The sequence below is a fragment of the Trachinotus anak genome, unplaced genomic scaffold (genome assembly GCF_046630095.1).
Source record: "Trachinotus anak isolate AG129_WGS33_773 ecotype Australia unplaced genomic scaffold, CSIRO_AGI_Tana_v1 ptg000019l, whole genome shotgun sequence".
NCBI classification, from domain to species: Eukaryota; Metazoa; Chordata; class Actinopteri; order Carangiformes; family Carangidae; genus Trachinotus; species Trachinotus anak.
This window is the reverse complement of record NW_027273870.1, coordinates 22,826,431-22,965,831: the sequence shown is the minus strand read 5'-3', so window position 1 is coordinate 22,965,831 and position 139,401 is coordinate 22,826,431. Positions and strand designations below refer to the sequence as shown.

Sequence of the window (139,401 nt, the reverse complement as noted above, 5' to 3'; positions counted from 1 at the left end):
ATTATCTAATAATATTAGTTTAAAGGTAAAACTTTATTTATGATATATATGATAACTTCAAAATTAAAATTTGAATAGTCCTATATCACAAACAATTCTGAATCATTATCCAATTGTTATATATTGTACATGTACAATTTTTATATTCACACATTTTTTGTATTTTGCTGGCAGAAATGGGCTTTCATACAAACATACAATTTCACATAAAGGTGTAAGGTGCAGTGCCTTAACCTGCAGGTAACTATAGCAACTATACTTGTTGACAGTGACTGTACATTTAACTTTAAAAAAGGCATAATGTTTTGACCACAGCTTCTTTGTTGTGAGTAGCCATGGTTTAAGCACCACTCAAATAAAAACTTTACAGCTATAGTCCAGTGGCTGCTATTGACATCCTGTTAAGAAACTTAGCTGCACTTGTAGGTAAGACCACTAGTGGGAGTGGAACCACAATAAACAACACATGCAAACATACAATCTGTGAACTCACATTTAAATTAGCATTCAGTCAATACAGTGAGGCAGTGAATTTGGTAAAGACATTGGTAGTTCTGGTTGAGAGAGAGTTTGTAATGAAAGATGTGACTATGTATGCCCAAGAAGAAAGAAATTCCTAATATTTCTTCTTTCTGATTTTCTTTCTTAACAATCAATGTGTATAAGAGCATTTCAGACAAATCTATGGTCCAGGTTTGGTTAGGTTTGGGCACAAAAATGACTTGGAAAAGATAAGATGGAAAGATCATGTTTTGGATTAATAATTCTCTGCTAAGATTAGAGAAACATTGTGGTTTGGGTCCAAATTTAAGGTTGGGGACCTTCATCTTCATGGTTGCAATAATAAAGACATGCCTAAGGTAGGGAGTGATTGTGATCATGAAAACCCGAAACAACCCGAAACAACGCTGATTCACTTTTGGAGGTGGAAGGACTAAGTAGTGGTCGGGCAAGTGATGCACCATGTGTGGACAATCCAATCCAAAGCCACCAGTTCTGTTAGTCTCATGATCACAGTATTTTCCATGCTGTTGAAGATTTTACTCCTAAATAGACAAATTGCACATACTGATAAATAGCTTTATCGATTGGTGAGTTCTAACACATCAAAGTGTATGTAAATTTTAATGTTCTTTCACCTCATCGTCTCAGTCACGTTTAGCTCCTCACATGGCTCTCGTTTCGTACTTTCCTGCTTATTTTGAGTCACAGTTTATGGAAATACACCTCCTCTCCTGTAACAGATGAGTTTGAGGCCTGTTTCCAAAACAGAAATGTCTGCCTGCCGTTGATTTTGAAGTAAAGGGCAATGTCTTTCTGCTTGACTCTGGATTGTTGCAGTTAATTCCATGCTGTTCAAGGCTAACACACACTGGTCTCATCACTTCAATATTTTGTGGGATGCACAGTTTAACATGGATGTAGCTGTTGATAATAGTGATCCAGTGGATATTCTTCAGGTTGCATGTGGCAAACAGACCTCTTTTTATTACATCAAAACAAACAGTGAAGATACACGTGACAACATAAAGCTAAATAATGCTTCATGTGTCGGCCCCATGTTGACATTAGATGATAAATCTTACCTTAACTACCTCTGTGTGGCCTGGTTTTCTAATGTGGGAAAAAAACAGGCTCAGGGTGGATATAAAGCCTTGCTGACCTGAGAATGAACTGCCAGGGACATGAACCTAAACAGTGCTGAACTTTTGCTGAACTGGCCTCTTTGTGTAGAAAACCAGATGGAAAGTGTCTCTCTCTTCCTCTAAGTGCCATGAAAGACATGGACGCTGTTTTTGAACACTGTGTCCTGGATGTTAAGATGTGCTTTGGGTTGTTGTTCTCGTTGATGTATTCAGACACTGATGCCAGGCTGACATTTGTACACAGTCTATACCTCATCAGAATACAAAACAACATATTAGCAGTACAATAGTTTTCTTCATAAAAAGGTGGCAGCTGCAATTCCCCAGTATTTACCCCGTAAATCTAGCCGTAGAATACAGTGCTGAATCATTGTTTTTCCTGAAAACATTCACGTCTTTAGGAAATGGGTCCGTCAGTAATCAACTTAAGTTTCAAGACTGAGAAACAAAGTCAGCACAGTTCACAGGTCGTCGGTCCAGGAATTAAAATTAAAGAGCCTTGTTAAGGTGCCCCCATTGGCCACAACTATTAAGTCTGGAGCCATTTGACCATGGTGTAAATCTCCCCTGGACAGAGGGCAAAGGTTTGTTGCAGTGCCACCTGAGGGTTCAGCCTGCGGTCACTGACGGTAAGTCGACTCAGCTGAACATGGTGTGATCTGAGGTAGAACATGCAAGGAGTTTGACACTTTGTTGTCCAATTTTGTGTAATAATACATCATCTTACAGGAAATTTTTTCATATGATGCTGTGGTCTTAGGTTTTTTCAGTGACTGTGTTACTAAGAAACTGAGTTGACCTGGACATGTCACTTATTAGCACTGCTGTAATGATTTATTGCTTTTATTGTGTTTAATTTGCCAGCACCCAGTGTGATGGAGGTTCATTTGGTCCTGCAGCTGTTCCATAATAAAAGCTATGGGACACATGTTGCATGTTATTTACACTACTACTATATTACTGTTGCTCTTACATTGCTTCTGTCATGCATCTGTTGGCTCACTGCTTGTTGAGCCATTTATTACTCTGATTGATTTACATAGTATGTACTTGCTTTGTGTTCTCTCAGAGAAATTACAAGCTGTTCCAAATCAACCTGTTAACTTTAATTATGATAAAATAAAAACCAAAAAATATCAGGCAAAGCTGCACGTTGAATGTTCACAGCTAATGGCATTGATTGCTGTTTGTGGTGATTACCGACAGCACGTTGATTAGAGTTCGGAATTTTCATTAGTTTTATTATTTTTAATAGTTTTCTAACTTCAGATACTGAATATCAGATGTCTGCATGAGTAATGTGAAAAAAATATTATTTTATAATTCACAGAATGAATGCTGGTGGAAAACAACTGACAACTTTGTTCTTCTGCTCAACTACATTTCAGAATGAAATACTGCAAATTTCACTCAGCTACATTCTTCTGACAGCTGTTGTTACTAAGATTACTTTACAATTCAATATTTTCATCCAAACCATATGACCATCTTATAAATCATGATGCACTGTTATAGAGTAAATTACCCAGCCGTATATAAAGTAGTAAATATTAGCGCCACCTCAACTAACTACAGGATGCTGCTTACACATTAATGCATCAGTAATAATAGTTTTACATTTCATATCATATCTGACATCATGTGACACACAAAAAGGAGCTATTCTGCTTAGGGAGCGCCTGTAATTTGACACTTTAGAACATTTTGCTTATTTTTCCATTGCAGTATTGCTAATTTTACTTGAGTAAAAAATCAGAATACTTATTCCGCCATTAATTGTCGCACAGAGGATTGCAACATAAATTCAGTGTATCTGTAAATGCTTAAAAATGAAACAGGCTGTCAATGTTATGAAAAGAATTTGCTTCAAACCCAAAATATTTGAAGTTAAACTCTGACTGATAAGAAATTTGTGTTTAGTTTCAGTTTACTACCACTTTGACTGGTTGAAAAAAAATATAACAGCATAAACTACATGTTTTCAGTGCATAAACTTAATAGTTGTTGACATATACACTTCACAAACAGTTTGTTCCCTGCTTTTGCTTATCATTCATAAATATTAGATTATCATTTTCAATTTTCCAAGATTCAAAATTTGAGCAGTACTGACCTGCATACTCATTAATCACACCTAGACCTAGACCTACTTCCTCAGTAGCAGGGTACGCATACTTTGTGGGTTGAACTGGCTGTCCCACAGTCTGAAAAAGCTGAGGGCCTACATTAAATACCAGCAATCATTTACCCCTTTTGCAAGGAATTTACAGTATCTAGGTCAGCAAGTGTACTGTCAGAAATTATTCAAAGACACAAGATCAAAAAAGTGTTTCTCAAGGTATTTTCTGGGTTGAAAGATGAGCGTGTAATTGAAGCCTAAAGGATTAAGATAATCTGATCAAAGGAATCTCATCGTATGGTTCCTCTGAGAAAGTGCAAGCCATCCAGCACAGCCTGCTGTTTTTTTCAGGGCTGATCCTGGATTGATGATGGAACAGAACAGACTAGCCTCTGTGAATCTGCAACGTCTACCGCCTACTAGCTCCTTAGCAAGTCATTGTGAGGAGGTTAATCAGCTTAATAGTCTAATTGGAAGTTGAACAAAAAAAAATCACAACAAAACAATGGCAATCATTATTCTAGCAAACTGGACAATGGCAAATGTTTTTTAGTTTTATCTTCATGTAAATTTTGTTTTTCTTTTTGCTGCACCTATCAACATTTCAGTTTGTTATGGACCTCTCATCATACCGAGCACTCTACCTGAACCCAAATTTTGAGGCCGTGCTTTGAGTTTGTAAAGAAAGCAACAAAATACATTTACTTAAGTAGTGAACTTGACCCCAATTTTGAGGTACTTGTATGCTTTTGCTTCTACCAACTACATTTATGAGAGAAACATTACAATACAACACTGTATTGTAATGGAGTATGTTATAGAGCGGCATCAATACTAATAGGAGCTGTATGTAAGTTTTGCTATTGCTACATAGCCAACGTTAGCATTAACATCTGTTTACTTACCAGTCTAGAACAACTGTATTCCTTTACTCACCAAGAGCTGTCTCCAGCGGTGGAAAGCTCTTGTCTCTATCATGCCTTTTCTTCTACTGAAGTTAGCACATCATCAACCAGCCCCAGCCTATGTTGTCACTTTCCGATAGGTGCTCACTGTAGCCTCCGATCTGCCCTGAAGACAATGGTGGCTGAAGATCTTGTCCAGTGACATTAACCACGACCCACTTCCAGTGAGAAACGACGTTTGGTGGCAGGGTAAACTTACAAATAGCCCCTTTAAGTTAATGATCTGAATACTTCTTCCACCTTAGAGATCAAACAAAACTGTCCAGCACTCAGCCTGCTATCAAATCATAAAAAAAAACACACACACAAATAAAAAACTTGTTTCCTTGATGGTAATGCCAGTGACTTATATTCATGTTATTTATCATCAGACATCCCTCTTTTCTCCTGAAATACTCTACTTACTTGAGTCTAGGGATGTTGGTGGAGCATGTTCTGTTTTAAATGAAAGGAGGACTGAACAGCTGAGCTCATTACCTCTATTATCAAACCTTTTCATGGCTTCCACTGAGTTAAAGGAATAGATTTTAGAGAGTTGTAGTGTAAATTCCACCAAAACATGACTTGAAAATACAAATCTTCTGGAGGAAACTGCTGCTGGTGATTGTCAGAACCGCATGCACATAAACAGCATTTAGCAGCTGCTGCATACAGCTGGAAATCAACTTCCCAATGACGATACAGCTCTTACCTGCGTGTGTGTCATTCATTGACTGTTCCCACATCAGTTTTATTTTCCTTAACAACAAACTTCAATTTTCTTCACTTTTTGGCTATCACTTGGTAATCTCTTTTGGGTTGCCAGGTTGTAAAAAAAAAAAAAACAGCAAAAGGATTTTATTTTATTTTTACCCTTGGAGACTATGAATGACTTATAACTGAACTTCGAAGCATTAGCAAAGGATTTATCACTAGTTACAACTTATAAATCCCTCATGAAGGCTAAATTATTAAAAAGGCCACCACAAGTTATTTAAAATCATGATGTATCTATTTTTTAAAAACCCAGCTGTGTGTATGTATGTGTATGTGTGTGTGTGTGTATGTGTGTGTATGTGTGTGTATGTGTGTGTATGTGTGTGTACTTGTACTTGCTACATAGTAAGGACCAAAAAAAAGTATTTCACTAACAGAGTGAGGACATTTTGGGAAAGTGAGGACATTTTGGCCGGTCCTCACTTTTTGAGACACCTTCAAATCACATTTTAAAGGGTTAAGACTTGGTTTTAGAGTTATGGTTAGAATTAGGTTTAAGTTAAGGTTAGGGTTAAGGTTAGGGTCAGGCACTCAGTTGTGATGGTTAAGGTTAGGGTAAGGGGCTAGGGAATGCTTTATGTCAATGAGTAAAGTACAAGTATGTGTGTGTGTGTGTGTGTGTGTGTTTGTGTGTGTGTGTGTGTGTGTGTGTTTGTGTGTATGTGTGTTTGTGTGTTAAGAACTTTGGATTTCACTGTGGATTATATTCTCCTTGTCTTCATTTTTCAGACTTTCTGCACTAGATTAGAGCAGAATCAGAGGATTAGTGGAGAGCATTTGCACATGTGCAGACTAACAGAACAATGAAGCAAAAAAAAAAACAAACAAAACAACAACAAAAAAAAAAAAACACGACCTGCTGCAGAGGTGCATGCCCACGTGCACAAGGTCACTCGTGCCCTTGGCTCGCTCCCTCTTCCTCGTGCCACTAAAGGATAAAAGGCTCGCTCCACGGAAGCACCGACACGCACACTCCCCTCCACAGCTCCCACGATGCTGCAGCTGCTCACATTCCTGGTGGAGAAGCTCTCTCTCCTCTCCCACCTGAAACTGTTTGAGTCCAGCTGGTTGGACGGCGAAGAGCAGGAGCCCCCGGCGCAGCGCGGTCCGCCGCCGCCCCCCCGCAGAGGAGACCTGCTGGAGGTCCCGAGAACCATGTTCACTCACTACGGTATTTACCTGGGCGACAATAAAGTAGCTCACCTGATTCCTGACATCTTCCTTGTGCTCACAAACGACCAGAAGCTCATCGGCTCTGTGATCTCCAACAAGAGACTCATCCTCGGCTGCATCTACAAGTGCGCCACGGTGCGTGTGGACTCGCTGGAGGACTTCGCCTATGGCGCAAACATCCTGGTGAACCGCATGGACAAGGTGATGAGGGCGCAGGCGTTTCCCAACGAAGATGTTGCCAAGAGAGCTGAAAGCCGGATCGGAGCGACCCCCTACAGCCTGCTGTGGAATAACTGTGAACACTTTGTCACATACTGCAGATACGGAAATGCAGCGAGCCGCCAAACTGAGACGGTATGTTGCCCAAGACCTTTTATTAGAAGGAGTGCAGAATTAAATCACATTATTGGTCATTGCATATTTACAGTTAGGTGGTTAATGTACAGCTTTAGCTTAGTGCGTTATATAACTAGACATAGACATACTAAACATAGTAAAAGGGATATTCCATAGTATGTGTTTGATCACAGAAAAAAGTGTTGTAGTTTGGTCCCCATCACCTCCCATCAGTGCTTTGCTCATGCATCCGGACAGATTCAAGTTCCTATTGAATACAGGGAACACAAAGATGCAAAAAATTAAAACAAAACAAAATAGCTCAATCAAATAATAGGCTACTACTGTACTGGAGTACCTAGTTCCAGGTGTTCTGTATCAATTGGCTAGAAAATACGGTTTTAAAACTAGACTTTGACAGAGGAACCCTCTACATTCTACACTTAAAAAATGTTTAGCAAAGACACATCTTGCCATCAGTTTACCCAGTAGATAAGGGTATAAACAAACACCTGCCTAATTAAATGTGCGACATGGTGCCACTGGTGTTTTCTGATGTTTGCAGAGGTGGTCTTCCTTTCCACCTCTGCAGCGGGACAGACCTTGATAAAACAGGGACCACCCGGAGCATTCCAAAACAAATCAGCAAATCTGGTCACAAAAACTGCCAAGCACCGAGTGAACTGGGTTTAACCTTGCACGCTGATTTACAACAGCAGTTTAACTGCTGGCACCATGATAATGATTTGAACACTTTCCAGCTGACGGCAGAGCTGAAACTTTGTGCATCCAGAAAATGTGAACTAACTTCATGTCTTTCCTTCCTAGTTCTGTGAGTGTCTGAAATCACTCATCAGAGACCAGCGCAGCGTCATTATTACAGGACTGCTTGGAATTATCTCCATTGTCTATTTTGGTATGGCGCCATCAACCACATTACCCACAATTTTTATCCCCTTCACTCTGTGGATGGCTGGTTAAATGGGGCTCTGCACATTTAACTGAACTGAACTCTTCCTTTGCAATGAAGACCGACGAGGAACCTCTTCACAACGGTGCGCTCTTGTCATGCCTTATGATGCCTCGTGATGCCATATAAATCTGCTTTACAACAACACTTTAATTTTATTGTGTAGGCAATGCTTGTAGCATAATGTATTCATAAGTGGATATTTTATAGCAGTGTACTTAATATAGGGATGTAAATATGACAAATGTTTAATAAACAATTTATTTTTATTTGTCTGTCTTGTGTGAATGTGACACTCCCAGCATGCCCATAGAAGTAGAGCCTTAAATCAGCCCTAATAATGGCTGATACCCCATGCCAGGGTGTATTTGGTAATTGGGTTAGTTCTGAAACTGATTGGGTATAAAATCACCTAAATTTGAAATACAGAATGTGTGTAAATGCGCAGTTTAGATAAACTGCAGAGATTGCTGTGGAATAATGGCAAATTTCAAATGATCATATTGAAGCAGTGCCATCAGACTAGTGTTTTCTTGTTGGCTGTAAATCTGTACCTGTGACTATATGTTGTGATAAATTTAGATAATTTGACATTACATGTCACATATTTATATTTCAATAACTCTGTGATATCAATATTTTTTTGTTAATGTTCAAAAAAGTGATGAATAATGATGAGACAAATTCAAACAGTCGCAGACTAATCTAGTCCATGAGTAACAAAGGCTGTTGATCAATATCTGAGAGCCTTTAAATGAGGATTTAACTTGTTGCCAGTTCGGCCTTCTTAATGAGGACCCTTGACCTTAATACACCACAAACAAGGCCTGAGTTTCAAAATGTGACTCGCACAACAAAGTGATTAGAGAAAGCTGCTTTATTTCTGTCAAAATCAAACTGAAATGTTGACCAATATCTAATCCTGATGGCCCCTCCCTCCTAGTTCCAGCATAAATAAAATGCTCAGGTGTGGGGCACTTTGCTGCACACTGCCATCATGTTTCTCTACCAACTACTCAGCTTTTTCTTTGCGGCTTCCAAAAAGGAAGAGGATTCTAAATATGACCTGTCCCTTTACAAGCGTGGTGATCTATTAGAAGTCCCCAGGACGTTATTCACCCATTTTGGTATCTACTTGGGCGACAACCGTGTGGCTCATCTCATTCCCGACATCCTGCCTGTGATTTCCAAGAATAAATCTGCAATCGCCAAGATGGTAACGAATAACCGCTTGCTGATGGGGGTTATCATGAAGGTTGCCAGCGTCAGAGTGGACTCTGTGGTGGATTTTGCTTATGGCTCAGAGATTCTGATCAACCACATGGACAAAGTGTGCAGCCAGCCTCCATTGGACGGGGATGAGGTGGCTCGAAGGGCTGAGAAACTCCTGGGCTCCGTCACCTACAGTTTACTGTGGTACAACTGTGAACACTATGTCATGTACTGCAGATATGGGATGGCTATCAGCTACCAGACATACCAGGTAGAGTCTCTGGCCTCCAGTTAGTAGAGATTAAATGTCTGTCTTAAAACAACACTGACATTGCCTGTTACACAGAAATGGTTTTTGGTGGCTGCAGTTGATCGAGTCCGTACTGGATCCTTCCCTTGCTGAGCTATAGAAGGACAGTAACACAAAGAGGGAAGCAATACTGTACTAAAAACTCAGTAACTTTGAAGGACATCTACTTCATCTAAGACTGTTGTAGCCTCATATTAGTTTCAGCTGAACTTTGACATATAGTTTTGCATGGATGCACAGATTTTATTCCACACCACTGAAACTGGAATCGAATTAGAAAGACGTCTTGACAGCCAGTGTAGAAAGCAGGAGAAATTACAGCCACCCATTATCACTTTAATGTACATGTAGGCATGAGAATTTCTTTCCGGTTTCAAAAACAAAAACAAAAACAAAGAACAAAAAAACATAAGAAATTATTTAAAAAATATTCTGTATCAAAACTTTTAAATCATGGTTAAACAGCTTGTCAATATCTACTTTCAGTGATTATTTCTGAGCAATGAGCACCCGTTTTTATTCACAGTAATCCTTAATTCTGAAGAACTTTGCTTTTCTAAGCTCACATGCAAAGCCACAGGTTATTGCACGTGCGCCCTCAGTTATTTCCAAGAGGTTTAGTGATAAACAGATTATTGGACAATTTGCACGTCACACTTAATGTAAAGCAATGTTAATCTAAATGTACTTATGAAGGTGTGTGACTGAAGAGAGGCTTATTTCATGATACCTTAATGCTGAAATTCGGACTTACTCGTACGGGGTCACACAAGCACATTTTCACTGCAGTGGACTGAAGCAAACAGCCCTCTGCAGTGAAAATTAATGTCACTTATTCATGAGGCAAGTGGCTCCATCTAGTGTTGCTTTATGTCCAGTTTCCTGTCATCCTAGAGGTAATGAAGGCTTCCTTTGACAATAGCTCATCGCTGCTCCACTAGTTTATCATTTGCCCTAAATGACCGTCTAACTCTCACTCTTTCCTCCAGTTCTGCACAACAGTACGGAAGATCGTCTGCAGCAGGATGAGCGCTTATTTGACTGCACTATGTGGTGTAGGAACCATGCTGTATCTGGGGTGTGTGACGCCGCTGACGGTTTTACCAACCCTGCTCATCTCATTTACCATCTGGATGGCGGCCTAAAGGCCTCATGAGTAAAGACTCAAATAACAAACTGGTGGACGGTGAAATGAAGTCTTGTGGTTTAGCTGTGCGACTAAAAGCACTGGTAAACAAATGCGTTCACAGTAATGCAATGACATTATTGTATGTTTTATAGTTTTTGTCCAGTTGTTGATTTTTTTAAAATATATTTACAGGTGTTTTATCTTTCTTTGCCAACTTTTTCTTCTAATGATGGTGCTGTTATGAAACCCTTTTTTTCCTGTTAGATGTCTAATTTTGCCTGCCATTCATCATTAATGTTCACCAGACTGATATTCAACATCAATCTCATTCAACAGCAGCAGCTCATGCTTTATAAATGAACTTTGACTCAGCACAGTAGCAAACTCTTCAGGACTGAGATGAAGCTCAACGAAGACATTAAAAGAAGAAACTGACCTATAGTGATGATATATGCATACTCTATGTAGCCAGAGCTTATAGGAATGTCACAACTTATATATACTTTAGGATAATTTAAAAAATCATCAGTGTGATGCTACACTCACATCACACTGTAGCTTAAACGTTGGCTTGGACAAAGTGCAATAAGCGTCTAAAGTAATATTACATTCATAGAACATATTAGCAGTTGTTGTGTATGTTGTTGTCAGTTCATTAAAATGTATTTCTACCTGCTTCCAGTTGTGCACTTATTTTTACATCTTTTCTGCTGCTAAGTTATTTATGTCCTGCGCCTCGATTTTACCCAGTGGAAAAACATTTATTTAAAATACATTAAAGGTCCATGGGAACATAGTGTTGAATACAGGCTTGGGAAAAAATAGCCACAAAAAAATTCAATTTGAGTTGAGTTTTGCTCATTACTGCAGAGAATGTGGTCGACTGTCTGTCACTGTAACTACAACAAGAATAGTATTATGCACTGGGCAATGTTCATAAATCTTCTTTTAGCATTTCCCCTGAGAATTCATAGCAAGAAAACAAAATGATCGCTCAAACAGACTGACTGAACACAGGAGATACTTTACAGTGACCAAGAAGTGTCATTTAAAGCAACTCTTCACAGTGATGAGTTATTTCAAGAATCTGAGGGTCACAGTGGTAAATGTGTCCAAAGGGAAAACACTCAAAATGGCTTCATGACCCAGAGGAGACACAGGAATGAAAGGAATAGTATTTATAAAGCAAATCAATAAATCTTTGTTATAGTTTGATGGTGGTGGATCTGTCTGTGCCTACAAAGCTATCACATTTATGTAACTCCATAAACTGGATGAAATGGAAAGGCAAGCAAAAAATCCAAAAACAGAAGGGCATTGGATCATAAAAGAACAAGCAGGAGCATGAAAACTACAGGGAGAGCTTGAACAGCACAATCTCAGGCAATGGCTAAAGTCCTGGCACATGTACTGTATACTGTGGAGCTGATGAGGGAATGGGGACCAGATTGTTAGGCGTGTGTTGAAGTCAGTTGATGTAGAAATTTGGGGACAAGTAGTAGACAGGGAGGGAATTGCAGGAGATTATAAACTGGCAACAGAGCAGAAATTCTACCAAATATTATTAACTGGCTGTCACCATGAAATCCTGTACCTGTCTCTGAAGAGGATCTGGTATTATCCAATAACGTTTGTTGCCAAAAATCTGTGTTTGATACATAGATACTGAATGTGAGCATTAGCATTAGCATGAGCACGGGCAAAACCCTCTGATAGGCTGGTAAAGGGTAAAGCCTGTGTGAAGTAGGACTCCTGCCTTTTGTTGTATGTAAGCACAGAATTTACCTTAGCTTCATGATATTTTACTTCTCGGCAGGTGGTGGCAACGAAAAGGTCAAAAGGTCAAACTATAAAAATGTATCTCCGCCTGAGTGATACATGTAAAGACCAGTATTAATGAAGGACAATGGCCTTGCCATTTCACTAATGCACTAATCCTGCAGAGAAACCTTGTGTGCAAGAGAGGCAGAAGTAATGGGCTGAAGCCCACGAGTTCTATTAAGCGGAGTGCAGGTGCACAGTCCCTGCTGAGATTGGAGAGTAACTGGGTTTTGTCACCTCTAAAATTGGCATCTTTCAGATTTTCATCTCGACTCACTGAGGGAAATCTAATTTTCATTTCTATATTCCCACATGGTGTGAAGGGTCTCCCTTATTTAGCTAACAATAAATATATCAAACTTGTACCACATGGGTGCTTTTAAAGGAACAAGAGAATGGGATGAATCAATAGGAGCACAGACAAACATCCTATCTCTCAGACAAAGGAATTGCTCTAATCATAAACATGCCTACAACATCCACCATTCATAAGAATCATTACAAGGGAAGGAATTTCTTTGTATTGGCCATCGAGCATAGAAGTGACTTTATATTCCCTTATTTTCAACAGATTTTCAACTCAGCCACAGCCTCGAGGGATATTAGAGTCCAAGCATTCCAACTGTGAAATGGTTCCCACACCATTGAAAGACTAATAGTTAAATGATTATCTCTGCAGCGATGGCCTAATTGAAACATTTCAATTTAGGTCCAAGCTTTTGCAGAATTCAGAGAAGAGTCTCCCAGAGGCAGTAAACAGGCACCTTGAAGTACAGTAACAGCTGAACAGGGAGTTGACATGAAAAAATACTCATTAAATTGCGATGATGCACATCATGACACTGCCAGCATACAGGCTAGATAGAAAACAATAGGTGCAAACACAGGGCTGTACCTGGAATTTGAATTTGAATTTGAATTTGAATTTGAATTTTGTGAGGTCCAGGGGGATAGGGTGGGGCTACCAACCAACCAACTCAGCTGATCACACCAGCTCATGATTTGGTCGCACCCTTTTGTTTTCTCAGTCTCTCCCTGCAGCCTGCACTCTCACCATGACAATCAGGTATAGACTGCTACATCTTTAGAACAGGTCAGGATCTTGGTTGCAGTCTGGAGCCTTGAAAAACATTGCTTTACTAATCTCAACAACATGATTACTTCTTCATGGCAGGGGAGCTCTGTCCTCTTGTGGCAACAGGCATCCCACCATGTAAATTCCTATTGCTGGCAGTGGAAGTGCTGATGATGCAAGGGGCAGTTTTCTTAAATTGTGGACTGTGTAAACTGAACTACTTTGCCCAAAATTGAAACTTGAACGATTGAACAGGGCTCCACCCTCATGGGGCAGTTGGATAGAGATAGTAATGTACACCAATCAAGAATTTAAGTTGTTTCTGTCTGATAAACCAGTGCTCAACTTACCATGAGATTTAGTGTAGGTTTTTTTTTTCTATTTTCTGTTCCATTCCAATGTTTATGGACTTAATTACATCATAGTACATGTTCAGGTTACAGTATAATAATCTGAAATGATGCCATCAGAGGAAAGGCAATCCTGCGAGCAGCATTGTGGAACATTTGAAACTAAACCTACACTTTCAAGATTGAGTTCAGCTTCAGATAATGGATAACTTTTTCATCATTACAGCTTACAGCAGCTCCTTGCACCAAAGACAAGACAGAAAATAGTTCTCTTCTCTTTTGTATTGATAAAAAGAACAAACAAACATATGAACACATTATGTCTGAAGTCACAGTGAACTTTTTCTGTCTTGAACAAGACCATGATCTTTCCCTAACCTTAACCAAATGCTGTGAGTGTCTCAACCTTGAAATAAACAATATTGTTCTGTAAAGTTAAGATATTTTGGAGGAAAATAAATATTTTGTCTGTGAACATTTTAAACATCAACATTTTTGGGACTTGCCAAATCGCTCAATTAGCAACATAATAATTTAAAATATAATCTGGTCACAATTATGTTTCCTACAAAATGTCTTTACTGTTGCAGTTTCGTTGTTGCCTTTTTAAATGAAATTTTTTTTAAAGAGAAATGGTTGCTGACTGATTCCTAACTGAGAAATCTAAAGCAGAGACAGTGCAGTTCTTGTTTTCCACTGCTTTATTAAATGCTTAGGGTAGATACAGTATGGCACAGCACCAATCGTAGTAATTATGATGAATAGTGAGGTAGAGGAGTAGTCAGGCAGCAGGCAGAAAGATTATCAGCCTCGGCTGTGAGAGAACAGTGTGGCAATACAGGTCTAAATTGACTATATACATACACTGAAAGCCTTGTGTGTCTGAGGAGGAGGGGCAACGCCTCATTGTTATTTTACTAGAAATTTGCAGCAGGAATGACTGAAGATGGATCATAATCACCTCATTTAGATTCTGTTTAGTCTCTGGTGTTTCTGGAGACACAGATAAAGGTAGAATGTAAACACACACACAAAGAGCAGGCATTTAAATGGAACCATATGAATAGAAAATACCTTTAATCTTTCATTGCATCTAAAGAAAAAAAGCTTTAAATAATGCTTTGATTAAAATATTACAAACTACTATGACCACTTTAGGTCCATTTCATTTGCCCTTCACCTCTGCATATTGTCCAGGTGTCCATGTGGGTCCAGCTGAGGAGCTTTTTACATGTCTGACTTCTCTCTCCTGTCATTTCCTGTCATCTCTCTCCTGTCACTGTCAAAATAAAAGGCAAAAATATCTGTAAATATTAGTTATGTGTAGAAAGTAATCATGTCATTTTGTAGCACAGGGTTTGAATTTGGACACTTTTACCCTCATAGCAACAAAACAAGCAGCAACACCTAAATGTAGAGTAAACTTTTTGCTAAGACAGACAACATCAACCTTATCTAAAAAAAAAAAAAAAAAAAAAAAAGAAAAATTGATGGGGATACTTATTTTTCATTGCAAATTTAACTCCATCATGGGATGAAACGTATAACAGCATAGCTAGCACACCAGCAAATGAAGTGAGAGGTTTCGCTTGTTTAAGCAGTTCACCTTCAATCTGGCATCTGGTTTTTATATTGTGATGTTATGCAGGAGTTTGCAGCATTGTAAAGAACAGGTGACATGTGGTCAATAATCTTATTTAATAGGCAATGATTAAATAGCTCTGACATAAGAGCCCTGTGTAGCTTTGCATCTTAATGTCTCTGCTGTTCAGGATGATAAATGTGCCGCCGTCCTCCTTAGACACAGTGTGTAAGCCATGAAAACTCCTGCAGGTATTTAGGTATGCTTCAGTCACTTTAGATATCTCTGGAGCATGATTCTATTTAGATGGAGGACATGAATAATCAGTCAGTTCTCTGTGCCGTCGTTCAGTTACCGGCTCAGTGAATATTGTCATTTAGTGCAGATAGTTCTAATTTAAAGGATGTCAATTGTGACAATATAATTCTACTTTAAATAGAATCAATAAAGCATAAAAAACAAGGAAATATATTTAGTGCTGAATGAGAGATGACGTAAAAAGGACATGATGAATTAATGAAGTAATTAGAAGAATGTGTTAACTCATAAGGTAGATAATAATGCTATTCACTTTGTTAATGAGGTGAAATTATCATGAAGCACTTGAAGAAATGTTGTGGGAACGTAATTTGCCAGAGGTGAACTGTTAACAATGAAGAAATTGTGTGTGTAGTGTAATCCTACCTCTTTGTCAAAAGAGAGGTCAGTTTTAACCTATATGGTGTGATTCTGATAAAAGTGAGATCGTCTTATGCTGAAAGCTGCTTCATTTTCATCTGTAGCTTTAATCATTTTACAACAATCTAATCAATATATTTACATCAAGTATGGATCCAATAACTATAATGACTATATGAATGTGAAAGGTGTCGTTTGTAGCAGTGATCCAACAGAGGTTTATCACCTGACTCTTAAAGAAAGCTTTTTAGCTTCTTTCAGATTGTTGGTTTTCTGCAACTTTACTGTTTTGTTTCACCCTCAAAGCTCTGATAAAACCACTGCACGCTACCTGCCAAATGCCGAGGTACCAGTGGAAAGGCGTGTTTTATCGTATTTATTAGACATAACATAAACCTTACCTCACAGCTAACCAATTTGCAAGCCATGCTGCTGTACTTCAGAAATTTTAAATATACTTTAAACTATACTTTTATACTAAAAAACCATTTCAGGCATTTATTGGTTTCAATTGATTTCTTTTTGGTATTAAAATATATTATCAGACTCTTGATTCTTTCTTGAGTTGGGTAATCCATCCGCAGTGAACATCAAGTCTACATTAAAGTCACTTTACTGCAGTAAAGGCATGAATGAAATCAATAGCTGCCCGGAATGGCAAAAGCAAAAGTAAAATTGTACAGTGTTTGTAAATAGAAATAGTGAGTAAAATTGTCAAGTTACAGTAGTTACAGAGATAAACCCTTAAAACACACTATTATATGATTTAAATGACAACAGGAGAATCTTTTCTGGTGCTGACATTCACATTAAAACAAGGTCACCATTTGCAGTCTGCTCCATTTCCCAAAGTCATGGGGGAACCTCCAACATGCCCATCTATTCAGAGTTTCCTGGTTTTTCTCATTACTTCACCATCTGTGTTGTTGCACTCTGGGCGAAGTGGGCTTTTGCCAAGGAGGCTGCTTGACAGTAACTTAATTTCAAACAGCTACATGGTGTCTTGGTTTATAACAGTGGTAATGAAATTATGAGCCCAATTACCATTCAGAGGCTCAGCAGTTTGAAATGGGTCAGCTACATTGTACTACACGTCACTGACCATAACATGAAACGTTAGTGATACTGCACAAAGTGACTTTTCTAATGATGCTATATTTTGTGGGTTGTGAGGTCAATAAAACTTCAGGATTTTAAGATCTCAGTAAAGTGACAGTCTGCGCTTCAATTACTGAATATTATCAGGGTGAAAGCTTCTGTGTTCACTGGAAGATTTATGTAAAAATGATTTCAGTCATCTTCTAATCACGTCAACGTTATGTAAACAATTGATTAAATATAAATAGACTCCCGTTGAGAGTCACTGTGCCTCTTCTGAAGAGGCTCACTTTTGATTAGCTTTTATATCATGGTTTGAAAAATATGTTACCTGATGAGGTCTCTAAAGGTGCTATATGTAAGTTTTTGCTATTGCTACATAGCTAAAGTTAGCATTAGCAGCAGTTTATTCACCAGTCTAGAAGAAATGTTGCAAGTTCAGCTCAGACTTCATTCCTTTACTAACCAAGAGCTGTCTCCAGAGGTGAAAAGCAACGCCAATCTATCACATCTTTTCTTCCTCTGAAGTTAGCGCACCATCAGTCAGCCCATCTCAGTTACCTCTATTTCTATTACTTCTTTGCTTTTACAGAGATTAGCATGCTAACCAGCTAGCCCTAGCCCGCCCCTTTCCTGAATCAATGACCTGTAATGGCAGAAGCTGTTGGTAAATGACCATCACCACCATCCGCTCCTGGAAGGAAGCCATGTTCAGAGGCAGACAAAACTTCCATATAGCACCTTTAATTCAACAGATCAAAAAAGCAATATGCTGGTCAACTGGATACTTTAAACTGACCGTATATGTAAATATGAATATAAATAGTCTGGCAAATGGATGGATGGATGTTTGTTTCAGTGCCTCACTTTTGACTCAGTGCTCACACATTTAAAAAGAAGCAAAATCTACGCACATTTATATACAATGGGTGTAGCCAAATCCACTTATGATTGTATTGACTGCTTAAAAAGTACTACACTTGCACTGAGAACATTTAGTGAATGACAATGTCTTTGAATCATGTGTTAGTTTCCACGTAGAGGATTTTATTTTGCATTTTTACCATGAAGGAGCCTGCATTTTTATTTTTGTCCAAGACTTATGATCTATCCCTTGTTCCCAAAAACACACTCCCTAAAAAAACAGATTTATAAAATGTGTGAGTGAACTATGTGTGCTCCTTACTGAAGGACTGGTCTGCAGAGGCACACCCAGAGCAGAGCCACTGATACTGATGAAAAACAGATCAATTTAAGTAGATTATGATGAACTGTATCAATGCTCTGGTTGTACTTGAAACGGTTCTCAATCTGACATCAAAGAGAGTTATTCTCACACTTCCTGGAGTTCATTCATCAAGATTTGAATACAAACACTCTACGTCTACTACACAATGCACAATGTAACATCTCATTTTCCATTCCTGCACCAGCAGACGCATACTCGCCCAGAATGAGGTGCATAAAAACGACCCACTGGGAGGCAAACAGGCAGCAGACAGTCTCTCCGTCTCAGGATGTTGGTCCGTGAAGGACGCGTTTCCTCCTTGTTGCCTAACCCGCCTCATATGTCAGTCTCTCCCTGCCTCACAGGGCAGGTAATGCGCCCTCGGTGCCCAACCGGCTGCAGTGCGCACTAGCAAATGTTGCGCGCCTTGTTGTTGCGCTCACTTGTGTGATGGGTTTCTGTTGTTTTATTCATCTGGATAACGCAGGGAGGAGGAGAAACACGTAAAAACTTTACTGGAGACGGAAACAAAGAGGAATATAAAAAAATCTCAATCTGCAGATTTAGGTGAGTGGATCTTTATCTGAGCAAAAAGCTTGTTGATCTTGCGTTTGAGCTTTTGATCCGGACAGTTATATAGTGTGGAAAAATGAGCTGCAGCCTGCCTTTTCACTGTAGGCTTGCATATTATAGATACTGACCCATTCCACGTACGTTTCTTATTGTATTTTTATATAACTAGTCACAGCTGCATTTTAACTTCTAAAACCATTTTTCGGGCAAAAGTGGATACACGTAAAAGCAGAGAAATAACAAAGCTGGGACAGTCTCATGCAGTACTGTAAATGCTGAGTGGATAATTAGTTCAGACATACAAACTAAAGATATTCCAACAGCTTGGCAGGTTGTTCTTCACTGTTCAGAATCACAGATTCAGGTTTTTGCCGAGATAGATAAGATCAATATATATGTGGCTTTGGTTCATGCCCTCATGAGACATTCAGGGGGAAATCCACCCTGTGGATTGTGCATTTTGCCTTTTGCTTGTACACATCTGCAAACACTGCAGGTATCCTGTGAGCTGGAAAAAAGAACAAAAAGACTTCATGAAGCTACTGACAGTATTAGGTCAGAGAGGTGCTGCCTTAGTTTTACTTGTAAATAGCTAATATGTGATCAGAAAATGTGCCCATATTACAGCAAAGTCACGGCTGCTGCCTGTAGTCTCTTCTGTATCTGTCTCCTGAAGGCGTTGCCTGCAGTCCGTCTCTGTGATGATCAGCTCGCTGTGCTGTACAATATTCAAGATCTGATGTCAGTTCTGGCTTAAGGTGGCTCTTTCAATGCTAAAAGCACTTTAAATATCTTCAATATACCCAACTAATCTTGCATGGCTTGTACACATGGTTTCACCATGCATGTCATACTGTAAATCATACTTCAGCTTCCTCTGTAATGCAAGTTAGATATTTAGTCGGCCTCAGTACGATCATAATTGAAAATTATTGCTGCAGGTTAAAGGCACAATACAATTTCATTAAATTTTCTCCAGGAGAAAACTGACTTTTAAAATATATTTTCATTTTGATTGTTGCCTGGTAACTCAAACAAACAAAAATAGATAAATAATAATTGACTTTGTCTAGGGCACAGCATGTATGTCTGTTGTTCAAACTGAAGTTCATCTTTTCACAGACTAACTTATGGGGACTGTCAGTCATGGATACAGCCGACCACCTCAACATGACTCAAGTGGAAGATTCACAACTTGAAGTTAAATCTTCCAACTGCTGCTCAACAGCAGACACAATAAGTGATGAGAACTTTTTAAAGCTGGACGACAGCACGAAGCTGGTTGGAGTTCAAGTTATCCTCATCCTTGCTTACAGCACAATCATATTGTTTGGAGTCATTGGCAACTCCTTGGTGATATATGTCGTCTACAAGTTTAAAAATCTACGCACTGTGACCAATTTCTTCATCGTGAACTTAGCTGTGGCTGACTTGCTGGTGAACACGCTGTGCTTGCCTTTCACCCTCGTCTACACTCTCTACGGTGAGTGGAAGTTCGGTCAGGTGTTGTGCTTCATGCTGCCCTGCGCTCAAGGCATGGCCGTGCACGTGTCCACCATCACCTTGAACATCATCGCCCTGGACCGCCACAGGAGCATTGTCTACCACACAGAGACCAAGATGTCCAAAGACATGTGCACAGTGGTCATTGTCATCACGTGGGCCGTCAGCGCCCTGCTGGCCAGCCCCCTCGCCATCTTCAGGGAGTACGGGACAGTTGATCTTTCACCGGATGAATCCATTCAGGTGTGTACAGAGAAGTGGCCAGAAAGCAGCATGAACGGAAGCATCTACAGTATATCAATGCTTCTGGTTCAATATGGCTTACCTCTGGCCATTAACTCTGTTGCCTACATCCGCATCTGGAATAAACTGAAGAATCACATGGCTCTCGGAGGTCGGAATGACCGCCATCAGCGCAGGAAGAAGACTACTAAGATGCTACTGACTATGGTGGTGGTCTTTGCAGTCAGCTGGTTGCCTTTGCATGCGTTCCAGCTGGCTGTTGACATTGACAGCACTGTGCTTTATATGAAGGACTTCAAGCTGCTTTTCACTGTATTTCATATTGTGGCAATGTGCTCAACATTTGTGAATCCCATCCTGTACGGGTGGATGAACAACAACTATAGATCGGCCTTTTTGTCCGTGTGTAAGTGTTACAGGCCCTTCGGTCTGAGGGCAAGACGCTCCAAAAGCAGTGGCACACTACAAAGGGAAGACAGGGTTTGCACAGACGTCAAATCAACAAATGTGTAAAGTGCACAGTCGAAGAAAATTCACTGGTAATTGTTCGTGGACATGTGAAGTTTGTGTTTGGTTTTGTGTGGGCATTTCATTCATGGGTTGGAGAAATTACTGTAACATAAAAAAAAAATTACACAAAAATAACTGAATTACCTTCACTTCATAAATCTTACTCTAATTCCAAACAATAGTGCTCGTTACCTCGAGTGTTACCAGACGATAATAGACATTCCTGTTTGTTGATGCAGATTGTCTGTTTGGCACTGGCATGGATTTTTGAGACAGGGGCAGAGATGCACTTAGTCAGTTGTGATAAAGACCCTTTTTTAGAGACTTGAAGAAAGTTATTTAGGAGGTGGAGAAGGGCTGAATGTTACACTCTGATAATACTCCCAATATTCCAAAATAATATATTCATGGCAAACACCAAAGCTGTGACAATACAGCCACTCTAATTTTGAATAAAGCACAAGCTCTTAACATTTTAATTTTTATACAGTCCCTTAGCTAATAAATAAATAAAAAACAGAAACATGCTCATATCCGATCCAAACTGAGTTGTCTTTTATTGCTGACAATGTTACCAACTTACATTCAGCATAATGTGATCTACATTTGGGGCAGTGTTTGTAAATGTGACTGTCTTACTTAATGATCAGTCCTTTTCTATGAGGTGTTTACAGACTGAATCAGCTCATCAAGTAAAAATCACTTTAGTTCAGTTCTTGATAATGGTCCGGAGCAGTCAAGGACAATTCAAACGCCAAAAACAATATAAAGAACCATGAAATAAAGTATGTTGCATACAAAAACCATTTATGAATTCACATACACACGTCTCATTTTAAATAAATAAAACCGACTTGCGTCATATGTTCAAAATATAGAAAAACAGTCCTGCTCTTGAGATTCTATAACAGCACTGTGTCTGCACACTCATGCTCACATTAGGCGAGCAGTATACAGAGTCAGAACAGTGAGACCTTTACAGGTCACATCAGTCGTCATGACAACATGTGACATTAATGCAAGCCTGTTACACCTGACCAGATTATTTAGTCCATGTGTCCATCAACTTGAGTTGAATTCAGGAAATAGTGTTTTTGGCTTTAGATCTAATGTCAAAGTCAGCACTGTATATGTTACTGCAAATAATCAGCTACGTAAAATTATTAAAGAACAAAAACATAACCTGTGTCTGGAATAATTCATCTATATACATTTTAAACCAGAATGGAGGTAATACCACTCAAATCTGCCCCATTTAACCTGCATGGTTTATACACAATAATTCTGAGTAAGTGTTTAGATAGTTCTCACTAATGCTCATTTTATTTTCCAGGATCCTTGGTTGAATGCAATAGAAGCAACTAAAAAAAAAAAAACAAAAAACAAAAAAAAAACGATTATTCTGAAATTGTGAGGATGATAAATGGCAATGATTTTTGTATAGAGAGGAAAAAGGTTCATATATCCAATAGACCCCTTTTAAATGTATTATAAAAAATACTTTGCAACTCTCTGGGAAGTGAATCAGCTTACGTGGTTCATAGTCTCATTTCATTAAATCAAACGAAGGGCATATTTAAATCATTAGTGCACTTCTGAAGCTTGAGCAAAGGCCCATTCCTAATTCTTCTGGCCTTGACTCAGCAGTGTGGACATCAGCCACATGTTTGCTGCCACCAAAAAAAATGTTTCACATCCATGATGAAGCCTCAATAGTTTTCTCGTGCATGTTGTTCTTACAGTGTATATCAGGCAGTATTATACAAGGATGTATACATAACTACAAGAAGGCAGTATTATGCTGTGTTGTTGCTTCTTTTTAGAACAATCATATCTATCACCTGGAAAATGTAATTTGGAAATATGTGTTTATTCATATGAAGAATGTAAAATATGCCACTATTAACAATCAAGTATTTATGGCATTTATTAAAGAGTGCAAAGAACCTTATTTTAATTTATCAAGCCAAAGTGTGTCAGCCTCCACATAATGTATAACATCATAAATAGAACAGAAAAAAAAGAACAACATCTTTTTGTGTCCAAAGGGCCCAAGTACCTTGAAGTCAAATATGTGTATTTTCCACATGTGGGTGTTTGTTAGTGACATTATACAGTAACTCACTTGTTACTCCAATATTATATGTGTGATTCCAAATGATGCATTAAATAGTCAGGTGCTATTAAATGAACTAACTAAACTGAACTGCATATGAGTAGCTGTCAATTTCGACGTTTACGTTTTCTAAGTGATACCTTGCTTACCACTAGTGAGTAAAAGAGGAGGAATAGAGCTTTGGTGTACTAACTTATATCCTTATCAAATCCTTCAGGTTAACAGATTAGCAAACTTAAGGTAAATTAATCATAAAATGAATCTTTTATTGTATAATTTCACTGAAAATGTCAGAAACGTTTATTGGTTGTAGCTGTTGAGAGCACCGTAAGGCTCTGGGAAATTGTAATTGGCATTCATCACTATTTTATGACACTTAATTGAAAAAACAAAAAAAAAAAAAACAAAAAACAGATTAATCACTGTTACCTGAGGCCCCATAATGAACTTGCTAGGATCTGTTTGAAGCTGCATGTTTACTGTGATATTGTGATAGCTTTGCCGAGTACAAAGCCCTTAAATCTTTAACATGGACTGATGTCAAAAGACCTGTTGTGGGTTTTATTTGGCAAAGTTATTTGATCAATCTGTGTAATCTGATTCATGGAACAGGCCCTCAGATTCATCTTTGAAGCTCCATATTAAATGTCAACTCCTTGGCGAAACAGAAATTGGATCTGTTTGCCATGATAGATGTTACATTTCCTTCTTGACCATCTTGGTTACTCCAGCTCCTGATGCTGGATGTGGCCGTCGATGGTTTTAAGTGAGGGATCCATGATAACTGTCAACATATCAGCATATTTATATAGACAAAGTGGCATAGAGCTTCAATGGGATCTAGTCATTTGATTCACTGCATGTTATATAAAAGTGTTGCTTAATGAACATGTGGACATGCCATAATAGCACACATACTATCAGCCTGCTTTGACATAATAATACCTTGTCAATTGTCAACAATCAAGCCAAGTAGACGTATTGGTGGTAAAATTTACTGCATGCTAAAATATACAAATACATGGAGCAGTAAATATGAAATACATGTGAATTCATGACATGTGAAGTAAATACTACTAATTACATCTACATTTGACTTAGTTTCAGCCTTGACAGTTATTGGGGTCTTTGTTATGGGCTTTATCTACAGATGCAGTGGGATGCAGATGCTTTCGTGTGTTTGCATTATGGGTTCAACAGAAATAGGCTTATTAGACAGAGTCGTCCCCCCCCTCCCCCACTTGTCTTTGTTTGCAGCAAGGATCCTAATTACCACTATTTGCTTTTACAGTGATTACACCGGTGCTCAGGTTTTGAAGAGCCCTTCCTGTTGACCAGGTCCTCACTGATTTACTTTGTGTGTACGTGAGGAGCCGAAGGACTGGGATATTAGCTCTACATCTCCATTTTTAGTAAGCTATTCATGGTGTATTCAGCACTAAATCAATAATTGTTTCTTTAACTGTCTGTGCAGCTGCTGCTGTCACAAAATGTGACCTCAGGAGGATACTTACTAATCAAGTAAAATGAACAATAGTTTTGAAACTAATTCAATTTATCCTGGTTTGCTGATGGTCTTGTCTTTTGCCTTTCATAAGCGAAAGCACTTAAGCCACTCTGCACGACTCTCTCTTGGCGTTCCATCCATACGCTAAGTATTAATATATAATTGATGACATTTCATCTGTGGAGTGAATATTGATTTTGTCGTTTAATTGTATTTCTATTGTGAAATAATTAAGTGCTGGTAATGAAACACAGTAAGACAGCATACTCATCAGTGATGGCTACCATAGTGTTCTTTTTTTTAATGTTGGCTCATGGTGTTCTTTAGCCACTAGGGTCCATTTAAGGGGGGATGTTTGCAGAAAAATCACCAATGCTACCATATATGAAGTAAAACTACCCAACATTATAGGCTTTTTTTTTTTTTTTTTTAAACATGTAGATTTGGTTGATTTTTAAAAAGTATTATTTTGTTATCATATTTGGGATTTTTTGAACTGATCAACATAAAAAAATTGTAAATTATAAAAATGCATTAGTTATTTGCCACTAGGGGGACAGAGGAACTTGTCAACTAAACAAGTTGACAGACACGCAGCCCTGCAATTATATCGTCTTAGCAAATTGTAGCTGACATGTTACATGCTAACATGGTAAAAGCGTGGGCTTAATGTGACCTGCTTGGACCATCAAACCAAAACATTGTGCTACAAGAGGCTAAAAAGCTTGTAAATCTGCTCTGTCTTCATTGTTTGGTAATGTGTTGGTCACTATTAGCAAACTCTTTAGATTTTTTTTTCTGATGAATACAGCTTTAAGACATCACTTTGGGTTTTAAGAACTTATGATGGGAATTTGTAGTTTCTTGTTGTTATTCAGTATTAGAATCACCAAACTCACCACATATAGTTATATATACACTATATGTACACAGTGTATATTTGGTACAGACTGTTTGCATTTCCTAACCTCAAAACATACAACTCAGTACCTCAGTTTGACTGCACTGTTGTCATGTGAGATGGTGAAAGAGCTGAAGACTGATGCTGTGGCTCCCTCCAGTGTCTCAACAGGATCTTACCACTTTTCTCAGTGTAATATGGACAGTGGACTGAATTAATGCTGGTATTGTTATTTACCATTGTACTTGTCTGTATGCAACGCTAAAATGCTGGAGACTTGTATGGTAACTAGCAAAACCCTGAATTTTCATTGCTGATAATATATGCATTTTCTGTGTCTGACTGATTCAACAATTCATTGCAGATGCTTGTATATGACCTTAATGCAATGTTTTTCAGTGACTGTGTTGTAAGATCAAATAGAAATATGCTGATTTTGTGGATAATTTCCCTCAGTTTTCAATTTGATGTATTAAAAACTGGAATTTAAAGTTGAAAAACACAAACGTGTGAGTAATGACGGACCCATGGACTTGCTGTGATTTATCGTCAGCCTACGCAGGCTCAGTTGTGTAATAGAGACAGTTCATCCCTCGGGCCCTTCATGTACATACTTTTTAATTAAAGCTATCAAATGGTGAATCATCAAGCCAACATTTAATTCAAAGAGGAACTGTGAAGTATGTTATGCCATTTCAATTTAAATTCTTGTTTCAATTTTTTCATGGATGCTGGTCTATATTTTTTATAAGGGGAAAAAAAAATTTCATTTTCACTTACAGGACCTTCTGTGTATATATGGACCGTTGTAATGAAGCTGCCTTTGGCTAAAAGGCTCCAGGATCAATACTGGTGTTACTAGGAGGTGTATTACATCAGCCAGTACTCTCTCTTATCTCTTACCTTGACGTAACTGGGCTCCAATGTTCAGAAACCTGTGTCCTGGGACTCCAGTGTTGGTCAAATTCATTGTTGTGTGTGGTGTCTCATCACAGCAGCTGGCCAGTACTGATGTTGTTTCCTTTAAAAAAGACTGCAGATGACTAACACTATGCACCCACACACACTGCAGTGCTTTTTTTGAGTTGTGCTTCTCATTCAGAATAGGCGACCTCTTTAAATGCCTTTTGAGGTTGAGTTGCAAAAATTGATTGTCAGTTGCTCTAAAAAAGCACCACATATACCCAGATATAATTCCTTTGCTTGCATGTTGAGCTTCAGATGAAGCACTTTAAGTCTGGAGCACCCACGCAGGTGTTGTCACTGCTGATTAAGGGTAGAAGGTTGTCAGAGTCGTGCTGGGAACAACATCAATTAGTCCTTCTGCGTCAGGTGGAACAAAGCTAACAAGAAGTGTGAGAGATGTCAATCAAACAGTCTGTACACACCCACAGAGCAGAGGAGAGGTCTAATCAATCACAATGAGTGAAATCACCTGTGTGGGTGAATTATGGGTGTGCAGGGCCACCACATGAAAATGGACACAATAATGAAAATATATTCTGCTTTTTTTGTGGTTTGCTGTATTGTGGAAGCATTTTACAGGAAAAATGATTTAACCATCAATCCAAAAATCTACCCTTTCAGGATGAAATACTCTTCCACTCCCTGGTTGTTAAAAGCTGACCACAGCAGCTGTGGTCATCTTGGCTTCACTTCATTTGCAGTTGATAAGCTTTATTTCACAGCTGATTTTGAGCACAGGTACTATAATAACATGAAGGATGGATATGTCCAATTCCAGCATCTTACTAACATTACAGCAGCTAAAATGTATTCAGCCATCATTTCAGTGTAAACCTGTGTTGGACGTGGTTGTGAAATACCGAAATGTCTTCAAACCACTCGTGCAGCATATTAAACACTTGAAATTTCAGTATATTCAAAGCACACATTACAGCCAAAGTAAGCCTTTATATTGATAAATGAACTGCTTGCACAGTTGCACTTGACCAACAAATGTAAGCACAGTTATGAAGGTAGTGAATCTGTCAACACTTCACAGCCACATTCCAAGCCTCCAGCGTTGCTTTCCATTGCTGGAGACAAAACTTGGCAAGTAAAGGGAATGAGGTTTGATGCTGAACTTGCAACATTTCTTCTAGACTGGTAAGTAAACAGCTGTTAATGCTAACATTGGCTATGTAGCAGTAGCAAAACTTCCATATCGATAGTTTAAGTTGAAGGACAAACAGTTCAGACTATGGGTGCTTTTCATCTCAAGACTCCACATACATGTGCCACCTTACAGTATGCACAGAGGGTCTTTATTGGAAATACATCTAATTGTGAGAAACTGGCAAGAAATAAAGTGGCAAGTTTTGTTGTCCCTTCTGCTGGGCTTTTTAAACAACACAACGCGACTGTTCAATTATCACCTGCGAAATGCTCCTACACAGAAGTGATTTACAGGTCAACACAGCATATGGTTATGTTCAGAGAAAAGTGTATTCGTACTGAAATGTTATTGCACACAGACAACTTCAAAGTGCAGATGATCACTTAAACAGACGTAGGACAAAGGAGTGTGTGCCGAAGTGTGTGTCTGTTTGTGTGTGTACTTGTGTCTGTGCGTGTAGGAGGGGAATCTACGCAGATGGATAAGTTGTGATGAGGTCATGTCCCTCCGGTGGTCTCATTCTGGCCCGAGCGTGAATCTCACAGTACAGCTGCCCCTCCACGAAGAAATAGCCCTGCTGTTTGAGGTTGACGTCACAGTCGGAGCACACAAAGCAACCGGGGTGACGATATTTGTCCCGCGCTTTCACCACTGTCCCGCTGCACCATTAAAAAACAGAGACAGGGAGATGATGAGAGGAAAGAACAGAGTATGTATGGAAAGTTATGTGAACCAGGGGGTTAGCAGGTTGCTCTAAATACTCTAAATGTGCAAAAACATTGGATGGACAAAATCTGTATATGTCCTCTTTACTGACAGCCTCGCAATAAACAGGGGTCATTTCACCTTTGACCTCATTCAGCATCACTGTTGGGTATGATCAGATATGTGCTATGTTGCACCTCTAACCACACTCAACAGTGATGTCAAGGCACACTGACACACAAACACTGCAGCTCAGAAACAAGGTCACTGAGATGAATAGACTGAAAGCAATGAACTGTCTGCACCAACTTTCACATTGTCTCATTTTACTACAAACAAAAGTTGCTACGATGAAATAAAAAGTCTACACATTTGAGAAGCAGATCTCTTTGAACACGATGATGCACAAAGCCTGAACTGGCCAATTATATCCACAACATTTACATTAGCTACTTGTTGAAAGTCTGGGAGATTTTAAAAAGGTGAATTTCATATTCAGGCTCTTTTTCACTTTAGGTTTATGTGTTTAATCTGTATATTTGATGAATAAATTGTTTACAAGGGAAATAAATTGTATGTAATATTATTTTATGATAGGGTTTTTCCCTTGGTCTTCTATGGTTAATATCTGTTCAAAAATCTGATACTAATCAACTGGCACCTTACAGTTCAATCTTAGCCCAGCATAACCACTACTTAGGTTTATATAAGGCTTATGATGTAACGTTCAAATGACGCAGGCTACAGTATGTTCAGACAAAGAGGTGTTAATTCATCTCTATACAATCTATATCATAGTTTGTAGTGCTGCTGTAGTGGACTTGTGCTATTGCTCCTGTAATTTTGTCTCATCCTTTGTTTGGATTGATTCATGCTGGGTCTGAATGTGAATCACAGATGATTTATTCTATTTTTACTCACACAATCCCATTCCCACACTTGTCACAGACAGGCAGTTTCTGCAGGTTTCCTGTGGGCGGAGTTGGTTTGGTCGTGGGGGCTTTTACTGTCCTGGTCACAATGGGACGAGTGCCTGCCCATATGGGAGAGAAACCACTCAACAAGACTACTCTGTACTCATGCATGATTAAAGCACATGAATAAAAACAAACCACTTGAGAGAAAGGAGGCAAGGACACTTGTGTGCTCACTTGAATCCTAAATGACTCTTCCTCTTGGGTTCTAAGCCTATTTCAGCTCTATTGGGACACATTTTTCTTTTGTAATAATGATTATGTAGCTTTAAGGTTACGTTATTTGAATAGCAAGGGGAACACACAGTGTGTCATAATGACATATTGTGTAGCTTTAACTATGTAAGTTATGAGACTGGTTCGTCATTCAGGGTCAAAATATTGCATATACTAATGTTATGTATTCTAACCTATATATTCCATCTTTGTTCCCTTTGTCAAAATGAATATGATTTACTGGAACAATTGTTCGTGCCACAGTTAGTATGACATCAAATGAGCAACATGGTTCTTTAAATTCAGCTGTAGCGTAGGAGTTACTGCAGACTGGTCATAAGGTTGTTGGTTCAATCCCCAGCTCTTCCTGTCCACATGTTGACGTGTCTTTGAGCAAGACGCTGTTCCTGATGTATGTATGGAAGATAAAAATATAGGTAGAAAAAAAAAGTCTGTTGTTATCGTACTCCAAGGAAGCCCTAACTACAAGTGTGTGCTCCCGCCCTGATCACCAGAGAATGTAAAGCAATGCAACTGAGCTGAATCCTTCGATACAGCAGTTATATTCCTGACACCTGAAGATAAAATTGCCGTAGCATTAACACACAGCCACTCTGCTTCGTCCAGACTGTGTGAGTGTGGTGTGACCAAATTTGATCAGTGGTGGAAAAAGAAATCAGACCTTTTACTTCAGCAGAAGTAGCAACACCACAGTGTAGAAGTACTCTGTTACAAGTAAAAGTCCAAATACAGAAGTACCATCATCAAAATATATATTTACTTATGCCTTATACCATTATGCAGAATAATCCACATCTGAACAACAGATATTGTTTAATTACCATCACTAATGTTGCAGCTGGTAGAGGTGGGGCTAATTTTAGCTACTTTATAGACTGTGGGGAAGCTTAAAGGGAAATCACTCAAATCATTAGATTTGAGCTAGAAAATCTAGTGAAAAAAGTTGCTGAAGGGTTTTTTAAAAGTCACCATATCTGATTGGTGAATGGAAGTATGTGACATCACAGTTTTCCGATTGAGCCCCGCCCACTACAAACCAGTGAGAAGACCTCAGAGAATAGACGTGATCAAAACTCTTGGCAGAAAATGATGTTTCCAGACACCACCCTATAACTCATAGTAAGAATCTGATTGAGAAAATAAAATAAATAAATGTAAAACATCTGTATCTGAAAGGTCTTCCACGCTACCAGTTAGAGTACAAATATTTCCGATGGTCAGCCTCCTCTCTATACTGGATGATTTCAAACTGTGACATGCTTTTGTGTTGTGGGAGAAATATATTGTCTAGGAGGAAGAGGAAGAGGAAGAGCTCACCATCACTGTCAATAAAGTCCTGCAGGGCTTTGAAGGAGCCAGACTGTCGAGGCTCCTGGGGCTCCTCCTGGTCTTTCTGTAACATCCGGTACACATCAGAATCCTCGATGCTGGTCAGAGTCCTGGGGCTGAGCAGTGCACAAAACACACACACACACACACACACACACACACACACACACACACACACACACACACACACACACACACACACACACACATATATAAACACAAACACATACACACATACAACAGCTGGCGTGAATACAAACACACACTCTCTGTGACACGGCACTGCTGCACCACACACATTTCATTAAGAGCAATTGCCTCATGCTAATGGCAGAAATAATGCACTGTAGTCCTAACTGCATGGCCCTGTTTTTTAAATTAAAAATCTTTTTATTTTTATTTTTAATTTTTTATGGTGGTCACAACAAAATAAATCTATGGACAAGATCACACAGAGCAAAATAAGAAAGGACGTTGATTAATGAACAGTTTTGGCTGAGATTTATAGCATGCTCAGTTAATAGCTTCTATAATAATCATGCTTTAATTTAAATAATTACTTCATCTAATAGCAGTTGTGAATACATTACAATGTCCATGTAAATCAGCCTAAATTAGCAGAGTCTGTGCTGCATCATCTGCCATGACCCAGGTCTGATGTGATTTATGTTATGTTCAGAAGTTGTGGTTAAGCCATGGAAAGATTCATTCCTGTGCGCTGTGGTAATATATTCTCAGGGTGACACACCGTATATCAGGTAACCTAATGAAATCCACATGACTGCACGGGAAGGCTGAAGGCTGACACACTGTAGCACATCTGTGGCCACATTAAGCTTTTCAGCTGACACCTTCAGACAAACTGGGTGACAGACTGGCACTCAGGAGGTGAGTCATGTAAAGAGCAGGTGGACTAACGAAAATGTAACAAGAGCGCAGCAGAAAGAAACTGAAGGCTACAGGAGAACAGAGATTAGAGACGGCACAAGCTCCATCGCTACATTCACTGTCCTGTTGGTTTTTTTTTAGCCTCAGGGTGGCATCAGAGGGGCGGACTTTTCATAAAGTTGTAAATCAATATTAATGAAAATAATCTTTAGTTGCAGCCAAGTAGCTAACTAGCATGGCATACTAACATTTAACTTGTGAGTAAGGTTAGCAGTTAGCATGGTGATACATTTTTGCATGTTTCTTGGCCTTAATGTTCAGTGTAGCTGAGGTTGACAGGATTTGAAAGTAGTCTTTTGAGGTATGTTGTCCTGATTTAAAGTGTTAGACAAGCAGGTGTTTGAAACCGTTGATGACACTGGATGAGAAGTAAAGGGAAACACTGAGGTTCTTGTGATGTCAGGTGACCTTGGACATAGATTCACTAAGACAAGAGGATATCATGTTGCAAGACAGCAAATGAGAATGATTGAGATTGTGGCCACTATGGCAAAATCATTGTCCACCCCACTGCTATACCCAGCAAATATCAGTACCGAATTTTATGGCTCTCTGTCCAATTGCTGTCAAAATACTGTATGTCACCATGTACCAGAGACAGATGGATGATGTGACGGACAGGCTGAACAACTCACACGCTGTTAGTTTCTGTGGTGCGGGTGCTTTTAAAGAACATGACTGCCATGATTAGCTGCAGTGATCAGTCACCTCTCAGGCTTATGATGGACAATGCCTCGGATCTGGCCCTCCATGGCGTCCTGGATATTGCCTGAGGAGTAAAGGCCTATAGGAGTATTGTAGGCTGTACTGACCACCTGACGCTTGTCATCAATGTTCGCTGCCGCAACAAACGGCTGAGCTTTCCGGTTGTGAGCGGTGCCAATAGGTTTGTACTCCTGAACAGATAAGAAGGGAACAAGAACAGCACTGAGACAGTGTGAGAAGACGATGAGAAGCTGAATGGCTGCTATAACCTGTAATAAATGTGAATCCATTTCTCAGACACTCTTACAAACCTGTTGTTCTGCTTCTAGGTTGATTTTATATGGGTGAGCTCTGCCCTCCTCTATAACACGAGGGGACCACAGTCTTGATTCATTCCTGGGAATTAAACACAGATTCTGGTCAGAAGGTCAACTCAACTTGACTGATGAACTGTTGAATAAATCTCTTGGAATCTCTGTGTGTGTGTGTGTGTGTGTATGTGTGTGAGTGTATCTTTAATCCCAACCCATAAAACATCAAAACTGAGGTTTAAACTCATGCTGACATCTCGGTCTATTCGGTCACGCCATTGGTTCCTATTTTACCGTTTCAAGAGCGTGTCCAAACTGCAAATGTGACTACATGAAGCCAAATTCATAAGTCAAACCAAAGTCACTTGATTTTTTAAAATGTTATTGAATATTATATTGCCCTTTAATACAATTCACAGAAGAAATGTAAGAGCATGCTCACAGCTGGAAAAGGATTCAACGAAGTGCAGATGGTGGGAGGAAAGCTCCAGGAAAACCTTAAACGTTTTACTGACATTTGCGGTGCACGTCTTGCATCATTTTCAGTAAGGACAAAACAATAAAGTACTCAAATGTCTTGTTTTAATATATAACAGAAGAAACTCTGAACTGTTACAATTAGGGTATGGTTTATATTATAAAAAAGTGATTTCCAACAGGGGTGGAGACCCTTGCAAGGGGTCCCGAGAAAAACCTGAGGGGTCACGAGATGACTGGCTGGATTTGCTGAATGATTTTGCCTTAAACATTTATTCAGATAAAATAAGGGGGAAAAAAATCTCGTAGTCACAAAATGTAAACATGCAGCCGGTAATAAGACGTTGGATGTAAACGTTTCTTGTATCAGTATGTGTGAAGATGTGACCTGATGCACACATTAAAAGAAACAACTGTACAATGTGTAATCCAATTCAACACCATAACAATGGCCTTCAAACATAACTTAGACTTAAAACAACAGGTGCCAGACACAAAAATGGAACAATATAACTTTCATGAACACTGTAATCATTGCACAGCTAATGTATTAGATTTCATTGCATTGTGCACGGGTTGATTTTACTGTGTACACCATCCGTTTCTGTGCATGTGTGTTGTGTGCTTGTGGTTTCTTGCAGACAACCTTTCAACAGTGAGACAGAGCTGATTGGTGGACTCCTTGATCTTGTTCTGGGCTTCACAGTGCAGCATGTCTGTGGCGGGGACTCCCTCGATGGCCAGGATGACATCACCAGGGCACAAGTTGGCTACGGCAGCCTTACTGCCGGGGGTGATCTGGAGGAGAGCAGAGCAAAGGGGTAAACAAGGAACACAGTGACAGGTAAGGAGAGCAAATCCAGACTAGACTGAGATGTCATCATCAGATAGTGACAAAGGATAAAGCACACACAATAAATAAGTGGAGAAACATAATAAAATATGAATCATTCGCTACATGGCATCTCATCCCAGTTAAAAGCCACATAGTAGATTTTGCAAGAATGGTGTTTATCCCTCCAGTAGCTCTGGTGACTTGACATGGAGAGTAAATATCAACACTTAAGATCTTTTACTGAGAGACTTTATATTGTTTTTTTCTTTAATTTTTTCGCCTGTCTGTATGTTTTGAAAGATTTCAGCAGAGAAGAGAAGAAATATTGTTTAGTCTTTTTGTTTTTGTCTTTGTTTGCTTTTATTTCCCCCCTTCTATCACACTACTAAATATTAATATATTTCAGCCATAGAAAAATAAATCCATACATAAATAATTAATTTCAGCATAATTACATTTTGAGCTCCGAACACAAACAAAAACAAGCCTCGCTCAAAGTCATCTGACAGCTCTACTTGCTGGAGGTCATGAGAAGTTTGAGACCTAAACACCGGGTCATGGGTCAGCCCTGAATAAGTACATCAGTTAAGATGCTGGCAATGAAGTATGTTGCCTACAATTGTTTTTTAAATAATTTTTTGAAATCATTTGCACGTATGATTTTTTTGTATATAACAAAAAGTTTGTAAACAACTAAATGAGCATTTTAAACACATAACATTCCCCAATCCCAGCCCGGAAACACATATCCTTTTTATTTTATTTTTTTTTTTTCAAGAGTCAAGAAATTAATCAATTCTAATACACCAAATATCAGAGGTTTGTGTATATCCATATAAGTAGCTAAGATTGTCAGGCAGTAATGGTATTTTGATGACAGAGACAAAGATGCTGCATAGTTATTCCAAACATTACTGTGACTGCACAGCATCCACTCTGTGTTTCAGAAACCTCTTTAAATTAAATATTAGTTGCCAGCAAATTGTTAACTTTGAGCACGACCAGAGGCTACATGAGAGGATAGCTGTAATTTGCTTTACCTGTCAGATCAAAATTTTGAAAATACAGAGTGTTTGAAGATGAATTGATTCTAATTGAACTTTATTACCAAATATCACAAGGAAGCTTATTGTTACATTTTTCTTTCCATTGTTTTTTCTCATTTTGACGTGAATGCATTGGAAAATGTGCTTTTCTTAGTTAGTTATTTCACTTTAGAATGACCCCCCTTGCAATGTCTTACTGATCTGGTCAGCCAGTCTTTTGCTCTCTGTTCATCTATAAAACCCATTCAAACAGCCTACTATCTACAGACGCCACAGCACTGTGAAAGGTTTTGGTCTGCTCTCCATCACTGGCACTTCATCTCTTGGTACAGTACTCAACAGTGAGGCCCCTTGTGCATGTTTCTCTTTGTTCATCTCACCTGGCCTAAATACAAAACTCCCTGAACGCCCTGAACCTATATTTTTTTTCACTCTGCAAAACACAGGCCGCTCTCTGAAATGCAGCAGGAGTGTTCCCGTTACAGACGAAAAGCACTGCCCCGGTTGGTATGCATGCGTATAAACTGTCCGTCCCCCGTCATGGAGATAAAATAAACACGTGCTGCTTCCCACTAAGTGACAGCATCCAGATGGAATATGTATTCTGCTGGCCAGGCAGTGATCAAGATGAATAAGAACTCCCAGAAAGTCATCAAGGTCACAGGGAATAGCTCTGGAGGCAGCTTCAAACCAAACCCAACATTCCCACTTACACTACACAGGGCATGACCTATGCTCAACCATATTGCATTACGGGACATAGGAAACTTTTCTACATTGGGATGTTACACTGAACCTTGAATTAGGTCATACGCCTATAAATAACTGTGGATGAAAGTGCTGAGGGGATGTCTCATGCTGCCAAAGAGGGAGCAGTAATTTACAGCAGAGCATTTGTTGAAGTGCTGCTGCCTGACTCTATGTTTTACTGCTCTGATGTCTGTTACCTGAATCTGTGCACAACTATACTTTTTATTGGAATGGTTGTTCAATGCAGTTCGGTTGTCTTCTCAAACATTTGTTGTTGTTTAAATTATAACCACTGTACCATCTTGTGCTTATGTCCTTGTGTCTGCTTCCTTCTGTTCTTTGCTGCTGCTTCTTGCCTTTGTGTTTTCTCTTCACTTTTTCCTTCCTTACATGCATGTGTCTTCCTTGCTTCCTTCCTCCGCTTTCTTCAGCATAATAATCCCCAAATTTGGAGTAGGAACGAGAAGAAGAAGAATTTTACTTAAAATAGCCTACTTGAGTACAACTTGCTTATATTTGTCTTTTTTCAAGTAAAACAAAATCTGATGTCACAATGAATAAAGTGAGGAATTCCGTAATAAACTATCCAAGAAGTACAGGGGAAAATCTGGCTGGTCAAAAATGTTTGCTGAATACACTAGAAGCCATTCCTACTTTATATGATGATAACATGTCAATATTATGTTTATAACTTGTTGCATTTCCCTGAGGTGCAAAGGTTGGTGTATTTCTAAAAGCAAAATGCAACGACCAAATACATCATGATGTACTGTGGTGTCCAAAAGTATGAGATCACTTTCCCGTTCATGAAGCATGTGACTTAAACATCTGCTGAAGCTTCTGCACCACTGAAAAGAAGACAAATTATGGCACATGACAACATCTGATTTATGTAGAGCGATGAAGACATTGTGATGTTCCTGAAATGAGTACATGAAATATAGTTGTCATATTCCTGTCATGTATTCCATTTTGTTTTGAGTTTTGCCTGGAGCTCCTTTAATTACAGTCATCTTGTTGCGCCCTCTTCTTCTCTAGCAGTTTCATGACACCTGATTGGGTAATTACTGAAACAGTTGGTGGCACTATAGATCTCAACAAACCACACCATGTCATTTCCCTACTGAAGAGCTTTAGCCATAGTTGTGTTTACAAGACAAGAGGTTATAATTAGCCCTCTGAGCAGTGCTACATCTTTAGGGCAGATTGGAGGCTACAGTCAGTTGCTATTGGAAAGTGATGAGACGGGCTAGCTGGTTAGCATGCTAACATCAGTAGAAGACAAGATGTGATAGAGAGAAGGGTTAACATTAGCATTGCTTTCCACAGCTAGAGACAGCTCTTGGTGAGTAAAGCAGTTAGGTTGGATGTTAATGCTAACCTTGGCTGTGTAGCAACAGCAAAACTTACAAATAGCTACTTTAAATGACGTTTCGTTAAATGGCATGTAAGAAGCTTAAAATGCATAAATATAACACAAAATGTCCCTGAAAATGGTGTGCTCTTTAAACACAATCACATGATAACATGTAGGATGTTTGCATAATGGTAGCTGATTAAAAAAAAGCACATTCATTTGAGTTTCTTTCGCAGATTTTCTCAAAATCCAGCTAGAATTTGCTCAACTTCAGGATATTGAGCACATATTTGGATGTATCCTTAACGAGATCCGCCCTGTAATGCCTATGTCTATCAATGCCCCATGTTTTTAATGCAGACTTAAATTTGTAGTCTCCATGCTGAAGATCACCAGAGGTATTTTCTCAGACTTAACAAAGCTCCTATAGAGCCACATTACAGGCTCTCTAATGCCGCCATGTCGTGAAGATCAAGTAAAGGGACCTTGCTGTGCACATTTTGTGGAGTGCCCCTTTAAGACCGCTGTCTTCTGAAGAAAAAGATGATAATCACTTGTGTTTACTTTCCTCAACCAGCTGGGAACACTGGCAGGTCATAAAGAGGAGGATGTTCCTGACCAAAAATGGCAGTGAAGGGAGACACTGGATTCACTTGTGCTTGAATGAAGTCTGTGAGTTCAGTGCAGAAACAATCCCTTTAATTTGCCACATAGACAGCGGAATACAATATCAGCTGTTATTCATGTATATCAGATTCTGTTCTTCAGTACACATCTCTCTTACAAGCACATTCTAACACATGTCCTTCTTGTATCACTGCTCACATATGGGTTACTCTCCCTGATTCCTCTCCTTCCTCGTCCTCTCTCATCACTGTTCTCATATGGACTCAGTGAGTGTCGACTAACACAACAGGTGTGAGGTTACTGGACAGAGTCACTGGTCTGAGCTTTAATTATGCTTTTAGTCAGTACTTCCTGAGATCTTTCCCTAAATATAGAGGCACATAACCCCAACAGAGCAGGATTACTAGATCTCCTCGCAGCTGATCCTGCATGTGGGACTCTGGGGAAGCAGTCCACAAATACTGATGAAGACATCATTGTTCATATTCAGGGTATTTACTGCTGTGTTTTGTTGTGGTGAAGAAAAATGAAGAGTGGCTGTATTATAATTGATTACTTCCATAGTCAAAATTGAAATATAAATGATAAAAGGGGAAATATTATATTTTTATTCCACAACAGAAAAAATAAAATCTTTCAGTGTTTGAAGAGTTTTGAACTACATTATACGGCGCTGCTACTATTATGCAATAATATCTGAATGATGGTAGGCTGCTACTCATGCATCTCTTATGTTTCTGTATATTGTTTGTTTTTGTGATTTTTTTTTCTTTTTTCCTTTTACCAGTTCATTTATTCAGCCCCATCTTCCTTCTGCCCTTTCATATTTAGCATTTTTGTTTTGGTTTCCCCCACTGTTAGGATTGTCTTCATATCAATCCAGTTAATCTTGACAGAGCCATAACAGTACGCAGAAAGTTAGAATAATAACATGACTAATGCCACTACTTGAAATAATAAAACATCTCACTTTCCTTTCAAAGGAACCAAAAAAAGGAAAAAAAGTCCCGTCATGCATACAAAAACACACATGGACACGCATTCGAAGCACTGACACGTGCTGCTGTCTTTTTTTTTTTTACTATGTATTTTCAGAAGCAACATTTCAATGTCATGGCAAAAAAGTGTATTTATGTTGTTGCCGACAGTTTGATGAGAAGATTCAGTCTTTGTGTCGCTAACCCCAGCTTTTCACTGTATAGATATCAATCTTCTCATCAAACTATTGGGAAAAAAAGTGAATATACAAACCTCCCAAAATGTCAAACTAGTCCTTTAATTGGTCAGTTTAATAGCTACACGTGACTCAGTTGTTTAGCTTCATTTCATATCAACAGGAAATGCCTTATTAGTTTCAGGAAATGATCCTTTTCATTCTCAGATGAAGATAAATTCGGATTCACGTTATCTCAATCAGCAGCCATGACCCTTTCGGACAGTTTGCCCGTTCCTCTTTCAGCAAGTATCTGTCTACCAAACTATTTGTTTGTCTAACGTATGTGTAATCTGTAATCACAGTGAGTTTTCTTTCATGATCTACAGTTAGGTTTCTTTCTATAAATGTAAATCTGTCATCTCTCTCGGCTCCACCTGTGCTGTCATTTTACGAGGATGATGTTACATGATGCTGCGTGTTGACCTAAAGCTGAGGTTCACTATCTCCTGAACAGCTGCACTGTTATAATAGAAATATCACAACAGAGTGTACAACACCATAATCACTGACAAATCCATTTTGAAATCCATGTTGACTCAGCTGTCAGCATGAATCCCCCGAATTCAACAAGTTTGTCCAAACATATAAAGTTGATTCTACATCTGGAAAATTCCACAGCTATGTTTCCCTATTTCCATGTTTTTCATCAGGTTTTAGAATTGATTTACATGCTCTGCAGGACTGAGGTACATTTTTAGGAATATTTCCATGCTTCTAAATTCTTCAGTCTAAAATCCATTCAGTGAAACGTGTGTGTGTGTGTGTGTGTGTGTACGCACATGTCAGAGTACAATGTAAGTTGCTATTTGTATCTAAGCCTCTTGCATTTTGTGTGGCACAGGTGCAGACCTCATGCCACAGACTCTTTCTCGAATGAACCCCCCTGGAACCGCAATGTTGATAAACCAGAGATGAACGCCTCTGGACTGCTCCACAACAGATTAAAAAAATCACATTCACTTTTACACTGTTTGACATTTGGCTGATGTTACAACAGCAGAAACAGTGCCAAACAACAATTTTGCCCAGACAACCTTAAAAATGTGCCAGGAAGAGAAATTAAATGAGAGCTTGGGAAAACAGGTCGAATGGTTTTGTTTTGAAAGCTGATTTTGCAAACTGAAGTCTGTCTCTCACTCACTCACCCTGGAGATGGTCAGGGGCTGGTTGAAGTCCTTTCCTCCCGTCAGGCGGAACCCCCAGGGGGCCGGACCGCTCAACACGACATTGAGTGGCATGACCCTTTAATGTCTCTGCCGCTGTTAGATAACAACAGCACAGACAGTAAACTGCACGCTGCAGGCAACACAGTGAAAGAGCACAGGACTATGAAAGTGATGGAGATTTTGAACCACGCTGGGGAGGAGGGGTGCAGGGGGAGGAGAATAAACAGACCCCACCCCAGCAGTGAAGTAATTTGTCAGATTTTGGGACCTGACTCTTAAGTCTGTATCCCACCAGCACTTGCTCGCCAGTTTTCCAATTTCTGTGAAGCACTTTTTCTTATTTTTTTCTGTCTTACGGCTTCCCTCTAAAAATAGAAGCCAGTGCTGCTTAAATCAGGTGCAACTCAAACCTCACTTGTCTTTCTCACAACCAGTTTTAGACCATGCACTGTAAGTAGGTATGCGGACACTTGTAGACAGAGTGAGGATGTAAACCACCCCCCCACCCCCCCATCGCCTCTCATCCCCGGGCAGCTCGGAGTCTGGCTGGCCTCTTCTTGCTCTGGTTGAGGGGGTCCTGCTGCTCCTGTCCTTATTTGGTCTGGAGGCGCAGCTCCACTCTGAGGCCTTGGAGGTCCCACTTGCACATTCCAGCCACTATTGATCTGGATGGGAACCAGGACTCTCACTCCAAAGTTTGTTAACAATCCAGTTTCATTTTGAGTTGGACCTTTCACCACATCATATGTCCTTCTCTTTGTTTATACCACAAACTAGATCTGTCATAAGTTATTTGACTTATTTACCCTGCTCTTTGTTTGTTATTAGTGTTTTCTTCCAGCCAGCACAGGATGTTTTTTTTTTTTTGCTGCTTGCCACATTCCCCTCATGTCTGCATAATATCCAAAATTATAAAAACACCAAATGGACTTTACGGGGCTACTCGATCACTGTCAACAAACTGTGAGTAAGGCATGTTAATCTAAGTCAGCACTGACAGGCTCTCTCTCTACGTAAGGCAAGTTTCCATCAAGCAACAGAAACAAAGTGCCAGTTCAACCAAATTAAAAACCACACACACCACATGATCCATCATCTGCATACAGCTTTGAAAAATCTTACTCTGTGCAAGTGTTTCAAAGTGGACCAGTTTCATGGTTTGTTTCTTCTGTTACCATGACAATGTAAGGCCTTGACAAATAAGAGAAGTCGATTATGAAACACTCATACACCGAGATTTCTCTCCCTCTCTCTGAACGGAAACATATTTTCAAACAGTCTGATTGAAATTAACTGTGTATTCGTACACTTGTTCTCCTTCTCTCTGTGAAACTCACCAACACATGAACAAAAGCATGTAAGGGTATCATAATTCAAAAATTCAAAACTTATTTCTGGTTTACAGTCTTTTAAGGTTAAGGTAAGTCAAGTCTGATTCAGTAAACTTACTGAACATCAAAATCTGGGTACAGTTAAACCTTCAGCTATAACACCAAGATTAGCAGCTGTTTCAGGTGTGTTGCACCTGTAACCACACCCACCAGTGATGACACAGTTTACGGATTACATGTCTGCATCCAGAGGGAACCCACGCAAACTCCACACAGAAAGGCCCCGGGCCCGGGGGTTCGAACCCAGAACCTTCTTGCTGTGAAGAGACAGCACTAACCCTGTTTGTGTAATGTTTCCTAAAATCTATAAAGTGCACAAATGTCTCAGAAAACGACTTAACCCTAATAAACTACATAATCGTGACCTGTTACCAAGGATATACGTCATCAGGAGGATGAAATGAACTTGGATTTCATGGATTTGACGACAGTAAGGAAACCGTACAGAAAAAGCCTTTTCCTTTCGTCCACTGGAGGTCAGCAAAAACAAGATTTTCAGCTGCTGGTTGTACCTTTTACTGGTTGTCAAGAAAGCATTGTGCATTTACAATTTCCTAAAACAGCTATAAAGCCTTTTTCTGGACTTTTTCTGAATCCTGCATTTGTTTACATCAGCTTGCAGTCTTCTTCCCTATAATTGGCACATTCCCACCACCAGCTGTAGATATGTGGGTGTGAAATAGAGGCAGATGCATGTGTATCACCAAACCTCAGTGATTAGAGTAGAATAATAGGATGGGGTCAAAAACACTGAAGGGTACCTTTAAACTTCAGGCGATTTCCTTTGCAGTCATCAGTAAACAAAGTTGTCTTATGGGTTACACTGAAAGGAGAACAAAAATATTGGAAATGTTTCATCTACCAGCTGGATTTTATTAGCAATACAGCCCCATAAAATCATCCAACAAATACTAAGATATTGTAGAAATACTTAGGTCCAAGAGTGTGCATTGAATTTGATATTAACATGAATAACATATAAGATTTACATTTTCAATTACATGTATAAACATATCAGGAGCCAAATTATTGTCTTCAGTCCAAATCTGTTCTTATTGTTGTATCAAAGGCTTAGTGAATGTTTCACCAATGTAGAGTTTATGTGCACACTTTCCTGATGTTTTCTAGACTACATATGCATAAATGAATTTTTTGCATCACAGAAGAGGTTTACATATACATGGCTATTAAATAAGTGAGTTGGATGTAAGGCAGCAATCACCAACTCTACTCAGTCTACCTACAGTAACTTCAGTTTAAATACGTCACTGACTCCTAAAACAACAAATAACTGGAGGGAAAAAAAAGACCTACGTGCCTGGCTACCATAATAGCTGTCAAAAAAGTGGAAAGTAGCACCACCGATGACGAAAACGTGAAGAAAGAAGGAGAGGAAACCAAATGTGATGGTGGGTGAGAAAAAGCTGACTTTATAAAGCAAGTGGATGTTGGCCATTTTACAGCTCTCATACAAAGGCTTACAAAAACACCACAGACACACACACACACACCCACACACACAGAGTGTTCTCACACCATCTGAAATAGTGGATGACGGGGTGACATGAAGGACAATGAATGATTAAACAAAATATACTTTAAGGTGCTTTAACATTTGTTTTGTTGTCAGTGTTCATCCTTTGTGAAACACAAAATGAGACACAAAAAAACCCCAGATCATATTCACTGAGCATAACAAGCTAAGATGGAAATTGCCAATAATTCCAAATAGTATATCAACACATGGACAGTGACACACTACCTATTCACTCTGACAACAGATGCCACCAAAGTCAAGTGGAAAAACTCCAGTTACATGACTGACATGTTGGATCAAATCCTATCTCATCCTGTATCTGACTTAAATAAATTCAACATAAAACAACATGACATCTGGTAATTCAATATAGCCCATCAACTCTCATGTTATTTCCCTGTCTCAGCACCTATCTGGACAATGATACTTGACAAATAAAATAACAATCAATTCAAATGGGAGTTTGCTGCTGTTAGAATATGTTAAAAACCAACACGTTGTTCCATCCTCTCTAAAATAATTTTATAACATGATTTGACCAGCGTTTGTCCTCTAATAAATATAATACCTAAAAAGGTCATTAACCTTTTTGCATACACTTCCCACACATGACCGATATCCCCCAAAAGTCCAAAATGTCATAGTGACCTCTAGTGAACAAAATCTGAAGTGAAATCTGAAATAAAACAAACACAAATTTGTGTTAAAATTTTGTTAAAGTGCATCAATCCTAGTGTGTAGATGAACAAGTTGAAAATATTTGTGTTTTCTAAACTTACACTTTAAATCTAATGTATTAGGTTTAGACAGCAAGTAGAAGAGCAACAATAGTATTTTTTCCACTTCCTCATTTGCAATGTTTGAAATAACTGCTTGATTGTGATTCATAACATCCCTAAATTCTTACCAACCAATCAACACATTGGGTAACACATAACATTGATACATGCACAGTCTGTTCCACATGTAACTATGGGAAGAAACTCCTATTACCTGACATACAACACAGTTCATACAACAGGCCTGCTGACAGAATACTGTTTGTGCAACTCTCTCTGCACCGAATGTCTTAGTGAATATTTGTAATTGAACACTGAAATGAAATGAAAGTGTTATTACCTTAGAGATACTGCAAAAAAACAAAAAAACAAAACAAAAAAAAAAAACGTGATCGTGGTGATCTTACTGCCCTTAAACAGTTGAAACAGAGAGAAAAGCATCACTGCCTTGCACTGTTCACTATCAATGAGTGTTTGCAAAGTTCCTTTAATATCATTCCATCACTGTCAAAAGTTAAAGGTCACTGACTGGAGCACAAAGTTTGGGATCTCCATGATAGAAAAATAAGGATAAAAAGATAAGTTTAAAAAAACAACATTATTTTATAGAAGTCTTCCATTAAAGATGGCTAGTTAGAGCTAAATGTTCTGTCTGTGTGAAGCTGATGAGCCACACATACACGCAAACACACAAATGTGCGACAGGTCTCCGTGGGGGGGGAGGTGGTGTCCTGCAGGTGCTGTGCTGAGGGGCGATGAACGTGTCACAGAAAGGGGCGGGGCCAGGGGGGAGTCTGGAATCATCATTATAGCTGCTTCACGTAGTTTCCTGGGAAGGTTCCGAACAGCTTGCTCCTCCGAGAGGTCCCTTCAGAAACAAAGAGCAATGAGGTGAGATCAGCAGGGCTTGAAACGCTGTCTGAAACCTGGCAGTAGCTGCAGCTGTCACTAACACTATTCCTCACTAGCTCACTGCAGTCTATAAAGCAGCCATTGACCTGGAGATCCCACTCAAACTGAGACACTTTAACATGGCAAAGTTTACTGCAGAAGAATGTAAAGGTTAAGATGGCCAAGAGCCTCAGGGTTAGTCTCAAACTGAAACTGTGTTCAGCTGTGAGAGATCATGCTGAAGTCTTCAAAGACAGTTGTGTTAAAAAATATTTGTTGGGACCACACTGCCATCTAGTGGTCTCTGTGGTGGTCTGCAAAATACTTAATACCACAAACAGTGTAAATGAATAATATAAAATAAATAAACAGCATTGAACAATTTGACCTGCATACTTTACTTTATTGTAAAGTTTAATAGTAGTAGTTTAATGCAGCATATTTAATACAACAGTGTAGAAATACTCCATTACAAAGGTTCTGCATTTAAAATCTTACTTAAGCATTACTGTTAACAACCAAATATATTTAAAGTAGCAAAAGTCCCCATTTCACAGAAAAACAGCCCATGTGATTCATATATTTTTATATATTACATTAATGATTGTTTTGATGATTGTTAATACTGACACAAAAATATGTAAGTAGCATTTTACTGTTGCAACTGGTTGAGGTGGAGCTAGTTTTAACTATTTCATATACAGTTTGGTGGGTCACAAACTAAGAGATGCCTCCAACCAATAAGGTAAATGCACGAGGTAAATCTGAGGGGTTGTGTGATAATTAAAGGTGTAGGGGAGAAGACAAAGTCTACACAAATCTGTATTCATTTATTGGACCGTCCTCTATTCTCAATTTAAATAGATATTAAAAATAACAGTAAAAATAAAAATAAAAGTTTGTCAATTTAAATTAAAGCATCTATGAAGTTTGGTGAAATTACAAGTAATGCACAGTCCAGTACTTGAGTAATGTACTTTGTTACAAATGGTTATATGTTTGCTTGCTGTGTTGTATTTGTGTCTTTCTATACATTTGTTCTATGAGTATTCTTAAGTATGCAGAGAGCTACAAATCCCTTTATGTGACATTTTCATGGCTTCTCTGGCACCTTGCGGTTTTTAGGAGATGTCTGCAGAAGAGACACTGATTCACTTACCTCCTCTCGGCAGGCCCATCATGTATACTATATGTTAGTATGTTTTGATGTTCACAATGAGGATTATGTTTTAAGATATGCAGTAACTGAAGGAGTTTTCTGGTAGACAAAAAAACCAACCTTCCATTTTTTATTAACAATCCAATTTGATGTATTTCCCCTCTCTTACCAACAAACCAGCCGTCATCACACTTCTCCATCACGTCAACAATGTCTCCCTCCCTCAGCTCCAGCTCGTCCTCGTTGCGAGGCATGTAGTTGTACAGGGCCTGGTATCTGTGTTAGAAAAACTGACTGTGAGCTGACATCCGTGACTCTTTATCGAGTATTTTCCTTCTCTGTACTGTTTGGCAACACAAATATGTTTACATGTCATGCAAATAAAGCAAATACAATTACGGCTATCATCCCTCACATCTGCTGAGACCTACACTTTAGCACAAACAGACATGTTTTTATTGGATAACAACAGCTCAGAGGAAACTGATCATGATATTAATGATAACAAATATCACTTACGGGTCTCCTCCACCGTGGAGAGCATCCTGTACTAATCGCTGAGTTACACAGAGAGAGAGAAACACAAACAGACAGTTAATCAAAATGTGATGTTCGTGGGGCTTTAGTTTAGAGATTTTTGTGTGATGTTCTCACTGAGAGATACAACAATTTCTGTGTTCAGAAAAACAGCGTACTTAAGCATGTTACAGAATATGTGGTGATCAGTCATGATTGATATGGTTAACTCAAAAGATTTCCTCCCTGCAGTGAGAGCGTGGTGGAGTGAAGACATGCCCCCCTACCCTTCGACCTCTAATGGGTGACAGATAGGACCTCCGGGACAAGATGGGGCTACGAGGAGGTTTACCACCAACAACTGGATCCTGCTTAACAGGCAGAAAGACCAGAAGCAACACACCTATGATCTTCAACAGCAACCAGGTCAGAGGCCTTCAACTATGAGCTGAGCACACGTACTGCAGGCTAATGACATGCTGTAAAACATCATCCATCAACACGCCGAAGCCAGTGGAAATCCTCCTGGACACGCCACGGTGCAACCAACACGGACAACACACACTAATTCAACAATGTTCTCTGGCGGCCATAAATCATCACAGAGCAGTTCATGTTAGTGTACAAGACACAGAGTAGTCTCTGTTAGGGTTGCAACTAATGATTATATCAATATTGATAAATCTGTAAATATATTTTGATTAATTATTTAGTCTATAAAAGTCCAGAAATAACAAAAATCCCTAACACAATTTCTCAGGTAAGGAGATATTGTCACCACAAACATGATCAAAATCAAACTCCATCATTTCCACATTCCAGCTTTACCTTCACCTTGGGAGACCTATGTCCTGGATGAGGTACAGTGGGGGGAGAGCGAGGCGTAGCGAGGGGAGGAGAGGCCGGTTTAGGGGGAGACGTGATGGGAAAGGGAGTAGGTGACTCAGACTCGGGGCAGGATGTGAGTGGACGGGAAGGACAGGGAGAGCTTGATGGTTGAGAGACTGAACGCTGTGAGAGAACGTTCGGGGAGGGGTGAGAGGAGTGGAGGGGAGGTGGTGAGACAGGTGGAGGAGGAGAGACTGGAGGTAGGGGCGATGTGAGGTGAGGAAGGGATGGGGGTCGAGGTGAGCAAGGGGGAGATGGGGGGATGGCGTTATGATCGTGCTGTTGTGAGCCTGAGGAAGAAGTCGAAGGAGGAGGAAAAGAAGAGGTTGAAGACGAAGAAGAAGGGGGAGGAGTGGAGGTCAGAGGTGGTGGTATGGAGGGTGAGGAGAGGGCGGGGTGAGAAAGCCGTGCCAGGGTTGAGGGAGAGACATCAGCCTATGGAGGTAATGACACATACATCAGTACTGAAGCTGAAACACATGATGCTAACTTTAGAAATCCTTCCATTCTGCCGTGGCTGTTTTTGACTCAAGCCCAGAGGGGACGTGGAGGAAAAGATTTCAGATGGGATTTTAAAAAACACTCTTTTGACTTCTCTTTATCCTGGGATATGCTGCTGTTGTCCCACATTTGGCATGTAACAAAAAAGAAAAAACAAAACAACAAAACAATAACAAAAAACTTAACAACTGAATTATATCAAAATACTCATCAAGACAATACTTTATCCTCACACTATCATTTCAGACATAACTGTGTAAGAAAAGAAAAGCTTTTTAAGTGATATTTAAAATAAAATAAGATATCACTGTTGGACAGTGTGAGTTGTACAAAGATTTCTCCTGTGTCAGTCCTTTAGCTTCTATAGTAATAAATTAAGCTAACTAGTGTTTTCATTAATCTGAACCCAATTAGTTATCAGTGCTCTCAGTACTTAACCTATTCTGTATTAAAAACCCTGAACATTATCTGTTGACCTACTTTTATGTACAGATCCTACTCACTAGCTGCTCACTAAAGAGTTTCACTCTGCATGAAGTCAGACTCACAGCTGTGGACAGGGGTAAAAGCGGTAGGAACTAGGAAACATCTGTTACCATGGAGTTTAGTTATATTCTGTGCTGTTTCCCTGTAAATGAATCTGCTTTAACAGCTGAGTAACACTGAACTTTTTGTTGAAACCTTTAAGAGAGAATGCAAAAGTTGTTTTGTATTTTTTCTACAATCAAAAATATTTTCCTCCATGTCCCTAGGGAGATGCAGCTCACACCATGCTCTACCTGTGGACTGAGTCTTTCATTTAAAACTCTAATGTCTTCCTCTTTCTCTTCTAAAGCTTCATCCTCTTCTTCAATGAACAGCTCAGTGTACCCCTTCCCCTTGACCGACGGTGGCCTTTGAAACTCGATTGTTTCATCATCATTCTGAGACTTTGGCTGCTCTCCCCAGGTGATGGACAGCGGCTCCATCGTCACAGGCTTGTGAAACTGCAGCTCTAACCGAACGCTGCCTGCTGCCTCGCTGGCTGGAGTGACTGCTGAGGGTTTCCTTGCTGGCTGATGGGATTCTTCTGCTTTTAGCTTAAACCTGCTCTGGGATTCACTGCTTGGCGTAGCTGGTGAAGAATCTTTCAGAGACGATCTTGAAAAGTCAACATGGTCTGTACTGGTAGACCCATCCAGGATCATAGATAACAGCTCGTCATAAGGGTCTTTTACTTGCAGCTCAATGTCGGGGGTTTTGCTGCTTTTGTTTACTGGTGCAGAGGACTTCTGCCAATGTGGAGTTTGTGTGGGTGATTTTATTGGCTCGGGCGCTGTGCAGGAAAAAACCTTTGGCTTAGCAATACGGAACTTTTGAGCTGTTTCAGTGAACCCTGTGCTGCTGCTGTAATGCAGCGAGGAGTCAGGCGATGGAGAGGTGAATGACAAAGGAGGGGCAGGAGGAGGAGGAGGTGGTGGAGAGGGAGGAGGAGAAAGTGGTTGGAAGAAAGGATGAGCAGCTGGGGTGTGACCTAAACTGAGTCTCCCTTCTTTAAAAGGTGGAGTTCTGGAAAATGTCTGGGATGGAAGAGCAAAGCCTCTTTGTGTTGGTGCAGGTGAAGGTGAAGGTGGGGGCGTCTTAGGCTCCTGAGCCTTTTGGAGAAGTGTGAGGTCAGGTGGAAGAGGGGGAGGTGTGGGCGGTACAGGGGTGGTGGCGAAGGAGTGAACTGGAGTGGACGCTGATGGGACCATTGTGAGGGACAGCCACTCGTCGGTGATAGCTTGCAGGTCAAGCGTTCTCAACAAGGGGTGGGAGGAGGGGAGGTCACGGGTGGTGGGGGATGGAGGTAGATGGTAGAAAGGCTCCATGAAGACAAAGTGAGGAGGAAGGAACAGAGTGTGATTTATAAAAGTGTAACAGAGAAGTACAGTGTGTGTTTTGTGTCTTTGGCTATTCAAGAAAGACTATGAGTACTGTGTTTATGTCATTATGCAAATGATGTATTTATTTATTTCATATATTGATACATAAATAAATTATTTTTTTACATTTTACTTTTTGATGATGAAAACCATTTGTTTGCATTTGTAATGTTGGTTAAAAAAACACTTAATACATAAAATGCCCCTAAATTATAAACCAATGAGTCAATTATTTTGTAAAACATTTTATTGTTTTAAATTTAGAACAAATTGTTGATTATAAATGTGTTACTCTCTTGTATTGGTTTATTGTACTGTATTGTGCTGTTACCATATTGTAGTGATTCCCCTACCTTGATGGGTGTACTGCTTGGTGTCCTGCTGCCAGGTTGACCATGCGGATCTATGTGGTGGGAGGAGCTCTTGGACGGGGAGCGCTTGACGATGTCAACGTAGGACACGGGAAAGATGCCCTGTTTGGTTGTGTCTGGGATCTTCCCCTCATACCAGTTCTGATCCACCTGCCTTATCACAATCACGCTCTCACCCTACACACAAACACACACACACACACACACAACAAAGCATACGCGTACGTTTTAACTTAAGTTATGACTACGACTAACAGTGACTGTCATAATCAATAATTTCACTTCTCAATTAATCGATCAAACTTTTAGTCCATAAAATGTCAAGACATCTTTAAACTGTTTGTTTTGTTCCAGTCCAAAATCCAAAGATATTCAATTAACTATTATAGAAGACTAAGAAAACCAGGAAATATGAGTAGCTTGAACCACTTGCTTAATCAGTCTTAATTAATCAATTATCAAAACTGTTGCTAATTAATTTTATGTCAATTGATTAATTAATCAACCATCTCAGCTCCAGACACAGAACTGTTGTGATGAACAGAAGTCCACAGTAAAACCTCGATCCTAAATACTGCAAACATAAACCTACTCATCCTTGTTTATTACATTTTAAACACAATTGAAAGACTACATAATTATCTATAGCCTCACAAAACAGTTTATACAACCTCTAAATATATTACAGCATGTATAAAACTGTTATGTGCAAACATCAAGCAGGCTACCTTTCTGAGAGACAGCTCCACGTTAGTGTCAGCATTGAAGTTGTACCGTGCCACTGCCTCTCCGATCTCTCTGACGTGTGCTGGCGGAGGAGGACGGATCGGCTGCTGCTTCTCTGTGGACGGCATCTTCTGCGTGTGTGTGAACATGGTGTAAATGAGTGTGTATATTAAGGGGGAGGAGATACAGTATATTTAATATATTTCAATACAACTAGACAAAGGTGCACTCACGCATATACGGGACCAACAAACAGATGCAGATTTACCTCTACGTACGATATGGGGAATATCCCCACCCGTCCACGGTGCTCTCCTTCATACCAGTTGTTGTCTATCTGCCTGATGATGTTCACTGCATCACCTTTTTTAAATGTCAGCTCCCTGTGACACAGTCATATCATTAAAGTATCTTTGCATGCATCTCTGATCTGGAGCATAGGCATAAAGAAGATGTGAACAGCACAAGACACCAGCAGAGCTCATTTCATTAAACATCATCAGCTACAGAGTGTCAGCCACTAAACCACAACAAAGTGAGATCCAGCACAGCAGAAAGCAGCTTACGTCATGCACACATTTAAGAACTGCAAAAAAATAAATCCGTTAAAGTAAGATCAATGAAAATGAAGTTGTCTTAAAAAGCAAAAGAAACTTAATGCAAGAAATGCTTCACAATCTGAAACAATAATGTTTAAAGCGGCGAGTCGAGACGTGTTGATGTGTTGTTAGACATTCATGCAGAGAAGCTTTGTTACTTTGTCGTGCGTGCGCCGTGGATTTACTGTACTCACTTAGCTGTTTGTGCCTTAAAATCATAAATGGCTTTCGCGGGTTGTTTCTGATGGAGGAGAGAGAACAGAATGAGTTGTGTCATCTGTTTATGGGAGACCTAGGAGATGAGAGTGAGAGAGAGAAAGCCAGCAAGCATTACCAGCTATAACATAACACACAGCTTTTTAATGTTTGCAAGAAAATGTGATTGTGCTGTGGTATCGTAAAACTGAGGACAAAAAACTATTAGTCTGCTGAGCTTCCTTGTGAAATACTTTTATGGTGCCCAGAAATCATATCATCCATTACACCTTCTTCAAGTGGAAGTGGAAGCTATTTTAGTAATTTTATGTCAAATAAAAAAAATGATGAGCTGATTAGTGCTACACAACCACACACTAAATATTCATCCAGCCTGAACTGCAGACAGGTGCAGGTGGAGAATACTAGGAACCAGATCCAGTGCTGTACCTCTCTGTCAGGGGTGGGTCTTCTACTCTGGGGTATGTGGCGTCCATCCATGGTGGAGTAACTCCTGGAGACATCCTGGTCTGTGATTGGTAGAGACACATGATAAATGTCACAGGGGTTGCCATAGTGACTACAGTCATGCCATGTGCATGCTCACAACACAAAAATGTGCTTTGGGAAGGTACTGAAAGGTACAGTGATGACGCCATTCCAACAGGTAAATGAGGGAATGAAAGCTTGGGTCAAAAAATTGATGTGTTTAATTTCCATTTCATAGGAAAAACAAAATGATTTGATTTTTTTCCCACAATACGACACAAAGAGAGACATGCAATCCTTCAAAATGAAACAAGGAGAATACAGCCCAAAAAAAATAAGACAAAACCATCTATAAACATAAAAACAAATGGCCTGAGGTAAAGAAAAATGATTGTGGGACAAGAAGATGGCTCCATAAATGAATCTGCAAAACAGCAAATAATACAGTCAAAACAATACTCAAATTAAAAACAAACAGAGGAATATTTACATTTATTTACTCCACCCAGAGTAGTAGGCCGTAAATTCTCAAATATTTCTTTACCTCATTGGAAAGAAACCAAGTCGTCATTTGAGACATTCTCCTATATTTTATCATATTTTAGTACCATAAGAAGCCTTCCTGTTTTCTCAACTGCTGCTGATTTCATGAGCTATTTAAGTGCACTGACAAATTCAGACATATTGTTCTTGCTGTTTAATCCTAATTGTTCATATTTTGCCTTTGTTTTGTTCAGCATTAAGGTAATGTCACTCAAACTCGACATTTTCTGAAAATGCTTCAAATTAAAAGCCTTCCATCAGTTCATAAGGCACAATTCCTGAAACATCAGCAGGACATTAACTTTACACTGAATGAAAGAATCAGGTTTTACTTGAGAATTTACGGTAACCAGCTCTTACTGAAGGTCATATAAATTTATAGAAAAGCAAAGTAAAGGGTGTATCGGCTGAACAACCAGGGGAATAGGGCAATGAGCACAGGCAATAGTGAAAGAGACATTAAATATATGTGGATGCACATTTTGATTATGTATGTACAGTATGCATGTATGTTTGTATAGAAAGAAAAAAACTATATGTAGGTATGACTGGCTACATGACAAAGTGTACATGCACATACTTGAGGTGTGATATGTGTATTATCTCCACCTGAATAACAGAGACCATTTCCATTGCCCTGCTCCTCTCCATATTCATTATTGTTTGAGGCGTCTGAGTGGCGTCCGTAACAGGCACTGATTGGTGACTGTAGCCGTGGTGACGGTAACCTTGGTGTGGAGGGATCCTCTCTGTATGAGGCGAACCCAGTGGGGCTTCCATCTGGGTACAAAGATGCAGAGGAGTGACCCCCGTGCCAACACCCCCTTCTCCCTCGCAATGAGGAGCTTCGCTCAGGCACGTTTGGCAGCAGTTCGGCCAGTATTCTTCTCAGGATGCTATCATCAGGTGCCCTGGTGCCTCTGTGGCCTCTCTCTGCTTGAATGTGCTCATATATGTCTCTCAAGGCTGCATCTAGTGCTTCATAAATGGCCTGCTTGGACTTAGGTCTGCTACCTCGACCTCCGCCACCACTGGTTCTTCTAGAGGTAGGTGGTGAGCCCTTTTTCCTGCGGAAAGGCACTGGGCTGACCAGGAAGGCCAGCTTGGACATCGCTTGCTGGGACTGTGAGCTCTGGATTTGGGAATGGCTGCTGCGGCTCTGCTGTGTAGGTCTCTGAAGTTCCTGCCGCGCTCGTTCCCTCTCATGGCGAAGCATGGTTGTGAAACGGGTATAAGAGGCTGGGCAGCGGCCTTTGCAGGTGCTAATGAGATGACGGTGTTGGTAGCCCTGGCCCTGGCCTAGATTTTGGTGACCAGGGTGGTGGTGGTGATGGTGGTGGTGATGACGGAGGTGGTGGTGGTGGTGGAGGGTGGAAGAGCCATACAAGCTTTCAGTGGAGGTCAGTGAGCAATGGTCAAAGTCACTCTCACTGCAAAATGAGGAGCCCTCCACTTGGATGAAGTCACTGAGGTCTGACGCCACAGCGTCTTGTTCACTGTCAGAGTAGTCTGGGTTAGCTTGCGGGCCTTGGGGGACGGGAGGAGCAGGAAAGGACCGCCCATGGCCTGGCTCTGGTCCACGAGGCTGGCCCTCAGGTGGGCTACGAGGTCGATGCAAGTGATCCATGGTGCGAGGTACTGCTCCACTGTTGCCGTTGTTGTCCTCCTCCAGTAAAGATTCTATGGAAAAACGCCGTTTTGGATAACAGGGTGTGCCGCCACCACCACTGCTGGCTCGAGACGATGAGCCGCCTGGTGTGGTGGTGCCTGAAGGCACCTCACTATCACCCAAATTGGGCATTGATTTGGACTTCTGAATAAGGCGCTCATATTCAGAAATGCGGTTTGGCACCATATCGCGTGGCACCTCGACGCCCCAAGAGGGTGCCCAAGGAGAGAGGCGATGCCGATGCAGGTGAGGTTGGCGCTCTAGCTCCAGGATACGTGCACGGACCGAACGGATGACTTCAGATGGGATGAGCTGAGCTCGGTCAATCTGGTGCATTTTACGATAGAGCTGGAGAAAGCCCGGTGAATCGTGTGCCCGTCGCCGGTGGAGTCGTGGCAATGAGCGAGTGGAAGTGGATCCAGCTGAACCTGAGGGATTCCCATCACACACCAGTGACCCAGCGCTTTCGGAGCGGGTGGCATTGCGCCCGCCTGAGCCAGAATGCCCATCACTGAGTAAGTCATCACAGCTGCGTGACTTGAGCTTGCCAGGGGAGCGTGGTACCTCCTCCACGCTGCTCCATCTCTCAGCATCCTGGCGTTTTGTCTGCCAACTGTTCTTACAACAGACAGACTGCTTAGAGGAGGAGCTGCCTTCCTGACTGGTGTCCTCATGGCAGTAGACAGGGTCAGAGGGGACAGGGGGCAGATAGGGGCGCTGATAAGGACCTGGGGAGGTCAAACTGTTTGAATACATGTTGCATGCGTCCCCACCTTTCAGATGTCCAATAAAGAGCAGCGTGGTGAGAGAGAAGAAGGAGGAAAGCAGGTTAAGCAATAACACCCAGCAAAAAAGATGGAAGAGCTGGGGAGAGGGAGAAGAATGAGGAGAGAAAATGTGGTGGAAAAAAAAATCAAAATCAAAAATGATTTGATGTTTTTTCTTCAGATTTCCACCAACACCATTGAAGGAAACGACACCAGACAGACTTTATAGTGTGAAAAAAACACAACAAATTTTCTGGCAGTGCGGCAAGCACAGTACACATATATGACAGTCAGGGGAAAACAAGGAAAAAGAGAAAGACAAAGACAGAGAAAACATATCAAGTGAAAAGATCACGTGTTCATACCTTTGGCTCTGGAGGGTGAGGATGGTGAGGAACGAATGACAGGTTTCTTTAGGCTGCTGCTGGGTCTGTAGGCATCCACTGGTTTAGGGGAAGTTGCAGCTCTGCTCTGAGACTGAGCATTCACCTGGGAACTTGATGGCTCCGACTTCCTTCGCTTCCTGTAGTCACTGGCAGCACTGTAACACAGACATCAACAGAACTGCTTTCACAACACCAAACATGGGTGAATGCAGTTTGCAATGAGCAAATTAAATTCAGGTACTATGAATGTCATGTAGGTACATTGTATTTACTATGTATGTCATCGGTACCCAGTAAAAACCAAAGCATAACCTCACTGTATTTGCATGCTGCCTTACGTCAGCCAGTTTCAGCCCTTTATTTGTTTGCTTCTCTTTTACTCTCTGTGCTCACATATACATATACATATACATATACAGTATTTTAAAGTTAAGTTTTAATTCAGCTGAATTCTCAATAAATTTTTATTTACACATAAAAAAGTGATTGAAACGGGGCCAATTTAGACTACATGTTAACCAAGCTGTATAGAAGACCCATCAAAAAGTCTCACTTTATACAGTATAGGACCTTTTAGTTAATTAGAGACTGACAAGCTAAACGTATAATGATATTGTTGGTTAAAAATCCTTTTTTCTAATGTTGGGGACTTTCATGTGAAACTTTAACAATCTTTGGCATTATAAATAAAAAGCTTAAAGCATTTTATTGTATATCCAAGTTTATCGGACTAAAAATAAGGCTAAGATGGAACAACAGATTTTTCGTAACTTTTCTTTTTCAAAATGTCAAAAATACTGTGGTTTTCTATTCAGAACAAACACACTGAATGTCACTTTCATGAATTACATGGCCTATTCATCACATCCCATTTCTGCCCTTTCTGTTCACCGAGGAAAATGCGACTCAATAAGCAGGCCATTGATGAAAGGAAGCAGGATGAGGGGAGAAAGTGGGGGGGTTGAGGGAAGGATAGGAGGTGAAGGGCAGAATCAATAGATGTGCTGGGTTAATTTATTCTGGCTCAGAGAGAGGGAGTTGCAAAGTACCCTGCCTTTAGTGACAAAAGCAAATAAAGACTAACACTAATCCTTGCAAACCATCACTAATAGCAGCCACAGAGGCTCTTTGCACCGGAGACGGGGCAAGAAAGCACACAGTTTTGATTCTGTGCTGAATCACAACAAGGGCCACTGCTGTTGAGAGGATGGGGGAGGGGGACCGGGGTGATGCAGAGGAAAATAAAAGAAACAGAGGTTACCTCGCAGGTCTCTCTGGAGCCTTGTCAGCAGGAGCGATGTGCAGGGATGTCTGAAATAGGGCAGACAACAAAAGAGAAAAGTGAGCTCCGCAAGAACAAAGACTCGAAGCAGAGCAGCTCACAATGCACAGCCTGCATGCGGTTGTTGCTGTGCTACACTCAAAACACTCCCCCAGCGTAAGGTGTGACGGATGCTGGTTCCACATGGCACACCTGACTGCGAAGAGGCCTACCGGTGTAAACGCTGAAGATAAATTTGTGCTCTCTCTCTGGCTGCTCTGGAGGATGATGGTAAAGGTGATATAGCAAAGGATGTTATGAGCTGAGCTCAGGGGGCAAATGCTGCCCTGCAAAACCTGGCATGGATCAGCTGGAATGGGTCTTAGTGGTAAAGAATGTTCGATACCTTTTAAAGGCAAAGGTCTGCTGGAGGAAATGCAATCATAGTAATGCTGAAAACATAAACTACGTTTTGAGGTAAAAAAAATATAGATCTTCAGAACATCTTCTTTCTGTATTCAGTACATCCAGCAGATCTTCATACAAGTCCAAGCAAAGGAAAAAAACAAAACATGAATCGCAAGCTATATGTTTAACAGTCTTCACAAAGCAACATCACACTCATCTTGCAGTGGGTGGCTGACTTGATTGCTACATTGATGCTACACACACTACACTCACTTAAAGTTGTATCTTACATTTTTCTTAACATCATAAATTTGGATTCCTATGATCGGTTAGAAATTGTGAGATTAAAAACACGACTGTAACACTCATGAATGTGAGATTACCTCAATGTGCTGGCGAGCGGAGATGTCTGGATTATAATCCAGCCGTTTTTTAGGAGGCTTGAGCCCCAAGCAGCAGCAGTGAGCAGGAGGAGGAGGAGGAGGAGGAGAGGAGGAGGAATAGGAGGAAGGTGAAGATGAGGTGAAGGAGGAGAAGCAGTGGTGACATCATGGGGAGAAACCAAAAAAAAAAAAACAAGAAACATGTGGAGAGAGTGACACCCGTTAGAGAATCTGAGTAACCAGATGGACTAGTTCACAAAAGGTTGCACATGTGATTTGCAGGTACAATTGCATTACACATGTGCACACAATCTATACGCACCAACACACTTTCACTTACAAACACAAGCACACACCTGCACATCGACACGCTCGTTCATATGCACATTCTAATGCCTGCTGTCAAGGCTTTATTTCTATTCTAATCTCAAAATATCAACATTATACTACAGTGTAAGAATGCCACAATAAATTAGGCCTACTACATCACTCTTTAGAGCACACACACACACACACACATACACACAGAAATGTGCCCGTGTACTACACACACATGCAGAGTGTGACAGCAAGCTGTAAAGCACAAAGCCGAGTGAAGCACAAGCTGCAGTGTTGTGTTTATTTGAGAGTGCAACAAATTGCACTATCAAATGCTGTGATTTAGTGCTAGTTTACTAGTGCAGATAAACTATTGTTCACTCAGTCGGTCAAAATGTGTCACCTCAATAAACACTCAAACATTGAACATACTGTGAGATTCTGTCCCTGCTGGACTGGTCAGTGCATGGAGGGAATCCAGCTACACTCTAAAGGCTTATTCAGTGATGTGAAACATTCAGAATATTGCAGGTAGAAATGTCAACACACAGCCCAACACGACTCTGGAAGACACAAAGTCATGCCAGCTCCACATGTGACATTTTCACCTGAACATTGCGAATAAGCCCAGTCACCACCTGATGTCATGCTCTGGCATGGACAGAGGCATGTCCCCATGACACTTTGTAAATCACACGGTTGAGGTAACTTGATCCCAGATCTGCGGCTAGAGGCAATCCCTGCCCTGAGCCACTTGGACGTTATTACCACCTACATCCAGCGGAGGGAGCTAAAGCCATTTAACTTGTAGAAACACAGAGCATTCCTCCATACTAGCAAAAGTGACGATAAACAAAAATACTAACAGAAATTAACAAACAATCGTATGAAAATCAAGCTAATTAAAAAGCTGATAAATTGACACACACATTAGCATGTGCAAGAGATGCTTAAGAAACTGCACAGACTTGAATTGTTAAGCAGAACAAAGGATAATATTCATCAATAGGAAACTCATCTACTGCATATTGAGAATGTTGAGTGATTGACTTCAGTGCAGTTCCACCAGACAAGAATCAGGTCATTTAGAGCATCTGCAGCACAATGATTTTAACCTGTTTCCCTGATAATTTGGATGAAAAAAAAAATGAACTCAAATAAAAATGTCCAGGTTTGTGTGTGAACTTTTCAGTGCCTGCTAGCCACCAGACCAAAAAACCCAGCAATGCAAAGACACAGCCTGTCACAAGGGTGGGGGGAGGGAGGGGGAGTCACAGCACCCAAGTACCACATGCCCAAACAACTAGCCCCACCCAGTCTATTGGTGGAAACATATAAAAAAAAAAATAATGGGTGGGGTGGACGAAGTGGGTGTATGCCTATGGTAGGATTGTGGTTGAGGGAATAGCTATGGCCCTGACTTACCGGCCGCCCAAACTCCAGCTCGGAAAAGAACTTATACCAAGGCTCGTTCTCTAAATCTATGTCATCATAGGTCTGGGAAAGCACGACAGTGACAGAGAGAGGAGGCAGAAGAAAAGACAGAAGACAGCAAGTGTGGAAAGAAGTCACACACAAAGAGAGACATGGAGCTCATGGTTAGGAATGGGCAAAGGTGGCAAAGGGAGATGGGCACAGGATGAATCAGGATGAAGATTTATACTGGCTAATATGGACAAAAGTGATGATGCAAAACCCATTTACCCATTTGTAATTTTAAAACTTTAGGGAATGGAAATTACAGTCTGTAATAAGCAGTGTACAATAGTGCTACATTATCATACAGTAATTGAACTTGTATATGCCAAATAATCTAATATGAACAATTGCCACCCTTGGGGGACTGAAGAGACAGACAATTGAAATACCTTGGCTCTTTTGAATTGATCATCATTAATTTCACATCCATAAAAAAATTACAAGGCTGCAAATTCCAGGACAGAATCCCATTACTGCTGCCTAGGACAGGTGACAGCTAAAGAAAATCAGCATGCTACTCTGAGCTTTACATACTTAACACCCAGCCTTATTACCCACAGCTCTGTGCAGGCTTAGTGGATGGCACATTAGACACTGTGTTTCACAGTGTCAGTGGAAGGGAACATTTTTTCACCAGGAGAGCTCATTACATTTAAGAAGAAGCGGAAGGGGCATATATTATAGAACTGTTAGGAAAAGACATCAGGGATTATTCACATGGGGTTAGGTTTCACTTCTACACTGGTGGGAGCTGTGTGGTATCTCAGTCAGCCAGCCAACTGACCCAAGTCTCAAACATTTTCTCAACCATGAAGTGAAATACCTTGTCAGAGTTAACATACTGTGTGTTTTTGATCTGTTGTGTGCATCTGTCATTAACTGCGAGAACATGTCAAACAAGGACAAGGACAACATCATAAACCACTCAACCGGTCACATTACAGTTTATATTTCTAAATAAGAAAACTACCATACTCTTGAATACACATCATGTCTCATAAGGGCACAAATATTTCCTTTGGAGTTAAGAACTGATATGATAAGGCTGAAAACATACTGTACACCCTGCATTAAGGAAGGAGAGGTCCATCTCTGTTGATGTCACAAGAGCGATTTCAACACGCAGCTCTTTATTTGTATCAAAGAGAGAATCAAATCATATCAATTCAACTTGCAATAAATTCTACATATTTACATACAGCGAAACAGGCAGGTTAGCCAAAACACTGGCTGCTGCTGTGCAGCAAGTTAATCATCTACTCATTTCTTGTTTAAACTTCAACAAGCGGCGCTTTCTACATTTCTGTTTTCATTTACACACTTCAGTGTGCACTACAGACAAGAGGCTTTTTCATGTTCAAAGAGTTTTACTCTCCCTCTTATATCAGCTGCAGAGATGATGCAGTGCTTTACTACCCTGTCTGCTCTTTCTAACCCCATCCCCCCATGGAGACAGATTTTTCATGCCAAATGAAACACTGCCAGGAGATGTTATGTAGGTGTTTTGGTGTAACATCACTCTTGCTAAAAAGAGAATTCAGCTTTGAGACAAATGAGTCATCCCTGTAAAAAAAAAAAAAAATAGTGAGGCCTGGAGCATAGACTGCCTGTCACACACAGAAAAAAGAAACAGTGTCACTTGTTTGCTATGGCTCTGAATTGCCCAAATGGACACCGCCATAAAGGATGTGTTTTGGGAGCCATTTCTTACCTTGGAGAGCAAAGCTAAAAAAATGGTAACAAACAACATATATAAGAAATCTCAGACAGCAGATTAGCCTGCGTGGGTTCACTTCTTCTTCCTACAGCTTTCTCCTTTTATTGCCTCTGTCTATCAGGGGCTGACTCATGCATTATTGCCCTGGGAGCACTCTCTGCAGTCATCACATTAAACATCTGTGAAACCTTTACAAAAAGCTTTTCTTTCTACTCTTTTGCCTCATCTAGAACACATTCTCCATTATCCTGTCCTTCTCTCATGTCTATTATTTTTGCCCTGCTTCTACACAGTAATTATCTCCGCTGTCTGCTTTGTCCACACACAGAGTGAACAGCCAGTACAGTATAGACACTGGAGGATGCGGCACTGGGAACCTTTGCTTTTTAATGCCCACAAAGACTGCAGTAACCAGTTAGGCAGGTAAATGTGTTTGTGGCTCTTCTCAGTTCTTTGTAGCTCTGTCTCAGCAGTGTTTTTTACTTCAAGTTGCCTAATATGTAGTTGTTCACCTCTTCAGAAATGGACCCTCTCTTCAGCTCCCAGTGGAGCAGAGCAAGAGAATTAATTTCTTACAACTTTTTATCAATTACAAACATTATTACAAAAAAACAAAAACAAAACAGCAACAGAATCGCTTCACTATCACAGTAATTTGAATATTTCTCCAGGATGATGGTGTGAAGCCAGCTAGGGAAGCCAGCATCAAGTCTTCTGAGCGTTTTATAAAATCATTTTTACAGCTTGTGCTGAATCCAGATTTAGTTCCTACAAGCCTGACAGGTTAATCAAACACGAAGGAAGGCAGTAAAGTGATAATGACTGGCAATCTTTCATTTTAATCAAGTGAAAGAACACATCTTACAAATACTCACTGGTCTCTCATGCTCCAGAATAGAGGACTTCCCGGGCTCGTACTCAAAAATACTCTTGGGTTCTGCGCGGTACTTTCTTGTGTCCACTTTCCTGTCAGGGGGACCCCACTCGTTCCTGGTGCAAGAAAAACAAAAAGACAAATAGAAACAGTTTCAGTTAATTATTTAATTTAAAATCATTTTATGAATAATGTGAACTATAAAGTCAAATTAACAGCACATCACAAATAAATACATATTTATACATTTTAATATATTTATTTCACATTTATTTGGTTAAGTACAAAATTGACCCATTTTAATTTTGTATAGATCGATTAATGATGATATGCAATGAATGAAAGAGATCAGTTCCTCCTACATGTCTGGGGAGTCTTTCTCGCGGTCGCTATCTCTGGCCCTCAGCTGCAGCAGGGATGGCATGGGTGGAGGAGGTGGGGGTACAGGGGATGGGGAAGGCTCCCGAGGCCCCAGGTGCCCTCCATTGTCTGAGGGGCTCTTGGATAGTGGCCTGTAGGTGTGTGTGCGGGGAGCCGGGTGGGCCATGGTGGAGGTGGACGACAGGCTGTAGTCGTCTGTTCAGGACAGGACAGAGGAGAAATAATAAGGCCAGAGAGGAGGAGACAAATGGGTTCAAGAAGAAAGGATTTATTACATGAAGTACAACTTTTGTCGCAGGTCTCACCATTGTTTATGACAGCATATGTAGCATTGTATGTGTCAGAATAGTCATCATCTGTGGAAGGAAGGAACAAGCGCTGGTTGGGATACATGCACAAACACACTGTGTGGTACCTAAGTCTGAAGTTTCCTCCTCAGGGAGAACGACAGCCTTGGTCAGCTTAAATACAGTCAGTTACAAAGTAATTTCCAATAGTGACCATTTTTCACAGAGGAAAGTATCAAAACCACCCAAGCAGCACAATCCCCACTCTCCAGTCCACCCACAAGCTCAGCTGCTTTAAAACAACTGTTTTTTCTATCATGTCTTTTTTTGAGCTTTACGAGGGGAGATAGTACCCCACAACAGCAGCGTCTGAATCTAAGCTGCTGCTGTCTGCAAACAAAGAAGCTACACCCCTTTAAGAAAGAGCTTTCAGTTCTACAGTAGGAGATACTCAAATCATAGAAAGACTTTGTGTGGGACTGGTGTATTGCTTTATAAATCCACTAGACGATGTGAATGTTCAGGGAGCTACGGGAATTCTGAGACGCATCAAAGAGACCATCACAAGCCTGTAGATGTTTTTTCAGGCACACATCACCATGAAATAGCCTGTGTGTGTGCAAGTGTGTGTGCGCTGCAGTAGAGGCAGCCTGAGCAGCTCAGAACAAACAAGCCTTGTACTGACTGTGTGATTCTGTCAAGGCCACAAAATTAGAGCAGATTTCCCAGGACAGCTCTGTGTCTATTTGAGGTTTCTCTCAATAACCTCCTCCTCTCCAGACTCTCTTGGTCGCATCTAATGAGTTCTGGCTCTGAGGTTCTCTGGGTCTTCCAGTATGCTAAGACACACACAGATACACACACGCGTACAAGCAGCATGCACGCATGACCAATTCTCCTCATAATGTGACAATCAAATCACATCAAATAACGAGCCATTTCTGCCTTTCATTCTTTCGGTGCAGACTTACCTGCTTTGTGAACCTTGTGGATCTGTTTGAACATAGTTTTATACCAATCCTTAGGTCTATCCACCGTCTGTAGAGAGAGAAATAATCGTAAAGATTTATGTACCATGAAATGCAGCATGGAACTGGATGACTTAAGATAGAAACGGGAAAGATTTCCCACTGTTTTATAGGACATTACTGAGCAGAGAAAAACACATGCTCAGCCTTTTCACACATCCATATTTCACTCAAAGAGAATTTAACTTATGCTGAGACATTAATAAATTATTTATAAAGATTCATTTATGGCATGACGCTCTCTATATTGAACTTTTAGGAAATGTTGACCAAGCTTCACTTCAGTGAAAAACTTTAGGATGACATGAGGATGACTACATCTTCTTTTTTCTTATCAAAGATAAATAATTTTATCAAAAATAATCATAATAGATAAGACTATTGTTAAAGACATGTCTATCTGCTAAAGACATGTCAGAATTATATAGAATATTTATATAATATATAGAGTATTTTTTTATCAAATTCTCTTCTCATGTTCCCGAGTCAAACATTAAAATATTTTTAAAGAATCATCTTTACTCAGGGATGTACAAATAAATTTACCCAATAAAAAAATCAACCTCACTCATCATAGAAAACCATAACTGACTGTTAACTCATGGGTTGTAGTAACTGGCAGAGCCATATTACAGTATGATGTGTGTTTGAATATCAGTTGGCAAAGCAAATGAATGGATGATGGAAGTCTAATTTATTTATTTCTCCCTCATCCTCCTTGTTCTCATCAAAGAATGTAGGTGAAGTAGATGTGGGTTGAGGCAAAAAAAGTAAATTTCTTTCTATGGCTCCCTATTGGTCCATATCGTCTAATGCACATCCTCTTTTGAGTGATCCAAGTGATTTAAATCTCTCTCATGACTATACCTCACCTAGAAATTTTGTTCTCTTGACTTTAAGAGAAAAATAGATGTTAGTTATGTTCAATTGATGTATTCTTTTTTTATTATTTGATATGTTTTTTTAATGCTCTTCAGTCAGTTTACAACATCACTGATTCCTACACAGGACGCTGCCTGATTCTTCTCAAAATTTAGATATTGCACATTCAGCTTTAAAACATACTTGGTACATAAATTACCTAAATACCCAAACACACAGCCATCACAGACAAAACAGCACCATCAGTCACTTGTTAAACTACTGCAGCAGTCTGTTTTTATATGAATGTGTGTGATGTGATTGTGCCTCCTTTCAGAAATCAATGCCAGCAGATTTGGTTTCACAGCATAGAGGAAGCCATGTTGCTACAAAAACAAAAAATTGGAGCTTTGGTGCTGTGCCTGGAAAATCCTGGAGAAACCCTGGTATGTGTGTCTTTGTGTATACAGTATAGATCTAATAGCCACTTCAAAAAAGAGCTATCAAATGGCAGAGAGACTTAATCCGCTCTTTATTCAGTAGCACTAAACAGTGTCTGGATTCTGGTCAGAGAAGAGGTATTTTGCTTCCACAGTGAAGGAGTGTGTGTGACTGTGCATGTAGCACAGAGACAGGCCAATTACCACTTCACTCTCCACGGTTACCAAACAGAGTGGCCACAAAAATGTTTGTCTGCTCACAATAAGGAGCATCTGTTTTTCCTCTTTCCTGCTTTTTTTTCCTTTTCACCTTTTCTCTTTGCTTTTATTGCCCATCTCTCATTCTTCCTGTTTCTCCTTCTCTCATTCTGTAGTTTCGTTAAATGCTGCTCTACAAGAAATAGATAACCGAGTGAAGTGTTAATACACGAAACGCCTCAACAGAGATAACACACAGACACACACACTTTGACAAGTAAGCGTCGAGGATCTTGCAGTACGAAGGCAAAGACCTTGTCTGAGCTCATCTTTATAACCAGCACACAGAGGAGAGAGTAGAAGAGATACAGAGATAGTGTGAGTGAGAGACGGAGCTTTTAATATGGGCTCAAAAGCTGCTGACAGCTGAAAGTAATTCCCTCTCATGAGCCTGATCACATATCAAGACAACAGAGTCTAAATGGGTCTAAAGACAGCCCTGTGCTACACTACAGCGCCTACCCAAGTCAGTCTGCTGCTGCAAACCAATGTGTTTAGTTGTGTGCATATTTGTCCTCACCGTGCGGATGGCAATAGGGATGCCAGACTCGTCCACGGGGCCGATGCCTTCATAATGAGGGGCTTTAATGATGGAAACCTTTTTTTCTTCTTCTGAGAAGCGGGCAATGGGCACGGTGCTGGTGACGCTGGTGAGGCCCGACACCACAGACTCTCTGGTGACAGACTCGCTGCCCTCTGGATACAAAAGGGAAGAGGAGAAGAGGCATGTCAGGTGTTCCTAGAAATATCAGAAATATGCCTTCCATAATTCAGTTGTTCTGTCTCTTGCTAATGGATACAGATATTATATTTTGTAAACCCTAAATAAATCTATTAAAAAAAGACCCGTTAACTCTTCAATTAATAAGGAACAATAATGATAAAATGAAATTTAGCAAAAATCATTTCAGTGCCAACACTAAGATTAATTCACAAAGATCCCTTGAGTGGTGCTTAATAGATTTACACATTCTTGAAATTCTAAGCACTTTCAACTTCAGAGTAGGGCACAGTAATATGATACACAAGAAATAAAGTTTTATTTTGCTCGGGTAAAGGTAAGAGATCTGGATTTAATTAGTATTGTATTTGTTGTGTAATTGCAATGAAGTGTATTGACTCTCCTAATCATACGTTTGGATAATTTGAAGCAAGTCTTATTGTCGAGAAGAGACAAAAGAACAGTGACTCACCCGAGCTCCTGCTCTGTCTCGGGAGCCCAGTGTGGAGTGAAGCGGGGGGAGGAGGATAGGACGGGGGAGAGAGGGGTCTCTGTGGATGGCTAGTACTTCCATTCATAGCGTGAGAGAGGACCTGGCCCTAAGAGTGACCCACAAGCCAGAAACAGAGGCCGTTAAGAATACCAATCACAAAAGGCAGCAAAATGTACAATAGTGCACAATCTTGTAGATCTACTATAAAACACTGAGTGTAAATGTAAAAAAAAAAAAAAAAAGAGTCATTGTGGAAGAACCAGGTCTGATATTGGAATGGGTGCACATGTAGACAGATATTGGATGTGACGTGATTCATAGGAAGTGCTGAATCTGAAGAGTTAATTAGGGGAAGGGAGAATTTATTGGATCACTTCACTCTAAAACAGAACAACAGAGATTAAAACAGGAACAGTAAACACAGACAACTCCTGCACATTCAGATACATCTCGCTGTAAATTAGTTGGAACATAAACAAGACAGCAGGCATGATGTAGTTACAATGGGAGGCTCTTCTGAAGAATGCTCTTCCATTCAACATGATAAATGGACATATGATTTCATCTGGATGAAAACAGTTTTTCAGTTTAATGGCCTCCATGTTCAGATCAAATATTCAAGACAGCAATGCAGCCACTTCAGAACCGATCAATTCACAATAAAGCAACAAGCAGACTAATCTGGTGCTGACTTTGGTCTGTTCAGTGCTTGAGCACAGAGCAGAATGACAGTGACAGTGAGTAAATTACTGCTGCTGTCACTGTGATTATAATACCACAGCTAACATAGTCTAGGATTTGTAGCTGAAGCCATTACAACGCATCCTGGTTATTTAGACCTCTGAACCTCTGACTGACTATCAAACTCTACTGAAGGCTTCAATAGCCTGGTTGCTCGTGTGAATAAATATTTCCCTGGTTGAAAAAGCACCAAGGCAAATCAACACATTTGTGGGTGGGACTAAGGCTGAGAACAGAATAACACCATGTACTGAAGATCTTTCTCACTTTACTCCATGGATGAAAGACAAAGTTGAAGAAAAAGTTTGGCTTGATGGCTACGAGGCAACAGTGACAATGCAAAGCAACACTGATTGACTTGACAGACACCAAGCTAATTGCCTGGCTAAGAAGAAGACAATGTCAGATTAAATAGTGCAGCCCTAGCGAAATGGCGCTTCAGTTTTAATGCCAGTCTTGTATAAGTGAGAAGACAAGGTGTGCATGCAAATTTAGCCTAATCTTTGTCAGGGTCTCATACATCTACACCCAGGGCAGTATGACATTCAGAATGAAATGACAGGAAACAAAACTAGTTCAGTCCTAAAACACGTTATGTAATGAAACCCTTCGACTCCCAGTGCGCAAGTTCAGTCTTTCAAGATGCTAATAACCTGCAGCCAGCAGGCTCCTTCACCTTGCTGCAACCTCTCTGAAAAATGTCTTGTCATGAATTTTTGATGTGAACTGGCCTGAAGAGACAGTATAACTACACTGGATTGAAAAAAAGGCATAACAAAGAGAAACATAGACGAGCACACATAGACATGGAGTTCTGACGAGTACAGAGACATTGACAAAAGGTGACGTAGTGGGCTGAACTGAATTCTGGTGTCTGACAGGTAGGTTGCAGTTGATGGTTAGTGGAAGGTAAAACTTGGTAGTAATCACACTTTAGCCATCCAGGTTTGGTTCAGCCATCCAAATCAGTTGGGGAAGGGAGGGAACCATTTGTTTTTGATAATGATGTGTGTTACGGCAGTGACTTGTTGGGATAATTACGTTAGTGACAGTGGCTGCTGCAGCAGTGGAGGCCACAGAGGCTGTTAGCACATCATCAGGGCCAGCAGTGGATGTGTAGGTAGAGGCATGGCTGAGGGTGGGCGACGGCGTGGGTGAGGCGCCAGGCGAGTCCAGGCTACAGATCTGCAGCTCGTCCAGCAGACCCGCCGTGGACGACGAGTAGTGGCTGAGAGCGGACACTGTCACGGGGGAAGCCGAGGGTGACATGCAGCCACTGGTGCTCATACTGCTGAATGGGGTAAAGCTCGGCCCGCTCATAGCACCAGCTGTGCCGCCAGCTCCACTAGGAAAATACGGGGTGGGCGATAGGGTCTTGGGCATTAGGCCTGACAGGTAGTCGAGTGATTCTGAGCTGTGGTAGCGGGAGCGCTGTGCTGAGGGGTCGGGGGACGGAGGCCCCTGGTGTTGGAGGGGAGAGGGAGTTGATTGGAAAAGAAGGAAAGGAGGAGAGTGCTTAGTGATATCACTCATCAGCCACAATGTCACAAAGGATGTGTGGAAGCAACACGTGAGCCTAACAGAAGGTGAAATGCTGTTGAGAAACCACAGTGAAGTGTCATCATCTTCTCAAAAATGATAACTGCTGTGAATTGAAGATGCTCTGTTAGTTCAAACTCTGTGGAAGGCAGCAAAGTATATAGACAGTAACAATGGTATACATTACATGAAACACTGTTATCACACAAACGAGTTCACACATGTGTAGAATCACAGTTAGTTTGGTTTGATGCATGGCAGCACCTAGATTCACAAACTAAAGGGGCAACACACACGAGCAGAACATGACGTGCACGTCTGTTTTCAAGGAACACCTGTAGCAGACCTCTGTTCTCTGAATCTGGCACATCCTGGCTACATTACACTGGCTACATCCTTTGTATGGTGCGACCAGTGTGTGCATCAAATGATGTGAAGCAGCCGGTGTGTTACCCTTTAACCCAGCGATGTTTTCTTTTCGTGACCTTACAGTGTACACAGTCATTGCTCTTTTACTCTGCTGTTACAGTAAGTAGTCAGTTATGTACCAACAGTTCTGCAGGAGAAGGTCTTGGTGGAACTGCAGGAGGAGCCTTCATCACCTCCACCTGGGATGCAGCTGGACTTGGGCCTTGATTTGGGGCTTGATTTAGGACCTTGAGCTCCACTGTGGGATTTGGAGGTTGAGGCTCTGGATTTTTCTGATTCTCAGCACCCAAGTGGACAGAAAGCGAGGCTGTCTGTATCGGGGGCTGAGAGAGAGTGGGACCCCTTTGTGGAGGTGGGAAAGTGGGTGGAGGGGAACTTGTGGTTTGGGTCTTAGGTTGGGGATCAAGGTAAGAGTTGACGTGAGCAGGAGGGTCAGGGATGGTGACCGGGGTTAGTTTGAGGGAAGACACTTTACGCTCCTGGACCTGTGCATTAGTAGTGGCAGATGCACTACAGCTGCTAATATCATTTGAGACAGCGTGCTGGTGTGTCTGTTGGACTGGGTTTTCACTCGTCTCTGAGTAGGAGTACGAAGATGTGCTATTAATAGTGTAGGACTCCTTTAAAACTGCTCTCTCATTCTGAGTGAATGTTAGCATTCCAGAGCTAGAATCATTAGCCAGGGCAATGAGGGAGCTATAGTCGGGTGGGTTAGCACCAGTGGGCGAGAAGTGGAAACTGTCTCTCCTGGGAGGTGGCAAAGGCAAGAACTCCTTGTTTGCCAATTAGAAAGCAGCAGCCAAAATAAGTTGAAGTAACAAACAAAAAAAAACATCCGTGAAAAACTTGATACATCATCAAGTTACATTAAATAGAGATTGGTTCCATATAAATTATTCAGAATGATGGTTTGTGCTTTTCCACAGAGAAGTCAATACCACTACAACACAATCATTTTTGAATAAACTCCAAACAGCAGTAAAATGAATGTCACCATGTGTCAGTGTAGTGTGTGAGACATTTTACCTGTGTCGGTGACTTTTTGTCCTGCAGGTTGGGTCTGACGCTCCGGAAACCTTTGGCAGCAAGAGACGAGCTGCTGGCGTCTCCGTTCTTAAGGCCATCTGTTGCGCTGCGGGACCGCCAAGAATCTGAAGAGAATTTTAATCGAATTAACATCAACTACTATGGTGTGTTTGATTAACTTTTCTGGTCCCCTAGGGGGTGTTTCATAGCCTCTTTTGTCATGCGCAATGTCAAGAGTCACCAAAAGGAACAGACACTTACCCAAGTCTGACGAGTGAGAATCACTCCCTGAGGGACAGAGAACACACAGCAAATATAAGTAACATGAATCAATGTGTGGTCACATTTATCCCTGCAAAGGTCAATACTACCACATGGGATTATATTTCAAGTAGTTACACAATATAGTGTCATCCCGAAAATGCTTATAAGAATGTTTATTATGACAAACAGAGACTGATAATGGGGATAAAGGAGTAGAGACATCTGAAAAGATAGAACAGGAAAAAGTAAAGAGCAGAGACAAACTTTTTAAGGACTGCATCACTTATCCTGAAGTGATGCACAATATCACCTGCTATTGTAACCTTTTAGCATCCACGAGTACTCTGAGTACTCCAGTCAGAAGTCCACAACCAGTGAGAACAACTTAGATAAAATAACAACTAGTTTAGATTCAAAGATCAAGATGATGTTGTCACAGACACTTGTAGATTTCTATAGTCAAAACACACCATTAGCAGAGTGGGAATACTGCAGTTGGCTGTTCTTTACGTGCAGTGGGTATAAAGTCATGGGAGATCACAGTTTTTAACTCTTATAGAAATGAGCAGGACTGACTGCTTTCCATGCACATCAATTGTTGAAACGTCACTTCACTCCCAAGACGAAGAAGGGATATGATCCTCCAGAGGAGAGCAATGAGAGCCCCTTTATTGAACATGAAGATTAACGTCTGCACCTCAAAATGATCACTGCGCAATGTTCAGTGGGCTTTGGTTAACTGTACATTTTTTTCTGAATAAGGACCCACCTCTGTCATTGAATCCACATGGCTGGATATCTTCTCTATCTCAGAGCAAAATAGACAATTGGTTTTGACAGTGGAGATGGTTAAGGCTGTGATGGTTGAATCCACACACACAAAACACTTAGACAATGGACTCTATAAATATAAACCTCATCCAGCAGGGTTCCCACAGCTTCTTAAAACATCAATTTCAAGGACTTTCATAATGGAGATTAGCAGGCTTGTGTGTACAGAAGCTCACAGACAACAATTAAAAAAGAGACAGACTTGAATATGTGAACACTTCTCAGCTGTGCTGTGTCACAGTGATGGCTGACTACTGTATGTCTTCTTTTGCACACATGCATGCAGACACCAGCACTTCGTCTATTCATTTACTAACTTGCCTATTCACTAACTAAAAAAAATACAGAAACAAGAATTTCTGTTTTTGCACAGAATATATAAATTCAAGAAATTTCAAAGACCCATGTCTATCTATGTCTATTTTCAAAAACTTTCATGGCCTTGACTTTTTTTTTCTCAAATTCATTAACTTCCAAGGATATCAAGGAACAATGGAAACCCTGCTTCAGTCTCTGGTCTACAGCGTTGGGCCCTCTAAGCTCCTAGACCAGCTCTAACTGAGAGCAGCTCATCAGCTTTCAGACGGTGCCCTGCTGCTAATAAAAGGAAGCTGGCAGTGCCAGGAAGCCTACATGGGTACAGCTGTTAACCTGGGTGCTGACAAGGTGCAGGCGCAGCAGCAGGAAAGGAGAAAGCATTTGGGGACAGCTACAGTAGCTGTAGCCTCTGGAAGCCCAAGAAGACAGAGTCAACTGTGCTTGTTGGTAGGGCTGCACAATTAACCGAAATATAATCAAAACTGCAATATGGCCGAGTGTAATATCCAAATCACAGGAGCTGCAATTTTTGTAATAAAAGTAAAATGTGTCACAACATTGTTGTGCATTGTTAGCACCATAAGCAGTGAGGGGCAACAGAGATGCCTTGGCCTATAAATTATATTCGCCAGATGTAAGGGAACATGCTTGTTTGGTACAAGCCCAAACAAAAATCACATCATCATCATTTTTTTTTTTTTTCAGTGAAAATGAAAATACAAAAACCATAATTCCAACTCGAATCGTGACTCATATTGCAATCGCAATACCTGCCAAATAATCACAATATGATTCTTTTTTTTTCAGCATATCATGCAGCCCTACTGGTTGGTTGATTCTGACTTTACCTGTAATTTAAAATAAAGAGTATAAAACTGAACCACTGATCAAGAAGAATTAGGCAGAATGCTGCCATTCCAGTGAACACACAAGCACATCCAAGTATATTTCCACGTCTCCAAGAGCTTAGAGTCATGGGAGCTGTGTTATGTCTGACCAATCAATCCTGACAGAGGAGAAACAGTAACAGAATAAAAAGAAACAGAGCCAGGAAAAACAGTGATTAAAAAACACTTAGACAACAGGAAAAGTAGAATAAACTGCACATAAAGAGGGGGAGCTGGTAAGAAGCAGTGTGAGAGCATGACATATGAAAGCTGTCACAAGGAAGGAAGATTAACATCAACAACCGGTAGGTACAGTATGACTTATGACTGATTTAGGAAGCAAAACAAGCCTGAGACGGAAGACACTCAACAAAAGGAAATAAAGGAATTATACAATGAACTGATTAAAAAAAAATCTTGCAGTCCAAACATTGCTTAAGCATACCGAGGCAGCCACAGACTATTTGAAAGTATTTCAAATATGCCCAATGCCATATCAGGTTGATGAAGCCCAAACATGAGTCTGAAAAACAACAAGCCATTTGTTTAAAGACTTACCTCGTTCTTTGACCAACAGTTTAGCCTGGTCACGTCCTTCAGTGGTCTGAATTTTAGATATTTTGTTCCCTCTTCTTTAGTTCATTCTTGTTTGAAAATGTGTTAAAATGTCTGTTTGTGAGTGTTAGTACCTGTGGCTAGATTTGGTGAGCTCTGGACCCTCTTCACAGGAGAGAGTATGAGTGACAAGGCCACGCTTTTGGGAGCGCATCCTCCGCTATCTGAGGAATCACAGCCAGGCAGGGTTGGTTCATAGAGGCAGAAGCAGCAGCAACACACATGCTCATGCATATATACAAACACGCAGCTTAGACGAACACAAATGCTTCCAGCCAGAGACGTAACACAAACAAGTGGAGGCGAGGCACATGCATTCAGAATTTCACAGATTGGGTGGCAGCTCATGGAAAATGAGTCAAGGGTTTGTGATGAAACTGGTGCTCGGCCATATGATGAAACTGAATTGTAAAATAGAAGTTGAAAGCTGTTTATGTCAGATACTGTATGCTCAGGAGCATTTTAAAATCCTGGATGATTTGGTTTAAAAGAATCAGAGTCTTACGGCTTTAGCATGACTAACAACAATTAACATTTGTTAATAGTGGAGAAGTCAAGTCTATTTTGTGTTGTTTTCTATATTGTTAATGCAGGCAAACAACTTGGATGAGTAATGCTACGACTGGCAGGCACTCAGGCAGAGTGGTGGTATGTGGTGCGTGGAGAAAGCTCGAAGACCGATTATTCAGCATTGATTCTGTATCTGAAAAACACACTTCTGCTCGGGACGACCGCCAAGTTCAGGACAGAGCTTCGGAAATGTATTGAAGTTGGAATATGTCACTGTGGTTAAAAGCAACAACCTTAGGACACTTACTGATGCTTTTAGTGACAATAACTGAGGCCCAAAATGGACCGACACCAAAGTGGTGAAACAGGGTCAGGGTTAGAGTTACAGACTCATGCCTGTGGCAGAGGAAAAGTAGCACACATAGCAGCTTTTAAAATAGCGAGGTGGCCTGAAATGTCTGAACATATTGACTTATTAAAGTATTACATGTAAACAATCATTTTCTGTTCAGTGAACAAACAAATACTGACAACTTAATTATTCAACTTCACTAAACAAGCAAAAAAAAAAAAAAAAAAAAAGAAAAGGACAGGGACTGGATGGATGACTCCCCAACATTATATATGGTTTGTGTGTACATACCTGTATTCATATTGAAGAGCACTTCTTACTGATCCAATACAGGGTGACACACTTTCCTGCAAAACAAAAATGACATGATAAAATTTACGTTTACAAAATTATCTTCCTGATACTAATTAGGTCATTATATTAATAAGAAGTTACCTCAATTTATTTATTTTTTTTTGTATTAAATCTCAAACACAAGGGAATATTTTTTCTCGGATTCAAATTGCACAGCTTATAGAGCCAGCGTCTCTGTGCAGGGAGAGTCTGGAGAGATTAATGATGTTTAGGAGTACGAGTGCTATGTGCTGACATACTGCAAGTGACTGCAAGTCAGCTCGACTTTAACTCCTTTCACACATTTCATTTCCCCCCATCCTGAGGAAACCTAAGGGCTGTGGTGCAGACGTCCTGGATATGAAATGTGACAAACATCTGATAAATGAACTTAATCATTAACTGCAGCCTTCTGAACCACCAACCACGTCTCTGACTTGTTCAGTGAGTGTGTACCTGCTTTTTTTCTCTCTTTTTGCCGAATGTGTGCAGGTGTTATGGCAAAGACCGCCCCTTTGTTGATATGCATTTTCCCTTACCTTAATCTGATCTGAACCTTGGCCCTAACCCCATCCATGCAGGGGGGTCCTGCAGGAAACATCATCATTTTAACAAAAGGGAAACACTATTCAAGGAATAGACTCCTGAACAGGGGAGGAGGTCTGGAGAGTGGATACATGGATACTACAGAACGGATATGAATGACCAGCAGATGCTGATCAAAGTGATTAAGAATGCCTGGGAAAAGTATTTCTGAGTAACTGCTTTAACAATTAAACAAAGGCTGACATGTAAAACATTTGTCTTAAACCGAAATGCACTCCAGCTGCCTGTGATTTGGTGCAGCTGAAAAAGATACAAGCTGCAAGAAGAGTTCACGATATCTTCTCATCAGAGCTGTGGAGGTGTTGAATGGCAGGACCATAAGGTCTGTCACTTGCACACTTTCCCAATGAATTACTCTGCAGCACTATGAAAAAAAAAGTAATTCAAATCAACACATACTGTCATGTTCAAAAAGATGTTTACGCCAAAGCCTAAACCCATGGAATCCAAATGTGGGAACATAATTTCTTCCAGCTGAGTGAGAGGCTTAATGACCTACGCAAAGACATGCAACATAAATAACATAAACAACACTGATAAATGACACAGAATGCCATGTTTACTTAACTGTACCCATATGTGATGCTTGTCTCTTGCTATACGGAGATCTTTTCTGGGAACTGTAGGGTGTGTGATTTGTATGAGTGGGGCGCACATCAAAAGGTACATCACTGAGTGTTGCATCGTTGTGTGAATGCGTGCACATGTGTGTCATCATGGGACTTAGTGTATGCGACAGATACTACAAGTGACAGCCTTCAGTGGCTGCAGCAGGGATCACACATGTCTGGTATTTAAATAACTATGACATACACATGCTGTTCAAATGTTCGCGTCGAGGCTCCAGGACTATTTTACTAATGTAAAACATTATTACTGAGAAGATTGCAGTATAATTATGACTGCAGGTCTAGTCACAAATATAACCAACCAACCCAAACTGTGAAAATATAACTTAAACCCTATTTGGCCAAGATTTATTTTTATAACTTTAATCCAGAGCAGAGAGAATAATGATCTGGTAGCTGTTAATACTGTATAACAATGTGTTTAGTTCACAGAGAGCAGGGTGAACATTTTCTTACACACCCACGCCTGGGATATTCATTGTATGGGATATACAATGCGTATTTAACCTTTCCGTTGTAAGCAAATCTGTTTGCAGACCCAAATGAATCAGAACGCTCTCTTTCTACTTTTAGCACAACAGAGTAAAATGCAAAATGTTCCAGACATACCTTCTTCCATGTGTAACTACTTCTGTACAAAAATCTTGTTACGTTGCATATAAAGTCTAGGATCCTCACTAGATATAATACCTCTGCGAACAGTCTATATGTCAATGCATTTCAGCATGTCTATAGCCGTTGTTCTGAACAAACTGAAATGTTTTACATTTACTTCAACACAACAACAACTTGGGGCCTCACTGCACATTGACAAGTAACGTCCTGATAATTGTGGTTACATCTCACTGATGCTTATTGTGGAGAAGGTATGCAGCCATATTCCAGCATGAATGTGTAAACTGCCTCAGTAGTTGGCTACAGTGATGAGTGGCACGAGATGGATAGCATAACATTAACCCCCTAACATTCCTGTAAAATCAGCCTATCCGTGCTTGTACCTGCTGTTGCGATTGTATCTTGAAATGGTTTGCATCAACCGAATGACAAGAATCTTAGCTTTCCAAAGACACGTTGCACGTGTACATGGCGTAATTGTGTACTTAACAGTCCGCTGGATTGTTAAGAGGTTAACATGTATTTGACCATGTTGACAATTTTACAGGCTCAATTCAGATGAGATGGTAAACATCCGGATTTCTGAGATCCCTTTCCCATATTACATCTGCTTCAGACTCATCAGAAACTTTCTCCTTATAACAAAATTATGACAATTAACACTGTTTAGATGTGACAAGAAAACTTTTCTATTCTAACAGGATACTGTAAAAATGACTTCTTCTCACTGTGGCAGCTGTGCATTTCCACAGTGTGAAGCCACGGTGCACAGTATTTTATCAAGTATTTTATCACTTTCTCAATAGTTTTTCTCATTGCTGCTCTTTTAAAAAAAATACTTGCAAATTTATTGGCTATTACATATACTGTAGACCTTTATTATGGCAAAGTAGTGCTGTGAGCAATGAGTTTCTGTTTCTGCCTTTGGGACCATCCCTAAGGCAAAACACATAATACTTAATTCAATCTGTGCAGTCTTTCAGTAAACTTAACAAGTGCTATTAGCAACAAGTGTACCTAGATTGATACTTATTTACCCAGATACACAACTGCTTTGCCAACATGTGAGGGTTTGAAAATCCAGTTAATGCTGGTGAGGAGGAAGTACTGTTATGTGAGGGACTACATCAAGCCATGTATCGTGAGATACTTGCAGTCCCTCAAGACCTAGTCCTTACCCTCATACAGTATGCCCTCGTAAATCTATCTGTGAGAAATACACACACGCACTGGGGTAAATCATGGGTCTGGCGTCGCAGGCTGTCGGCGTCCAAATGATGGTCAGATTATAAACAGGATCATGTTTCTTGGGGACAGATCAGCGGCGACACAGCAGCTGTGGCCATGGTGTAATGTTATGGCTGGACACAGGAAGAAAACGCACCAGGCTCTACACCTCTGAAGAACTTTGACTATCTTTCCACATAAGACCTTTTTAAGCTTTTAAGTACAGAAACAGATCATTAGCAGTGTATGCATTTCAGCATGCGAGAGACACCAAATGTTTCCATTAATATTCAGTGAGAGCTTCTCCAAAATGTAAGGCTTTATGTAATACTTACAAGGCAAGTGCTGGGAATGAATGTTGTCAGATCAAACACATGCCTCCTGATAGTTTCCAATCATGAATGAACTTAAATGTCAAGTCCCAGAATATGTCTCCACACTGAATTCTGAACAAACTAAATAAATAAATTGATAATAAAATAGAGACATTATTTTCTCCAAAGTTGTTTTCAATTTTTGTCCTAGTTTCTCTGGCCAGTCGTTTCTTTCGAGTCATTTTATATTCTTACTTAGCCGTGGTTTATCCACCGACTGTAATTTAGGCATTGGTAGGCCACTCTGGAGAAGAGTGTGTATAATTACTGAGTGTAATAGCTGTGGGACTGCAAATACACAAGCCGGAGCTATAAGCCGCAGAAAGCCGTGAGGTCCAACACCACGAGCCCATCAAGTCTCATTAGTCTGTTGACTGACCAACTGGGACCCATTTGGTTTGTATCAGTGGACTAATAGGCTTTGAACACTGAAATGTTTAGAAACATAAGACAGTGTAGTAGCTGTGAAAGGGCGCTCATCCTCCCATTTATATTGTTGATCTAAGTTGATCATTGCGTGGCCAGTTTCCTGCGACTGACGACACAGTAGACTTTTAACACTGCTGATCTTGTAGACACAGATTTAACTCTGACGACGACAGATGAATCAGTGAGAATACAGGAATTTTCATGTGTCATCTGTGTCTGATTGTGCCATTTAAATGATCTCATACAATTAAAGTGGAGACAATGCTTTGATGAGGAAGCTGGGCTTAATCAGCACCACTAGAGAGTGAGTTTAATGCAGATCAGAGAATGGAAAGAAAGACTATCTTTGCCCTTATCAACAAAAATGTTTAATGTTAATGTTGACAAAAAAAAAAGAAAAAAAAAAAAAAAAACAGAATGTTTAGAAAAACATAACCCAGACATTACGATTATCAAAGGAAAGGAAACAAACAAAAGGAAGGAAAGAAAAACACAAACATGTCCTCAAAGAGCTCTGGCTGGGACGCTATTAGTCACTGGCTGTCTGCCTTGGCAAAGACAAAACAGAAGTGTCTAAAAACAAATGTGTCACCATGCTTCCACGAGAAAAAGAAGAGCAGTGAAAACATGAGGAATAATAATAACACAACAATCTCAATCAGTATTTGAGAATTTCACATAACCTTTTCACATGCTGTGCGGGGCTATGGGTAATAGTTCATGATGTTTTCAAGCTTATCAAACCTCCCTCAAACCCAGCAGATCAGAAGAGCATTGTCACTGGTAGAGCTCATTCGCACATGAGCAACATTTCAGCAGAGGACGGCAGCAACCACTGGAAATTCTTTATACTACATTTTCTAAGCATCTTTTACTTTGTTTCCCTTAGTACAAAGTTATTTCTTGTATTTTAATTTTGATGTGCTCCAACTTTCAGTGTATGTCAGCGTGTTACTACAAGTCATAAACTGCTGATTTGTATCTTAATGGTTGGATGATTTCAGCAGGAGGGGGCATAAAAAAACATAAACAGAGCATTACATTATTTTATAGTAGTTAATTTGCACCCTAATCACATGACCCCCATTGTTTGAGGTGTGCCATATACTGTATAACAATGCTCTAAAACGCTTATCAGAGTGAACACAGATTTCTTCTCAAATCCCATTTATGAGGGTATTCCTCCTTCCCTTGCAAATCTCTCCCCATGCGTAGTTTGTCCCAGTTACGAGATAAGGGCGAGATGCACGGAGTAGACTGTACAAGGCCACTTATGACATGGTGCACCTGGATCTGCCATGGAACTGCAGTAACTGCCAATACTAAATATAAATAAATGTGTCATTTCAAAATAAATCATCCTCTGACTGAACAAAACAAAATAAATCAATAATCCATAAATTATAAGACAACAACTCATTAGATCAACACTATCTCATCATTTTAATTACAGCTATGTTTAATCTATAAATGCATGTATAAAGACAGCAGGAGAGAGTGAACAGTCATTGGAGATAAGCCGACTATGGCCTCAAGGGTCCCGACCCTGGAGTGGTCACTCAGACTGAGACGTAGCCACAGGATGTCAACAGATTAAGCTCCTTAGCAAATCTATTTAAAGACCTCACCAAAAAGTCATTGGATAGATTCTATTCAGCTGTTCCTATAAAAGACGAGATTGTCAGCTGTTACAAGCTTAATAAGATTAAAAACATTCAGGCAAAAATATATTACAGGACATTAGGTGCAGTATATGTATCATCTCAAGTGATGCTCTGCAGTCAACATTAGTTACAAGCCTGAGGATAAAAATGAAGCACAAAGCAGAGCAATCTCTACAGTCTTACTGTAGGAATCAGAGAGAACAAATCCCATTTCAACAAGGCAACAGAACATCCCCGGAGATCCAACATAAATCTCAGTCGAGACATAGCTAGCCTTAAACCCAGCTGACAGGGAGAGTGACCCCTCCAAAAAAGGCAGAATTTAGAAATGCTTCAATCCTTAATTACTGAATCGGAGCCAAGTTATTTTAGTGGTGCATTTTTGTGGTAAAAATGTGGGGCACGCAGGGTTGTGATGACAAAAAAAAAAGGAAAGGCTTGGGAATCAAAATAAGAGTCTAGCTATAGCTCATAACCCATTTTGCTTCAAGTTATTTCTAGTGCTATAATACAACAATACAGAAGAATCATACCTTGGGTTTAGCAGTTCAGATTTCTATAGTGAACTTTAGCAAATTACATTCACATCCTAAGACTTTTCATTTGATTTTTGAGTCAAAGTAAGTCATCAAACACAGTCTTGACCCTTTACTTAAAGCCACTACAAGCAGAAGAAACATGATAACTTACGGTATCCCCTGTGAGCCCCTTAGCAGTGCAGCATTACATCAGCTGCTGCAAAGACAACTTGTCACTTGTTGTCTCCCATTTCCAAACTTTCTTTTTGAACAAGTTCGTAAAATGATACTGGCTTGACAATCAGCCAACCAACTGGAGCATAGTACAGTGGACCAATGCATCTTGATCATACATTAATAAATAACGAGTCACTGTAGGACCATATAATCATTTGAATTTGTTTAATTTGTATTTCCATACAAGCAAGGCTTGCAACCAAGCTCATTTCCATGTTTAGTTTAAAATTCTATCTTGGCAGAATGACCTGATGTAGTCACATGAAATCAAACCCTGGAAAAGTCAGCAACTTTCTACCATGGTGGTCTCAACATTCAGTAAAACTTCTGATGTCAAAAATGAAAATGAAATGAAATTCTAATCCACACCAAGGTGTGTTCAGGGACTTAAACACAACACAGAGGTGTGCGTTAAAATGTGTGTAATTCTTCAGACTGATTATCCTACTTATACCCTGGTCACTTGCCAAAAATATAAAACAAGAACGCTGACACATTTTTTGATGACTGTGTTGGATATGTTTTGCTAAAGGTTATGAAGTAAAAGTTAGCCTTCTTATATTCAGTGTGCTGCCATGGTTAAGTAGGTTTTTAAGCAACTTTGTGGCCTGAATTAAAGACATGGTGAGTATTAAGTCAAACTGTGGTTTAACACAACACCTTAATGCATCTAAAAAAAATGAGAAACATGTCTTTTCTGTTTTAGTACAGAACTAATAGCTCCAATCAAATTACTCTTCATGCAGAACTGTTTTAAACATACAGAGCTAGTTGTTGTTAGATGCAGGTCATTGTTTCTATCAGCACCCTGTAAGTGTTCTACCACCACATTACTGCCACTAGTTGAACAACAGCCATTTCCAACAAAGTCTCTGTTATCAGCCTTGTTTGTTCAACCTTGCCACTCATTAGCAGACCCCCCTCTGGCTGTATGAATGGATAGAAGAGGTCAATACACTGACCCTGCATGCCCACTCACTGTCCGTACTGCAAACAACAGTGGCCCATGTGTTCTGCGGATTGCATCACAACCGCACTAACAAGCAGAGCCATTGGCCTGAGAGCACTAATGCAATTATGCAACACAAGCCCCGCTTCTGTGAGTCGGGGCTATGGGAGAAGAATGAAATGGATGTGACAATTTGTGGGTTTGTTATCTGACCATTTCTATACGGAGCTGAGGATTCATTTACTGTATACGGCTCTGATGTTCATGGAGAGGAAGAGAGAGAGAAAAAGAAGATACAGAAAAAGATGGAGCACAGATCAGAATTAAATAAAAATACAAATGAAATGATGAGCACAGAAAAAAAGATATAGATTACAGAGAGGAAAGATTATAAAAACTAATATGATCGATGAAGCAAATACAAAATAGAAGACAAAGGAGGCCAATATCAGCATGGACTATTATGTAATCTGTCTGGCTAAAGCTGTCTGGGGACACACAGCATCACCAGTAAACAGTAAACAGCACCTCTATTACTGCCCCTGTTTCATATCTTCTTCTCCTGTGTGGCAGCAATGTGTTGTTAGAGACTAATGGAGAGGTCTTTTGGGAGAATGCAGAAATTAGGAAATTAGGTTTTTCAAACCCTGGGATAGTAATAACTGCTGTGTAGGAGGATTGTGAAGCAGTAGCAGTAAACTTAACACAAAGACCCTCTCCACTTCCAGATAAAAAACTTATTATTAATTCATTAACACTTGTGGGAAAGTTAGCTGTGTGCAAAATACAGCATGACAGCAAAGACGCCTTGTACAACATTACCCTTCAACATCTTACTCATATTCTGTATGAAGGTCAATTTGGTTCATGTAGAAAGATTTGAAAATTTTGAGAGAAAATTAGCTGTTAACTCTATCCCATATTTGAGAGAGATTTTGTATGATGTTAAAACTGAACAAAAAGAAATTGAAAGTAGTTTCCACATTTGAGGCAAGACGTAGGCTAAAGCAGAAAGGCTATCAGCTGTGACTAGATTACATTCTCCATAAATAGTCTGGATTCCCCAGGTACCAGTGTTAAGTGTCGAGCGTTGAAGATAAGAGGAACTTGATTAGCAGGGCTGCTATATTTACTGCCATTAGACAGGACCCTTTACCCTCTAAGGTGGCCCTGAGCATCGGGAAAATCTATCTGTGGAATCTCTGTGTTCTCTGGGTGCCTGGCACGAGGAAATACTATCATTTTAACTGTTTTCATTACTATCCAGTGAAGGTTAAGGAGAAATGGTGAGCTTCACAGTACTAACAGGAGATGTCCCTGTTAGTTTGACAATAAGGAATATCAATTGATTTGCATAAGATTCAGAATATTTAGTTTATTCTTCAATTGCAGATCTCAAACACTTCCAGATCATCCTGTAAATTCCAATGCACATCTGTTTCCATGAGGGCGACTGAACAACGCTCCAATTAGCTACGAAAACCTCCTTCCATTTAGAGACCATTATTGATACAATACTGCAACTAGTGATGGTGAATCAACATATTCTTAAATATTAGTATAAATACAATAGATGCCTTGGTATTTATCAAAGGCATTTTGCATGTCAGAACAAAAAAGGTGCCTGTTCACTGAGAGTACTACACATAAGACTGAAAATCAAGAGCCTAAAGGGAACATTTGAATGACTTTGTTCTTTTGTACATCAGCTTTTAAACAAATACCCCGTATCAGGAAGGAATGAGGAAGAGGAGGGTCACAACAGAGTGACAGTAACAAGGGAATTCAAGTTTTCACACTATTGAAAAGTGCTACTGAGCTCCCTGCTTTTCTGGGCACACATACCTCATAACATTCTGTACTTTATTCTACATCTAAATAAATAAATCACAACTTATTTTTGTCTCTCTCCAGCAGAGTAACTATGTCCTAGACCCACATCACAGGTGATACAGATCCAGCCGAGCAATCAGGCCATTTATGTCCCAAATAATATAGCTTATGACTAACCACAAAGTTTTACTGGAGCACTGGAGAGTTCTGTAAACAAATGAAGCTGTAGTGGTATTGGATTTAATCATTTTTAAGCATTAACAATGCCACCTTTGCCATGGAAAAATGGGCTGTAAACTGTGATATTTACAGGGAACAGGCAAACAGCCTCTCGGTATGTCAGGTCCAGGGTAAAGGGAACCAAGCGAACCGTGCTACGAACCGAGACTGGGAGCCACCCCTTACTGTGTACCCAAGGGGTCAAGGTGACATTCCACAACACCTCTGAGACTGGTCCTAATGGAGGGATTGGTACATGGCTTTTGTTGAGTGGGAAAGAGGAGACCATGAAAAAGAGTGTAACAAGAGATGGAAGTATGTAAAAGGGAGACAGGGAGGAAAATGAGATTCTGGGGCAAAATTATGGGAAGATAAAGAGGTAAAGGGAAAGAGGACAGGAAGCATTATGAGGATTGAACTGAAACTTTTCTTCAAATTTAGTTTATCAAGATACAAAAAAAAAAAAGTTCAACTGGTGAATATCTGTTGTATGTATCTAATTTCAATGTTAAAGTTCCCTTTTTATTAATAACACATACATTTTAATGTGGTCTCAATAAATCTGCAGCGTGTTCATATATAAAAACTTTAAAATCCTCAAAACTGTAATCTAACTTATTTGCTGATGCCATTTCTGAGGTGACGGCGGTAGAAACCGCTGTTTTTATTTGACACCATTTCCCCCTGTCCACTGTCACAAAAGACAAAAATTCTACTCTCAGTCTGTAATTGTGGGTTTTGGCAGAACAGATAAATACAATTCTGTTTTTGGTGTTTGGGCTGTAAAAACTATTTAGGCCTCTTTTAATTTGCTTTCTCTTTAAAGCATCGATGTGTTCATAGCAAGTAAATATAGACACATCACAAATCTGTAAACAGCAATGTGAGATCTGTTTGTATGTATTCAAACATGACATTAAAGCAACACTTCAAAATAAAGTAGACATTATATATATATATATATATATATTCTTTTATGGATTAAAAAATTAACCTATACTTGTCAGTCCATAGACCACTTTTAAAAACATAAATATAATAAATAAAGTTCTCCTGGAATGAAAATACATTATTTACTATTCTCCTGGGACATTTAATTCTAAAAGCCTGACCTCTCAACCAGCAGAGTGCAGGTGTAACAGCATAAGCAAAGAAAATGTAACTCTTACCGTCATAAAATCAAAAGACTGGAGACTTGCTAAGAAGAGTCAGGTACAGGTGAGCTCTGTGCACAAGCACCTTTCCTTCCTCTTTCTCTTCTTCTATTCCTCTTCCCTCTGCTCAGGATAAGTCTCTCCTCCCGGTCAAACTTTATTCCCAGATCTTTCCCCGTTTAATGCCTGGGAAGCACAGAGACGACAGAATGAGGAGAAAGTTAGCGAGCCAAAGAGAGGGAGTGACAGGGAAAGAGAGTTCCCTGTTTGGGTGAAGCAGTGATCAGATACGGCTATTTTCAGACTAAGGCATGCTCGTCTATGAGACTGGAAAGTTACCCCCCTGTGTAGATGGGTGGGGGCTAAGTGACAGGCCTGACTATCTCTATTTTACCACACTCACAAGTTTGCATTCATGCATACCATGTAGTATGCACATACATGCACGCAAAGACGGGCTATTTCTACACACGCATCCACTTAATGTACATACAACAACACAGTCACAAATATATTGTAGTTCTATGATACAGTGACAACAGGTAGGTACACCTTTGATAAGTTATGCATGGTTAAATGGGATGGAGCCTCCACACGCCCTCTTCCTCGCGGGCTTTAATGTCACACAGCAGCCAATGTCATCAGTGTGGGGCGATGTGAAGTGGCCTCCTCCACACGGAAACTGACAGGAGTGTCAAATTCTTCTCACATGAGATTTTCTTTCACTTTCTGTTGCTGACACTTTGATTGCCTGTCAAGAAGTTCACTCAGTGGTGGGCAAATGTAAGCGCATACACAAGGAGAAGCACAAACAGCACCCCTTCCCTTTTTATCACAAACAAGCCATGTGCATGTGTGGGCTGTAAATATACACAGACTAATTATATGTCCACTCACCTGTGTCATTAATAATCTTACTGCTGTGTAATTCATATGGGAATGTATATTTGGAAATGACCACACACATACGCACACAGGTCTGAATATACACAGGAGAGAGGTCAGCCAGAAGCACCTCTAGACCCCAGACTCCCTGCTATTCCCAGAATGATGATGTAACCACTGCTATTAGCATCTCATATTTAGAGACTGGATACCTAAAACCATCCAGGCAGCTACTGTGCAATATGCTATTTGAACCACTTCCACCTCCCCCCTTCACACCCGCACTCGACAATAAACAAAACAGGCACAAAAATCAGCAACTAACAAATTACTGCATGGTGGGGTGCAGGAAGAGTTCAGCAGTCCCTACAGACGGAAATTCATTAACTTATGCTAATGCAGCTCCGTTATTGGTATGTTAATGATGATAAGACTGCTGAACGGTGACTTATTTGCCCCAACAAAAACACAGCCAAAACAACTGATTCAGAATATGACTTTGACAGTAATTGATGTTGCCTGACTTTCAGTTTTGCATCAGCCCGATTTCAGCTTTATTCAATGAAACAGTGAAGTGACATCAACTAAGTTCACTGCCTTTCTTTGGATAGCACACGGTTGTACGGCCCTTCTCTTGGATGGATCTGTCAAAGTCTGTCAAAAATTATTTTAAGTACTTTAAATGTATGATGCCACAAAGATAAAACACTAAACTTCTGCACAAGCTCAGCCAAGTGTCAGCCTGTTGTCAACCATTAAATCGAGTATTGATGGACTTTGTTGACTTGTCCTGGATCAACACTGTATGTGTAGGCTTTCACCAGGCCAATGATGAAGTGATAATGTAAAAATCCCGTCTACACAGGCACAGATGGCTCCAATGATGATAAGTAGCGCTCCTCCTACAACTATCTACCCCAAAGACCCAGGCTTCAGACCTTGCGGTTTTCCAGGGCGCACTACAGTGATCAGTGTGTCAGCAGACACGATCAAACAGCAGCTGGCCCCCAGAATTTTCTGGTCACGTGCCAAGGATCAGTGAGGTATGGTGAAAATCTGACGAGTGACAGGTGCTAATGATGTAACCTTGGGGCCAGAATCAGGGAAGTATCAGGGGATCAATGAAGCAATGAAGGGGTTAGTTATTGAATATTATCTTTTTACTTCAGATATCATCCTTTAACCTACTTGAAATTTTACAGAAGGTGATCAACAAGAGCTCCATCAACATCTGAAAGTTTCTGATGTTTGAGGGATGTAATCTTACAAATCTAAATCGGATCCCTGTTGCATCTAAACTACAACGTGACTTTGACAAGCTTTATAAAAACAATTAAAACCATCATGACACAGCAGCAGCTTTGAAATTATCTCATGAAACTACCAGAGCAAACTATTTTTATTGCAAGTGACACACACTCACACTCAAACGCACCGACACTTTGACCTATGAGCCGCTCCGGACGATAGTGGCTGCGTCGACATGGTCTCACCCGTACAGTTTCAACACCTAATTCATTATCAGCTTCTGCAAGGCCCTGCCATTTCCAGTTAAGTAAGTGGCAGGATATAAAAAGCAGAAGAGCTGTGCATGTACACATTAGTAAGTGTCACTTACTGGAAAACACTTAAACCTGGGAGCAGATCAAAAAAGGAAAAATACGTCCAAAACTACAGTGCTCAACAGGCAAAGCGCCAACATTTTGTGCTGCTTTGGAGGAACACACAAAGCAAAGGAAAATGAACTAGGATCTCAAATGTGGTATGTGTTCATAGGATTAACTGTTTTTTTTCATGTAACTTAAGAATACAGAAGTAACATATAATACAATTAAAACCAGCTAAGCATAAAATGTTTAAGTCCTCTGATGCCAAACAGAAGCATCTTAGTTTTACTTACTCTTTTGGTAATATATTAAACAACTTCGCCTTATTAAATATTTTACGAAGTAAGTACCACTTTTTGAGTTGTAATTGACTCCTACAGGATGTAACATAGCATTTAGGTCAACTCCTGACTTTTGAAATTTGCCTATTTTGATCTGTGATAGGCTGATTACTACATTTATGAAAACTGTAATGCACACATGCAATTATTTTTGTTTGAAATGAACTAAAATGGTACAACTGTATTGTTACCATTCCTCATGTGTTTCTCCATCGTCCATGATACGCCAGCACAAAGCAGCAAACATCATCTAAAGTGCATTTCTGACCTACACATGTACAGATAGTCTTCTAGTCTTCTTCCTCCTAGCTGAGCAGGATAGACGACTTAATTCCTCTGTGTAGTGTTGCTAATCTGTTTAAAGTATATCCCGATCCTCGACTGCTTAAGGACTGTTTTTAAATTCAGCCTTTTTATAGTGCTCTGATAAACTGGTGCTTCTTATCACGACCAATGAAATTGATAAATTAAAACCGAGTGGACTTAAATTGTTTTTAGATGCCCGGTTAACTATGAAAAATACAAGATGTACCAGTAAGTGAACTTTTTAAATGTTGACATATTTTCCTCATTATACATTTCTGAGATATCAAACTACTAAATCCTCTAGTGCTGCATTAATTAATTGTTTGAAAAACATTATGTTGGTCACTTAGCCCATCATAGGTCTTGATTGTCCAATGGTTCAAGGCATTCATTTCTTTTTAAAACACAATGAAAATGAAAATCACAAAAACAATGTGAATTTTCTTCACGGCACTTTAATTCTGTTTTTTTTCTGTCTCTGCCATTGTAACATTTATTTCTCCACACTTGATCTTTATAAATGTGTGCACCAGGATGCCACTGTGTCCAATCTAGTGTGAGGCATAAGAGGTGCTTCCCCTTGTGTACATGTTAGTTACTGCAGTGATAACAGCAGTAAAAACTAGACCCTGCAATTTTATGTTGGTGTCCACATTTTAGGTTTTCATAATTACCTCATGATTTAATACATACACAGAATATTATTGTCACGTCCTGGACTCTAATCTGGTTCTGTGACCACAAATCATTAATCATCCTGACAAATTTCCACTGCTGAAAACAAAATATATTGAGAACTGGTTCCGCAGTTAAGGTTAAAAAAAAGTTGAGCAGTTTAGGTAACAGTCACAAACAGCTCAGAGAGCTCAAAAGGATTGGGTCATTGAGAAAGCTCAGGGAGCAAGCATGTCCTGCAGGCGGCCCCTATTATCAGCAAGACTAAGAATTAGGCAAGCTTTTCACACACCACTTGAGCCATGACATCAGCCTCTGAAGAAGAGGAGAGAGAGAGGGGAAGAGAAAGGAGCAAGAAGGCAGCAGAGGGACAATGAGGGAAGAGAGGGCACCGAAACAAGGAAATAAAGGACAAAGGAAAATTAAAGGGAGTGTGTGTGTGTGTGTGTGTGTGTGTGTATATGAGAGAGAGAGAGAGAGATAAAGATTGTCAGAGAGAAAGAAAGTTAACGATGAGAGTAACCCCCTGTTACATTCTGTACTTTCAGAAGAAAATGTATCACTGAAACATGCATGTGTACACACACACACACACACACACACACATACATGCACGCTGTCTCTCTCAGTAACTCTAAACTGGCAGGTGCAACTGAGTTAGCGCTAACAGAGACATACTTTCAGCCTCACTGGCCATCAATCAAGTCAAAATGCTATGATCGCCCATTAAGTGTGTATATTTAAGCCTCTACGAGAGGCTGTTTATTGGTGCAGCAGCCCCGCGTGAGACAGATAGCAGCCAACTGTTGCTTGTCATATTGCCTCCCGCTGTTTCGCTTCCTCTCCCTGAGAAAAGTATGCAATAAAATACTACATCACTATCACAGACCAGGAAGACCTACAGCACACACACACACACACAGGCCAGGTAGGCCACAGTGGGAGTGGTATGAGGTTCCCGGAGTGATAGTATTACACTTTGTGCATCCTGGACACCTCCCCACTCTCCCTGTTCACCCAGCATTCAAATGGGCTTTACAGACGCCATCCACGGCTGCTGGCCTTTTGTTTTTTTTCCTCATTACATCATCATTTCATACCAGTTAGCAGGTGGCACCGGGCTGACTATTCCTTACTGTTTTCTGATATGCAGCTGGAGAAGACATGAGCAACAAAGCAACAGACTAGTCTTAAAATGTTAGATAAAATGCATTACTGCAGTAGCACTGAACCCTCAGGACCCTATGGACTTTCATTCTATCCTTCCACAAATGAGAGGATGCCTGATTTAATCCTTTGATGGCAGGTGAAGAAACAAGCATCAGCAGAAATGAAGAAAAACTGTATCTAAATATTGACTTCTCAGTTCCCCTGTGAGGCACTGGTCTTCACAATACACCATACTCATAAGGTGTAGCGCCAGTGTATTGTGGTTATGTTTGCATCATAAAATAAAGTAGCTCCACAATTTCTCAAATTTAAATAATTCGGGGGGGAAGAAAACCCTTCAACATAGACCGAACAAAGCTAACTGTCTATTATTTTTTTGCATTATTGAGAGCTAACAATAGAGATTATCCCAAGCATTTGGGATGTAGGTTAAACATGGATGTCTCAATTCATGTTCATTACAACCAAGCAGGCTGTTCATTCCCGCACACACTTCTCTCATGCCCACGGTCTTTAAACTGCTAATGTTAAGCAACATTTCCCTTTCCACAGCTTCAGATGCCTGTGGTTTCAGTATTTCACATCACCCCAGCTCTGACCGCATCTTCCTTTAATGCACTAGAAGCAGCAACCCACTGGAATGCACTTCAGAGGAAACAGAGGCGACCTTACCGCATCCCGGATGAGCTGATTCATCTGCTGTGGTCTCGGCGATTACAACTACAGGCTCATTGTTGCGTGTAACGCACTTAAAAACACTCAAAAAAAAAAAAAAAAAAAAAGATTGTTTACCTCTTCACAACACGAAAGTGAACCGGGGGTCAGATCCGCTGCAGCTGCTAAAAGCGGCGCGGAGGGAGAGATACAGCGTTAGTCCCTCAACTACAACACTGCTGTACCTACCTTAAAACGACTGCCGCTTAATTCCGCAACACATCTCCAGGTAATCGGCCTCTTCCATGTGAAACGACCGAAGTCCTCACTCGAACGAGCGCACAAGTGCACACGCAAATGATAGCGAGCGGCGGCGTCCCGGAGGCTAGCGCGGTGTCCCTGTGATGAAACCGTACACCTGTTTTTTCGCCGCGCATGGATGTTGCCGGTGTGGGCCAGCTAACTAAAGGCGACTCCCTCTCTCGGGGGTCACTGCTGGGGCTTGGATAGCGATGCAGTGAAGCCGTCCTGTCCCCCTTACCTCATAACATAAACCTCCGGGGAAAAGAAGTGACGACGCGGCGGCGGCGGCGGCACAATTAGTTACCGCATGCGTTTTTTTTTTTTTTTTTTTTTTTTTTTTTTTGTTGACTACAAGCACTCGCTTCTGTCCACAAATGGACTGAACCTGCCTCCCGTTTCCGCTTTTTTTTTTTTTTTTTTTTTTTTTTAATATTGTTGAATGATACCGTGGCTTCGTGCGCAAAATGGCCTCTGTTATTTTCATTCAGCAACAGTCAACCGCCGTCTTCCCATTGGGTCTTCGGGTAGCCATGGCAACGCCGGCGGTTCAATCAGCGCTCTCAGAGGACACGGTGTGTGTGTGTGTGTGTGTGTGTGTGTGTGTGTGTCGCTCACTGCTAACAGGAAAGTGCCACTTTAATTTCCATCCGCAGCAGAAGCAACACACAAACGAGGGACCTCAGCTCGGTTTCACGGAGGCTACAGACCGGGTGTCAACGCACAAGGCTGGTGATCTGTCCGTATTTCTGTTGGTGTCAACAAAGTCCATGAAAAGAGGAAGACCAGCGATGAATTAATCCCACTATGTTTAGGTTTTTTGTGCCACTGACATAGAAAGTTTCCATGAGGGACAGACTACCACATTTAAGTAACCTTGAAGTGGTTGGCAGTACCTAAACATAGAATATCAAAGTCCTTATCCTTTAAACGTACAGAACATGGTCCATGCTAGGAATAAGCTAAAGCTATATGCCAAAATCTGTGTTCCCCACATGGCCGGATTAATCTTCTGTATATTCCTAGGGGGAACTTTTTTTTTGGCCACCCCGCCGCCCCACACTTCACACTGCAGTTTCATTACTGCTCTATGGGCACCCAGAAACCCACCAGTACTCTGGAGCTGTAATTAGAAAGAAACTGAAACAGCTTCTCAATTGTGAATATTTCCTAGTTTCTATGATAGTAAACTCAGCATCTTTAAATTGTTTACCGTTGGATAGACAAAACAAGCAGTTTGAAGTTTATCACTGTTTTCCGCCATTTTATACACTCAACAAAATAACTGCTGGATGTATTGATGGTGAATTTAATCATTGGTTTCAGACTTATAGTTCTCCTATGGAGGAGTGTCATATTTTATACAGTGGTGCAAATTTCTGATGAAGTAAATTATGAAGACCAAAATGATAAGGAGTAAACCAGAGGGTTTTGGGGCCCCTGGGGGTCTCAGGCATCTTGGCGGTTGACCTGGATTTCTGGATGGGAATCCAGCCTTGATTCCCTGGCAGTATATCAGGTTGTCATCAAACTGTTTCAAGGGGAATGCTGAGCTATTAATAAATGACAAGTAGCTTGACATCCTTGAAGAAATACAGGAAGGTTTGAGGTAAGCCTAGCTTGTGTTTTGAGGATAGGGTTACAAGTTCTAGTAAAGAATTTGACAATTTGAAAACACCTGTATTAATTAGGGCCAAACTAAGCATACATTTTCATTAAACACATAATATACTGTAGAAGTGCAAGCTAACACTGAAGAGAGATTATGTGGAGTGTATTGGCATCAATCTTATTTTATCTGTCAGGCTATTGCAAACATTTTGTAGAATATTTTCTTGTAGATTTTTGCAGAGAAAATGAGAATTATTATTTATGTGTTGTGAAACCTTTGGAGGATAGGATTTTACAAATGCTAGTAGCCTACATTGTGGTGTGTTTTGGATAAACGTGTGTCTGTGGTTAGTTTCTACTAATCATTAATCATTGTAGTGCAGCTCCCCAGCAAAGGTTTCAGTGTTAATGCTGCAGGGCTGAACTCTGATAGGTGTGGATTTATATCAGCAATGGCATGGCGTTGGTTTTAACACACAGCATTTTAAATTAAAACTGACATTTTTGCTGTGAGGCTTGCTGGATAAACACAAGACGTTGAATTATGGTTTTGTGTCGCTAAGTGTTGCCCTGAAACAAAACTGTATTTGTTTTAACTCTGTCTTCATGATGCAAAGCTACAAAGCTACTAAGATTTTTGATGGCTTAACTGTGGAATTCTCCCCCTCTGTGACTGTCTGTTTTTGACACACACACACACACGCTCGCTCACCTGTTCAATTATTCACAGACTGGATGGTAGTCCTTTATAGTCAGTGCTAGGTATCTTGTGACCAGAAAACATGGCCTTTGCACATGTGACATGTATTTTTTGCTTTTGTTTCAAGGGAAATACAATGAGTACTCTTTTTTGGTGTATGCAAAGAATCCGCTAAATCAACAGGTTCAGATCTATCTATCTATCTATCTGTCTGTCTGTCTGTCTGTCTTTTGTACTAATTACAAATGTGAAGTCTCAGTGCAGCATCAGAAACATAGATCTGCAGATTTGGAGTGAAAATGTGAAAGCAAAAAGCCCTACTGCTCATGAATTCTTAAACTCTTAAGAGGGTTGTTAGAGATGGTCTAGTGACTTGATATGGAAACAGACACAAAATATGACCCTTTAGTCTGATGAAAATGACGCCTCAGGAATGCATGAGATTTCATGTAAATATTTCACAAATACAATCCCTTTTGAAGTAATTATTCCAGCTCTGTTATGCTTTGTTATGGTACAAAGCTGGCACACATCATCATCTTAACAGCAGCATATCCTGCACTGCTTTATATAAATCCTCAAACTGAAACCACTTGCACATAATACCCTGTTTGCTAAAAATAGAAGGAGAAAATGATGCGGTGCTTTTAACCTGTAGAATATCTGCGTCAAGATTACATCAAAAGTAAGTTTGTGAAGCTACATTAAAGACAAATATTTAATCAAAAGTTTTAGAGCTGCAGTGTGATTTTGTTGTTAACACATGCATAAAGAAACCTTTCCTCTGTCAACATTAAAGGTGTACACATTTAGACTGTTATTGATAGCTGACCTTTGTGAGGTGTCAACAAGACTACATCTGTGAGTGTGTATTTGTGCGTATGTGTTTTTGTGAGCGTGCACTTACGCATACATGTGTTCAGTCTTTTATCACCAGCTCTTATGCGCTGTATAGGCGGCCCTCACTGAATCTTACTGTTGTCAAGTAGGTGCCTTTTTATAGGTGGTATGCTATCCACAGACATGCTCTTAGCAATCCATTCTGACGGGGCCCGGGGAAGATGATGACGATACATTATGTCTGGTATGCAGTGGTCCACTGGTGATACAGGTGCAGACATACTAAGGGCGGGGCTTAGGACAGAGCAAGGCTAGCAACGTCGCCTGGACTGTACAACTACATATAGTTACAGAAATCTGTACCAACCCCCAGTGAGAGCGCGTGGACTTTAAGCCTTGTATATTTAAGCAATATTAATTTGGAGGAGTCAAGCGATGACGTGAGTGCAATCTAAAAGTTGGTCTCAGATAAAAGATATATCGAGGCTGACCACAGACAGCAGAACCACTAGCCACACAGGTATTTACTGGATGTGCGCCAGACCTTCATCCAAATGCAAATGTATAATAATATTTCCCTTAGTAGTATTTCCCTTTTAGGATAGCAACATGAACCTTATCTTAGAGGGGGTGAAATCATTAGCCATGTGTCATGCCTTTATGGCCCCGGCCACCAATCTTAATCCACATCATGTCTGCAATTATCTAATGTCCAAACCCTCACATATACTAGCAGCACCCCCTCACAGCCTTTCTTAGAATAGCCCACAATAAAGGAGAGCAGGCTGGCACATGGATCTTGTGAGAAAATAACTCTTTTATCTGAGCAGTGGCACTCTCTCACATCTTTCCACTGTTGCTTTCCAAAGAGATCCACATTTGGAACAGCTGATACTGAGGTCCGCTTGTCTGGCTAATGTTAAAGTAATACGGTGGTGCTGAATGAGGGGACGGCATATGAGTGCATGAGGACATTGTCCGGCAATGACATCATGCCACTTCTACTTACTTTCCAGGCTTGCTTTGATGTCTAAGAGCTGACCAGGTGAAATGCCTGAGTAAATCTGTGTGAGAACAAGGCTGCTGATGTAGAGTCCTGCATCATCTCTCTGTTTAGCAGTGTCACTGAAGAAAGTCCACGCCGACCTTTTACCGTCTGTGTATTGTTGTAGTCTTGTGTTTCCATGCTAACAGTGTTGTTTGATTTCCTTAACAGTCTCATTTTCACTTCATCAGTAGCCCTTAGTCAGATGTCCATCTTAATTAATTAATCATCACTAGCTGCTACCGTTTTAATAGCGTCTATCCCGACATTATGCTGAGAGAGTGCAGATGAAGACACGATGATGATGAAAACCATAAATTCTGTCAGTCAAACATCATTCAACCACCAAAATACAAATCACACTACATCTGACCCAGCACTCACCCTGGCCTCTGGCTTCATACTGCGCTATATCAATCAAAAAGAGTGAACATTGCCCAGCGAAAATGCCAATGTCACTGCTGGCACTGCAGTGTTATGACAGATGCTGGGCAGAGGCTGACACAACAGGACATAGAAAAAAATGTTTGACGAGAGAGGATGAAAAATAACGGAATAACAAAGTGCACCGTGAAGGACACAGAGGCACAGGGAAGCGAGACATGAATTTTAGCTTACGCAAGTTGAAGTCATCATTTGCCTGTCTAGACATGATTACCTTATGGGAATCTTAACTGCGTGACAGTGTGTATTAGGACTGTCAGAAAAATATTTAAATCCTTGCTGCTTTGTACAGAAATTCAATTCCAGTAAAAAAAAAAAAAAAAAAAAAGTTCTATGTGATAAAACGCTCAGCATGAGTCAGGTGCAGTTATTTCTATATTTTTCTCATTTGAATTAATTGAAATTCTGATGTAGTTTGAAATAGCAATAGCCCAGACTGGAAATTCGCACTACCAAACGACAAACTCATACCACCATGCTTTTAAAAGATAGATAGTGTACTACTGCTCTATGGCATATTGGAAGAGCTCTGAAAGATAGTCATTGCATATTTGGTCTAGAATATTTTTCATCTACTGGTAATCAATTGTGCTGAAGATATTTGGCAGGGTGAGACTGGAGGCAGAAAAAGCAGAGGTTTATCTTTATTCAATAATGAAACATATAACACAAATTAATTTGCTGACTAGCGCTAAAATAATCCACAAAGTTGGTGTTGATGCTCCTGACAGGCCCTATCTGCGGTCTGCCTGAAGTGCTTGCCAAGTCTTTAAAGCTCCACTGATGAATATTTTCTGTGATAACAATGGATCAGATGACTCTGTGTCGAGTGTAAACGGTCTCTTGTGGTGACAGCCACAGAGAATTATCACCCTGCTGAGGAGCTTTGTGGAACTTTTTTGCCTGTTTTAGCTCATTGTTGTGGTTCCCAGTGGCAGCGGGCAGTTTTTTTTTTAGCTTGCTTGCTACACACTACTTGCCCAGAACCATTGGCAATCAGAGAAAGTTAGCAGCTGGTTGGTAAAGTAAATCAAACACTTAACAAGGTACATCTTTTTCTCAGTACAGTATATTTGACTTTCATTATATTTGACTTTCATTTGTCTTTGACTTTTTTAAAATCTAAAACAAGAGTCAAGGAGTGCTAATGTTGCTCCATGTCTGCTGGACTGGCAGACAAGCAATTCCTCACCATAATAACTCTATAAGGCTGTGTGTCCATGTGAGTCTGTGTTTTTCAGCTTTAAATACAACTACTGGAAACAACTTGGTCTCCTTGGGTCATATGCAAGAAACAGTTACTAGCATAGCTAATGCCTGTATGCAACATACTGTAGGACTGTTTTCACACAGTATTTCAGGAAGTCCGGTGTTTAACGTCTTAATATCGAGCAGACTCTTTTTTTTCACATTCTTGTCCAGCTGACAGTGGCAGTTACTCTCAAATTAGTGACAATATTACAAGTTCAGCACATCTGCATGGCACAGCGTAAGGCAGACCTTGCTGTTTCCCTCCCTTCAAATGAGGAGTCAGCAGCTGTCCAGTCAGAGGCAGCTCACACCAACAGAGCAAAAGAGGCTGAAGCTGTGTAATGAACACAGTCAAACACTATAATGACAACAGCAGGACACACAGATGCTTTTATACTACTATTCTAATGCCACTACTAAAATTCTGTTTAAAATGAAAACCAGTTTATACCATATTATATTATATTATATTATATTATATTATATTATATTATATTATATGGGGGTCTGACTCTTGGAGCTCAAACCCCTCATCCAACTCTCTCATTTTCCTTATCAGGCCATGAAGGGAGGGCAGAGTATCTTTCGTCCGTTATGCAACACACCTCTTCATGTGTCCCACATGTGTCTTCCAAACACAATTACTGATAGACAGTCTCTCTGGAACACATTTCTAATATTACTCTGCATTTCACATCCACCTTAACACACTTCACTGTGGGTAAGCCAGGCTACTGCAGTGTGGCTGCTAAGTGGACAGATAAGTGGTGTTGTGGATGATGAAATGCTGCATAGCTGGATACTGATGCGATGTCTGACAGACATGCCCTCTTAAAAGATCACACTAAATGTAACACAGACACACAGACATAGTGTAGACAGGGGCAAAAAGTATGCACAGATGAAAAGCTACATGACTGAGTGTAAGGGCATCTGCAAGAGAATGTGATGCCAGTCATCTTGTGGATATGCCCGCTGGCTCATAGTGTGTAGTCTCAGAACCTCTCAAGTTTGCACAAGTGTTAAATTACTGAGGAAGTACACACATGCTCAACTAAGGAGAGAAGTGTTTGAGGGTATATTCAGAGAATTAGGATGTATTATTGTAAAAACTAAGTACCCATGAGCAACAAACTATAGTGCAACTTTATAACTAACGCTGCCTTAAAAATGATTAGGAATCAGAATGGCAACATTAGAAGTTTAGGGTTTTAATACAGGGCTAATGCAGTAGATTGAATAATGTGATGCGAGTAATTGCATTCACATTGTGTTACCAATTTGAACTGTTTTACTGCTCTACTTTTTGCTATGTTTTCATTAGAAGTAGTTATTTTTAATTTGTTTGTATTTTATCTGCCTGTGTGTGAATGTGTGAAGCTGCAATCAGGCAAATTCCAATTAACTGTGGTGAGATGACAGTAAAGTAAAGTAAAACAATTCTGACTTTTAACTTTGCATATAAATTTTAAAAAAATTATGTGTTTAGAACAAAAATCAATTCATTAGGCATCATTAAACATGAGCTATCCAGAGGTTACACCTGAAACAGCCTAAAAATACACGAATAACACTTGAACAATATTTGGCTTTAGCTTTAGTGCCCAGTTTTCATTGTATGTAAAGGACTGGGATTGGAAACCCTTACACACATAGCACACCTGCAGCGCACCCAACCAGTGACACCACCTAACAAACCAAAACACAAGCAAACATGCAACATGAGTAACACCGTAATAATTGTATCCTGCTGGATAGTATGTTTATCTTGGAGGGAACAGAGTCCTGAAGGATCTTGACAGACTGTGTTCTTGACGTCACACCTGAGGTGCTAAGGTGTTAGCACTTCAAGCTATTTTAGCTGAGTTTGTTGTTGTTTGTAGTCTCTTGTTGTTCTGCAGCCAGCCAGTAGAGGGCCACATAGGGACCATCGCCCCCAGAACCTCTACTGATCTATGTAGCCATCCATCTAACTAGACAGCAAACTAGCCCAACCATGTCCTATGCCTTACTTTCAATCCAATGCTATATTCCTATCCCAGTCCATCAGAGTCCATCAGAGCAAGACTTTCACATTTTACACTCAAGTCAAATCAATATTTATTTGTATGGCGCCAAATCACAACAGAAGTAAACTTAAAGTCCTTTTCAAATAGAGCACGTCTAGACCGTACTCTTTATAATATTACTTACAAAGACCCAACAATTCCCACCATGAGCAAGCACTTGGCGACAGTTGCAAGGAAAAACGTCCTTTTAAGAGGCAGAAGCCTCAAGCAGAACCAGACTCAGGATGGGCAGCCATCTAAAAAGCAAAAGCTAAAACAATTTTTGGCCTTACAGGTGTCACCATATAATATAGATACTAAGTCACACTTTCATTTGCCAAATACAGATTTTTTGCTATTAAGTAGTTTACATATATAGTGCAGACATGCTACATCTGTCAAATATCAAATCATTGTTGAACTTTGTGACTCCACAGTAGATTTTATAAACTGTATCTAGCTTGACTAAATCCATTTGCACATATTTTGATGTCTTTTTTTTGGCCCATTTCTGCACTAAACCATGTTCACATCCTACCACAGAGTAATTATTGTGATGTTCCATATCAGCAGTGGAGAAAGCAGCTGGGGCTGCTCCTGCAGAGTTGACAGAACCAACAGCATTACCAGCTCTTTCCTTCATCTACTTGCTAATGAGCCTGTTAGTGGAAAGTATTTATGAAAAAAACCTGCTTCAGAATTCAGTCCTTGATTTATTGGTAAAGCTGTAAATCCTCTTCGAAGATTTTCAGCTTCTTCTCAGGCCTGTAATTAAGTAATGGCTCAATTAATCCTATCAAACCTGCATTGCCAGAGTGGAGAGCAGGGACCTTCATTAAGAGCCAACAGGAAGAGATTAGTACAGACCGAACATACAACAATACTGGTACACAATTTTTTAGACAGCAGTGCACAATTTCTAATGGGTTTAAAATCTAAATGAAAGAATGAACAGGCTGTGGAATGCCAGGAAGATCTTTGTGTCCAAACAGGAAACACAGACAAGGAATAATTTTAAGTTTGAAAGGAGATGTGGTGCAGAAAAACAGAAAACTGTGCTGTTTACTTTTTTATTCCTCTAAATGTGCACCAGATAAAAAAACTAATACCAATAAACTGTATCTGTTACAGCCATCAAGCTATCAAAATTTCATTTCATTTTACCCTTCAATAAGTACTATTTTTGCACAAATGTTTAACAGGAATTTGGAATAATGGTAATGGACAGCAGAAAATTGTTGTGCTGTCTTTGGGGCAGGCTCGGAATTTTTTAGGATGAGGAATGTGACCCCTGGATCTCCCTCTTCCTTCTTTGGTAACAGCGCTGCACCATCAAAAGAGACCTAAATCTCTAAATCAGTTCTGACCACATGACCCAGAGAAATATTTGTGTATTTAGCCAAAGGGGATGAACTTATTACAGAGGAGCGAACAAAGCAAAAATGTCATGAGTGTTAATTTATGTATTAATCAGCTGAAACCGAGTCATACACTCCAATTAATTAAATCCTATCAAAATAGTGGATTGTTCAGTGGATATTTTTGCATTGCTCACTTCTGCTTTTCTTGTGTTTTTTGGTTTGTTTCTTTGTTTGTTTGATTGAAGACACATGTCCTTCATTGGACTAGGGTGTTACTCTCCCAGCGCATACAAATCATGAGAAAATGGTAGGGCCCGCAGCCAGCTGTCTGACCTTTCCCGGACATTACTGACGCTCCTGAAAGAGGATGATGAGGAAGGGCTAATGTAATTTCTTTAACTTGACTTTATCAACTCTGGTGGAATTAAATTCTGTTCATGTTTCCTTTTAGTACGCTGAAAAAGGCAATTACACCTTCAACACTACCTCTGTCCACATGGCTTTTTAAATCCAGAAGTCCCATCTGTTAACTATCACTGACAGGCTGGATTGTTGGCACTGCCAGATTGTTGTAGCCAAAGCTTAAGGTGCTGGCACAAAGCGCTGCCTGCCTTCCTTGCACTCTGCTGTTAGAAAGGTGTAATCTCCCTCTGAAAAGGCCACTTGTCTCACAGCTTTTAGCACATGGTCAAATCCCAGCAGTCTTAGCCCTTCACAGAGAATCAAAACTTGGGGTCGCAGGTCAGGGCACTGTTACACTAGATCTCCTCACATAGCTCTAAAAATCGGAAATTTAGTGAACAAGATAACATTTTCAGTTTGTTCATGAGAATTAATTTGATTAAAAATGACATACAAGCAAACTTAAAGGCCATGACGTTTCCCCTTGATTCTCATGGTATAATCAAATAATTATTATAGTTTTGGTTGAATAATTCATTAAAGCTGCTGTAATCCATATTTTTATGTCAAATACTGCATATCTCATGTGAAACAGATTAATCAACAGGGAATTATGACTTGACTGCAGATCCTTTGAGCTCTACAGACCTTTTTAGTATCTTTCAGCTCATTGTTTTGGCTTTACAGCCCACAGCTTCACTGTTTTGCTTCTCTCTGGAACTTGGTTGTCATGGTTACAGTCATAAACACGTGGACTGTCCTGAGAACGGCATACCTACCTTCGTCGCCATGGTTACTATAATAATGGTTATGGCTTGGTTAGGGTAAGGCACAAAAACTACTTGGTTAGCTTTAGGAAAAAATCGTTATTTGGGTTAAAATAAGTATTTCCTCAACATTAGACAATCTTTGTTGTCATGGTTACAATAATAATAACATGGTTAACTTTGTTGAACAGTCATGGATAGAAGCAAACTGCTATGTTCACATGGAAATCGAACACCACTCTCCTGTGGCATATTTCTGCAGTTTGTTGACCCGTCCATCCACCCCAACCTCCTCCTGACATGGACTTTGTTGCTCTGTATACATCAAGACCACACTTCTCTATTTGCTCATGTCATAATTACCACAGCCGCTAGGTGTCGCCTACAGCAAAACATAACTATGGGTCATAATAACCTGCTGCACAAATGACCTATGGGCTTGTTTTTTACAGGACAGTCTTGTGTGTTGCCTTCCCAGAACTTAACAGCAGACAAAGATGAGTAGTTAATGAACACAGAACTTTAAAGAGACAGACATTTTTCTCAGGAGTTGACAGAGACCAAGACATCAAACCAACTAAAAGGTAAGTGAAAATGGGACCTCTGTTGCATAATAATAAAATGATTACAGCTTTAATCAAATAATCAGTAATAACAAAAATTATGCTGCAAAATTATGTTGCAAGCCTAAAAGGCATTTCCTCCGATGTGCCACATGTCCACACACCCACTCTCTGTGCATTTTGCTGAGCTGCACTGCAGAGAGTTAACAGCATAGTTGTAGATCCATGTTGCTGATTCCAGTTCAGTATTGATGTTCTGTCACCCCTGGGGACCACTTAAAGTGAGAAGAGACCCGAGTCAGCACTTAGTGAGCACAAGCCAGTGATGAGAAGCACATACCATCAGCTAACGCTAATGCTCAAAAAATAAAATAAATTAATCAATAAATAGAATAAACTGAAAAACGGAATTCTCTAGGATGCTACATCCCTGCCATCTGACACTGACTGCACGCTCTTCTGTGCCTGGTACAACTGTCATCTTCTGTGCAGCGTGACACATGGTGGAGTCATGCATGTAGTGCAGGTGTTGAAGTAATTACTGAAGGACAAACTCTGATAAGGAACACTAAGGATAAAAGATCCATGTTCTGTTCTGTATTCTCTCTCCAGCATGTGACTTGAAATCAAAATGCACATACATCAATTTTGATCAGCTGCCCCTCCCTTCCTGTCAGGTGTAATAACCACCGTGTTCATGGACGAGCTGTGTGTCAATGGCTGACACCAGTAGCAGAGCTGGGAGACTGACCTCCAAACATCATTGGTCAGCAAACTGGGGAGGGGGCGATATACTGCAGTGTCTTTTTTTTTTTTTCTGCGGAGGGCAGAGAGAACATGCTACAACATTACTGCTGCTGCCTGCACCTCTCCTTGTATGTACATTACCCTTTCCCTCTTCCACATCTCTCCCTGCTCTGCCCCTCTAAAATCTCTTCATCTCACATCTATCCTGTTTTTCCTGCCTCATCCTCACCAGCCTAACATGAAAATGAAACAGGGGATTTATTTCCCCTCCCCTTGAAATATCATTTCAATGTCAAGCAAACAAAGACCCTGTTCTTCTGCTTTTTAGGAATCCATGCTCCAGTTTTTGTCTCTCTCACTTAAAATGAAAAGATGCCCATTACATCAGACAATGACAGTGCACTGCTGTGAGACTTCACTCACTCCCCTTAGCCACTCTTACTAATCTTTACTGGGCGATTAAACAGAAAAGCTCACAAGTACAAAATGTGAGCATATAAGTGTGTAGCGAACACACTGACAATGAATTTACAGTGTGAGATAATTTATATGATTACATAACATAGGTTAACATCCACGACGTACAGCAGTGAAGAGCCATGAGGGCAAACTCACCCTTTGTTTCGAAGCATTCCAACTCTCCAGAGGTTCAGTCTGCAAATGAGGGAGAGGAGATTTAACCTGAGCCGGTAAGATGAAGAATATGGCATACACACTCCTACTGATGGAGCCCCCCACCACCCAGTTCTCCCTTTTGCATGAATGCATTCAATCACACGCACGCATGATACGCACAAGCCATTCTTAGGCTACACTAAGTGTATATCAATGCTTGTCACTCACTCAGCAGTTCAATAGGAGTGTGTCTCCTTATTCTTAACCCCTCTCTCCAGTGCCAAGTTATTTCTCCATTGAAAAAAAATGTGATCTGCACCTGATTCCTGTCAGCTCTCATGTCTCTGTTTGCCTCCTTCCCCTCTTGAGCTGTTGACAGTGCACCTCATGATTTAGCCAGTGTTACAACAGAACGGAGCAGCAACGATTCCCCGCTGCATCATTTGCTCTGTTTCTCATCACGGCCCTTTCTGCTCCATGTAGCTTTTGCTCTCTGTTTATTTCCCAGCTGTACAGAAAATCTTATCTCTGTTTTTTTTTTTTTTTTTTTTTTATATTACTAACTTGACCATGCTATCTCTCCCCACGTTCTTACAGGTCTTCAGCAGTCCAGCCATTGGCACAGAGCCCTGTAAGCTGCCTGGGCTTAGCACTGGACTAAACCAATCAGGTGGCCTGAGGTCTATCCCAGGAAGGACCTGCTCTATTAATCTGAGGGAAGGATAAAGTGGAAAACAGACGGGATGGAAAGGTGTACATGTATGTGTGTCTGTACGACTGTGGGGGATGGGGAAGGTGTTTATTTTAGTGTTTATTTTCTCATGGGCAATGCAACATTTTCTGCTTTGCATATTGTAGAATCACTAACACAATTGTCCTCAGCCACAGTATTAATCCAGTTACTAGAGAGAGAAAACATGCTGTAATGAAAGGTCACAGCAGGGTGAGTGTCCTCCCCTTATAAATCTCCACATAATCAATCTAGTAGCAGAGAGACTGCACCAGGGAGCTGGAAAACATTGTTAGCAAGTTAACATTTGTGAATTAGCACTGATCACAAAATGCAGTTATGGATGATGGGAACTGATACAGCCTGAACAGTGAATTTGAAAAAAAAAGCCTAGGAATACAATCAGACTTCTAATCAAAGTTAAAGTTGTGTTTCAGTGAGATGAATCATTCATTCCGGCGACAAATTGTGGGTCGCGTACTTGGGAATGATAAGAGAGGTGCTCTGTTGTGTGACAGCTGATGTCAAGCTAATTAAAAATGATTAAAGATTTAAAATGGCACTGGGTATATTCTTGTCAGATATACGCTTGGTGATTGAACTGTCAACAGGATATTAAACATAATAAAAAACTGTTTAATGTGCAGTTTGTTTGAACTGAAATGACTCACTTCGCAGAATAATCATCAGTGCATGAAATTACATATCTCTCACCTGATGCAGGTTTTGTTGATGACTCATTTAGTGCCAGGTCATTTCTGCCTTCACATTACTGCTGACCTTTCAAAATGGATTTAGCCATGTGGTTATCTTCAGATTTATTGGTGTTTGGACTGTCTCAGTAATGCACTTCCTTGTAGCCTGGAACTGCACTGATACTCACATATAGGCCTAGAAATTCAATAAATCAGCGTCACTCCATTTACTTGCAATGCACATCTAAGAGGAAATGCATTTCATTTAAAATGCATGCTCATCATTTTATAAAGAGCAAAATAGAAAATAAAATAATTGATGAAATGCAAATAACATCCATAGATGGCCTGAATCAATTTGCACAAAAGCAGCTCCAAATGAAAGCTAATAGACTGATTAACAGGATTTACAATTGTTTATCCTGGCTCATGTGTTTAATAGTTTTTCCAGGTAGACTACAGCATATGCAACGAGTGTGAGTCACCCAAGGAGGGGTGACATACACCAACACAGGTGACGTCACAACTACATGGTCAATGTCTCAGACCCCTGGGATGAATTAGGTCACATTCATATTACATGTATTTCCATATTCTATAGTTAAAATGACTGAGGAATTGGATCTCATTTCAATAGCACTACATATCTCTCAGGGAGGGGGGACATAAACACAAAGGAGTCTGTCCCCTCATTTCGTGCCCACCTCTACCTGTCCGGTATTCAAACAAAAGCAATAAAGAGCAGACCTCATTTACATTCAGAAACTTCAGTAATACATTTTATTTTCTTGTCTTATTTGACACAAAAATACTGAAGCCTACTTTTCAACTCACAGCCACTGGTCAGTGTGATCTTGAGGGCTCAGACTGGGGTGAAGCCAGCAGAGGTAAGCATCCAACAAAGACTCATATCAAGCCAAATCCCATACTAAATGCATTAAAAAAAAATGGTTAGTCATCATACACTGTGGCCTGTAATGCCTCAGAAGTTGAGTGGCTCAGTAGCAGTATTTTACTGCCCTCTAGTGTTTACAACTGACCATTTTTTTTCACTTAGGCTTCATTTATCTAGTGTTGTGAATGAGGTCAATCTGAATAAGTTATGTAATGTAATAAAACTATGTTGAATTAAACATCATCATATGACAAGAAAGTTTCCTTGCCTGAAGTTGACTTAAATGAGCGAGTGAATTGGTAACACCCACTCATGCCCCGAAACTTTTTAAGTGCCATTGAGTGGAGGCTCGAGAGGCTAATGTTATACAGTGTTGGTAGTGGGCAGATCCCAGGTTTCTCTGTGTGTGTGTAACTGTGCGAATTAAAAAAAACAAACTTTTCCAGTCTACAAATGCTTCTGCAAAGATTGTTCACAGCAGTCTAGGTACATTGCTTCTGTTCTAGCTTCTACATGCAATGTGGCCTGCAGGCAACTGGTGAAATTATGCATAACAAAAAAAGAACTCACACTTATGCTTGTGTGATAGTTTATTTCAAGGTGTGCTAAAGTAAACTGACCTCACTGTGTCTACACCACTGTGTGTGTTCTCCTTAGTGGAGGCCTTTTTGGGAACTCCCCTACTTCTTCATCTTGATAGTTGCAGAGTCTGTTTTAGGGAACCATGAGCCACAGGTGAGTGAATCACTCTCCTCCGTCTGCTAGGAAAACAAATGCTGAACCATACTGAAGTTCAGGGCAGCTGCTTTTCTTAGAACAGAAACATGGATTTATTGGTCACACTTTATTTGAATACGCTCAGTGCTGATAATCAGCTACCTGTAAGTCTGTGTCACCTGGGAGTTGGACTTTGGACTCCACAAATAAAGTGATGCCATAATTGTATCCAAATTTGCTTTCAGATTCTGAATAGGTTATTTGTGAAGCAGCTTGATACTGAATGTGTCTGATGAAACTGATACAAAGCCCACTGTTTAAATATGTGTCATTGCAATTCAGTCCATAATAATGGGTCAAAATATAATTTCTACGTTTGACTGAGTGGAGTGGAGCACTTATTTCAGGTGTGTCAGGTCACTGTAAAGAAAAACTGCGCAAACCTGTTCTACAGAATGGGTGACACATCATGGGCTGCAGCTAAGTCAACCACAGCAGAGCAGAAAAGACACATAAAAGAGGTTATGTGCAGAGTGCTGCCATGCTATGTTTCCAGGGGACATACATCCTAAAAAGAAAAAAAAACAAACAATTACAATATATAAAAATAGAAAAAATACAATAAAGAGCCTACAAGACAATCCAGACATACACAGAATGAATGGGGATGCAGGAGACAGAGAAGGTAATATGTGCTTTCAAACCTATCAGGGGCTCTATATCTATTACATAACATTATTTATGTTCTTTACATCTTGCACATCTACTCGTAGAATTACGGCAGTGCCCCCGCACAGCCTTCACACGCAAGTTTGTTTTATCGAAATCAGTACAAATGTGACCTCATACTTATGTTTCAAGCAACGGTTTACGATTGAATAGGACTATGTCCTCCTCTGCCGTGTGGTTATTTGAACAGCATTTTGAGATTTTGCATCCAGGCGGCGTTTGGAAACTGTGATGGCTGATATTAACTTTACTCCTCATTCGACGCACATGCGTTACGGCGCAGATGCAGCGCTCTCCTCTCAGATACGCATCCGTCCCAAACTGACCTCGCCTGTTTACATCACGTGTTGCCAAACCTTTACCAAAGTCTGGAGCCATTTTGATAAGAGTTTATTAGAACAGGCCCCGGGAATCTTCATCATAATGGCTTCAGGCCGGTTAATTCAAACTCTCTAAGACTAGTTATCCTCTTTTGCATGAAACAGTTCATTCGGAACCAGCCACTGATGAGGAAGTGAAACCGGAGCCGAGACTGCCCCGTTTCCTTATTTTCTTATTTTGTTGCTGGAGTGCCTCTTTCATGAGCTCCCACTGAGACTCTTGTGTTTCCTGAAGAACAGAGTTTGTGCTGAAGGACATGGATTGGTTTGTTTGAAGTCTGTGGAATCCATATGCAACAGATAACATGCAAAGGCAACACTTGGTAAGAGTTCTGCAGGTATTATAATCCAAATATTAGCCAGTGTGTGAAATGTCAAGGTGACACTTAGTAGCCTACTAGAATTATTATGCAATGGTATAGTAATCGTATTTAGTACACTGTATGATAATAACAATAATAATAATTAGCTTTTCTGTGTTGTTATATCAGAAATGAAGGAGAATCAGCACTTTTTTGGTCACTTTAGCAGCACATTGATGCCATACTTGGACAGTGCTGTGTATTAAAACTGCACTAATCAATATTTAATATTAACAATAATGTAAATGACTATGTGTGAAGTGACAGATGTTGCTGGTAGTGACAAACCTACAGAGAGTGTCTTGGTCTTTACTGTTTTGCTTCACTCTCACCACTGTCACCAACCTTGTATCCAGCAGTGGCAGGCTGTTGTTCTTAGTGAGAGAACTCTGATTAACCAAGTATACATTATCGGTCCAGCAGTAAACTTCAGAGAATATTGGACATTTTTCCAGAAGGAATATTAAGAGCCAGAATATTTCCTAGTGGTGTCTTGTGTCGGCTCAATGTGTATATATTGTTGTCCATGTGAGCTTGATAAAATGTAATAGTTGTTCTAGTTTTAATTTATGTAGGTTCAAGGTTGATGCAGATTTTACTCTGTCTTTTTGTAAAGGCTTTTGAAGCGAGGTGCACCCCTCGTTCCCTCCTCCTAACATGGGTCCTCGTCGTATGTTATTTTATGACGGGACCGTACAATTGCATGGCCTCTCAGAAGAAGACATCCTGCACCGTGCAAGATGGCAGAGCTGACTGCAGCCACCTCAGTCTCAATTCAACCCCTCAAAACCTTCCCAGGAACATCACCAGCCTGGATATGTCTCACAACAGACTGGTGGTGATATCCCCTGTGTCACTTAACCCATACCCAGGACTCCTCCACCTCGATGTCGGTTACAACAGTATCACCAAGATGGATGAGCATTTGTGCCAGACACTGCCCCTGCTGCAGACACTGAACATAGAACACAATGAAGTGCATTTACTGAAGAAAGAGGATCTGAGCCACTGCACCAATCTGACATGGTTGAAAATGGCTAGCAATAGGCTAAAGCTTCAAGGAGAGCCCTTCTCTGCGCTACAGGTACAGGTTTCCATAATACTGATATATCTTTGTTTGATGTGCCTGTCATGCATTACATTAAATAACACTTTATTTTGTGTTTAATTCTCTGTCATTATTCACAGAACTTGAAATTTCTTGATGTTTCCACAAACAAACTGCTGTCAGCCAAGCTCAGCTCCCAGCCTCAGCTGCCCAGCCTGGTGAACCTCAATCTAGCATTCAACGACTTCAGCACTCTGAAGAATGATGACTTTTCTTTCCTTAGCCATTCGCCCTTACTACGAGTCCTCAATCTTTCATCAGTGCCTCTTAAAACAGTAAGAAACTTACCTGGAAATGAGAAATGAAATTGAGCAGTTAAAACTAGAATCAGTACTATGAAGTATTGCTGCTGTTGCACCTTTGTTTCAGTTGTCTGTTTTGTTTCCCTTTTTTTGTCTGAATGCAAGATCCTTGTTCTGTTTCGTTGCAGTTGGAGCCTGGTTGCCTCAAGCCCATTTCAGGCTTACATGTGTTAATCATGGATGGGAGCAATATGGGCAGTGAGGTCATTTCCAAACTATGCTCAGAGCTGTCGGAGACATCCATTGAGGCCCTGTCTCTTCGGAAGATGAGCCTGGTCACACTCTTCAACACAACCTTTTCAGGGCTGCAGAAAGCAAATCTAACCTTTCTGGATTTGTCCCATAATGGCATGGGTAAAATTGAGGAAGGCTCATTTCAGTGTCTGCCCAGACTTCAGACTCTAATTTTGGCTGGCAACAAAATCAAGCACCTGACCAAGGACACATTTCAGGGGCTCAAAAGTTTGAAAACACTCCAACTGACAAAAGCTGTGGCGAAAAGTCCCGCCCTGATTATCGATGATTTCTCTTTCCAACCATTAAGTGCCCTGGAGAGTTTAACGTTAGCGCAAACTGCGGTGCGTGAAATCACAGCACACACCTTTACAGGCTTGACAAATCTTAAGGAACTTGATATGAGCTGGAAAAGTCATGCATCGCTCAGAATCGTCACTGACAAGACCTTTGTCTCACTTGCAGGGTCACCTCTCAGACAGCTAAATCTGAGAGGAACAGCTATAACACAGATTAATCCTGGAAGTTTCTCCGTTTTAAGAAACCTCACAACTCTTCTTCTAGATTATAATTTTATAAATCAAACTCTCACTGGTAAAGAGTTTGAAGGCCTCAATCAGGTTCAAGAGATTCACATGAGCAATAACTACCAGAAAGTCACACTCAGGGCCACTTCATTTGTTAATGTGCCCAATCTTAGGGTCCTGATGTTGGGCAAAAGTATTTATACCTCAGCGACACAACTGGACCCCTCTCCATTCAAGCCCCTGTCCAACCTCACCGTCCTGGATCTCAGTAACAACAACATTGCTAACATCAGAGAGAATACATTTGAGGGGCTTGTGAACCTGGAGGTACTGAAGCTCCAACACAATAACTTAGCCCGGTTGTGGAAGGATGCCAACCTAGGTGGGCCAGTGTTGTTTCTCAAAGGGTTAGTGAACTTGATCACCTTACAGATGGATAGTAACGGGCTGGATGAGATCCCAGAGGAGGCTCTTAGAGGTTTGAGTAACCTCAGTGAACTCAGTCTTGCAAATAATCTCCTGAACAGTCTAAAGGATTCAGTTTTCAATGATCTGACATCATTGCAGGTTTTACGTTTACAGAAGAACCTGATCACAACTGTGAGGCCTGAAGTGTTCAAATCTCCGTTGAGCAACCTCAGCCTACTTGTCATGGACAAAAATCCATTTGACTGCACATGTGAGAGCATCCTGTGGTTTGTCACATGGCTGAATAGCACAAACACAACTGCTGTGCCAGATCTCAGGGACCAGTATATGTGCAACACTCCACGTGCTTACTTTAATCACTCAATCATGGATTTTGACACCCTGTCTTGCAAAGATATGACTCCTTTTCAGGCTCTTTATGTACTGAGCAGCACAGCTGTCATGATGCTGATCGTAACTGCACTTCTGGTGCGGTTCCATGGCTGGAGGATTCAGTTTTATTGGAACATACTGATCAATCGCACATTGGGATTTAGTGACGCCAGCGTTGAAGAGGGCAGGGAATTTGAATATGATGCTTACATCATACATGCAGAGGAAGACAGCAGCTGGGTGGAAAGAATGATGGTCCCCTTAGAGAATAAAAGGTGCAGGTTTTGTTTTGAGGACCGAGATGGAGTCCCTGGGATGTCACTCCTTGAATCCATTGTGGATAATATGAGAAAGTCCAGGAAAATCTTGTTTGTCGTCACTGAAAGACTTCTCAACGACCCCTGGTGTAGACGGTAAACTAAACATACACTGCTTTATTTAATATATTCTTTAAAATTTTTGTCATGTGTAGTATGTTTTCTACTTGTTATACCCTATCCTTCAAAGTTGTCTCACTGCCCCTCTACTCCCTGTCTATCCTCATCCAGATTTAAAGCCCACCAAGCACTTTATGAGGTCATTGAAGCCAGCAGGGACTCTGTGGTCCTGGTCTTCCTGCAGGATGTGCACGACTACAAGTTATCTCGCTCACTCTTCCTCCGCAGGGGCATGTTGCGCTCGAGATGTATCCTGGACTGGCATGGCCACAAGGAGAGGGTGCCAGCCTTCCACCAGAAACTCCTCATAGCACTTGGCATGACTAATCGATTGAAGGAGTGACTGTTTTTCATCTATAATAATGCAAAATTTGAGTTGTAATGAGAATTAACAAAGTTTGCAACATTATTACCAATTGCTACCAATCGCTGATTGTTTTGCTGTCTGTACATAGAAATTTTCTTACCCACCAGGGAATTAATGAATGTGACAGATCCCATTGTCAAACCATCCCACTCACACAACTCAGAACTCAGTTTTTGTTTTGAAATTGTGCCCAGTATACCTGGACGCTGAGCAAAAGTCTGAATCATGGCTTCATCTTTATCCCACTTGTAAAGGGGTCCAGCAGCCACAAAGCTCCTATACTGGTCCACTTGATCCCTGAAGGCAGGTCACTGATGCTGGTAAATAGTGTTGTGTGCGTGTGTTTTTCTGTGTGTTGGAGGTGGGAGGTATTTTCCAGTATTGTTTTCAAAAGAGTAATGTAAAGTAAAAATTACCTCAAATCTATTGCAAGTGGATTTTTAATGATGCAGTTTCTTAATAAAGTGTTTGCTTAGAGGTTGGCTTCCACAGTGAAATTTGATGTGTATCTTCTGTTTGGGACAGACCAAATACTGTGTCACTCTGACATCTAGTGGTTGTAATAAGAAACTACAACATTTTCTTTACGTCAAATACTACACAAATTTATGATCAGTAATATGACCATGTTCACATTACAACATAGGACATTGTTACTGTTTCATTTGGTAACAAGCTAATGAACAATTCACAAGATACAAGATACACATTGCACAGCTATGTGACTTGAAATGAGGCCATATTTAAGGGAGAAGGTGCAAGATGCAACAGCAGCCTTGGAGCAGTCTGTTCACATTTAGCAGGTAACCTCAATGTTTCAAGCCAGGTTTTCAGTTATATATCCAACAGCAGTGATTTCTTTTTAAGCTGAGACTTGTCATGAAAAGCTCAGGCATTAAATGCACCTTTGGCTGCTGGCTCAGAGCTGACTGAATCTGCAAGATACAAGATACAACTGTCTTTAACAGAACATTTGTGAAGGTTACTGTATAATGTTCAAAAGGGTTGTAGTCAAGATTTTTGAAATACAGAGGTCATCTGCCCCCCCCCCCCTCTCTCTCTCTCTCTCTCTCTATATATATATATATATATATATATATATATATATTTTTTTTTTTTTTTTAAACCAGGAAATATTGACCTCAGTGTCCTCATAACGGTGAAGGTTCTGATGTTTGTGTTGGTCAAAGAGATAATGATTCAACAGGTCACTTTTCCTGCACCTACCCATGGCTTCAAAAATTAAGGGCTGAATTAAAGAAAGTGTGCTTACCCAACACTCATCCACTACTAAAATCAGTTTTATTTACATTTACATTTTATGAAATGAAACCACTAACAATGAATTTATAGACAGTAAGTGATTACTCAGTGATTAAGTATATATCAATGTATGAAATTATAATTCTAAAAAGTAAAACATAACTGGAAAATAACCATGTAGCCTATATATTCTCATATGATTAAAAAGCACATCATTCAAATTAAGGCTAAAATGCCTTTGCAAAGAGGAATTCAGAATAAACTATAAATAACATCCCTGTTCTATGAAACCTGCTCAAATCATACAATATATTTGGAGATAAGATAAGGCTGTTATTCATTAAAGAGGTTGGACTTGATATGAACAGATGTTGACTTGAAAAATACCAGACAAGGAGGGGTTAAGTAGGACAAAAGCCTTGGTTAGGGACAGTCAGCTTTCATATGGTAAATCATTGACATCTTCATTATGTAATCTGTGCCAATATTTACAACTAACTGTGTTTTTGCATATTTTAGTAACTAGTTCACGTTGATCTAGTTCCTATCTCTCTCACATACTATCTGTACCTGTATGAGCGCCCTTAGACTTATATTTCCCTCTAAAGCATTCTATAACATCACCAAAATTAAGATACTACCCAAGATCAGTCAATGACAGTTAATGCAGTGGAGCCCCTTCACCCAGTAAGTTTTCAGTTGATTGACAGCAGAGGGAAGGAGGAGTAAATGCTGAGCATACGTCACAGCCCCTTTATAATGAGTGGTCAGGATGACAGCCTGGTACTGCTAGTTTAGTGCACACACACACACTGTGTGTACAAACTGCAAAAAAAGATGGCAGTTATACTTGGTAGCTACATGACACCTTTACTTGGAGTCAGCGTCTTCATTGCTACTCTGACCTACATCACCTACAAGATGCTCAGCAGTTACCTGCACAAATGGTTTGAGATGAAGCCTATTCCTGAGGTGGAGGGAACATACCCCTTCATTGGAAATGCACTGCAGTTCAAAACCAATGCAGGAGGTAAGAGGGCAGTCAATATGCTACTGATTCATTGTATGTGCAGACTGTCAAGATGCAGTGGAGCTCATATAGTGTGGAATTTTAAACTAACTGACATAATCAGTGAAATGAAGCTCCATTACTGCGTATACACTGTTGTTTTTTCGTTCCAGATTTCTTCCGTCAAATTGAGGATTATACCCGCGAGTTCTGTGATCTACCGCTGTTTAAACTCTGGGTTGGGCCTGTGCCATTTGTGATTCTGTTCCATGCTGAAACTGTTGAGGTATGCTGACTGACATCTCCAAGTTTCCAGCATCAGGTATACTGTATATACAGCAGGTGCTCAGATGCTCAGACTACAGCCACTGTACAGTATTTACAGCCTGTGCTTGCAGTACACAATCAGTGGTTAAGCTTTAAGATAGATGCTTGCAGAGCCTTCAGGTCCAATGGGTATAATGACCTACATTTGTCTTGATTTTGTGCTATATATTTTGTCGTTTAAAATTTTGCTTTGCTGCAAACCATCCTTTGTAGACTGTTCTGAATAACCCTGTTCACATGGACAAAGCGTATGCATACAACTTCCTCCATCCTTGGCTTGGAACTGGTCTTCTTACCAGGTATGTGCCTGTAATCCTCTTCTGCATGATATTAAAAGCATACCAGTGACATTCAGAAAAGGGAACAGTGGATTTGAAAAAAGGCAATGGAATAGATTAGTAGCAAGTTTATAGCTATATCTGAAATGCATACTGGAGTGTAGACTACAGCATGAGCAGATTCTGTGTATATGAGCATGCAGAGGTTGGTGTCCAATCTATTTGGGTATACAAGTGTAAAAAGTCAGTTTCATGATAATGTGTCACTTGATTTTTAAATATTTGTTATAAGTAACCGAAGTATTGCCAAAATCTTGACCTGGTGTCTAAATTTATAGATGATAATTTAAATCGAATAAATTAAAAGTTAATTTCTGATTCTCCTTTTATTCCTTTGCATCTTATTTTCCAGTTATTATGATTTAAAAATAAATATGGGTAATACATGGGTCCTGTGTATCACTTTGATATGTTTACCTCCTTTCATCAGCACTGGGCGTAAGTGGCGTCAGCGACGGAAGATGTTGACCCCCACCTTCCACTTCTCCATCCTGACTGACTTCTTGGAAGTGATGAATGAGCAGGCGGAGATCCTGGTGGAGAAGCTGGAGAAACAGGCGGGGAAGGGTCCGTTCAACTGCTTCAATCACATCACCCTCTGTGCTCTGGACATTATTTGTGGTGAGTATACGGATATTAAATGAGCAAGTCTGAATGAACCTTTTACATATGAATATAAAAAATACCTTTCGCTTTCCACTGGATTCTGGATTCATAGGTAGGGCACTGGGTTAAAGAAAACACCCTTTAAAATGATTTCTTTTCAGAAACTGCAATGGGAAAGAAAATTTATGCCCAGAGCAATTCTGAATCAGAATATGTCAGAAGTGTGTACAAGTGAGTTATTTTTTCTTTTCTTTTCTATTTTTACCATGTGTATACAGATAATAAAAATGATCTGATGGTTTTCTTTTATATTTGTTGTGTTTTCTTCCATGTTTTTGTCCTCAGGATGAGTGACATTGTCAGCCGCAGACAGAGGACACCTTGGTTTTGGCCTGACTTTGTCTACAACTACTTTGGCGAGGGCCGGGAGCATGACAGGACACTCAAGATTCTACACTCCTTCACATACAATGTGAGTAATGGAGCCAGTGGTTGGAAAATCAGTGAATATTCAGTGTGTTTATTACACTGAAACACACGAGTGTTCACCATTACCTTTCACTTCCTTTCTTCTCAGGTGATACATGAAAGAGCAGAGAATATTTCCAATACTGAATCAGACAGCGACTCTGACCATGGCACAAGGAAAAGACGGGCGTTTTTGGACATGCTCTTGAAGACTACAGATGAGGATGGCAACAGGATGAGCCATCAGGACATTCAGGAGGAAGTGGACACCTTTATGTTTAGGGTTAGTAGTGACAAATAAAACTCACAGCACAACACAAAGTATTTAAAGCTGCACCAAACAATATTTTATACAAACAGTGGATTGAAAGACAATTTATAACCAGAAAGGAGGTGCTCACAGTGACAAACCCACAGTGAATTATCATCCTGCTTTGCAGTTAACATAAGGTCTGCAGAGTGTTTTAGTGTCTTTTAGAGCAAGATATTTCCCTCAGTGGCTGGTGGAGCCCAAAAGAGAGCGAAAAGGAGAGCGAATATAAAAAGCAACTCAAAATGAGCACTATCATCTGCTTGATGTGTGCAATTGTTTGCTAACATGCCAATGTGGTATATGACAATGTTGTGAGCAAAAAAAAAAAAAATCTATTTATGCAGCTTTAAAACTAAAGAAAAATGAGCTGTTTTCTGTATTTAACTGCCTTTAAATTGCAGGGTCATGATACTACAGCTGCATCTATGAACTGGGCCCTACATCTGCTGGGCTCCCACCCTGAGGTCCAATGCAAAGTTCAACAAGAGCTTCAGGAGGTGTTCGGTAACAGCAACATCCCCTCTTCCCCCGTAACAGTACGGGTTCTCACTTTCATGACATCATTTATTTTCCTGCCCGAAGGCCTTTTGACTCATCTTTGTTCAGACTCATTTGTTCTTTACAAGTCTAGGGGAGCTTTTACGGGGATATTAGCTGTGAAAATCCTTGCCAAAATACATAGAGAATAATTGAATTATTTCCGCCCCTGTGTGGACTTACCCCCATACATTTTCCATGATGTAGGCTCTATGGTCTTCTAGCAATAACAGATACTAAATTGCAACAGTTTGAGGATGTAAATTTGTCACCAAACACAGAAGCATTCATTTTATCATACATTTATGATGTGAAATTACCCACCCACTTGTTTAATAATGCACAGTAGGTGGGTTATTTTGATTCTATGGATGCCTAACTAGATAAGAGCGGTGAAGACTCTTGACTTTGTTAGATAAACACAACATATACATGGGGTCAGCCCCTTAAATAATACAGTACTATCAAAGTCTTAACTACTGTAGAGGGTAGGAAACATATGTCAAGAATAGATCAAAGATTTAGAGGTGGGAGAAAGAGCAAAAGGCGGAAATGTTAGTTCAAACTTATCAGGAGCCTTTTGACCTCCAAGCTAGTTTACACTCTGCACTGTTTATCTATATTCTGTGCTGAAGAGCTTAACAGTCATTCCTGTTTAATGTGCAAAGGTACATCTGACCGGCCCATTAACACAGAGGACCTGAAGAAGCTCAAATACCTGGAGTGTGTGATCAAAGAAGCCCTGCGACTCTTTCCTTCTGTGCCTTTCTTTGCCCGCACCATTTGTGAAGACTGCCATATCAGTGAGTTGCAGATGAGTGATGACATTTGAATGAAACATTCATTTGTTGAGTGCAAATCCCCTAAGGCAGTGGGCTACTTTTTTTTTTTTTTTTTTTTTTTTTACAAGAAGCCAAGGGAAGCCAGGATCCCTCTGTTATTTTCATTTGTAAAATAGTTTTCTTTGTCACACACCATTTATTTTATGCTGCTGTCTCTTCTCCAATTTTCTTTAGCTTTCTTCAAATTGATAAAATGGCAAATGTGAACTGCTACATGTGATAACTATCAGTTATAACTATCAGTTTGTCTGGTGAAAGAGTTAATGGTGCTGTACGCTAAATGATTACACTAAGTTTGTCAATGGAAAGCCATGTACAGTTGGCATTCTTCTGATTAAAAATAGTGAAGCAAAGACACCTGGATTATGGCATCAACATAATGAAAGCTAAAACAACAAAAGCAGTAACAACAAAAACCTTTTTTCCATCTCTCTCAAAAAAACTCCATACATGATTCAGCTGCTGCAAGGAGATGGATCAAAGCATCATAACACAAGATAGATCAGCTTTATTAGAACTGGGCTTTTATTTTTGTAGTTCTGGTTATCATTCCCAGTTTTGGGAATACTGTATGGTGTCATTACTAAAAACAAATTCTCTCAGACTGAAGCAAATAATTTTGTGATAACAGTGTTATTATAACCAGCAAAAACAATTTCAAAGTATGACAATAAGATTAAAAAATGTTATATACCTGATATATCTTTTTAATTCAGCCTTCCTTTGGTATTCCTGTCTGTCGTGATTCCTCTAGGCTTAAATTTACACACTGAAATTCAGAATGATCCGACATGGAAAAAGTTCAGAGAATAACTGAGATAAGAAGTTTTTTTTTTCTTCACCAAGCTGTGTTTTTACCTGTAGATGGTTTCAAGGTTCCGAAAGGTGCCAATGCAATCATCATCACGTACGCTCTTCACCGTGACCCACGATACTTCCCTGAACCTGAGGAGTTCAGGCCTGAACGTTTTCTTCCTGAGAATTCAGTAGGAAGGCCTCCATACGCGTACATCCCTTTCTCTGCTGGACTCCGCAACTGCATAGGTGAGAACAGGAGACTTTTATTTTGTAGTTTACCGGATCTGTTTTTGTGCATACCTAATTTTCTGAGTGGGGGCTGTTGAATCTGTGTGTCATGTGTGTAGCATTGCTGCTGTGTGTGTTCCACCACAGGCCAGCGTTTTGCACTGATGGAGGAGAAGGTGATTTTGACGTCCATTCTGCGTAACTTCAGTGTTGAAGCTTGTCAGAAACGAGAAGAGCTGCGGCCGGTAGGAGAGCTCATTCTGCGGCCAGAGAAGGGCATCTGGATCAAACTGGAAAAGAGGACGCCTCAAACTTCATCAAACTAGGGCCTGCTCCAGTTTATAGACACCCTTTCTCTGAATTTATCTTCCTTTATGGACTTTATTTCCTGTTCATCCTCCTAGACACTAAGGATGATCTCTGTAATGTTTTCTGGATATTCTCTGATGATTGATTTGATGAATGATTTTTGATTTTTCTCATCATCATAATAATCACAAAAACTGAGCTTTATAAAAATATATTGTGATCCTTTTTCTTACATTGTTAGTTTTAAGGAAACATCCTTCATGATACACTTTTCTGCCTCCGTGTATTAACAGCTCTGCACTGGTTCTGTGCCTCACACAAAAAATACAAATATAATACATACTAATATGTACAAATATGTTATTCAATTTGAAGTATTAAAATAATATACAATGATAACAATAATACCACTTGCAAATATAATGAAAGACTTTATGAAATATAGACTTTGAGTAAGAATTAATCACTTTTAGAAAATTAACTGCTCATTTTGAAGCACATTAATGATGACCAACAGGATGTAAATGAAATAAATAGTACATGAGAATCAGTCACTGCCATTCCTTTTCACATGCTTTCTAATAAAAAGAAAATACTTTTTGTCAGTAGGTGCAAAGGTCCTGGTATTGTTAATGCTGGCTCACTGTCATGGTTTATGGGGACACTTAGAACAGGGTCATCTTTAATGGCTTTTCCAATGACAGGTCAAACTGTGTGCTAAGGAAAGGGCATATAGTAACTTATAGTTTTATATCTGGGTTTTAATTTGATGTTTACCTGCATTTCTCATTACTCTTATGCTGGGCAGGTAGTTTACACTTGATTTGTCTGATCATATTTTTTAGTTGTTTGCTTAAAAATTACATTAACTTGGCTCTGCCGTTTAACATTATAGAGTCCTTCCATTTAATGTTCTTCAACTTGTTTTAAAGTGTTTTAGTGTTTCAGGAATAGAGGTACTCAGACCTAACTAGAGTTCTTCTGAAAAACCTTTTTGGTAAAAAAAAAACAAAAAAAACCTGACCTCTCACTGCCCTGCGGCTCCAACTCTTATGAGAGCACCTTCAGGTTTATGATCATAAAGTGCAAACACTCTTAACTCACTGAATCACACTAAGGTCAGAAGGATCCATTGTAACAAAGTAATCATAGCATGACACAGTTACAAATGACCCCATCCATAATGTCTTGGGATGATTTAGCTGGCATGCCTGCAGGGGTCATTGCCTTACACCAAAATGACATGACTGATGATGAATCGCACGTTCTTTTCCGATGCTATTATATGAATTATTGAGCACATCTCCAATCAATGGCTGGATAGAGCTGAGGCGACTCAGCTCCAAATGAAGCAGGAGGAATTCATTTATCTGAGAATCTCTAATAAATGGCTCAGATAAAGGAGCATTTGCTCAGATTCGGTGTGTGGCTACAGTGGGTGGAATACATGAGATTCATCTCCAGGACTTTAAGCTTTTGTCATTAGATATTTTCTAATGATAAAGCATTGATTTCACTCTGCTGAAAAAAGTACTCCATAAAAATATTCATAGTAAGCCATAATTTAAAGTAGGCTATCTTAACATTATTATGTGGAGTTGAATATTAGTAAAAGTGTAATGAGAATTTAATGACAACAATTCATAGTTTGTCAGTACTGATGCCTTCTCAACTTATTATTGACAAAGGTTGCAGATATAGACTTCCTAACCACAACTGTTCATTATATTGAATATTTTGAAAGCTCCATGTGTACAGCACCATCAGCTCCACAGTTACACAAGGAAAACAGAATATCAATTCATGAAGACAACTGTTTAACGTGGTAAAGGCCAATAGGTCGTTGGCAGGACTGCTGGGAAAAGGCCTGACAGCAGCCTGATTAAAATCTGTGTACAGCTTCCAATTCCACTGGACCACTGAAACACTGGTTCTCAACCAGCAGTTTCACCACGAGATCAATCTGAGGGGTCATGAGATGATTAATATGATAGGACAGAATAAAAAACATTTATTACTACTACAACATTTATTTCTTCTGTCTCTAATCTTTGCTTAGTTCTTAAATCTTGTGATCCTGGATAGTTTTATCTTTTCAGAGCCCTGTTAATATTATTCACACGAAACAGTTTGAGATGGAAATATTTGTGAAACTGCTCCTAGCTCACAGACAAGGTCGTAACCAGGATTATTGAAAATTCAGTCATAAAAGCAAACATCCCCTCCACCCCCAGATAATTTTGAAGAGACCTTAACATTAAAATTTTCTTTGAATTTGGATATTTTTTTCCATGCTTAATTAATTCCTTTTCAATTCCTTATTTATTAAAAACAAAACAAAAAACTGTTCTCTGGTTTACTAGGACTAAATTCTGTTAATTCCTACACTGTGCTAGTTATTGCAGCATTTTCTTTATTTTTCTTTCTCCTAAAAATCATTAAGTTTAAAAATCTAAAAGATTTTGTATATGCCTTTAAAAACCCCCTATATGTAATTTAAAATTATGAGATGTAAACTGCACTTCAGGCGCTCACATTCCCAGAAAAAAAATGCAGAGGCCGTGACCTCTGTGTGAGCTCTGCTCACATAGTCTACACAAAGAGTTACAAATACATGTTTTTCAGATTCGAGGAGTCACAAGCCAAACAGTTTGAGAACCACAGCATCAGAGGGAGCAACAACAAAATTGGATAAATGCTGCAATTTTAATAAGGAGACGTTTCTATCACGACGGTCTTACCTACTCACCCAACACTGCTGCTTCTATGCTGGAAGACAATCCACTACACAAACTTGAAAACACTATGAAATAATAAAAAAAAAAGTAACATGAAAGGCTTCGATCAGACTTTCATCCGACACACACACACACACACACGCATACACACACCCTTGGGCTCTGTGATGAAATTAAATGAAACCACTTTGAGCAACAAAATGATGATAGATTTTCCAATTTCACCTTGAAAATTGAAATTTTGATGAATGGATCATGAAGTATTGTGACCCCACGGAGAAAATAAAAATACCCTGTGCTCTAAGGCCACTGTGAGGTCCTGGCACATAAGAGAGCGAGGAGCAGTAGAATAAATATGAATCATTAAAGTGCCCTGCTTTTGAACACAGTGTAGTTCAGTCTGATGTCCAGACAGAGGCAGTGGTGTATGCCTTTCTGAATGAGCGCAGAGAGACAGTAAACACAGTAGAGTTCACTGTGATGTACAGTGTGTGCATGTGTGTGTGTGTGTGTGTGTGTGTGTCAGACAGTGAGTGAGGGGGGTGGAAGAAGAGCACAAACAGCATAATGTATCTACAGTTTTTTTTTTTTTCTCTCTAAGTGCCCGGCAGCTTCATGTTAATGTGAGTGACAGCAGCATTCAGCATGTGTACAGTTTATAGCTTGTGAGTTTCAGATTTTCACTGCTCTGACACTTGAATGACACATGATAAATGTGCAATGTCCCTTTAAAAATTGTTAATTGACATATATCCATTCATAGGAACACAGCATATACCAAGATTCTCTCATCCCATTATGGGGAAAATCTAATTTCCATATTATACATAAAAACTCCTAATAACATACATGCACTCATTTGCAAATGACACAAGGCTGCAGTCTCAGTAAACTCATCTAGTCTTGAAGTAGCAGACCATATGGTTTAATTTCCTCACAAGCTCATGACACTATGCAGTCACCTAAGAATAATAATGTTATGGACAAACAGGCACTCCACTCAGCTTCGATATCAGTTGGTAGGTTGGTTGGTTTCACTCCTGTTGTATTTGCCTTCAATTTTCAAATGGAAACTTTAAGGGTTAGACTTGCGATATTATACCTTTTTAATTAATGTGTCTTGTCCTTAAACTATTAGAATACACATTAATGAACCATAGTGTTTTACAAGGTAACACCTTCCTTCATTATGATGAACTGTAGTTTTAATCTCACCAGAGCAGCAAGCGTGTATCAATCCGCAAATAGAAATAGTCCCTCACAAATGCACAATTTACTTCTGTTTGAGTAAAGTTTCATAAAAACTACAGTGCCCTGTGGTTTTGGGAAATTACTGGTGCTTTTTTTTAAATAAAAGAAATTATTTATAAAATGAGCACTTTATGAGGGACACCATACTAATACTGGGTATAGCCTGCCTTTCCTCTCAAAACAGCCTCATTTCCTCATGGCATGGTTTCCACAAGATTTCCACAGGCTGTAAATCTCCCATTCTACCTCATCCCAGAGGTGTTCAACTGGATTCAGATCTGGTGACTGGGGAGGCCACTGACGTTCACTGAACTCACTGTCATGTTCAGGAGACCAGTTTGAGAGTACTCTTGCTTTGTAACATGGTGCATTAACCTGCTGGAAGTAGCCATTAGAGGATGGTAAACTGTGGCCATAAATGGAAGCACATGGTCAGCAACAATACTCAGATGGCCTGTGGCACTCAAACCGTGACTGATTGGTATTAATGGGCTCAAAGTGAGCCAAGAAAAGTTTTTCCAGTCTATCCAGTTTTGGGGAGCCTGTGCCCGCTGCGGCCTCAGATTTTTGGTCCTTGCTGACAGGAGTGAAACCTGATGTGGTCCTCTGTTGTTGCTGTTGTTGGTTATCTGAGTTACTGTAACCTTTCTGTCAGCTCCGACCAGTCTGGCCATTCTCCTCTGACCTCTCCTATCAACAAGGTGTTTCCATCTGCAGAACTGCTGCTTTTTTTTTTTTTGGCACCACTCTGAGTGAAAACTCTAAAGACTGTTGTGTGTGAAAATCACAGGAGATCAGCAGTTTCAGAAATACCCAAACCAGCCCGTCTGGCACCAACAATCATGCCACGGTCAAAATCACTTAGGTCATACTTTTTCCCCATTCCTAAGTTTGACGTGAACATTAACAGAAGCTCCTGAGCTGTATCTGCATGACTTTATACTCTGCACTGCTGCCACATGATTGACTGGTTTGGTGACAATAGGCAAAACAAAGAAAAATGCCAGCCTTATCCCTTCAGAAAATAGCAAATAAATTACAATTTTAATTAACTACTAGGGGAAATTGGGCCACAATTAAATTATATAAACAAAATGCAAACTGAAAAAGGAAATTGGTTTTGTAAGTGACTAATGGATATAACGAAATAGATATGGATCTAGTGAATAAGGTATTAGAAAATGAAATTAATTTTTTTTTTTAGATGTATTTTTTAGATGTAAAGTGCAGTGTCTATATTCATCATAAATATTAATGATAAAACAAACTATCCATGTGAGCTATGAACTGTGAATTCATTCCTCAGATTATTGATGCTGTTTGCTGAAAATAATAGTTAAATCATTTTTAATAGCCCATTACCATTGGTGGAGCAGTGCAGAATGAAGCTGCAGCTGCCTCGGGACACTATAGGAAGGTGTAGCTAAGACGGTGTAGTATTTATATCTACATCTCTTATAGACCTTGCTGGCCCACAGAGCACAGAGACCAGTGTTGAAGAGGATAGGATGTGACAGTATTCCTGGATCTGACTGCAGCATGGAGCTCCATGACACACCACTATCTCTACTGGTTCCTTTTAGCCACTCTCCCACACACACGTATGCATGCACAAACACACACGCAAACGCCACACCAGCACTCACGGTGAAACCACCCACTCGTTTCCAGACCCTCTCCCTTTTTGCTCTCCCCTCGGTATCAGCCTCGATTCAGTCTGTTTTCACATCAAGTGAATGTCCATATTAGAAAACCAAACTCAGATCAGGATTGTGTCATCCAATATGGAAGGAAGCAGGCGGGGAAGGATGGAGAAAGGGAGAAATAGGGACAGGAGGTACGTGGGATTTGATAAAGTGAACGTAAATGAGATGCCAGGCTGAGTGAAAAAGCATGAGAGCAGAAGTCTAAAGGACAGACAAATTGAAAATGGGGATCTGTGAGAAGCAATGATCACACAAACCTGATAATCTGTCTTCCACAACTATCATGAGGGAAATTGCAGTCACATCAAGGGAGGGATTTCTTCTGGTTAAAATAAGACCATCTACGTGCCATCTTTTCTGTTCCCATAGAAACACGTGAGCTGGTTAGCCACCAACTTTGTGGTGGACGAGTGTGAATTGCTCAAGGCGCAGAGGCCGCACATTCTTCACTTCCTTTGAAGTACACCGATACTTAATCTCACAGCTAAATTGTTTGAAATGTAGGTCATGGCTCCAATTTTACTACAGTTGGGTAAGAGTTAAAAACGAGCCACAGCTCAATGTAGCAGTGCTTAGTCCCTCTTGTACCTCGACTCCAATATAATCTCTCTATATTCACTTCTCATTAATCAGAGGAGTTCCGGGACATGCCTTGTGTTAAGTTTCAATTATAAGCAGCCACAGGTAAACAAAGGTCTTGGATTGGGGTCAAAACAATTTGTTGAAGCTGCTGATGAGAAGTCAAAGAAAAAGTGGATTTTTAGAGTTTAGAAAACCATCATCATATTTATAAAAATATATATTTTATAGTGTTAGACTGTGCTTTCAAAGGCACAGTGGTCTTATATATATATATATACAAATGAAAGTCAGCCAAGTACACAACAAGGAATATATATTTTATATATAAGCTTTATATATAAGTCATCAAATCTATGACTAAGTCTGACTTGAGTCCACACCTCTGCTTAAAGGAGCTATTTATAAGTTTTGCTATAGCTACATGGCCAGCGTTAGCATCTATGACTTATCAGTCTAGAAGAAACGTTGCAACTTCAGCATCCCCATCCCTTTATTCACTAAGAGCTGTCTCCAGTGATGGGAAGCAACATCGTTATCGTGCCTTTGCCATCAGGGCCAGGGACTTATATATCGTATGTGTTCCCTCTTTAACCTTACATTATTTCTGTCTTCCTTTTGCCTGGCCTTACTATCCAGCTTTCTGTTTTCTGTTGCCTTTTGAGCCTCTTGCTTGTTATTTCTTTTGCTTCGATTGTCAAAGCACTTTGTAAACTCTGTTTTTAAAGGTGCCATATAAATAAAGTTATTGTTATTCTTACGCTGACTCTTGTCTCTACATAAGTTAGCATGCTAACCAGCTAGCCTGTCACTTTCCCTTAGTGACGCACTCTGGCCTCCAATCTGCCCTGAAGACGTTGCACTGCTCAGAGGGCGTATTATAGCCTCCTGTCTTGTGAACACAATGACAGCTGAAGCACTTGTCAAGCGACAATCACCACCACCTGCTCCCAGCAAGAAACCATGTTCAGCGTTAGCCCCTTTAAAGTGTCTTTGTAAGACTCTCCATGAACACCACTTTTCAAACGATCATCCCTCGTGATGATGGTGAGAGCGCTGTCTAACATGCTGAGCCATAATATCCCATACGTGTTCTACTGGGTCATGAGTCGTATAATTTTTATACTCATCAAACCAGTCAGTGACCCCTGCATGCTTTGTATGGAAAACTTTTGAATGAATTATGTTTCTCCGCTAATTTATTCTGGTTTTTCCTCACCCATCATTGTCACCCATCTGTACAACTAGTGCTAGATATAAGAAAAAAAATGTTCGGTGCGTGATAACAGATGCAGGTGTGATTTACACGGCTGTACTGGGATATCAAGGCTAGTTTGATAGCATGTGGAAAGGAAATTCAATTTACCCCACAATTTCTATAACAAAATTACAGTTTTCATGTTCAAGGTGAAAAAATAGAAATCAAAATACATTGAAAACGTCTTTTGCTACAGAAGCTCACAAGATCTATCAGTCAAACCACACATGCAGCTCCAGCTGAATACAGAAAAGGACAAATGCAGACATGTGATAAATGACCTCTGTGAGTTCTCTCTACTATAGTGGGAGAGAGAAACGTACGGATGGAGAGAAGGAGAAGGGTTTTACATGCTTCTCAAAGTTCACACCTTATCAGGCTCTCCATGACTGGCTTCTCCACAAGCCCCCGGGGGTCCCAGTGGCCACAAAGAAAGAGGGAAAGAAAGAGATGAACTGCATGCAGAATGGATAGGTCAGCATCCAAAACTGAGCTACAGAGCAGCGTGTGATTACCATTTAGAGGGCAGAGGAGTGTGTTAAGAGAGGCAAAGTGGCATAATCATGAGCGGGGCCTGATAGGCACAAGAGGGCCAAAGTTAAAGCAGGACTGAAGACTTAGCAGCTTCATATATGCTTAAGACTTTAAGTGACCATTTGTCACTCACAATCTTGTCCAAATGTTGAACATGTTCTCCAAACATGGATATTAAAACTTCAGGGTCCTTCTAATCAGTCACTTTGACAAACAATTTGTTTTCTTTAATAACAGAGCTTTGATTAGGATAACTGTGCCATGCTAGACTCTTGTCCTTCCACCGTGTGTTCAGTTTACTTATGCTGCCGTGTCTTTGGAAAGGTTCTGCGGTATTAGCGTGAAGACAAATAATAATATGATGTTCCTTACTACTTAGTCATTGCATCCATTTTGTGTTTCTTGCATGTATTTGGAAGGCAATGTTGGATATGTAAAATTTCACAGGACATAACGGAGAGATGTTACGGGTCAAACCTGCCTGACCAAACAGCCAAACCTACCCGGGAATATTTATCCTGGCAGCCATGTGTGGCCAAAAGTTAACCATGCACGATGGGAAAACGAATGTGCCCTGTTCATTTGGAAGCGGACTCGTGTATGTTTGTCCTGCTCTGCCCATTGTCACCTTGAACAATCTACCATCACAGATAACTTTACTTTTTTTTTTAAAATCAGGACTTGTGATGATGAAAAAAATCAGTGTCTGGTCATCTGCACATGAAACAATATACCAACTAAATAAACAGAAAAATTCAATTACCCCATCGTGACCTCATGCCCATCTCCATTTCTCATTCCAGCTCTCCAGTGCTCCTGTCACCTCACTATAAAAGGGAATTTTTTATACCACATCACAGTTTGATGCAAAGTCAACGAAAGCTGGTAATAAGCTCTGACTGTCATTCCTGTGTTATTAGAATTGTGAATGTTAACAGCTGGCATAGTGTGCACAAACAACCCTGATGACAGGACCATGGTGTTACTATCGCTCATCTGTCATTGCTCAACACTATTTCTTGGTCCTGTCTTAAAAAAAAAAAAAAGATGATTTAACAGAGGTATCACTGGACTGGCTGTGTAAAGAGGGCACTCCCACAAAAGCGACCTTGCTTGCAGAGTGACCAGCCAACTCCTGGTGATTTCACTGCCATTAATATTGTGTGTCCGCATGAATGTCGTGTTTCATTCATTCTTTTCATTCATTCATTCATTCAAAAAAAAACAAAAAACAAAACAAAACAAAAAGTTAGCTCTGAACATAAACCAGCCAGTGCTTCCCACAAAACATATTTGCTGTTGCAGTTTAGTTGTACAGACACAACTCAGAAAGCTCTTTACAAATAAAGGTACAAATAAAGGTTTTATATTTTTTGAGTCATTTCCTTGATACAACTGGACATAACTGTACTCAGCAGGCTAAACAGTGTGGCAGAAAACAACTGCTTCCATAACCTCCTGACATCTGAAAACTGCTTACATGCCAGTGGACTATGTGGCGTGTATGTACTGTATGTTTGTACTGTATGTCTTAAGACTACACGTAGACTAGTATCTATGGTTGTCGTGTTGCTTATCACTCAACTAGTGTCTGAATTAGCCATCAGTGAACCCACAACTCACTAAAAGGAAGACCAAGTCCATGTCCCGAAACTCCCCCAAAACCCTGCTCCTTACTCTGGAACAGAAAACACACAAAGAGAAGCCTTGTAAGGGGCACAAAAGACTACTTGGTCAACTTTTTTTTTTTTGCACCACACTGCTTGGATAGTAGAGAACTGCTCGAGGCCCAACATTGTTTCTTGTTATGCCTTAGATATGCTGTTATCATCACAGCATGGCCGCATGTTGAACCCATGTGTACTTTTGATATTAATAAAATGTAATTCTTATTAATTTTACGGTGGTTAATGCATGGATGAACCACATTAAGCTCATTTGGTCCCATTCATTTTGTACAGTCAATTCTTTCTATATATATATATATATATATATATATCTGCCTTCCTTTGGGATATATAGTCTACAAATGCACATGTTTTATATAATGTCTATGCAGTAACACGTTAATATCATTTGCCATTTATTTTCCACAGATTTTTTGTTCACCCCACTGACTTGCATGATCTCTATATACTGCTCCACTTCTTCATCATCATTTTATGTCAGTGGTTGCTGTTTTTGCCTCAATTACAGTTATTTTCTTTATTTTTCAGTTTTTGTCTCACACAAATTTTCATTCATTTTCATTTCATCACTTTTATGACCAACAACAGTTGCCCCATTGTTCCCCTCATATATGGATATTTTCCTTTTTTCTCACTGTTATTGTCCTCATTAAGATGTTTTTGCACGAATCTTTTCATGCTTGTCCCATCTTTTCAAACCTTGAAGTCCTGGAGTTTAAACTGCTGTTTAAGCTTTGTGGCTTTGTGCATGGCTTAATAAAATTAATTTGAAATCATGAACTGGTGAGTTCACTGGGTTGCCTATGTTACAGTCCTAACCAAATTTGGATGTGTACAGTGCTGTATCAGACAAACACACACACACACACACACGTACACACACAGGCATGGATCTGACTGATTATGTCTCACAGTTATGAATATGGTCACAGAAGCGAAGATGGGCTTTCACACATAATAACTGAGATTATTCTGCAGACTCTGACGTCAGAACTTCTGATCTCACAGCAACTTGCACGATTCAGCGTGACGCCAATCAAAACATCCAGGGAGACGGACGCCGGCACTCACATTGCTCCTCCCCGCTGAAGAACAGCTCTCAGTGCCAGCCTCTGCACATCTTAAACTCACACCCCGGCCTTGTTTATGATTCAGTGGATCACATAGGCTTGTTTGTTGTACTTCCATTCAGTACTGTAAGCAGTATAACAAGCAGTGTAACACTGTACCATTTCACTTTTGGTAGACACACTGATGGTGTGTGTCACTCTAAATTTGAATAACAATGATGATAATAAAATACACAAAATAAAATATGTCAAAATCTGGCTTATAGCTCAGAGCTTTACTGGTTGGCTGTTGTTACTAAAGGAGGCAAAGGAACAACTGAACATAGGAGAAACCGAGCAAAGAGAGCAGCAGAGTGGGAGGGAGAGAGAGAAGCCATCATCAGATGTGACAGAAACTACGCCAAAGGGTTAGTGTTACCTATGACAAGGGGTCACATATAGTCCTGGCTCCTGGTTATATGATCTGGAGGGAGAAAATACCCTTTATTCTACTGTCTCACACAGACCGTTCTACCAGTTCACACACACACACACACACACACACACACACACACACACACACACCATCGTTCTTTCTCACACTATTGCCTTGCACTACACTTCACATGCACTGCAGGCTGAAGCACTGTGTGTGGAGGGGAAGATAAATGAACTGAATAACAAGTTAAGAAATCATTGTAATTTTAGGAGAGTGATAGATAAGGGCAACTACTTTTTCTGAGAAACTTCTCCGACAGTGTTTGTTGTGACAGACTATCAAACATTGTGTATCAGTGCAGCTTTACAGAGAAGGAAGAAAGATTGTGAAAGAAATCTCCCAAAGAAAACAAAGTATGCAGCAAAGCTGTCTACGTTTGCAATGAATGAGGATCTGCAGAGAGAATTTGTTAAGTGAAAGTATGCAACATGGGTTCACATTTGCACCTAAAATTAAAATTTACTCATGTGTACTTAATAGCCTGCGCAGTTTTTGGCAGAGGCCAGACACAAGCCGTCGTCACGTGACTCACATTGATCACTTCAGGGTTGGATGCATGAGCCCATATCTGATTTACCGCATGAGAACTCAAGCCTTAAGTTATGATGAGGCAGACGCTCTTTAGTGAGGATGATCTCACATTCCAATAAGACTGCAGGGCCTCACAGAAATCCATATATGATACGCATCTCCACCGTCAGGCAGTCAGTTTTGCTCACAGAGTGTTTGCGCCTCAAGGTCAGCCTTACGTCCAGTACAGAGAAAACACCAGTCTAACATTTATATTTTCAATAATAGACAGAATTCAAGTCAGTCAAGCATTAACCAAACTAATGTTTCCACTCAGCAGCAATAAATTCTAATGGGATACCAGATTTAAGAAAGTCTGTTCATGAAACAAGTCGGCACTTGCTTTATATTGTCAGGAATCTCTGAAGAGAGTCATGAAGAAGCAATGTATTCCAAAAGGTGAATTAGACAGCTGGCTGCTTTCATCTCTAAAATTAGAGAGCCTAAAATTAGCAACACAAATGATTGACCCTGCAGCCCCCCCCCACCCACCCCTTATGAAACAAACAATACTACTGACAGTACTGACATACTGACGATGTACTGACACACACAGTACATGAGTAAAGATGATTTTGTTTGTAATTTGGTTGTAAGATTAAGGACCTTAAGAAAAAAGTTAAAAATAAAATGTCTTTGAAAGTTTTAAGAGAGACAAGGAAAACATTTATGTAAGTCACAGAGCACCTTTTCCTTTTTAAGTTAAACTGCTGAGTAATTTTACTAATTGGCAGAGACTGCATTTAAATACCTTTTATGGCATGAGGTGAAGTAATTATTTAATTATAACATCCTGGGCTCATCTTACGGCTCATAATAATATCTTAAATTGTGGTGAAGTTTTCACGTTTAGCAGAACATGATTCTGTTAAGCCCTCACCCAGTGGAGTGGAACTGAGGGCTGCGACTGTAGAATTTAAATTGTAAGTTCTACAAACAAAATGAAACCACTACTATAGAGCCAAGGCAATACCTAAAATCACATCAGGTCTGGGTGCATCCATCTACTCTGCCTACACGGACGCTGACTGTGTTAACTTGTGTTCAAAGGACACACATTGCATTATCCTTGCATTAGACAGGCCAGACTCCTCCTCTATTCAGCCCCCTAATCAGGACCAGGTTATATAAGGCTCTCAGAGTCCCAGGGGGTACCGTGAAAATGGTGGCAGCCACATGTTCCCAACATCATCTGGCAGATGATGCTTTGTTTGAGCCCCTCAGCAGTGGTTGGCCTGCAGGTCTGAGCATCTCCAACACTGGTTCATGTGACTAGAGGTGCTATTTACATCCCCATTGTCAATGTAGGAACCCTTGACATTGTACTGTACCCTCACGCTGTCTGAGGTACTTTGAGTCATGCCCACCTCGTGAGCTTACCCACAAGCCTTGAGGAGAGGGGAGTAGCAGCTGCACTCTCCTTCCAGACTGTAACCAGTTCAGCGCAGGACAAGAATGGAACCCAGCCTGTGCAAATGCAAATTCCTGAAGTTTTAGACCAGAGGGAAGCATGCAGCAGAATGACACCAGGCCGGACAGTGGTACCGTCATGGATCAAGAAGGGGTGCTCTATGGCTGTGTCTGCTACCCTAAGGGAAAGAAGTTCTCCAGCTGGTGCTGCCCATGTCACTCAAGAGCCAGGTACTGCCTCAGCTGTATCATGAACATGGACATCATGTGTTGAGCGAGAACTGAATTGGTCTATCAGTGGTGCTTTTGGCCTGGAATGCACCATGAAGTCTGTGCCCCAAATCCTGTGGTTGACCTGCCCACCTTGAGTGACCTGTTAAGGCCCCATACCAGAGGTTTTGTGTAGTCTTATTTACAGACTGTCCCTAAACATGAAAGTGTGTGAGAGCATGGGGACCCAAGTGTGGGTTTGCATCACATTTGCTGGGGGTTTGTTGATCTGCACCTGAAGTGAGTAGGCGGTAGCAACCATGGGCACTCACTCGCTCGCTCAAGTTGAAACATTTTTAATTCATGCGGACACATCTTCGTCTTCACATTCAGAGCAAATTTGTGCTTGTTCGTGCCTACAAGTGTCTTGCTATTGACTTGGTAGACAATCACGCCATGGCTAAATTTGAAAAAATCCCCAACTCTCTGTCCCAAATATTAGTAATATTTTTATATCAAATACATATGTACATGTATATGTTGTAATGGTATGTAATGGTGGTTCCTCAGATATCCTGTAATGAACAGATTTACACTTTGACACACTTTTACATTTCCTGACCAGTGGGACTTGGTTACAGCGTGTTATGGCAACGTAAACGCCCGGCAAAGACAGCAGCTCGACAGAGCTGAATGCACGACACTTAAGATTACTGGCTACCACTCCCTCTTCATGAAACTTGGTCCAAACACAAGATGCACAAAGTGATCGGTGATCCATCACATTCCTCTTGCGCCCTTTTCAAATTCCTCAGGCGCAGAAACACCTGTCTCAGAGCCTGAGGCTGTCCAACATTCAGACTAAATAAGAGTGATGCAGTCATTAGTACCCACACTGTAAATGTTGAAGCACCAAGCATCATCCTCAGAATTTAAGCAAATATGTGACAAACTGAAAATGTCCACAGTAGACTTTTGTCACAAAATCCAAACAAGACCAAAAAGAATAAAAAAAGAAGCAAATTCATTGTAGTAAAACTATATGTGACTTCTATCTTCAGCCTGCATCAAATCGTACTATCAAAAAAAAAGAATTTCAGACTTTATGACACGGCTTCATTTTCACCTCCGGGAAAGTAATCTTGCAGAAATCAGAAATATGTGAGATTGTCCTCCATGTAATGGATAACAAAAAGATAACCACAATCAGTATGGAAATTGGTGTGAGCACAATTCTTGCATGCTCAAACATGAGCCGAGAGGCAGCCTGCACTCACACGTACACGTCAATGCATTCCTCAGTATCAATTTGGTGAGAACAATTTCAGAAAGCTTTAAGAATGCATTTCATATACATTAAGCATTTCCATAAATATTTCGACCATCTAGTATTCTGTCATGTGTTTTCAGTTTTTGACTGTATTTATGGGAGGGAATACCCACTCTGTCCAAAAGCAGTTGGTCACACATAACTGTCGACACTAAATGTCGGGCTAACTGGAAACTGCCATCCCTTAAAGAAACAAACCCGTAGGTCATTTGTGCAAGCAGCTCATTACAACCCATAGTTCTGTTTTAATATTAGGCAACCTTTAGCCGCTGTAGTAATCATGACAGGAGCAAAGGAGGAAGTCAGGTGACGTAGCGTACAAGGCGACAAAGTCAGCGTTAAGAAAGGGATGAGTCAACAAAACACAGGAGGCCGCTGTTAGATTCCTGCGTGAAAACAATAGTCAGTGTTATTTCTTTCAGCCCTTACTGTTCAACAACCTTAACTGCACGTTTATCACTGTTTCCATGACAACAAAGGTCCAGTACGCCTGCTGCTGGTATGCTCATATTACGGGTCCCAGAAACTACACCACAGCGACAAAAATGAAATTCGAAGCAGTAACCTACAGGATAAAGGTAATGTTCAGCAGCAGTGAAGCCACAGAGCACTCAGGCTGCCGTCCAGACTGCATATTGTGCGTCCCATATGCACTGATGATACCATGTACATAACTGTTCCAGTCCCAGTGTCCTTGAGGTGCACAAGTGTCCATCTTTTCTGACAATTATTATGAGAAAAAAAACATTTATACTGTTGACAATCACAATCAAATGATCAGCTCCAATAAAGTCACACAGCACTTGGTTCACCAGACTACCTCTGGTTTGTGGGCAGAAGTTCCCCCTTGAGGCAAAGTGGGAGAAACTGCTCCCATGGCAACAGTTCCACCTGAGGTGCTTCTCTGCTTTACTCTTCTTCTGTACAGTCATTACAAAATTTTATATAGTAATTATTACTAATGTTCCTAGGTGGAGAACATGCCCGTCAAGTCGCTAGAAATTAACACTTGACATGTAAAATTGGAAATGAACATAAGTGTGTTCAGATATTCTTGGATGTGCCACGCTCCTGAGGCTCATATCTGAGGGTTGGGATGAGCAACCAATCTGGCCATTTAAGTTGGAGGACCTGTTGCTGAACAGTCATTTATCTTCTCCTGTGGCGTTTACGTGTGCTAACTGTTGTTCTCCTATGGTCACTTCATGTAGGTCTTTTCTCTTGATATTTACTAATTAAACAGGCAGTTTTATTGTGATTCTTGTTTCTTCGTTACTGGATGAATACATTTTTACAAAAAGCGTAGTCCATCTCTTGTTTATGGTATCTTATCTTTTACTGTTACATAGTCAGTATAATTGAATTTCTCTTATTGTATTATCCAATACAATTTTCACAGTTTTAAGCAAAAATGTCAAAGAGCAGCCAGCCCAAATGTATATACCCCAAATGTATTATCCTGGTTTGCTTGTTGCACAAGGTAGTAGAGGAAGCCATGCCAACCCATTTGTCTGCCTCTAACAACATCCCTTTGCTGCCTTGGTCCCTTCTTCCCAAAAGCATCTTAAGGCTGAGATGATCTTAGCTCATGTCATGTTATCTCTTCTTCCACTAGGTTCCCCAGTGGTGAAATAACTTGATAATTGCAGTCACCATATAAATGTCACAGTTGCTTCTGGGATTTAAAAATACACACACTTAGATGAGGGGAAGTGTGTAACTAAGTGGAATTGGTAAGGTTACATTCATTGAGTGTCTTTATGAGCCAGAGTGGAGAAGATAAGCTCAACACACTATCTGATATGAGGTCTGACACAGGTTATTAAGAGGGGAATAGACTGACCCTCAAAATTAACTGCTGTCCACTCATCTCATTTTTTTTTTCATTTCTAATACAGGCATGTGATGGATCATAGCAAATGTCTTGGAGATGTGACACTTCCATGTTCCCTGGCTGATTACATTTAGTTGGATAGTAGCTTGTAGAACTGCAGAACACATGAAGGATGTCTTACGTAGGTGAGGTGCAGTACATAAAGTAGCACCATCTCAAAGGATATTTCTGGTTTATTACAACTGTAACCTTATTTTTTGGTGTTGCCATTATTTCTATTAGGAATTAAAGGTCCCATACTTTAATCTTTTCCAGTGTTTTAGTTGAAGTTTTGATATAAGACGATATATTTGTGGTTATAAGAACCAAATACCATCTCAGTGTAATTTTACATTTCCTGTTTCATGCTTCTCTCTGGAGCTCTAGCAAGAACATGTCGGTCTGCCAATCAGAAGAGACTCAGAGCCTCTCTTCTGATTGGCTGACTGTTTTCTGACTGACGCAAGGCCAGACCAACCACAGGTAATGGAATGTAGCCTACAATGGTAGGTAATGCTGATGGTCAGTTTGCACTGAAATGAGCTGAACAGACAGTCAAATTTGGACGAAAGGGCTCCAGCTGGATTTTATGTGGAGCGAAACATTGGAGCTTTAGACCTAGTTCTGGTGCAAAACTATGACATCGGGGTGACTGATGCATTACTGCAGAATCCGAGATCATCTGGGACATTAGAGAGGTGGGTGATTGGGCTGCTGGGAAGAGGGGAATATGTCGAGTCAATTACCAGGAGAAGACTTTTGAATGAGATTGAATGGGTCTGACAAAAGACTGGCGGTGACGTTAAGGTGAATGCATGGCAGGGACGTCTACCGGCAGTGGCATGATGGTGGCATACATGGGGGAATTATGGTGAAAATTTGCTTTGCTTGAGTTCCAACTCCAGGCAATGGATGTCATCCTTTCATTGTAAGTAAGCAAGTTTGCAGTCCATAAACACAGCAATCATAATATAAGTCCAGGTGTAACTCATAAAACAACACAAATAGTAATCCAACAAGCAGTAAAAGAATTGTTTTTAGGTTTAAATAGTAAAAGCTGAAAATATGGTTGGAAAGACCAAACAAAGCACAAGTCCGTAAAAAAGATTGAAAGTGGATTTCAGGTAAGCACTTAGAGAAACCAAATCCTGCAAGGTTGGATGGTGGGTCCAGATGAGCAGTGCTGGGGACATGAGGTTAGTGACTGTTTCGTTGTGACATCACACATCATGGAAGTCTTGACGGCTTATTTGAAGGCACAGTTTCTGAATACAGGCTGTGTGCATTTCTCTGTGGACTGAGTGCTTTAATAATTTCACAGTATTTCTATAGCAACTAGATCCACTTTCTACAATATGGACCTTTAAAACAATGTAATAATCAAATTGATGTGACATTGCATAAATAAAGTCAGAAAAATGATAAGGCAAGAAACGATTGAGGCGATTTGATGATGGTCTGATGTGACCACCATAAAACAACAAATGTACTGTTAAGCATATGAGCACTATTTAGATTGAGAAAACCTACCTGAAATAAGAACATTAATGAGATAAGCTATACTCTCCTTCATATTGTATTGTAATTGATTCACGTGCACCAAGGTAAAAATGTCCCATGAATCTATGGCCTCCATTTAGCAGCTGGAGACATGATGATGAACCAGCCACCAATAACATAACCGCTATTGGGGATATTATTTCAGACTGGGCTGCTATTATCTGATGATTATCTCCCAGTCTGCTAGATGGCAGAGTCATGCTGGACCAAAATTACAGATGCATCGAAGCACAACCATCAATTTCAGTCTTGCAACCATTAGATGAAATTGAAAATGTAAACATTAAAGCGGGAAATAAATGCACTGTATGTATGGTGGAATAAATATGCAATAACAAAACATGGAAGTTTCTTTTTTTTTTTTTTTTAAAAAAAACAAAAAACATGTAATTATTTAAATGCTTGAAGTTAAACCATCACTCTAAATCACTACACAGCTTTATTAAACTTACCTTATTTATAAATTTTTCCTGTGGTTTTGTGTGAGTACAAAAAAAAAAAAAAAAGTCTAATAAAGTCTAAGCGTCTTGACATGGTGAACAACAGGCCATGATGAAAGAAACTGTAATTGTGCCTTATGGTGTATACTAGTAACTGATTGCAACTAGCCACTGAAGTCTGCAGTTATTTAAGTCACACACTTCTGCCTTCCTACTGCTATCAGCATTGAAACTGAATACTTTAGAGTCAGTAAGAGCTTGGAGCAATAAACCAACGATAATCTATCCTGTCAAGTGCCACCACTGTTACTAAAACACATCTGTGCAGCCAGTATTCAGTGCTTTATGATGGAATACTGTAACCTTTGCTGTCATGATGATAAAGGTAATCTGTGCATCTAATATGTATATTAATATATCACAGAGCAGCATAAATACTGATGCGCACATACATGTCATTAACACTAATGAGGCTGACAGCAGATGTGCAGCGCCGCGTGGGAAAATCTCTCTTCCGTGTCTTTCTGTCCGCGGTTACATCCTGTTAAATGTCTGTCAGCTCGCTGCTGTGCTGTGCTGTGCTGCCTGTGGACCAGAGGAAGCACACTCGTCCTCTTCCTCCGCTCTGAGCACCCTTCAGAGCTTTGGACTCCTCTGATTGGTTACCGCCGTAATTGCAAGTCATAGCTGTTGTCACGTTTTCCCCGGTGACTAACTGTCTGCCATAGGTAAATCCTCTGTCTCTCTGCACTTCCCGCTCTGCCTAAACTGGTCATCTAAGCTTCACACAGGGCTGCGCCGTGAGGCATGATCAATAGGTCACACTTGAGAGAGGCTTTCCCTGCGCCTCCACTGTCTTCTTAACAGTGGCAGATTGACTCAAAACAGACAAATAGCCTTTGCTAGATCGGAAAGATTTTTGTTCCAAGTGGCATATCTGTCTTGATCCGTTCTCTCCTGTGTCCCTGTCCCAGTTTTCGCTTTCTCCTCCCTCCTCTGTTTTCCCTCACATTTCCTTCCTCGGCTCGCTCCTAAGTGAGAAGCGAAGATTGAGGGGAGCTTAAAGGCATTATCCTGAAGCTGTTCTTTGTTAGGGCTCTCTTTTTTCTTTGTTGAAATAACTTTCCAAAGGTAAACAAGAGCTGGTGTGAGTAATTCAAAGACAGTGCTGCAGAAATCAATGTCAAAGCCGAAGAGAACTGCACTGGTAGTGGTTATTGATTAAGAACATTGCTTTGCTGTTCAGCAGTTTTGCAGTACTTAAGGCTAAGGTTACCTTTGGAGTTTCATTTGACTTACGTTAATGAAGGTACCAGTGGAATAAGTTTATATTCCTTATTATTCAAGGCAAAAAAGATCAAAGCCAGATTGACCAGAAAAAACAGCAGCTACAGTTTGAGAAATGAGAAAAAGCAAAGATTTGTGAAATTAACAAGATGTTACAATCAGAAAGGTGCTTGAGGAATTTGGTTTTATTTTATTTACTTCCTGACACTGTGTGGGAAGATGCATCACAGCTTGTGCTTGCCATGTTGGATCAGTACATTTGGCAACAAGCTGGGAACAGTGGGAGCAACACAGGCACCTTTCTGAGGATCAGAGCGGCTGGAGAGAACAGACTGAACCCATGCTGTGGGAAAGTAGCTGGAGTTTTTCTTTTTTTTTTTTTTTAATCATGGCTAATGAATGATCTGGTAAGTCAAAGTTGGTAGGGTTAAAGGAGGAGGTTGTGTGCAGTTACAGCAGAGACTAGATGGCCTTGAAAACCTTCTCAAAGTAGGTTGCAAAATCCTCAGGAGAAAGAGCGAAGAGAGAAGCAGGTGGAGGCAGCCGAGGAGAGAAATATAAGCAGAAGATGTTTTCTTGTGTTTCAAAGCAGCGGAACGGATTTAGTTATGGCAGGCTGATTTAGCAACTGATAGATGAGAAG

At 40.2% G+C, this 139,401-nt stretch overlaps 7 protein-coding genes and 1 long non-coding RNA gene across 20 annotated transcripts; 6 read left to right on the top strand and 2 right to left on the bottom strand.

The window, feature by feature from the left end:
- The first annotated feature begins 6,408 nt into the window (after window positions 1-6,408).
- On the top strand, window positions 6,409-8,234 carry lrata (lecithin retinol acyltransferase a). Its single transcript, XM_071505120.1, has 2 exons — window positions 6,409-7,013; window positions 7,824-8,234. The coding sequence occupies exons 1-2, from the start codon at window positions 6,480-6,482 to the stop codon at window positions 7,974-7,976; spliced, it is 687 nt and encodes a 228-aa protein (XP_071361221.1). The 5' UTR covers window positions 6,409-6,479; the 3' UTR covers window positions 7,977-8,234.
- Window positions 8,235-8,941: 707 nt separating this feature from the next.
- Window positions 8,942-11,281, top strand: LOC139636792 (lecithin retinol acyltransferase). Its single transcript, XM_071505121.1, has 2 exons — window positions 8,942-9,448; window positions 10,477-11,281. Exons 1-2 carry the CDS (start codon window positions 8,963-8,965, stop codon window positions 10,630-10,632), a joined length of 642 nt encoding a protein of 213 aa, XP_071361222.1. The 5' UTR covers window positions 8,942-8,962; the 3' UTR covers window positions 10,633-11,281.
- A 6,478-nt stretch (window positions 11,282-17,759) lies between these two features.
- On the top strand, window positions 17,760-22,319 carry npy2r (neuropeptide Y receptor Y2). The gene is made up of 2 exons (XM_071505116.1): window positions 17,760-19,015; window positions 20,144-22,319. Exon 2 carries the CDS (start codon window positions 20,168-20,170, stop codon window positions 21,278-21,280), a length of 1,113 nt encoding a protein of 370 aa, XP_071361217.1. The 5' UTR covers window positions 17,760-19,015; window positions 20,144-20,167; the 3' UTR covers window positions 21,281-22,319.
- Window positions 22,320-27,695: 5,376 nt separating this feature from the next.
- LOC139636789 (PDZ and LIM domain protein 3-like) lies at window positions 27,696-40,769 on the bottom strand. The gene is made up of 7 exons (XM_071505117.1): window positions 40,583-40,769; window positions 34,253-34,404; window positions 33,130-33,214; window positions 32,822-33,009; window positions 31,154-31,281; window positions 29,547-29,658; window positions 27,696-28,579 (listed from the first exon to the last, which is right to left on the bottom strand). Exons 1-7 carry the CDS (start codon window positions 40,673-40,675, stop codon window positions 28,390-28,392), a joined length of 948 nt encoding a protein of 315 aa, XP_071361218.1. The 5' UTR covers window positions 40,676-40,769; the 3' UTR covers window positions 27,696-28,389.
- Window positions 40,770-43,398: 2,629 nt separating this feature from the next.
- Window positions 43,399-94,594, bottom strand: sorbs2a (sorbin and SH3 domain containing 2a). 11 transcript variants are annotated; one of them, XM_071505079.1, is made up of 29 exons: window positions 91,010-94,594; window positions 85,138-85,308; window positions 74,627-74,682; window positions 73,548-73,637; window positions 70,820-70,846; window positions 70,559-70,683; window positions 68,606-69,025; window positions 66,803-66,929; window positions 66,130-66,305; window positions 63,994-64,060; window positions 63,041-63,091; window positions 62,717-62,930; window positions 62,356-62,470; window positions 59,710-59,781; window positions 57,967-58,023; window positions 57,176-57,225; window positions 55,894-56,069; window positions 53,702-55,534; window positions 52,511-52,590; window positions 52,060-52,157; window positions 51,535-51,649; window positions 51,269-51,397; window positions 50,523-50,717; window positions 49,045-50,109; window positions 47,705-48,199; window positions 47,164-47,247; window positions 46,880-46,917; window positions 46,530-46,636; window positions 43,399-45,178 (listed from the first exon to the last, which is right to left on the bottom strand). In XM_071505079.1, exons 3-29 carry the CDS (start codon window positions 74,634-74,636, stop codon window positions 45,117-45,119), a joined length of 6,078 nt encoding a protein of 2,025 aa, XP_071361180.1. In that variant the 5' UTR covers window positions 74,637-74,682; window positions 85,138-85,308; window positions 91,010-94,594; the 3' UTR covers window positions 43,399-45,116. The 11 variants fall into 11 exon arrangements, with proteins under 11 accessions (XP_071361180.1, XP_071361181.1, XP_071361182.1 ...); XM_071505080.1 differs by having other exon boundaries at window positions 47,164-47,244; XM_071505081.1 differs by having other exon boundaries at window positions 52,060-52,106.
- A 5,517-nt stretch (window positions 94,595-100,111) lies between these two features.
- Window positions 100,112-104,808, top strand: LOC139636793 (uncharacterized). Of its 2 annotated transcripts, XR_011694464.1 has the most exons (4): window positions 100,112-102,113; window positions 102,770-102,967; window positions 103,406-103,528; window positions 104,052-104,808. It is a non-coding gene; the product is annotated as an uncharacterized lncRNA (long non-coding RNA). The 2 variants fall into 2 exon arrangements; XR_011694463.1 differs by having other exon boundaries at window positions 102,770-103,528.
- A 2,475-nt stretch (window positions 104,809-107,283) lies between these two features.
- tlr3 (toll-like receptor 3) lies at window positions 107,284-112,215 on the top strand. 2 transcript variants are annotated; one of them, XM_071505099.1, is made up of 5 exons: window positions 107,284-107,923; window positions 108,579-109,046; window positions 109,151-109,345; window positions 109,501-111,347; window positions 111,483-112,215. In XM_071505099.1, exons 1-5 carry the CDS (start codon window positions 107,906-107,908, stop codon window positions 111,712-111,714), a joined length of 2,760 nt encoding a protein of 919 aa, XP_071361200.1. In that variant the 5' UTR covers window positions 107,284-107,905; the 3' UTR covers window positions 111,715-112,215. The 2 variants fall into 2 exon arrangements, with proteins under 2 accessions (XP_071361200.1, XP_071361199.1); XM_071505098.1 differs by lacking the exon at window positions 107,284-107,923 and having other exon boundaries at window positions 108,549-109,046.
- Window positions 112,216-113,767: 1,552 nt separating this feature from the next.
- Window positions 113,768-119,384, top strand: cyp4v2a (cytochrome P450, family 4, subfamily V, member 2a). The gene is made up of 11 exons (XM_071505101.1): window positions 113,768-114,031; window positions 114,184-114,296; window positions 114,551-114,636; window positions 115,106-115,296; window positions 115,443-115,512; window positions 115,627-115,753; window positions 115,859-116,032; window positions 116,464-116,566; window positions 117,268-117,402; window positions 118,306-118,485; window positions 118,615-119,384. The coding sequence occupies exons 1-11, from the start codon at window positions 113,839-113,841 to the stop codon at window positions 118,791-118,793; spliced, it is 1,551 nt and encodes a 516-aa protein (XP_071361202.1). The 5' UTR covers window positions 113,768-113,838; the 3' UTR covers window positions 118,794-119,384.
- Window positions 119,385-139,401: the final 20,017 nt, after the last annotated feature.

Coding starts and splice junctions, on each gene's coding strand:
- lrata (XM_071505120.1), top strand. CDS start 6,480: ATGCTGCAGCTGCTCACATTCCTGGTGGAGAAGCTCTCTCTCCTCTCC. Junction 7,014..7,823: donor CGAGCCGCCAAACTGAGACG/GTATGTTGCCCA, acceptor TTTCCTTCCTAG/TTCTGTGAGTGTCTGAAATC.
- LOC139636792 (XM_071505121.1), top strand. CDS start 8,963: ATGTTTCTCTACCAACTACTCAGCTTTTTCTTTGCGGCTTCCAAAAAG. Junction 9,449..10,476: donor TCAGCTACCAGACATACCAG/GTAGAGTCTCTG, acceptor TCTTTCCTCCAG/TTCTGCACAACAGTACGGAA.
- npy2r (XM_071505116.1), top strand. CDS start 20,168: ATGGATACAGCCGACCACCTCAACATGACTCAAGTGGAAGATTCACAA.
- LOC139636789 (XM_071505117.1), bottom strand. CDS start 40,675: ATGCCACTCAATGTCGTGTTGAGCGGTCCGGCCCCCTGGGGGTTCCGC. Junction 34,405..40,582: donor AGCCCCTGACCATCTCCAGG/GTGAGTGAGTGA, acceptor GCTCTCCTCCAG/ATCACCCCCGGCAGTAAGGC. Junction 33,215..34,252: donor CTCTGTCTCACTGTTGAAAG/GTTGTCTGCAAG, acceptor TTTAATTCCCAG/GAATGAATCAAGACTGTGGT.
- sorbs2a (XM_071505079.1), bottom strand. Junction 69,026..70,558: donor ACAAAAAGTCACCGACACAG/GTAAAATGTCTC, acceptor CTCCAACACCAG/GGGCCTCCGTCCCCCGACCC. Junction 58,024..59,709: donor AGCTGGAGTTTGGGCGGCCG/GTAAGTCAGGGC, acceptor TTGGGGCTCAAG/CCTCCTAAAAAACGGCTGGA.
- tlr3 (XM_071505098.1), top strand. CDS start 108,549: ATGCAGATTTTACTCTGTCTTTTTGTAAAGGCTTTTGAAGCGAGGTGC. Junction 109,047..109,150: donor AGCCCTTCTCTGCGCTACAG/GTACAGGTTTCC, acceptor CATTATTCACAG/AACTTGAAATTTCTTGATGT. Junction 111,348..111,482: donor AACGACCCCTGGTGTAGACG/GTAAACTAAACA, acceptor ATCCTCATCCAG/ATTTAAAGCCCACCAAGCAC.
- cyp4v2a (XM_071505101.1), top strand. CDS start 113,839: ATGGCAGTTATACTTGGTAGCTACATGACACCTTTACTTGGAGTCAGC. Junction 115,297..115,442: donor TGCTCTGGACATTATTTGTG/GTGAGTATACGG, acceptor ATTTCTTTTCAG/AAACTGCAATGGGAAAGAAA. Junction 118,486..118,614: donor TGGACTCCGCAACTGCATAG/GTGAGAACAGGA, acceptor GTTCCACCACAG/GCCAGCGTTTTGCACTGATG.